The sequence below is a fragment of the Salvelinus sp. IW2-2015 genome, linkage group LG6.2 (genome assembly GCF_002910315.2).
Source record: "Salvelinus sp. IW2-2015 linkage group LG6.2, ASM291031v2, whole genome shotgun sequence".
NCBI lineage: Eukaryota > Metazoa > Chordata > Actinopteri > Salmoniformes > Salmonidae > Salvelinus > Salvelinus sp. IW2-2015.
The window spans coordinates 9,407,444-9,525,438 of NC_036846.1; the positions used below are offsets into that span (position 1 = coordinate 9,407,444).

Genomic DNA, 117,995 nt, shown 5'->3' on the forward strand with positions numbered 1-117,995 from the left:
GGCTACTACCTCCACCCTCTATCTTCACCTACTGAGAGGTATAGGCTACTACCTCCACCCTCTATCTTCACCTACTGAGAGGTATAGGCTACTACATGCACCCTCTATCTTCACCCATTGAGTGGATTGAGGAAGCAGTAAAAGCCTTGCCTCTACTATCCCATGACACGTGTTCAGGTTGTTTCAATGGAGTGAAGACATATTAGCTATGCTAGCCTATCAGAATGGAGGTTGTACTTAAAGGATGTTGATACGCTAGAAGGTTGTGTGTTTAGTAATCCTGATACAGGCCAAGCCATTTTCACCCCAAAGTACACTAGATAATCAGTGTCGTTGCTCCAGAACTCATATTGAAGTGGAAGAATTTAATTTCCTCACAATTAAAGGCCATGTTTCATAATGAAATCTGAAATGGGATTCTTCAGGCACTGTTCATTATTTTTCATTCAAATGTGAGCCTTTTGGCAAAGGAAATCAATTCATCACACCCTACATATAGATAATTTGGAATCATCTGGAAGGAGAAGAGCTTTGCCAAAGGCCTCTTTTTCTTCACAGAGMMGCCTCAGCTGCTTTTCTAAAACAATTCCAAATGTTAACCGTTTATCCTGCAGGTAATACACACGAGAYACGTGAATGTTAGAATGTACACCCCGACGATTGTGAATGCTTGTTGTTAGTTATACACACATTTGTTAGCAGACGTTGACATGTTTGAGAGGGTTCATGGGTTCTCATTGTGGAATCTGATGTAGGTCCACACTCCTCTGACGCTGGGACTGTGTTGTACTGTAACTGTGATCAATGATCAAATCACTCAATATCACCCCACTGGGCACAGATGTCAATTCAACATCTATACCACATTGGTTCTATATAATTTCATTGAAATGACGTGAACACAACATTGATTCAACCAGTGTGTGCCCAGTGGGACCACACAGCTAAGCACACAATTCCATTTCCCCAAAATGTTTGGTTGATTTCACGCGTCTAATTCTTTCCGTGTTCCTTTCCTATTTCTCACCATTCTTACGTAACCACCATCAACTTTTTCATATCAAGAAGTTTGTTCCCACAAGCTCCAGCGGCAGCTACGCTAAAAGCCACCCAACCCAGGAACRACCGGGAAACATTAGCCGGTCGCTCGGCTGCCCACTAATGGATCGCACTCATTTCATCAGCAATCTGATATTTAATGAATATATATTTTATATTTTATCAGAATGTACGCCCTGTTCCGAGAAATGGTCACCCTGGGACTCTTTGGATGGACCTTTTCCTTCCGACTGGCACCTGAACAGCAATCTTCCCTCATTCAGCCGGCCCACAAGCCCCTTCACCCCGCCGCTTTCTTCGCCTTCAATATCGTATGTAGATTAATAATGCATGGGCAGTTATTAGGGCTGGTTCAATAGGAGATTTGCTGATGGAGGTGGGCGTGCAGCGAGTGAGTGTGCCCGGAGGGAGCCTGTGTGTTGTTGTCAGCCCCCATCTGCCAGAATGCAATAAGGGGAACAATGGAGGCCTTGATTTCCACCAGCAGGCCCATAATCTTTAAATGGCTATTAGCAGAGGAGTGCAACCAGTCAATAACCGACAAAATCCTTTTAAAACCTACTCTCTCTCTCTCTCTCAATATCTCTCCTTCTCTTTTTTATATATCGCCAACATCCTTCTCTCCCCTATCAACTCCTCCTTGCAGGTTGTTCCTAGAGTCATAAGAGTTACTTTGGCCATTTGTCATTTGTGACACCATCATCATTACAATATKTCCTGTAAAGTCCCAATACTCCTCAGTTAAGAAGTACTTAAGTGGATGCATCAGTAAACAAATCAAATATTTACAGCCTAATATCCTATCCACCCTTACAGTATAACATGCTATATGTCATACTGTATGTACCTGATTAGTAGGGTTGCAAAATTCCAGTAACTTTCCATAAATTCCCTGGTTCTCCAGAAATCCTGGTTGGAGGATGCAGGATTTCCTGCTTATTACTTCCTGGTTCTGGGAATCGTCCAAAAGAGGATTTCGGATAAACAAGGGAATTTATTGAAAGTTCCCGGAATTTTACTACCCTACTGATTAGATTCTGAGTTAGGATTAAAGTGATTCCTTCCAGGAGGAACCACTAAGAAATAAGCTCCTCTTATATCATAGCAACAATAAGCATGTAATGCCTTGTAATAGCAGGAGAGGAGAGAGTGTAACCACATTGCAGTGACTGCTTAGATTTGCGCTCACAATTTGAGTGAAGTCATGACATGTTGTTCATTTCTCTCTGTCTACCGTKCTCATTAACAGKCAAATCCAATCTCTCCAACTTCACAAACATCCACCAAACCATGCTGATCTGGAAATKAAAGAGATGGGTTTAAAGAGATACCTAACTTTAAAATAATTCACCATGGCTTGAAAGGTCTGAACGTTTGTACTCTAGGCAGAATTTGACAAAGCTGTTGATTAACGTGCAGATCTTGTATCACAAAAAAAAGCAGCTTCTTGTGATGGGCTTTTTGCTGAAAACAATTGGCAGATTGAATTACAGTCAAAGCTGAAATTGAAGTGTTTGAAATATTAAATTCAATGAAAGCAATAACCTTTGCGATGACCACAATTATATCCAAATAAAACTGATATTTATTGACGTCACTAAATATTACCTGCAACTCCGACGTCTCATTGGATCGAGTTGCAGGATTCATTGGAGCTATCAGGTGTTTATGAATTCTGGTCCTAATCAGGACTTTGGGCTAATAGCGCTCAAAGAGAATATTTCGTTAGAGCATTTAACAATTAACTCTATTGAATTGTTGGATTTACGCATCACCTTTACCTTTTCCTATAGAAAGACGGGTTGATCAAGAGACATACACGTTACTCTCTTCAGCTAGATCACATAACTGAATTAATGCCACCTTAATGCCATCAAAACAATAAACAGATATTTTAAACTACCATGGGGTTATCCCATTTTCACTCATCAACACTTCTGACTTGACCGGGCCTGTTTGACCTCTATGTTCCACTATCACATGATCACAACGGATCGGGTCAAAGGTCATCACTAATGGATGGCGTTCCGAGGAAAGAGAGCTTAAGGMAGGACCGGCATCCCACCCATAGCGTAGACAGAGCACATCTCTGTTTTGGTGTTTGGAATGTTTGGACACTGTAGTCCAAGGTTAGCTAAGCATTAGATATACGTTGTAAAAGCCCTTACAGGAAAGAGTGTGCACAGAGGAAACGCTTCCCTATGTGCCTTGTCCCCTCTCTGTCTGTTTCCCTCAGTGTCTGCACACACAGCAGCAACATAGTCATCCATCTTCATTATATAGACACGTATTCTGTTTTGACAGTAGAGGCTCTGCTAGACTGGAGGAATGAAAGCACAGACAGACTATCAGCTAAAAACACACCATCAACTAGGCCCAAAGCTCAACAAACCTCTTCATATGTTACATAGGGTTATTAAAAGGAAAGAGTGCATTTTCACTGCCGTTTAAAAAAAAAWCWATCAAACCTGGTTGCAGGGTTTCCGGGTTAAGTCACAGACAGCGTACTTCCTCTGCAGTGAAAAGTACCTCTTATGCAGTTGAGTTTCCTTTTTGTTGCGCACTACAAACATTGTTATTGTAGTGTTTGGTTGTGTGTGATCAAGCCACTGTCATGACAGTTCACTTTCCTGTCCCCCCATCTGGAGTGTCACTGTCTCGCCAGTACAGACTGCTCCGTGCAATCACATCCCTCGTCACTCTGGGAAAGAGAAGGTGACAGGGATGTTCATGTAGGTAGTACTGGTGGCATTAATGACTTATCTGTCGGTAACCCTATTACTTATTTATTTCAGTTTCATAAGTAGTGTTAAAGGGAAACGTCACAACTCTTCAGTCATTTCTCAGATTCATTTAACTGAAATTGAATCAATGGATTTAAAAGATTCTTTCAAACCTGGCAATTGGTCAAAATACACAGCTCTCCCTAAAGTCCAGAACGACACTGAACAAAAATATCAACACAACATGTAAAGTGTTTTTCCCGTGTTTCATGAGCTGAAATAAAAGATCCCAGAAATGTTCCATACACACAAAAATATTATTTCTCTCAAATTGTGTGCATAAATTTGTTTGTGTCCCTGTTAGTGAGCATTTCTCCTTTGCCAAGATGATCCATCCACTTGACTGTTCACCTGTGGCATATCAAGAAGCTGATTAAATATGTTCAGTTTTGTCACACAACACAATGCTGCAGATGCAGAGCTTGCAATTGGCATGCTGACTGCAGGAATGTCCACCAGAGCTGTTGCCAGAGAATTTAATGTTCAACGTTGTTTTMGAGAATTTGGCAGTACGTCCAACCGGCCTCACAACYGCAGACCACGTGTAACCACGCCAGCCCAGGACCTCCACATCCGGCTTCTTCACCTGCAGAATTGTCTGAGACCAGCCACCCAGGCAGCTGATGAAACGKTGGGTTTGCACAACCGAAGAATATCTGCACAAACTGTCTCAGGGAAGCTCATCTGTGTGCTCATTGTCTTCACCAGGGTCTTGACCTGACTACAGTTCGGCGTTGTGACTGACTTCAGTGGGCAAATTCTCACCTACGATGGCCACTGGCACGGTGGAGAAGTGTGCTCTTCACGGATGAATCCCGGTTTCAACTGTACCGGGCAGATGGCAGATGGCGTTGTGTGGGCGAGTGCTTTGCTGATGTCAACTTTGTGAACAGACAGCACCATGGTGGAGGTGGGGTTATGGTATGGGCAGGCATAAGCTACAGACAACGAAAACAATAGCATTTTATCGATAGCAATTTGAATGCACAGAGATACCGTGAGGAGATGCTGAGGCCCAATGTCGTGCCATTCATCTGCCACCATCACCTCATGTTTCAGCATGATAATGTACGGCCCCGTGTTGCAAGGATCTGTACACAATTCCTAGAAGCTGAAAATGTCCCAGTTATTCGATGGCCTGTATACTTATCAGACATGTCACCCATTGAGCATGTTTGGGATGCTCTGTTCCAGTTTCTGACAATATCCAGCAACTTCGCAAAGCAATTGAAGATGGCTTTATTTGCAACTCATTGTTGTGTGTTGCATTTATATTTTTGTTCAGTGTAGTAATTCCAATGTATTTGCATAGTAATGGAGTTTATCAGTTTTTTTTAATCACACAAGTGCAATAGGGACTGCTCACTGGCACATCCCACGCATAAACACACCCCTAGACTCACATAGACACACTGAAACATAGACTTAGACCGGAGGCGGTCATCCACGTTGCCAGTCACTCAGCGCTTCCTCTTGTCGACCCTCCGAGGTATATTTGCTGTCAGTGTGAACAGGTTTTCTCCCCTACTCTGATGCGCTGCTCATCTTATTCGGCTAAACTTATGTAGTTGCCGTTCAGTCAGGCTTGATGGGAGCCAGGGATCATGCCTGATGCCTGTGACTTGGCCTGAGAAGAGGCATGCTCCACTGCAGAGAGAGCTTGTCTCTGGTTCCATCCCTCACCCCCTATCTCTAATCACCCAGTGATGGAGGATATGCAGGGTACACTTGGTGAGATATAGTTTAGGATGAGAAAAAAGGGCATTTTGCAACAACAACAATTCACTTTCTAGACACTGCATGTAGAGAATTAGTCAAGTATAAATCAGTCTTACATTGACATGTTAATGCAATGATGTGTGAAAGTATTTTTGCCTTGTTTACTTTGCCAGCCATGGTACGGTATCAATATCACAGATGCTAGCTAACTTAGCTTTCTAGCTAACATTAACCACAGTCATCTAACCGCAGTTGCTACATTGCTAGCCAGCAACAGTTTTTGTTCCTGGCAGAGTAGCATTTTTTTATCAACCTACAGATAGCCCCTTTAACTACTGTACTACTGCTAATCTGATCCTAGATCTGTGCTCAGGAGCAACGTCTACCATGAAGACACTATGGTACTACAAGCACAGGTTACAGTATCCCATGTTCTGTTCAGATTCGCTGACCTAGAAGCTCCTTCTAGACATGAGAAAATTGGGTGCAWTACAACAAATGAATACCGCTTTGTCTCTGAGGCAAATGAAAACTCCTTACTCCGAGTGGATTTGAGGCCTACTCCAGCAACCCAGAATCATGGTTGGCTATCCCTAGTGTCACCTCTAGCCTATTAGTCTCTGTAAAGGATGATGAATTATAGGTGGAGGCGGAGACCCGCCTCAGCACTGTTGTCGAAGATAAGGTCATAAGAATGATAAAGTGTGTAGCGTGAGTGCTTTAATAGTCCACGCCAGTGGGGCAGGCGGAAGAGTCGAAACACAAAAAAATAAGAAAGGGGATTTCCATGTTCCTTTTTTCTGTTTTGTTCTTATGTAGTCTGTCCACACGTTTCAAGACCACATTAGCCTGCGGAGATAAAGCCTCAGCAATAACTCAGGGAGCTAGTGGGTCTTCAGGTCTCAGGCAATGCTTTTGATCACATGAGCATTGCTCACTGAACCATCTCCTTTAACGCTCATATTTACTCATTTGCAAAAAGGTATATTCAAAAATGCAATATAAAACAATTAATTGAGTTATCAAAGGATATTGTTTTATGAAGATTAACATAATAAAGATTGTAACTGATAGGGATGCCTTCTCAACAACGCCCAGTTGTCGTGGTGACTTACGCCTTACCTCTGGAGCATCAATCAAATCCATGTCTCCTGCAGAACACGTCCAGCTTTTATTTTGTTATTTGTCACCGAAATGATTAATAGTCACTTAACATATTACTGCCCGGCAAGCTGCTGCAGCTCCTGTAATTACACAATACTTTCCTCCTCTGCTAGTGTGAGTTCTTGCCTGGAGGTGGCTGGGCTCACAGGGCACAAATAAATAAATATTCTACAACTCTTCTGTTTGCCGATTAAACATGGATGCCACTCATTTTTGACTGCCAACATGAAGAGGGAGGGGTTATGGTGTGCTTTAATATGAAACTAAAAAGACAACAGGCCTGTGTGAGCTCATTCTATCGAGCCATTTGCTTTGAAGTACTGTAATGCATTTGCTATTATCCCGGCACGAGGCCTCATTTGTCAATGTCAGATGTGAGGCTTTGTTGCCAAAGCCCCAATAAGACCTCTGATGAAATGTTTTTGAGATTTGTTGCACATTTTCTCTCATTGTCTGATCAAGCATGACAGTGRAACTTCTTCAGTTAAAAGCTTGACAGGGAAGATGAGGGAAGTGCTCACGTAGAGACAAATGAGTGTTTAGCCTAGGGTCAACGAAGCCAGAGCTCAGGGTTTGCAGCTTACATGCAACATTATAAATGTGTTTTCTGCTGTCTTTTGGCATTAGTCCTGTGAATCAATTCCTCTCTCCTTTATTTCCGAGGTGACTGACTAAGAAACATGGGGTAATAGGKGCATACTGTAGCTTGTGGTTCACAACAGAGCCACAGGTAGGCTATACCTCTCTGGAACTGGAGAACATATATCATGATCTTAAATGAAGTATGAAGTATAATTTCTAATTAAGGAGGCTATACTAACATAATTACACATCCCAACGTCAGACTATGTGGGAAGATAGTTAATTAAAGCACTCCATATTTCCTTTGGGGACAATAGAGTCTGATCTGGGTTGGGGTGAAGTAACATAGCCTATAGTTATTTTGAACTTTGATTGTAGAAAAATGATTTAGGATAGATTTATGTGAGAAAAAGTCAAGAAGAGCCACTTACTGTCCATTTGGAGGTATGAAAAACCCATTACTGTATCTTGCATGTACGTTCCATAAATGTACCAACGCAGTGAACAGATGTACCACATTAACCATCACTTGAGATTCCAAATTGCCATTTGAAGGAATGGGTTTGAATAATACATGTACTGTAATGTAGTATTATTAATAAGTTCTGTAACTGGATCTGGTGGTCACATCCATTAGTGGGGAAACATTTGACTCTGCCACTGATRTACTTTTGTCTCTCTCCTATAGATTCTAGCCATTGTTGACATGTTACTAATCATACCAATCAAACTCAGTAAACATGATCACCTTCCCATCCACATTTTGTGGCAATGTTCTATTTAGAAATGCTCATGCAACTGGTCAGTGTTACCGAAAGAGTATCTGCTGTGTCAAACCAAGAACTATCATAACAGATGATCGACTGGTAGAGACTTCACCATCTGCTGCCTTACATCCTTCAAGTAAACCACTTCCTGTCTCCCCCATCGCTGTTCCATCAAACTGAAAACAACTTTGCCCCACCCCTCACCCATCTTCAAAGTTCTGAGCATTGATTGGTAACGTTGACGCCTGGACATTGGCTGGGAGCCCAAAATGATAAGCGTTCATATGGGACGGTGGGGCTAAGTGCTAAATCAATGCAGCAGTGTCTCTGATGTGGATAGCGTTACGGAGAAGACCAATGGCGGCGAGGTGGAGATGATGTTTCCCCAGAGTGGCCTTTGGGAGACGCACCCGATGCCTCATTATTCTGGGTTAGCCATTCACGTGATCAGTTACACCTTCTTAGCATTCATATGTATCTTCCCTTTACAATGCTTTGGTCAGATCCACATTTGTCTTCATATTTCTCTTACTGACTTAAGTAGCAAATATCTATCACTAGCATCACTATTGATCCATGAGGTTTGTTCCCAGTTCTGAGAGACTCTCTTTGTGGTGTTACTGGCATTTTTTAACCAATCAAACAAAATCGCCCTGGATTTACGCAAAATACACTGTAGTTGCACTGTCACTGGGGAACAGCCTTTTATGTACAGTATATTTCCCTATTTTTGTTTTCAATTTTAAATATGCATTAATTTAGCTTCAGTAAGTTAAATGGACCCTTATCGAGCTGCTGGTCTCTTGTGAATAAGACCGTGATAGACAGTTTCTACTGAGAGAGGCCCGGTCAGAGGATCGGTGTTGTGTTGTGCTGCTGCCCCACAGCTGCAAGGTGTCTCATTAATGTCAGGACGCCTCACCATCCACATATTTCCTGTCAGCCTGACGTGCCACAACAGGGAAGGTCATTTTTCAAACCTCAGCTTTGGTTTCAAATTAACCCAGCTCTCTCGTGCTGAAGCTGTGACTAGAGAGCGTTTGATTGTGATAGGGGGAGACTTTGATGGCTTAGTGATCATTATGGCTGAGCGGGTATATGCCCGATGCAGTAAATTAGCTGGCTGTCCCAAATGGACATTACACACCGCTGCAGCCGTCGTCGGGGAGGAGGACTGGGTAATGTTGCCGACGCATTAAGCCGTTTCCATCATTAGGCTCGTTGGAGCTTATTTCCCACGCGAGTCATGTGTTTTTGTTGCCATTCAGGTGTTGAGTAATATTTCTATCACTGCTTGAAGGGTAGATATGATAAGGAGATGCTCTACTGCGCTCAATGATAACGTGTTAAAYTTTCAATGCCGTTGAATTAACTAATACAATTAAATGTATTCGCTTCAAATGAAAGTACTTAAGATACACTTACAGATGTGATTCAGTTGTTTTCAGTAACGTGTGTGGCATAGTAAGCATTGGCGTCATTTTGACTCGTGGTCTTTATGTCCTCATTTTTCCCTTATTCTATATAAAGTGTCTTCTATGAGTCAAAAATGTTGTAAATGTTTCCCCCATTTTCCTCTTCTGTCCGTTAGAGTCCTGGGTTAACCTATCCCCCAACCCCACAGCCTTTAGAGACCCATAATGTCGGAGGTTTCTATGGATGGGGTAGGCAACAGACTGAGTAGTTGTGCATGGAAACTCGAGCACACTTCAGCAAACTTAAAATACCMGCACAGATCAATAGCTGCAGCATGTATCAATTGACCAGACCAGTGAAGCGGAGCCCTAGGACCCAGTCAAACAGACACCCCACTCACATACGTCACGTCACCCGGTGGCAGACAGAAGCCAAACAAACAAAGCCATCTTATCCTTCTTCATTTGCCTCTTTGGCCTTGTGCTGGAGATGGCTCATCTGATAAGGGTAATCAAGTTTTAACATCACCAGTTTTATAATAATACATGCACACAGCCAGGCACACGCACACACTTGTCACGTGCACACCAACATACACACACACACATTCTTTTCTTCCTCAAAGGGACAACGAAAAGGGACAACGATATGAGGAAACATCTATACCACTTAAGTTGATGTGTTCTGCAATAACACTAACATGACACATGAAGCAGAAAATGGTATTTGGACATCATAACCACATGTTGTCTCAGAAGTTCTCAAAACACTTCCAAGTGAAGCCTTCGGTTATCTTCTGCCGGTTTGGAATGTAATGGTCCAAGTACATAATACATAATTACACTACTTTTATGGATATTGATGTGGGCAATGGGGCAGAGAGGATTGCACCATCAGAGCTGAGCCAAGGTCAGGCCTTGCACTGAGCTGCTTGAAGCTGGGATGGTAGCTACAGGTTCCAATACCACTGAGGTGCTGCCCTCTGGGGGAGGGGAGTTAGAGGAGTCTGGCCTGTTGAAAGTGTAACACACTTGGAAGTGCTTTGCTTAATGCTTTTTGAGGTGGACCATTCGCCATTCTAGTTGGTGATAAGCTCTAATGACATATTCATTAATTCGTTTTTGTTTATAACCTTTCTTGCAGTGTCTGCGGCAGTCCTCATTGATAATCTTTCATGCAACATCTCATTACCGAATTATCGATTTTGTAGCAATCATKTACCCATGAAAAAGGCACTGTAAAGGAAATTTGTCTGAAGTCACATTATAACCAAAACAGGCATTTTACATGARAATCCTGCCCTAGGGTGTCCCAGTGGATTATGCAAATAAATGAAAATGTAATGATTATCTGTATTGTTTGCCTTTTCTAAAACAATATCAAAACGACAAATTATTTTCATTTCAAATACAGGGGGGAAAAACATAATTAAATGTTAGTCTACTGCCTCTGGGCATCTCAGACACCATCTTAAATGGTGGAAAAAGATTAAAAACAGAGCCAGGGAAAACGACAGCACTTTTCCCGAGCTGGTGAAAGTGCACCTTACTCTGCTGCTCTGGAATGCATCCTGGGTAATGTGTTGTCTAGTTGTCTAGTCTTCATGTCCGTCATGTTAAATACTGCCAAAGACAGAAGACAAGTGGACCTTCTCTAGATTTATGGCCATTTAATRCTGTCTCCTATTTTCCTTTCAGTCTCATACTGTTGTAGTTGTTTTGAAACTAGTGCGTTCAGGTAATAATAGCAAAGTCTCCAGACTCGGGATTAATCCCACAGATGTCGACGTGATTTATATTGAAGCCTTTACTCTTTTTAACGACTCCACGTTCCACAGGTCACGGCGCAATCCTAGAGGTCAAAACCCAGAGCGACAGGGTCAAGTTTAGGAAGACTTGTAACAGATGGTGTCCCAGTCCGGTCTGTCATTCTAAACGCATGGAGGAGGAGAGAAAACACTTTCCACTTTTAGTTGACCGGTGTGCTTCTTTATTGACCACCAGCCCCCCTCATATCACAATCCTCTTCAAAATGAGACGCTACGATCAAAACGACTGCAAAATGGTCTCTAAATATCACTTATTTAAATCAAATCAAATGCGCCAAATACAACAGGTGTAGACTTTACCGTGAAAGATCCTTATGCTACAATCAATTAACTTTGTCACTTCTACCACCTTTATAATGACGATCCTTATTGCTCAATTAGTAGATTCATTCATTTATATCTACATGTGCTATTAAACCTACAGTAAGTATTTGATTTGTATATTTAGTGTCACTCAAATAAAGCATGCTACGTTATGTTTTACAAGTTTACCATCCTACTCTCATAACAGCTTGTTTTTATTTTAATAACAGACATATTTTGATGTTGATTAAACCACTTGGGTCATTTGGTATCGAACCATTTTAGATTGGGACTCCAATGATATATGAATTAAAGGAAAAACAACAGTCAACTGCAATGAACTATAACACAAACATCAAAGTATTTGAAATAATGAAGGTGGCTGGATATGAGATCCAGAAGTTTGATATGGTCAGCTGACTCTTGATTAAGAATTCCCTGATAGTGTACTTGGTTGCTTTCTGAAAACATGCTGGTGTAAACAGTCAGTGAGCAGCGACGCATCTCCACTTTACCAAGTGTTTACTCAAGTTACCGCATATGGATATCCCACCACATGGTCCCTTGACCCACGACAACAACATCTCTCTGCAATGACAACTTCTCTCTGCCCTTGAGAGGGGACACACCATTCATCCTCCTTGGACAGGAATGAGGGATTGACACCCCTGACAACTGGATGCCATGCCAGCTTAAGTGCTGCACTCATACTTGGCTAACTGAAACCCCAGGTCCCAACCACTGGAGCGCTGCATTATTGATGCTGGAGACATGCTTAGCACTTACAGGCAACCAAAACACTAGCCCTCTGCCAATGGTGGTGATGTCACAGAAGAGAGGTGAACAGAGGCCCGGCACCAGTTAGTCACCGCTCCGTTCTTAAAAAGGGGTTAGAGGGGGAACCTTCGAGGGGGTGCAGCTGGGGTGGTTATGATGAGGATGAGAGGGGGACGATGAGCTGTAGCACTCATCCATCACAACCACTTACGCGCCATAGGATCTGTTCTTTAGCTGGGGAGAAATGACGTTAGGCCCAGCTGCAGGTACCTGCTGGCTCATTAAAGAGCTCCTCCTGCTTAGGCAGCACCGCATAGTGGGGCAAGAGTGTTTTATCCCCAAAACAGGCACCGAGTGAGAGACCACGAACAGTGTGATGCCGTCACACCCGCAGCGAATTAGGCTGATTGGTCGGGATTGGTTTTGACCAAAAATKGTTAATTTGTTGCTCGTTTTCATTTTTAGAGATTTGATGGTTGATGGAGGCTATAAACGTGGTTTAAGTACCTTGTGGAATTAATATAATCACTTTTGAATAGTTGTATGATGTGTCTAGATAATCAAAGAATACTAAATCACCTTATTCAGCTGTCATTTTTTATTTCATTTATGACGATTGAATCAGAGTCACCAAGGCTTGAAATGTACTAATGATGGTAGCTAGTGAGGAACTTGTGACTACACTTCATTAACTGCCATCACTCATGGATTTGGAGCTGAAGTGATACAACAAAAAGTCAGGCAAACTTTCCAACATGATAGTTATTGTTTTGAAAGGTAGACTGAAAAGTAACAGACATGCATGCTTTTACAGCAGAATCTGGGTATTAGACTGTATGCCTGATTTTCACCCTTTGTAGACAGGTGCTAAACATAAATAAGAAATCTAMTCACATTTTATTGGTCGCATACACGTTTTTAGCACGTTTGTGGGTATAATGAAATGCTTGTAAAATACAACGGTTGTCCTGTGTCACCAAAGATGAAATATTTCATCAACATAGTCTTTTTTCACTGTTTTAACCATTAACACCATCTCTTTTACATCAGACAAGGTTAAGGTAATACAAGTCAAGCAGAAGATGGCTGTGAGATACAGTCAGGACTGGGGGCCAGCTTATTGAAATAGAGCCATGATGGTACTATTTCTGTTTCCCCAAACACCCTCAGCTTTGTCACAGGATTATTATGGACTGACTTCAATGGCGCAGCCTCATAGATCATCCAGCCCATCATGGTGGCTGAGGGCTTTCTCACATCCTGGAAGGAAGAAGTGGTGTCTTGATCTGCAGATCCATATCAAGCCCTCACCCAAGTAACAAGTGAGATAACTACACAGGGTTCATCGGTTATTGGAGCTTGTGTGAAATGATCGCTAAGTCCATGTGGGAATACTGGAGTTGTCTCATTCTTGATTTTCAGACAAAATAAGAGTGTTGTGTTTGTTGTTTGCTTGTTAGACCAAATGCGTTTTGATCAGTAAACTTGTGACTAAAAAAAAACACCAAAGTCCCCGATACACCTCTGCTCGGCGGTTTATGAATCCCCTCACGTTCGGCAGCTGTCATCAAGTCACCCAGAGGGGGCTTGTGGGATGGATGACAGGTGGAATAAAGGATCAGGAGGAATGGAATGAAAATGGAACAGCCTGGACTGCATGGCGACAAAACGTTTCAAGAGCCTTGATAGCTCCGTGGGGCCAGACAAGCCTGAGAGAAGAGATGCTGTCCAGACTCTTTCCCTGTTTTCATCCACAAGTCACTGGGTGGAGGAGCGTGGTAAGGAGCCGAGTAGCTGTTGATCTGCAGACTGTCCTGTCTATGATCTCGCTCCGCTTCGCCGAGACAATGGCAGATGGGAATGCATCAATATTAGCGGGAAGCCTCGACGTGTAAGGACACGCCGTGCAAAGTTCAACAGTGTCAAGCTCCTCTTTGACTCGGTTGTCTTGCGTTTTAAGGTAGCTTGCTTCTGCCCCTTTGAAGAGGGTTTCGATGTTGATGATTCCCCATGTCAACTTGTTGTTGTGGTGGTTTAAATGTTTAGAAACCATGTTTCTTCAGCTAAAGTAAATGCTTGACTCCTRAATGGACAGCACAACCCAGTAAGAGACCACAAGACTCAGAGACAAAAAGATACATGTATTGGCAATAAAGGTATAAAAATACGACATAAAAGCTCATCCAAAGAACAGGTCATTATAGTCATTTAATATAGACAGTGGCTACAGGTGCCTGTAACAAGAGTGGTGAACAGTTTATGACCCCAGCCAATACTAGGACTTAACTCGAAGAACACCTGCAAGGCATACAAAGCTGTTATCATTGAATAGCATGAAACAGAAATAACACGAGACTTAGTCAACCAACATTTTAATCCCTGGCATAAATTTACTTGTGTCCTACTCAAGGAAGTGACATATCTGGTTTCTTTGGGGTTCTTTTTTTTACTAATAACTATTGGCTAATGCATTTTCCTCCTGGAAAAAGGCTAAGTTCAACCAACAGAGAAATTTCAAACGGCATGTTGAAAATAGTGGCTACTTTACTCTCTTAATCCAGATATTTCGATCTTGACACTTTTATGGAAGTACAAGGAAAAGAGCGTTGAAGTTGCATTACAGTGGAACAAAAACAATCCCTTGGCTACAGTAGCTAGGAATTTAGCCATGGTGGAAAGACGCAGATGTGAAAGATCAAGTTTCAGATGTGTGCTGATACACCAGTAGCCAACAAGCCTCTGCAACAGCTCACTGGGGAGTTATGCACCACACTTTCCATAGGCTAAGAAGCTACAGGAGGTGACACAGTGTCACATTTTGCTGTGATAACCAGTATCAGTCAAAAGTTTGGACACACCTACTCATTCAAGGGTTTTTCTTTATTTTAACTATTTTCTACATTGTAGAATAATAGTGAAGACATCAACACCATGAAATAACACATATGGAATCATGTAGTAACCAAAAAGCGTTAAAAGTGTTAAACAAATCAAATTATATTTTAGATTTTAGATTCTTCAAAGTAGCCACCCTTGGCCTTCATGACTTCTTTGCACACTCTTGGCATTCTCTCAACCATCTTCACCTGGAATGCTTTTCCAACAGTCTTGAAGGAGTTCCCACATATGCTGAGCATTTGTTGAATGCTTTTCCTTCACTCTGCGGTCCAACTCATCCCAAACCATCTCAATTGGGTTGAGGTCGGGTGATTGTGGAGGCCAGGTCATCTCATGCAGCACTCCATCACTCTCCTTCTTGTTCAAATAGCCCTTACACAGCCTGGAGGTTGGTTGGGTCATTGTCCTGTTGAAAAACAATTGATAGTCCCACTAAGCGCAAACCAGATGGGATGGCGTATCGCTGCAGAATGCTGTGGTAGGCATGCTGGTTAAGTGTGCCTTGAATTCTAAATAAATCACAGACAGTGTCACCAGAAAAGCACCCCCACAGCATCACACCCCCTCCTCCATGCTTCACGGTGGGAACCACACATGTGGAGATCATCCGTTCACCTACTCTGCGTCTCATAAAGACACAGCRGTTGGAACCAAAAATCTCAAATTTTGACTCATCATACCGAAGGACAGATTTCCACCGGTCTAATGTCCATTGCTCGTGTTTCTTGGCCCAAGCAAGTCTCTTATTATTATTGGTGTCCTTGAGTGGTGGTTTCTTTGCAGCAATTCAACCATGAAGGCCTGATTCATGCAGACTCCTCTGAACAGCTGATGTTGAGATGTGTCTCTTACTTTAACTCTGTGAAGCATTTTTTGGGGCTGCAATTTCTGAGGCTGATAACTCTACTGAACTTATCCTCTGAAGCAGAGGTAACTCTAGGGCTTCCTTTCCTGTGGCGGTCCTCATGAGAGACAGTTTCATCATAGCTCTTAATGGTTTATGCGACTGCATTTGAAGAAATGTTCAAAGTTCTTGAAATGTCTAACCTTCATCTATGAAAGTAATGATGGACTGTCGTTTCTCTTTGCTTATTTGAGCTGTTCTTGCCATAATATGGACTTGGTCTTTTACCAAATAGGGAAATCTTCTGTATAACACCCCTACCTTGTCACAACACAACTGATTGGCTCAAACGCATTAAGAAGGAAAGAAATTCCACAAATTAACTTTTAACAAGACACACCTGTTAATTGAAATGCATTCCAGGTGACTACCTCATGAAGCTGGTTGAGAGAAAGCCAAGAGTGTGCAAAGCTGTCATCAGGATCTCAAATATAAAATATATTTTGATTTGTTTAACACTTTTTTGGTTACTACATGATTCCATATGTGTTATTTCATAGTTTTGATTTCTTCACTATTATTCTACAATGTAGAAAATAGTAAACAATAAAGAAAAACCCTGGAATGAGTAGATGTGTCCAAACTTTTGACTGGTACTGTACATATGACATTTACACATTTAAGATGAATGTTTGACCATTAAAAAAAGAAACATAACATGACAGCTGAACATGAAAACCTGAAATAGCTGACGGACATCGCTTTGGCACTATGACCATGTATAGGTCCCTGCCACTAGAATGCAGACACTGCAAGTGGATTGGCCCCCTTTGTAATCAGAGACTCAGTTGTAGTGTGGAATTCACAAACTTTCATCTCTGTAGTCAAAACCTTTCATCGCAAATGGCTCAAAGGGTTGATCTGCCATCAGTTACCTTGCGTAAAAGTAAACACTCAAAAAAAATGCATACACTTTGGAGAAACCGAAAACCTGTTTGGGATTATGTGAACTATGAGATACATTTTAATTGTGAGAAAGTTACACTAACTATAACTTAAGTACCACGAAGTAGCCTTCACAAGACCACGACAGCTTGGCAGATAAATATCATGCAGGCTATAAGTTTACTTCAAGGTTTCACCAAAGATTTGATTCATTCTATATCTTAAAAACAAGGTATTGTCAAAAATGTCTTTGAGGAGATCCGAGAGAAGACACCCATTATGAATTTGACTACAAAAGGTACTATAGGTTAAGAAAGGAGTAATGAAGCATACTCTCTCTATTAATACAGATTTAATCTTGTTATAATTAACAGCCGTTGATCTCAAATCTGCTGTAGATACACGCCTGTAGAATGAATGAGTGTACCTATCAGGTCAGGATGTACGCATGCCGCAAATTAGCTGTTGTGTCCTTCTTCAATCTGTTTGTAAAGGCAAGTCATGAAAATGTGTGTGTGGTTTGTCATCTATTTTTATGCTTCAACGGTGAAGCTCTTAACACACTGACACTCAACAATGACATTCTGCACGTGTTTTCAAGCTTCATATGACGTGAAATACTTACCGTATGTTGAGATTTGTTAGTCACCCACAGATGATTTGAATCAAGGAGAAAAACAGTGATGAGCATACGCGTTCTACTGCCTTAAGATTCATTTCTTCCCTATACTGAAAGTGCAATCATTTCTTCATTAGTCCTTTATTTGTTTCCAAGTGTTTGTCTTCAGGGCTAACATCTAGTTTATTTGGATACTCTTAATTACACATGGGAGAATGGGTTCCCCTCTTAGAAAATGAATCTCTATCACCAACTCCTAAAGGGCGAAAATAACTTAGGGGTGGACAGTGTGCGATTGTATTTCCAAGATTGATGAAGTTAGTAAAAGACTGACCAGATCAATTTGACCCTATTTCGTCATCTTGTAATGAAGTCATTATATTGGATCTTTTTGTTGAACCACAGAAAGGAAAGATGATGAGGAGAAATGTTCTTCACCTGTTTGTTAGTTTGGGGATTTATTAAAGGAAGCCTGAGGTGATAGACTGAACCATAATAAATTACATCTATGGCAGTGTCTCTCCGGATAACAACATTTGGTAGCACGGTTTCCTTCAGGATCTTTTCATTTTTCTCTGTGTTATTAAACACAAAGATGAAACTCAGAGGTCTACCACCAGGGCCGGTTCTAGCCTTTTGGGGGCCCTAAGCGAGATTTGGTTGGAGGGCCCCCCACCTCACGGCAAAACATTTTTGTGGCCCCCCTCTTGATAGCAGAGAGCARCATTTACATTTTAAAGTTAATTCTCTGCAATTCTACACATTTCGCCACAGTGCGGAGAAAATATTGCAGTTTTAAAGCAAGTTTTCTGCAATTCTACCCATTCTGTCATGGAGTCAACATACATTTTAACCATTTTAAAGCAAATTTCTTGCAATTCTACACATTTTGTAATGACTTATGCCATGATATCGGAGTGAGAATGACTATCAGAATGAATGGGGGCCCCCTGGAGGTCAGGGCCCCTCATGTGCCTTGTGTGATTAGATAGCTGGATAGGCTAAATACCAATCTAAAAATTGTTAGCTGGCATGGCTAATTGAGTGACTGTCAGTGACTGACATAAGAGAAAAACTGCTGATGCACAACCAAATGTTGAAATTCCACCTGGAGTATTCTACTATTCTTACTCTCAATAGTAAGTTGTAGTGCTGAGCGATTAACCAAAATGTTGTATATATTTTGTTGTTGTATTTTTGACCCCCTTTTTCTCCCAATTACAATCTTGTCTCAAGTCATGCGTCCTCTGAAACATGACCGCCAAACCACACTCCTTAACACCCACCCGCTTAACCCAGAAGCCAGCTGCACCAATGTGTCGGAGGAAACACCGTTCAACTGATGACTGAAGTCAGCCTGCAGGTACCTGGCCAGCCACAAGGAGTCACTAGAGCATGATGAGCCAAGTAAAGCCCCCTCGGCCAAACCCTCCCCTAACCCGGACAATGCAGGGCCAGTTGTGCGCCGCCCTATGGGACTCTCGGTCACGGCTAGTTGTGACACAGCCTGGRATCGAACCCGGGCCTGTAGTGACGCCTCAAGCACTGCGATGCAGTGCCTTAGACCGCGATGCAGTGCCTTAGACCGCTGCGCCACTCGGGAGGCATGTTCTTTGTTTTTTAAACAAATAATTGATCGTCGTTGGTTCAATTATTTGAATTATTTCTTTCATTTTTTTGGTGCAGTTTCTGTAGAGATAAATCAGATCAAGTCCAAACAGTGCGATGTAGTAGGGACTTTCTAACAAGCCAATATTTGACAGAGTTTCACGCAGAAACCATCTTTTAATGAAATAATAAAGTCAGCAAATAAAACAAATTTTTGTTAAAGTAAAGTAATGTGAATAAATTACAGTTAATAAGTGAAAAGCAGTAATGGCAGTCACTACCATCATAGGACTTTTATTAATTGTTTTATTCTGTGTTGTTACAGCATTCAACCTACATAATGCATAGTGCATTTTTTAAAATTTTATAAGCAAAATCAAAACTGTGATAWTTTTTTTTATAATCAAATCGAAAAATCCTCAAAAAGCCCTAATCGCTCAGCACTAGTAGGTTGAGACCCTGACTGAGTTCCTTCCTGGTCGGGGTCCCCGTAGCGGCTGGGGACCCTAAGCAACAGCTTACATCGCTTATTCCTGGAACAGGCCCTGTCTACCAAACAAGACATTCCTTCCAACCCCAGTTGATAAGTTGTTAAAACCTCTTAAGGATCTGCCCCTTTTTTCAATTTTCGCCTAAAATGACATTCCCAAATGTGATTGCCTGTAGCTCAGGACATGAAGCAAGGATATGCATATTCTTGATACCATTTGAAAGGAAACACTTTAAAGTTTGTGGAAATGTCAAAGGAATGTAGAAGAATATAGCACATTAGATCTGATAAAAGATAATAAAAAATAAAAAATAAAAWKTTTGTACCATCATCTTTGAAATGCAAGAGAAAGGCCATAATGTATTATTCCAGCACAGGCGCAATTTCGATTTTGGCCACTAGGTGGCAGCAGTGTATGTGCAAAGTTTTAGACTGATCCAATGAACCATTGTATTTMTGTTAAAAATGTTGTATCAAGACTGCCCAAATGTGCCTAATTTGTTTATTAATAACTTTAAGTTCATAACTGTGTACTCTCCTCAAACAATAGCATGGTATTCTTTCACTGTAMTAGCTACTGTAAATTGGACAGTGCAGTTGATTAACAAGAATTTAAGCTTTCTGACAATATCARACATGTCTATGTCTTGGGAAATGTTCTTGTTACTTACAACCTCATGCTAATCGCATTAGCCTACGTTAGCTCAACCGTCCCGCATGGGACCCACCGATCCTGTAGAGGCAAATGTATTTATAAAGCCCTTTTTACATCAGCAGTTGTCACAAAGTGCTTATATAGAAACCAAGCCTAAAACCCCAAACAGCAAGCAGTGCAGATGTAGAAGCTTTTCTCTTGTCGGTCACTCAAGGCTCTGTAGAGAGGCCAGACCGGATGACACAAACTATAGCTGGCCATCAACACCCCAAGAGAAGGCTTGTCTCAAGTCACAACATAGGTCTAGCATCAAATCACAGAACATGGCTCTATACTCTTCCAATGAACTACTACCAGAGGTCATGTCATGATTCATGTGCTTTATTTGTCAAAGAGATTTGTGGTCGATTTTTGAACCAATATTGCATAGCATGTGCCTGTTTCTGGTATGAAAAACACCTCATGTACATTAGCATTCTCTCAATATTTTGACAGTTAAAGGTTACACACAGTTATCCTGTTAAAGCTTGACTCCTTAGTTGCTATATACATTTTAGGACTTATAAATKAATAATATACACCCATTGATTCTTGAAGTGGATAACTTATGTCTCACAAGCTAAGTTCAACTGTAATACCCCATCAGAACTCACAGATACGCTTGTTTTACTCCAATGATTGTAAATAATGTAAGCAAACACTTTAGCCTYAAAACATGGTTAAAACTATCATTTTTGGATGGATGGTCAGTCTTTGCATCCATAGGTCTGTCTATGAAATTGAGAGTGGTTACATTTCTGCAGGCCCATCCCTCAGCTTTTTACCAAAACACATTGGTAACGCTTTGTTATTTTTTCAATTATGGACTCTTGCTTTAAAGGGACACCTTCAAAAAATTCGCCCTGAAAAACCGTAAAGGTGGATGTCGCTAAAAGGGTCAACTCATCCATAGATGATTGTCGCCATGGAGCAGTGAGAATACAGAGTACGTTAATTTGGTTTAAACTAAAGCCATTAAAATACAAAAATAATACTGGTGCTTGCAAATGGCAAACTATCGGACTGTCAGAGGCATGATGCATGGTGGTTATTGCATTGGCTTCATTATGATTAATAACATCGGAAGGATCCTCAGCTCTTCTTGTAGAGATGGAAACGTAATTAGCCGGACTGGTTGGCGCTAAGGGCCTCGGCTTGGCTGAGCTCTCATGTTAAAACAACTAGGCAGCTATAACAGAGATCAAAGAGCCAGCATCCACCGTATAAAGTGTACGGGTAATGCATTCTGTTTCTTGACAGCAAAATCCTACTTATTTCAGATWTCCTCTTCCGCCTTGAGCTTTTATTAAAAGCTCTATTGAGCAAATAAATATTGTTGTGCAACAGAGGTCCTTTCGCTTTTTATGAACGACGGYGGCGGAAACGGCCCTGATGTGACAGAGAGGGCATTGAGGTTTGAGGGAGAAAGAGACTGAGAGAAATGGAGGCAGAGTGCGTTTTCATCTGTCTGTTGGTGCACCTGCGTCAGGCACCTGTGAAATTGATATTATTAATGATAAATGTTGTCAGGGCAATATCCCCACGGCAGCAATGGTCACACTCACACTGACTCACAGGACCCTGCTGCTTTTGGCCTTTTATTTTCCCCTCCTTTTCCAGCCAAACATACTGTTATCATCGATCCAGCCTCAGAATGTTCTTTATGAAAAATGACTGCACCCTGTTGTATGATCCAGCTGAACTTTAAAAGGCGAGGGAGGGTAGGCATGCCAACACTGTTTGATTTGGCTACACCATGTTATTTAGCACAGTACCTCAATGTTTTGGCTTAATTTGGTCTACCTGGCATTCCACCTTTTAGTGACACATTTTAGGAAAAATGTTGTGCTTGGAAGTCTACATGTTATTTTTATAATGATTTTGTAATACTAATGAGTATTTGAGATCACTGGGTGCCAAAATACAAAACACCACATGAACAACATGATTACTTATCATTAGAAGTAACTCTTTTGGTTAACTCCAGCTATTAACTGATGGGGAAGACTTTGAGCAGTCATCAATCACTCTCCATGCTCATCATCATAGACAGGGTAAGGAAAACATAAGCAATCAATCGTTTGACTCGGCTTAAGTCTGGGTAATATAACACATTTATTTAAACTCGATGCTGAGCATATGCCTGCCCCGTGACTCTAAATGACATCCCCCTCTTTCCATTCTGTTGTTTCGGCCTGGTTGAAACAAATACTTTTATTTTTAAATAGGGACTTCTTAATGGAGCGATCGAGAGAGAGGAGCCGTGCAGGTTTTGTAATAATGATGTTTCCTCAGGCCTCTGTGGCTATGATGTCTATCACTCTGCTCCATCCCGCCCACTTTCCTTCTCTCTCTGAATGGAGAAACACACTGTACATTTAAGGTTCTAAAGATTCTAACCAAATCGTCCATTGAGTTTTCCAAACCACTAGCCTATACACGTTGGTGACTCAAACCGGTTTGATTTTACTCAGCTTGGTCATTGAATGGTCATTGTTGCATTCAGCCACACCTAATAAAGCGCTATTCTACTTGGTTGAAATCCTATTATGTCTTGCATGTTAATTACATTTATGTAATTTAGCAGCTCGGGTTTTCCACCTTTCGGTTACTGGCCCAACGCTCTTAACCACTAGGCTACTTGCCGCCCGTCATCAGATCTGTATAGGCCTTAACGTTGGTCCGCTATGTTCTCCAGACATGGTCCCTCATTTAATGGKTTTTTATAGGGTTTGGGGTATTGAGTATTATAGCTACCAGTTGCTAACACAAGGTCCCTCTCTCCAGCATGCCTCCAGGCCACACTGCTTCAACAGAGCCTGGGGTGGCGAGCTGACAGCCGGCCGGCCGGTCGGTGGCTCCTCATTGCGGCAGCGGGAATTRAATTACTGCTCGTGCAGCTCAGTTGGTAAACAACACAAAGCCAATGATACGCCCAATTACACTTCAATGCAATGCATGTGTACAACCATGGACTGCCCTGAACCCATCAGGCAGCATAGCAGCCACAGCTCAACACAAAAAGTTTGGGATACAATGAATGAAATGAAAAAGGGATATGTCAACGTGCTCTAAAAACTAAAACACWAATTTTCCTGGCAAATGATACCTGTAGTCTGTGTGGAATTATGTTTCTGCTATACAAAATGTTTATTTTCTCTCACAAAAATATGGATAACAGCCCACTGTTATTTAGGTTATTGAGCCACAACATACATTCTCACCAAGTCCTTGTTGTAGTGTTTGTTATAGAATAAACCCCCAACACGATCTGCAATTCATTTCTGATCTGTATTGCTGTAACCCCTGTCGTCAGAAGGAGTGGACCAAAGCGCAGCGTGAAAAGTGTTTATGATTTTATTTATTATCAAAAATCACTCGAACAAAGTAACAAACCGAAAGCGAACAGTTCTGTCATGTAACAGAGACTAAACAGAAAATAACTACCCACAAATCACAGGTGGGGAAAAAAGGCTGCCTAAGTATGATTCCCAATCAGAGACAACGATAGACAGCTGCCTCTGATTGGGAAYCGGCCAAAAACAAAGAAATAGAAAACATAGAAATAAAGWAACTAGAATGCCCACCCTAGTCACACCCTGGCCTAACCAAAATAGAGAATAAAAGCCTCTCTATGGCCAGGGCGTGACAATTGCATCATTATTACAATGCCTATTTGGCTACAGTAAAGCTGATCATTCATTGCTAATACTTTTCTGCCGTTTTCTTTGTTTCTGTATATCTGACCAGAAATGTGCAAATATCTTTTTATTCATTAAAGGCCTAGTTCAGTCAAAAACGTGATTTCCTGTGTTTTATATACAGTATATTTCCACACTGTGAGGTTGGAATAATAGTATGAAATTGTGAAAATTATGATAATGCCGTTTTAGTGTAAAAGCTGTTTGAAAAGACTGCCTGGAATTTCAGCCTGTTTTGGTGGGATGAAGTTATGGTCTGCCTGGTGACATAACCATGTGGTAAATTTRTTAATAGACCAATAAGAAAGAGAGTTCCAAACCTCTCTGCCAATAACAGCTAGTTTTCAGTTTTCCCCTCCCCACTCAGTCCACTCCCACACAGTCCTAGCAATATTCTTGCTTGAGAAATGGCTCTTTGCTAAGAAGCTATTTTTTGTTGTTGTATTTATTATTATTTTTATTGAAAACCAATTACAGTAAGGTACTTAATTGTTACCCAAATTATTTGATATTGATATAAAAACGGCTACATTGGACCTTTAAGATTTTACATTGAAATCATCGCATTCTTCATTGGGGTAATGTTATTTTAGTTRAAGTCATAACCTTTTTTATATACAAAATAATCATTTGAGCAAGTCTAAATGAGGTGAATTGCTTACCACCACTCAGACAGTAAGTATGTATCATGTATCTGCACACTTATGAGTCAATCACCCAGCTCCAACTTCTTTGTCAATAATCTATTTGACAAACACCAAGTAAGTTAAAATTGATTGATTATATCATGGGTAAATGATATGAATCTAAATATCGTGAAMTCCCGAGTGGCACAGCGGTCTAAGGCGCTACAGCGCAAAARGCATCACTGCAGTCCTTGGTTCGAATCCAGGCTGCATCATATCCGGCCGTGATTGGGAGTCCAATAGCACAATTGGTCCAGGTTTGCCCGGGGTAGGTTGTAATTGTAAATAATAATTGGTTCTTAACTGACTTTCCTTTTAAATAAAGGTTCAATAAAAAAATAACCAAAAGTAGCCCAATCTCTAGAAATCATTTTGAAACGAAAAAGTTGGGGTTGGGAGTGAAACTGATATCTAATCGACACTGGATGTCWATATTTCAGACACAGTGCTGAAATGCTAACATTTGTCATTTCATGCATTTTGCCAAATTTAATAAATGGTTCCAGGTTTCAGAACAAAACACTTAAATGACCAGCATCTGCAATTCAATTTATAAGATCTTTATTTACTTTTAATGAAAGAAACACAATCCACGAAAAATGCAAAAGTGGGAAATAATTTACTTTACAATGATGAACTGTTCTGATGAGGAAAACAATGTTGGTAGCTGTATTAGAAAACATCAGTAGCAATAATAATAGGCTATTATTAATATCAATGATAGCTTAATAATAATAATATGCCTAGTAATAATATGAATACATACATTTATATAATAATAATAATAATTGAATACTTTTTTAATAAAAGCATGAAATGTTAAAACAATATAACCACTACAGATCCTACAGCAGTCTTCATGCAATTTGATGAGTGAAAATAATTTGCACCAAAAAATCCTACATCCCAATATTGCTGTGGAGACAGTAACAATAGGCCATAATTATCCTCTTCTAATTAGTGAAGCAAAAATCACCTTTTCCAGGGCCTTGTCAATTTACGTTATTCAAGATTCTTGAGCCATGCTGCTTCTTGTAGCCTACGGTCTCTCAATACTCCTGAAGAGCCTGCATCTCAGCGTTTTTCTTTTTTTCCCATAGTGGTCCGTCGACTAAGTCCGGTTACAGTTGTCTGATCTGGGCAGGAGGCGCCAGGTTATCCCCGGGGAGCTGGGAGTCAAGGACTGTAGCTCGAAATGCAGAATAATGTAATTCTATCTGGTCTGAATTCAACCTAATTACAGCAGAAAGCAAAACAGGCAGAGAGTCTAGCGAATGCAAATGGTTCGGGATGACATGCAGGCTCATCAGCGTAATGCACGACATCCTCGAGTGGAGAGCTTTGGAACAGACGCACCAAATAGCGCGAGCCTGCCTGAGTGACAGGAGTCAATGCAGGCGCTTTTCTTCCATTTTCCTTCGCCAAAACAAAGCTAAACAACATCATATTCTCTATTTTCTTGTGATTATCGAAAATAAAGTTTATAAGAATAGACGTAACAGCAAAGTGATAATAATAACTATATAACAACATAATTATTGAGTGATAGGCTATATACATTATTATTATTAGGCGATTATTATTATTTTACAGTCTGTGCAGGCTGTTATTGGCCTATTATTATGTTAATAGAACCTAAAGATAAACCTCTGTACTAATTATGAATATGTTAAACCTTATGATGATTATTACAAATGCAATGAGTCAAGGTATGTATAACCAATATCATAGAATATAGACTGCATATACGGCATCAGTGACTAGTGCACAGCACAGAATATATACCTTTAGCTTAAAACGAGCAGACAAGTGCCTGTGCCCTTACAATGATCACAAAGCCTGTTTTTGTTCCAATTTGACGATTTGTTTCACAATATTGTTTTATTGCCCTTTCACTGCAGCATTTACATCATAATTTGACATTTTCTTAGAGGACTGACTTTCTATATGGCTCCTTTTTGTGCAAAACTATCGCAGTTGTTTGCAAATCTCTTGAAGCCTTTTTCAGAAACGTTGCACACGCCAGAGGTTGGGGGGTCACTATAATATATCGGGGAACCAACTGTGACAAATTCCTTCTGTCTGTGCTTTGCTGRTACTTTATTACCCAGACGAGCAACACTGCCTGGAGATAACGATTCATCACCGGCTGCATGGAAGCCGCCATAGACATCGCCTCTGGGCAACCAGCTAAGCGCCTTCATATTGCCATTTGAGAAGGGGATTGCACGCAGAGAGCAGCTTGCGAAGGAGGAGGGCGGGGGGCGACACACACATTTGACGGAGAGGTTGATTAAATTGGTTTAAATCTTAATATGGATGCAATCCTTGTCCAAGTTTAACAGAAATATCAGTACATTTTTTCTGACGGCAAATGCTTCATCCACAGTTTCACGTGTTATTAATGTACCTTAATTCACGTACGGTTTAGGCCTATTGTTTATATATCTTGAACAAAAATGTTGGCTTTGAGTTTTATTCGATTTTTTTCGAAACTGTCATTGTTTGGTCTTATTTGTGGATTATTCGATTGTGTTAGAAAATACAGATTTAACTATGTTTTGCCTGCCTGATTAGTTTCATTTCAGTATGAGCTGGTAATGAACGTAATGAAATGAAACACCAGTTAGGTAGGCTCAAGTTGTCAGGTTCAATAACGAGAGAGCTTCTTAGGTTCAAAATAATTAGAACATATAATAAACTAGACATAATTAAAGGCTATATTATGTTGCCTCATTCGAATTAGTTTTGTATTTAACAGGGCTGTGTTTACACAAGTAGCCTTATTCCAGCGTTTCCCAAACTCGGTCCCCGAGACCCCAAGGTGTGCACGTTTTCTTTTTTTTCCCTCGGACTACAGAGCTGATTCAAATAATCACCTTATCATCAAGCTTTGATTATTTTAATCAGCTGTGTAGTGCTAGGACAAAAACCAAAACGTGCACCCGTTAAGGTCCCGAGAACCGAGTTTATAAAACGCTGCCCTATTCTGATATTTTCGCCAATTATGGGCAAAAGAGCTGATCTGATTGGTCAAAAGACAAACGCGCGTGAAAAGATCAGAAWYAGGCTGCCTGTGTAAACGCAGCCTTCATTAGCGACTATAACTCGCTGGCCTATAGATAAGAAACTGGACCGTCAATGAACACCGTTTGGCTCTTTTGAAAGATCATTTAATTGAAGTCAATAACAGGGCAAAGAAATTATGCAGTTATGAATGCTTTTCACATACTCTTCTCAATGAGTCCCTCCTCGATAATAAACGCGTCCAGGAGGGTAGAATGTAACAGATTAATCTATAATTGAGATAAGTCAATCAGACTACAGTGTTCTGTTACACTACATATGAGCCAAGACTACATCAATTATTGGCATGATCAATTAGCCTATAAGGCAATGACGTGTCCCATACCCATACAATTAGCCTATTTTAGTCAATCAAAATCGTTGTCAAGGTTTATCATAGACCTGCATTACGCTCATTCCGCTAATTCACACTATGCTGCATGTGGGTAGATTTAACTGCCGCAGCCTAAAATGCCACCTTGCTATGACCTTAGGGCGCGCGCAGATACAGCGAGACATACTCATTTAGCTCTCGAGGTTTCATTGTGAAGAACGAAAGAGAGAACCTCTCCAATAACCATTATGTCACCAATTGGAGATGTTGTGTGATACATCATGGACGTTTTACACATTCATTTTGTCATAATGACGCATCCATCGCCCAAATGTCCAGTGGCATAGCCTGTCGTCACCAAGGCGATATCAACAGTTAGGCAGTTTAACAGCAATATAGTTCAATTTTACGCGCTTGCAAGGATGGCTCTCCAAAATATTCGTCCCCTCTATTTTATTCGATCACGTTTAAAAACAAACACATCTTAGGTTTACACTACCCCCATTATTGTCGCTTCACGTGTCAACGTCCATTATTAATATAGCTTTAAATTCATACAATTGATTTTTATGATTCCCTTTAGCCAGTTTGAGCAGTTGTGAAATATCTTCATTCGCACGGAAGCTGAAATAAGTCCGTAATAAAACGATCATATATTAAATTCGTTTTCCCGGTGTTGCAGTTTTATTATGAGTCATTTTTCATGTTTATTACATTTAGACTGGGCAATCCGTCCTCTTGCTTCAGGCAGAGAAAGGTTAAATCATTTGTGCCAATCAACACTGTGTTATCAAAGGCAAGCCAGGATTCTCTAATGGATCTTATTGCCATAATGTTGGCCTAATATCCATGCACTAGTCTATCTTAATTTATTTTATGAAACGTTCCATTGAATAGGCCTATTGCGGGACCATGTTTATGTCTTTCTGAGTTGTTCATGCACAAGTGGACAAGTGCAAGATTCCCAGTTTGCTGTCCGAGATATGTTTTTCTACTTGCATGACACTGATGGAAGAAGACAATCTTGTCATAATCATGATTAAACAGCATGCCCTATACTCCAACTTCCCACCTCACTAACGGTTGTCTTCTTGATGTACAGTGTTAATGGTGTGTAATAAGGCGATTTCCATMGGCCTAATGAGTTGAAATTCTGAGTTAGGCTATTTGACTGCTATCAGGCTTACAATGAAAAGGCAATAAACAGGGATGTAAAATCCATAGTTACATAGCAATTAAACATAGTTCCATCATGCATGACAGTCCATATCTATAAGGCAGTTGTTCGTGTCATCTTTTTATAGTGGGATTAAGGTTGGTGATAGCCTATGTAGCCTAATTAAACACAGTTATACATTTGATAGACTGTAATCTATATGTCATACAGCACAGTGAAACTTGGACTGCTACTGGAAATTGGCTGCGGGTTCTTTAAGAGAAGGGAGCAGGCTACAAAACATTGTCTAACTGGAAATGCGGGGGCCAATGGATGACCGAATGGCAAGATTTAGGCAGAAGGGGTGTCTCAGCTGTTGAAATCACTTCAAGACGCACTGTAACAGAGCAATCTTTTCCAATTAATACTCATGTTTAGCACAGTTAACACTTCATTTTGCTACATCTTTTGATACGAAGAGGTTGAGTCGCCAATACCCTCTGCTTTTGGACATGTCGTAATAATAATGCCAGAACAGAGCACCAGTATCCTCTTCAAAGGAACTTGGGAATTCCTCAAATTGCGGATTTGGCTGTAAGTAGTCTGGCTAATTATTTTACATGACCAATAGGCTATTAATCGATATAGATTACTGTGATATGTGCAAGCAAATATGTTAAAGGACATACTACAATGTGATGGATATGCATTTTAAGATTCCCAATCTATCCCGATGGATTATTAACATTGCATTTTAGCCTACTCCGTATCTATGTCTTCGGGACAGATAATGGCAACGCTTCGGTCGGTGTGGGTCGCGCACTGCTCAAGGAAGTATCTTTAGGGTAAAACCTGAACACAGACGTGGGTATCATTTATGCGCCTGATACTGCGACAACACGGAAAACAAATATATAGCATACTTTTTTTAATCAACATATGAGTCGTTTTGAGACGCTAATATGAATACAGCAATGGAGAACACTGGAATTGAAGAGGTTAACCAGACACACCAGCAGCACGAGCCCATCAGCTTTGGAATAGACCAGATACTGAACAGCACTGACCCGTCCAGCAGCTGCATGCTGCCCAACCGAACCAGCGACACGGATTACACGAACGTTTACACCAATGGCTATAACAGCGTCTATAACCCGGCCTGCTCCATGGCGGCTGGGCTCGCTGGTTCCTATAACGTGAATATGAACATGAATGTGAGCATGAACATGAACGTTAACGTAAACGGAGGGAACGCCGGTGGTGTTATCAGGGTACCAGCTCACAGACCCATGCCACCGAATCCGCATCCGCCACCTCCTAGCCATCCGCCTTGCCTCGCGGCTTGCATCCCCTCAGTGACTTCAATGACAAGTATGGGAAATGCGGCCAACTTCACCTTCCCGTGGATGGAGAGCAGTAGAAGATTCGCAAAGGACAGACTCACTGGTAAGATTCAACTAAACTTCTGAACATTTATGTTTATGTAGACTACAATTCTGTCACAAAATGGGACTATTGCTTCATGGATTTCTCCATAGGAATATTAAATATTTTCCAGTGGAAAGGAGGTTCAAACTTAAATGGAATTCATAAAAAAGTCACCTTTAATTGTTGTTTGACAGTTTAACCCACATCCTTAAAAGTATGGCATATGCCTAGGATTTTGTTTTTAGCATCTTGACTTTGTCAGTTAAGAAGGCATGGCAGCCAATTTTGTGACAGACTCATTTATCAAACCATATGTGCTACTGGGCATATGGCATGAGGAATTCGATTTTACATCAAGGCCTGTCTATATCATATTAGTTCATTTAAAAGACAAGTGAATACTTGCAGGTATTGTTAATAATATATGTTATGTACATTTGTATAATTTTATGGGTATAATGCCAACCATTAAGATTGCGACCTTCAATCCATATACATGGAGGGGATAACGTTGATAAATCCCCTCGTCATCCTAATCAAATGAATAGCTCACCATACAAAATGGATGACATGATTTGAAGAGATGACTGTTTTTCCAAATGCAGAACACCTGATTTATTTCTGAATATAATATTCACCATCCAAATGTGGTTTAATAATAGCAACATCAGTTTCAATAGGCTATAATAAAACATAATAGGTTAACTGTTATGTCTGTGAGTATTGTTGTTGCTAATAGGCTATTATTATTGCTTATTGTAACAGTTTAATAACAATATAACACTTTACTATAATAAAAACAATTAAAACCAACCTTTTTCTAGCGTAGTATTATCATTATTACGTTGACTCTTTGAGGCATAGTAGCTCATTCTTAGTTATTGCGGCAAATAGGCCTATAGCTTCGTCCAATAATAGTATCTAAATGTAGCGATTCAGTCTACGGCAAGTCATTGAGGATGCAGTCCTGCAGGTGGGCTACGTAAATCATTTTGTCTGGACTCTGCCGGGCTATTTATAGGCCTATAGTTGTATATACAGCCAACTAAACAGAGAGAAGATAGCAACACCGTCACTATCAACACCTGACAAGCATGTTCTTTTTTTGTGTTTAGCATACACGGGGTTATTTGACATGTCCCTTTCCGCGTTGAATATCATGCCAATAAATGCAAAGCGTCAACGCAATTCGTGTCCTAGGTCTATTGAATAAACGCTGTCTTATTTTAGTAGAACTATCTTCAACACAGTGTTGAACAATTGTCCAGTCTTACGTCCAGCCTAACTGACCCATTGAAAGAAAATAAAAAAGGGAAAAGAATTGTGACAAATTCTTTACAAACGTTGAAGTATGACATCTAAACATTTAGCGTACGGCCGGAAAGTTTATTTCGCCCATAAACCATTGAATTGACGTTGTATCTTCACCATTGGGCTGTCAAGGTAAATTGGATAATATTGCAAATGCTTAAACTTGTAAACGCTTCTATATCTCTATGGCATTGGCAGGTGTAAATAATGATCTATATCATTTACAAAAAGATGAAGAATGAATCCAATTACGGTGGCTGTGATTGTGAATATAGGACTTACTGTATAGCCCTGCAGGTCCGGAATCCTTTGACCAACGATATTCTCGCATTTTAGGAAATTGGAAAAGTGGCTTTCTCCAAAATTAGGCCTAGCAAAAGCACGACAGATCAAAATATGTTATGCTTATGTCATAATCCTTTTTCACATAGGCTCTGGTGTTTTCGATTAGCCAATATAAAAAGGCATAACACTAAGGGTTGCACGGGCCATTATAGGCCTATTACATGATAGGCCTACTGTTTCACATTTCATTTCATTTTAATATTATAGAAAGGGCAGAAAGGGATAGTAGTAACTTATAACTGCCGTGCAAATGAAACTTAATTCGACGGGCTGGCAGTTCGATGGCCTGCTTTTGGCCTGTATATTTTAGGCTACAATGACCATAACCTCACCCCCACTCGGCCGAGATATTAGTTTTTCTGGCATGACGTCACCACCATGAAGATGGAAATGAAGACCATTATGTATTGGCCCGCATTAAATATTAACAATGATGTGCTTTCCTAATTAATTATTTAAACCAGAGAACGATATGTCAACTGTAAAATATCTTATGTAAATATGCTTATCAATTGTATTCATAGTCACAACGGGCCACTTGTTTCATTTGGTTTATAGTTTGGTGTTGGTTATAGCCTCATCTTCAACCATCCACCAACAAGACGTTCCTTTTAAGTGATCACTTTTTGTTATCATTGGTGATCCCCATTTGAGACAAAGGCCTATCTTTGAGATTTATTGAAAGTGCTTGAAGTAGGATATTACAGTGTAGCCATTTGTCAACATTGTTTGAGACATTTATTTTTTTAAATCATACTCCCATCGATTTTCATTTGAGTTAATACTTTTTTATTGTAGCATAGGGGGCAAATTGTATTTCCACATTTAAAAATAATAAACATTGTAAGAAATATGGTATAAAATGTATCTCTTAGTTGCTGGATGGACTTAGCTCAGCAGTCAGCACCTGTCTGCTCGGTTGGCTTAACCTAAATTCATATCTCAAACCGTAAAGCGTTTCTTTGGATGCTTGAAATAGACCTCTCCTTTTTTAAATAATTCCCTCTCATATTGGATTGCAGCGCTGAATTTCACCGCAAGTGTCAAAGCAAGTGAAACAGCGAACAGGCCTACGATTGGAGATGTGATATTCACAACAGACCGGACATACTGTATCTGAACAGATTGGAAGGCGCTGAAAGGGAATACCACATGTTTCTACGTTGATTGACTTCTTGGCAGTTTTCAGGTTTAATGAAGCAAAGAAGTGCATAAACTGATTTGTCCCCTCAAGTCAATAAACAAAGTTGTTCATATGGCTCTAAGTTCTGGAGAAATGGGCAACTAGGATACTTCAAATCGAAATGTAGGCCCAGAGGCATTTTCATTTTTACAATATCTGCATGTATTGCCATAAAAACTTGTAAAATATTGTAAAATACACACTATAATATTAAAGTAAGGTAACTGTAATTTAATGAATGGCATCCATACCGGCAATAATTAATGTATTTTGAGATTTTAGCATTAGGACACTGATTAGTGTCTATAGTAAAAACATTATATAGCCTACCATAAAATACATTAATGCCATGTAATTACACAACCACTAACAGATACTACAGTTGTAAGTACAATGTATAATACGAAGTGATTACATTGTACCTGCTTGCTGTACCTGTGTAAGGTCCCATAATGGCCATTGAGGTAAGACTATGCCTATACATCTCATTGCATTAATATAACAGTGCTTTATCTTTGTCAGAAATAATGATCTTCCCTGCAAATACATGTATTTAAAGATGGCGGCAGTAATGGTGATGTTGATGGGGAAAGCGGGACAGTTTTCTCGGGAAGTTGCTTCTATTCTCAGCCAGTGTTGCATGGGCAAGTGGCTCTGTTTTGCCTCATAGTGTAATAAATAGCAATATGTTCATGTTATATTTCAATATCCCCGTTAGAATCCTTTATATATATTTATTAGATTGCTACACAGGTAATATCCGCAGTGGGGAAGAGAGGCGCTGTCACAGAAATGTGTTATTAGGTATAAGTGGTTTTATTATGGGCCCATATTCTCTAAGGTATAATTTTTTTATATAGCTTATGCTAAATCAAATTACCCAGGCATCAGATTTAGTATTCCCCACCATTTCCGTCGTCATCCCTTAGAGCAAAATACATTAGAACAATTCCTGCAATGTGTTCTTGAAAATGTCCTATGTAACATTCAAGTGAAAATAAAATACAACTATTGAATGAAGTGAAATACATAACACGATTTCTCTGGTTTGTGAAATTCAGTGACCTTGAGACTTTGAGGGACATCTGGTCTACCACTCTCTCCATATTTGGTCTTGCCCAGTTATGGGAAATTACAGTATATCTTCAATGAATAACATTATTGTGGTAATTGTCTGTGCATGCATAAACATTCGGACAACAACTTATTGATGTCCTTTGCAATATGGGCTGATTATTAAACGCAATCATATCACATTATAACGACTATTACTGTAAAGAAGCTGAGGGCTAAATTGAACTAACTGCCTTGTTCCATAAAGGTCTGCAGGTTTTGATGACAGACAGGTGTGTTCTGGGCTTTTGGCACACTGCTGCATTTAGTGGGATACTACCACACACTCGGTTCTTTATTTGGAAGCTGGTCATAAATAGGGACATCACAGACAAAATAAAATAAAAACCTACGGCATGATGTCTTTTGTTCTACTGTGACATGAATCAGTCAATCATCATCCATAGGAATATTGTTACATTTCAAATGGTTTAATTGTTTATTCAGAAAATCTTATGTCAGAATTCAAGTTAGGTTGAAGGTGCCCTTTAGCAAGTTTGACTGGATGGCAGTCTGTTTGCGTGTTACTCTTCGGTTGCATGTGAACGTGCTTGTATGTGCCTGGTCCATTAGCTGGTCCCCAGATGGCCTGAAATAGAAGTCTAATGTGGTATTATCTGTACCCAGACCTGCATGTTGAGCCTGGAGCAGACATGCTTACTCCAAATGTGTGACCTATTCATCTCTATCCTCAGGCAAAGAAGGGTTGGACCCTCTCTAGATTAAAAATACCTTTTCAAAACTCAATACTTGCAGTCAATGTTTACAATTAAATTACAAATGTACCCAATTTACATTTTGAAATATATTTTTTTAATCATGTGTGAATCATTTATTGTTTGCCATTTATGTTTATAACTAATCAGAGAGGTTGAGAGTGATTTGAAATGATTGTTGAGTGCATTATATGGCTTGTGTTTCATTTGTGTTTCATCTCATCTCCAAAGTGCCTCAGTGGAAAATTAATTTAGATTGTTCACACTGAATCCAGGTTACTACATTCTCAACACAGTAGCATTGGTCCCCCAGGGCACCTATGGAGATGTTTTATATGCAGTTTGGCTGCTGGTGAGCTCTCAGACAGAACTAGACCAATAAACACACTGTAAGACAACAGGCAAACAGCTTGTGAGGAACAAGGAAGCCTGCTCCTGATTCCCTTCAACAGAAACGTCTGTTTTACATCTTATAGATGTAGATGAGTATAGGACTTGAAAAGGGCTCTATATCCAAACATATTATATTACATTTGTGAATGTTCTGTTTACTCATGCCTGACACAATAGACAATATGGTATAAATATTTTACCATAAAATGCTTGAGATTGGTACTTTTCTTTTGTATTAGGTTTTAATTAGTAAAAAAGTAAACAAATGTATCTTGTACATATCACCTAAGTTACTATGTAGAACTGGATAGGTTAGATAGCCTACTGTAATGAACTGGCATCAGACCAAATGTGATACTTTCGGCCTAACCAATCAGCTGAAGGCATTTATTGTACTAAATGACAATCCCCATCTGGGATAAAAGCAATGAGAGGGTACTTCCTGAGTACCCCCACCTGCCCCGCACAGCTCCACATGGGTCCCTGACTGTGTCTCCCTTTCTTTAGCGGAGCAGGCAGAGGACAGACAAGCAGGAGACCCCAATGGGAGGCCAGGAGCCCCCCCCACCCTGCCAGGCCTCTGCCCTCTCCCCAAGGGGGACATCGGCAGGGTCCCTACCTGGAGCTCTATGGAGACATTAGCCAAACACTATTACCCTGAACTCGCTCACCTGCGAGACACTGGCCCACTTGCAGAYTATCCCTTTCGAAAGGGTACTTGTCCAGGTGAGTCACTTCCCTGGTCTTCTTTTAAATGTGCCTTTCATCTTGGCCTGGTTGGTTTTCTCCTGGTTTCCATCAGGGATGTTAAAATACCAAAATGCTTAGGTCCATAGGACAAAACTCTATGTACCGTTTGTACTATATGCGTTAGATATGAGAAAAACATGAATATAGGACCTTTTTTACCTTGTAAAAAACCTCATATTACAACGGGTAATAGCCAGTGATGAACCATTAAATGTTGGCTAATTCCTGGTAAAAAAAAAAAGATACATGCTGGAATATTGAGTTGAATTAGTGAAGGACAACAAAATCCCCCATAAAATATACACTGGTGATCATGCATACTAAATCTATGGCAAAGGTATAATATGTCAGAGAAGGTTCTTGCTTGACCAAGGTTTGTCTCTGAAAAATGAACATAGCCTCTCTCTCTCTCTCTCTCTCTCAGCAGCCCTTTCGCCCTTCTCCGTGACCCGGCGCATCGGCCACCCCTATCAGAACCGGACACCACCCAAGAGAAAAAAGCCCCGTACCTCGTTCAGCCGAGTGCAGATCTGCGAGCTGGAGAAACGCTTTCACCGGCAGAAATACCTGGCGTCAGCGGAGCGCGCCACCCTGGCCAAGGCCCTGAAGATGACGGACGCACAGGTCAAAACCTGGTTCCAGAACAGGAGGACAAAATGGAGGTAGGGGCCCATTACAGCAACACATTACAGCAACACATTACAGCAACACATTACAGCAACACATTACAGCAACACATTACAGCAACAAACTTCTAGACATTCTTCAAACACTTTCAGTGTTAAAGCATTTTTTATTGTTCCTTTTATGACATTCATTATTTCAAGAAAGGAGATATTCTTTATCAAAACTGCTGTCCATTGTACTTGCTGCATTATGATTTAAGCATTATGATACATTAGACTGAAGCATTATGATGCATTAGACTGAAGCATTATGATACATTAGACTGAAGCATTATGATGCATTAGACTGAAGCATTATGATACATTAGACTGAAGCATTATGATACATTAGACTGAAGCATTATGATACATTAGACTGAAGCATTATGATACATNAGACTGAAGCATTATGATACATTAGACTGAAGCATTATGATACATTAGACTGAAGCATTATGATACATTAGACTGAAGCATTATGATACATTAGAGTGAAGCATTATGATACATTAGACTGAAGCATTATGATACATTAGATGGATGCGGGAAGTGACACAAAGTAACAACTGTGCATCCATTTAAATATGGTATGTGAATTGCTTTGCTTGTGGTGAGCAAGCTTTTGTGATGTGTTATATGAATATACTATATTCCTGTGGTTGATAACGTGCCTGGCCCATTTTTTTGTTGTGACAGTGAAACACCTTTTTTTGCTTAGCTTAGCTCCTACTTGTTTTTAGAGGCCAATTCCCTTGACCAAGCACAATTAACCCGGGTCTTAAAAGGCTTTTCTGGAAAGGTGCTGTCCAAAGACGGCAGCGTAGCCTAGTGGTTAGAGTGTTGGACTAGTAACTGAAAGGTTGCAAGATYGAATCCCTGAGCCGACAATGTACAAATCTGTTGTTCTGCCCCTGAACAAGGCAGTTAACCCACTGTTCCTAGGCTGTCATTGAAAATAAGAATTTGTTCTTAACTGACTTGTCTAGTAAAATAAAGGTTAAAAAAGCAATACTGACCCACTAGTCTGAATAGTTGAGGGCATTGTCCATGGCAGAAACTCTTCCCCTAATTCACTCAAACTGTTTATGGTCATATGGAATAAATGAGTGGACTATCAAATTATAATACCTTGCCTTTATTTAACCTTGATGTCAAACAAGGACCTAAAGGGAATGAATGTAGAAATAGTTCCTGTATATCTGAGTCATCTTGACTCATGGGCTCTGGCACACCTTGCATTAAAATGTGTCCTGTGATCAGATCTGGTGGACCTGATATGGGAAAAGCTGGCACACRACGCATTTTAATACCAGATGTAAGAGATCCTATTTCAATAGGTATTTGTATGCAAGGTRTCGACACAGGGCCATGTTTTCGATAGAAAACATCAAGATCTGTTTAAAGGACAATTAAATGTAATGGTACAGTTTGTATTTTAGTGATCAGTTACATCTCTGTTGAATTCTGAAATTCAAAACACAGATGAAAAAAAGAACGACTAGATGGCATATCATGAATAACCAGGGGATTGGCTAACTCACTTTCCTGATTTCTGAGCTAGTTTTGGTGTGATTTATGATATTTCCCCATAGTGTGTAGATAGGATGTGCATGAAGGATGTATTTGTGGGACGGCTACGCTAGTAACAAGCATATGATCAAATGAACAGCAACGAAATCGGATTAGGATAATGTAGTTAGCAATAACGTGTGGCTAATGAAAGGAGGATGGTGTGTATGAAACAGCATTTTAGAGGTGTTTTTCTGACCCTGTTGCACATGCARGCCTAACAATCACATGTAAATACATACAGTATAATATCCATGTGAGAATGAYATACATCATTGTTTTCATGAAAATTAAATAATGGTAATCCAAAGGAAATAAGGGTAAAAAATAATTAAGTAAAATAATCAGGGTATCCATTTTTTTTATGTAGTTATTTTTAACAATACAGTATCACTTTTTCGTGGACTGAATACTTGTATTTCAGGAAGTATTTGGCTTTTYGCATTCGAAAGTAGTATTTATGGTGACATACTGTATGAATATTTAGGCACYGTTTTGAAAATGCCCTTTTCCCCACTGTGGAACCAGGAGACAGACAGCCGAGGAGCGCGAGGCAGAGAGACAGCAGGCCAACCGTCTGATGCTGCAGCTCCAACAGGAGGCCTTTCAGAAGACCCTGAGCCAGCCCCTGCAGCAGGACCCCCTCTGCCTGCACAACTCCTCCTTGTACGCCCTACAGAACCTACAGCCCTGGGCAGAGGACAACAAGGTGACCTCCGTCACCTCCCTGGCATCTGTGGTCTGAATGCTCGTGTGTGTGTGTTTGGGGGGGGGGGGTGTTGTGCGTGTGGTGTGTGTGTGTGTGTGTGTGTGTGTGTGTGTGTGTGTGTGGTGTGTGTGTGTGTGTGTGTGTGTGTGTGTGTGTGTGTGTGTGTGTGTGTGTGTGTGTGTGTGTGTGTGTGTGTGTGTGTGTGTGTGCGTAATTTATAATAAGAATATAATAGTAATATTGATGATTTTTCTAAGGGAAAATGTGGGTGGGCCATTTGTTGGGGAGTGACCACTCATATCTAGATGGATGCATATGAGGAGCCTGAGGCCTTAACATTCAAATGTATTTTATGTAAAGACTGTTGCATTGTGGGATTGTACAGTAATATGTTTTGGATGATTAAAATTTACATTATATCCTTATTTAATGTGCATACCTACTGCCATTAAGGACAAGGAGGAAACCTATAGGATATGACGTTTTGTCTATGTATTTCTTTACAAACCACGTATTCTCTTTTATAGATCATATGTGGACTTCTTGGCATGGACAGACATACGTTTAGTTCCACTGAAATGGACAATGATCAATGAGTCTACTAAGTTTTTTTCAGACCTGATTCTGTCAAGTCATTTTCCTACCTTACACTAGATTTTCACTCTCCCTTCAGCTGTCTGTCTAAACAGAGAACAAAGCGAAATCCTCACTACCAGACCACTAACAGACACATCGGTAGATGCCTACCATCAAGACTGTCCTGTTGCCAACAGGGAGCACTGACTCTCAGCCATACGGCAACAAAACTGGATCCCATTCCTTTGCTTTTGACTTTGTACAATGTAGTAATGCATGTTTCAAATATTTCTGTGTGCACTTGGTCACCAGCCTTCCAGGTGGATCCTTTCCCTGACTGCAGTTTGCAAGTGGTATCTCTTCGAGGATTACTCGTAAGGTGTTTTACACCTTTTAAGGTGTTTTATATTAAATGATATCATGACTTTTTGAAAAGATGATCAACATTGGAAGCCTCTCTTTTGTTGTTGTTCTTTCACCAGAAAGGATAACTGCATCATTTCACGCAATCACACAGTTTCACATGTTTTCATACCTCCTAAAGTAAGTGTCCTCTAATCTATCAACATGATGTTGTTGACTATGCCACACTTATTGGAATCTTTCAGTGTTTCTCATTYATTCCAATATTCAACCCTTATGACAACTTCCTCTCCACAGCCAAACCAGCAGGCCTTGTTTCACATAACACCAGAAAAGGTTCAACGTTTTGCATAGAGTGCTGTTATCAGTAAAGTGAGAGTTACAATATATACGTTTTATTACAACAATGTTTTTTTGTGAGACTGCTTGGATGCTAATGATGCACATAAAGTCCGAATCCAACAATTAACCTAACGCAGCRAATTCTCTGGGAAACGAGGCCCAGGTGGGATGTCTTCTGAACAGTTTGTTCTAAAACCCTAGACCTTGGGGGTCTGGGATCCACAAATATCCATGTCTACCTAGAGACATTGGACAGTTGACAACTTCCATTATCATCCATGTCAAGTCAAAACAAAAATGTCCTATCTGGAAGTACAACACACTGCTAATCTAGATAGATCTCTAGGGTGGGGCATTTTATAACTGCAGTTTTCTTGTTTGTAAATGAGGCTTCACTCTCTCTACTTCACGTAGATCACAGATGGTTGCCTACACCAGGAAGTAGTACTATTCCATTGTGTAGTGTTCCCTTGTTGTACTGTTCACAAAAAGCCCAGAAAACACCCTCTGGAACTCAACGTTAGAATCCTGGCAAAATCTCACGTTCAACCACCTCCTTTTTCTGGTGATATCAACAGCATCAGTCTACCCAAGTTGGAGGATCTCCATTGTTCAAAACAACAGTCTGCCACCCTTTCTGCACGGAGACTRCGTGTTTTGTCGGTTTAGAGGGTGTCTCGCCTGGTTGAGATCCTGTCAATTGCAGGCAGTTGTCCAGGTGACGCCTACTCAACCCCCATTTCCTCTGCCCAGACCATGGGCCTCTTTCATCCTGCTGTCTCAGATGCCATAAAGACGTGACTTGGCCCATTTTACAAAAATACCTCATCCTTACTGTTTTCAAAATCGTGCATTGTGTTTTGCTACAGGTGCTTAAAAACTTTTTTTTCCAAAGCTGAGTATGTTTTTTTACCCTTTCCACCAAAGAGCCTTACCCGTATCCAATAAAATGTCACCACACAAGAACAAGAGCAAGAGGTTCAAAGTACATCAGAATTCCTATCAGGTACTCTGTTTTCAATCAGGACACCAAAACACTACTATACATCATATGTTAGAACTGCGACTACCCTTTTCTATTAATAAAGATTCTCCTTTTCCAGTTTCTTAAAGTGTATTGAAAGCAAAACAACTATATGGTCAGTTGTGATTTTGGATCCATTTACCAAAAGCCTATAAAAAATATTTCCTTTGGATACCATACCAGCACCCAACCTCTTCAGCTGCCTTTGTGTGAATGAAACCTGTGACTAGATAAATACATAAAAAAGTAGTTCACACTCAAAGAGAAGTATCGAAGACCTCTACATTTTCCAATTGGTTCCAACACTCAATCTGTTGAGAGTGTGAGAAAAAGAAAAGGTTTCGTTTTTTTGCCCTCTTCCTCAACCGTCAGCAGGATCTGGTATCTTTAGTAGCATGTGTATGACTTCAAAATACTCCTGAATGAATACTTCTGAATGAAGCACGGATGTTTTGTACTGAAGATTCGCTTTGGTGGGAAGAAGTCAACACACGTCAAAGATAAGCCAAAACGCTGCTGCTGATTAAATAAACCCAGTCCATAGGTCTCACAGGAGATTGGGATCTTTGTTGTTTTCCTGTTAAATAGATATAATCGGCAAAAAATGTTTTATCTTGTCCTTAACTAAATTATTAAGAATAGCCACGCATTTTAGTTCTCACTCACTGAATTAAAAATGTATTTTTATTAAACAAAATTGATTTAATATTACAAGTTGGGGTCGTCCTAAAGGTATATGTAGCTACTAAGGGCATGTGTACAATAAGCGTGTTGTTGTCACCAAACCAGAGACATTCTGCTTGGAGAAATAAATAGCATTAACTTTCAGTGTTTTAACACACAAAGACAAGCTACTATTGTATGATATTTCACATCAAGTGGAATCTGACCTGTGGAATGGCGGAGTCGCCTTGTCGTAATGACGGTAGTCTTTGTGGCATCAGTCCAGAGCTACCTGATCGTGGTGACATGAGAGTGCTCCCTCTTATGATTCACAGGGCGCCTGGAAGAGAAGTGTTGATTGAGTGCATGGGCCATGTATCACCTGCACAAAGGGCTCTTGAGACAAGCCAGAGCAGACTTTGCTACACAAACAAGACTTCAAACCGTAGGCTCTTTCACACATGCATGAAACACCGCCATTCCTTCTGGATGTATGATAATACGGGCATCTCTTTGAGTTAAGCTATATGTTTGATATGGGTCAGCCACCTTTAATGTGTGCTCTGTTTCTATTGAGTCGTAGCATAAATGCTTTTCACCTTGAACCTGCGTAAGGTTGCGACACTAAATCTCTTTTAAAAGAGGACAGCTGACAAACCAACAATAAACACTTAATTGATGTAGAAGACACAAGCATTTCACATCCTTAATAGGAATGCAGATACATTAAATAATGTGACGCCCCAAAATTGCTCCTGTTCTTTTGACCCACTGCAACACTTTAAGTTAGGTTGGTCTTGTACCTAGTAGAGACAGTTTTTTTACACAACACTGAATTAACATGTTGTAGTATTTTTGTTTTTGCACAGCAAGTGGTTTATGTAATTGGAGAAATAGGGACAGTTCCTTATGTCAAACACTACTCCAATACTGTGCACTGACAAAAGTAGCAATGTTATTGTAGTACATCAAATGAAATTGTATTTGTCACATGCGCCGAACACAACAGGCGTAGTAGACCTTACCGTGAAATGCTTACTTACAAGCCCTTAACCAACAATGCAGGGTAAGAAAATATTGCTAAATAAACTAAGCAAAAAAAACTTACACAATAAGATAACAATAATCAAATCAAATCAAATCAAATCAAATTTTATTAGTCACATACACATGGTTAGCAGATGTTAATGCGAGTGTAGCGAAATGCTTGTGGCTTCTAGTTCCGACAATGCAGTAATAACCAACAAGTAATCTAACCTAACAATTCCACAACACTACCTTAACACACACACACAAGTGTAAAGGGATAAAGAATATGTACATAAAGATATATGAATGAGTGGTGGTACAGACGGCATGGCAGATGCAGTAGATGGTATAGAGTACGGTATATACATATGAGATGAGTACTGTAGGGTATGTAAACATAAGTGGCATAGTTTAAAGTGGCTAGTGGTACATGTATTACATAAAGATGGCAAGATGCAGTAGATGATATAGAGTACAGTATATACATATGAGATGGGTATGTAGGGTATGTAAACATTATATTAAGTGGCATTGTTTAAAGTGGCTAGTGGTACATTTTTACATAATTTCCATCAATTCCATTTTTAAAGTGGCTGGGTTGAGTCAGTATGTTGGCAGCGCCGCTAAATGTTAGTGGTGGCTGTTTAACAGTCTGATGGCCTTGAAATAGAAGCTGTTTTTCAGTCTCTCGGTCCCTGCTTTGATGCACCTGTACTGACCTCGCCTTCTGGATGATAGCGGGGTGAACAGGCAGTGGCTTGGGTGGTTGTTGTCCTTGTGATCTTTATGGCCTTCCTGTGACATCGGGTGGTGTAGGTGTCCTGGAGGGCAGGTAGTTTGCCCCTGGTGATGCGTTCTGCAGACCTCACTACCCTCTGGAGAGCCTTACGGTTGTGGGCGGGCAGTTGCCGTACCAGGCGGTGATACAGCCCGACAGGATGCTCTCGATTGTGCATCTGTAGAAGTTTGTGAGTGCTTTTGGTGACAAGCCGAATTTCTTCAGCCTCCTGAGGTTGAAGAGGCGCTGCTGCGCCTTCTTCACAACGCTGTCTGTGTGGGTGGACCAATTCAGTTTGTCCGTGATGTGTACACCGAGGAACTTAAAACTTTCCACCTTCTCCACTACTGACCCGTCGATGTGGATAGGGGGGTGCTCCCTCTGCTGTTTCTGAAGTCCACAATCATCTCCTTTGTTTTGTTGACGTTGAGTGTGAGGTTATTTTCCTGACACCACACTCCGAGGGCCCTCACCTCCTCCTGTAGGCCGTCTCGTCGTTGTTGGTAACAGCCTACCACTGTAGTGTCATCCGCAAACTTGATGATTGAGTTGGAGGCGTGCATGGCCACGCAGTCGTGGGTGAACAGGGAGTACAGGAGAGGGCTCAGACGCCCCCTTGTGGGGCCCCAGTGTTGAGGATCAGCGGGGTGGAGATGTTGTTACCTACCCTCACCACCTGGGGGCGGCCCGTCAGGAACGTCCAGGACCCAGTTGACCGGGCGGGGTCGAGACCCAGGCTATATACGGGGGCTACCGGTACCGAGTCAATGTGCAGGGGTACGGGTTAGTCGAGGTAATTGAGGTCATATGTACATGTAGGTAGGAGTAAAGTGACTATGCATAGATAATAAACAGCGAGTAGCAGCAGCGTAAACTGTTTAGCAGTCTTATGGCTTGGAGGTTGAAGCTGTTAAGAAGCCTTTTGGACCTAGATTTGGCGCTCCGGTGCCGCTTGCCGTGTGGTAGCAGAGAGAACAGTCTACGACTTGGGTGGCTGGAGTTTTTGATAATTTTTAGGGCTTTCCTCTGACACCACCTGGTTTAGAGGTCCTGGATGGCAGGAAGCTTGGCCCCAGTGATGTACTGGGCCGTACGCACTACCCCCTGTAGCACCTTGTGGTTGGATACCGAGCTGCTGCCATACCAGGCGGTGATGCAACCAGTCAGGATCCTCTCGATGGTGCAGCTGTAAAACCTTTGGAGGATCTGGGGACCCATGCCAAATCTTTTCAGTCTCCTGAGGAAGAATAGGCATTGTCGTGCCCTCTTCACGACTGTCTTGGTGTGTTTGGACTATGATAGTTTGTTTTTGATGGGGACACCAAGGAACTTGAAGCTCTCGACCTGCTCCACTACAGCCCCGTCGATATGATTTGGGGCGTGCTCAGCCCTCCTTTTCCTGTAATCTACGATCAGCTCATTTGTCTTGATCAAGTTGAGGGACAGCTCCTCTCTATAGGCTGTCTCATCATTGTCGGTGATCAGGCCTACCACTGTTGTGTTGTCTGCAAACTTAATGATGGTGTTGGAGTCGTGCTCAGCCACACAGTCGTGGGTGAATAGGGAGTGCAAGATGGGAATAAGACCCCCGAGGGACCCCCATGTTGACGATCAGTGTGGCAGATGTGTTTTTTCTTACCCTTACCACCTGGGGGCGGCCCGTCAGGAAGTCCAAGATCCAGTTGCAGAGGTAGGTGTTTAGTCCCAGGGTCCTTAGCTTAGTTATGAGCTTTGAGGGCACTATGGTGTTGAACGCTGAGCTGTAGTCAATCACCAGCATTCTCACGTAGGTGTTCCTTTTGTCCAGGTAGGAAAGGGCAGTGTGGAGTGCAATAGAGATTGCGTCATCTGTGGGGCGGTATGCGAATTGGAGTGTGTCTAGGGTTTCTGGGATGATGGTGTTGGTGTGAGCCATGACCAGCCTTTCAAAACACTTCAGGGCTACAGATGTACAGTGTTACTACACAGGTATAAAAGCAATATTAATGGCAAGTGTTACACACCATTACAAAACAGCAATATCATACTACAGCAGATTTTCAAATCTCAAGTATCACAGGATTGTTTATAGTTCCTTTGCAATGTCTCCATCTGGTGGACGTAAACCACAGTGGGGTTCCCCCCTTTTTGTCCCACCCAGGCTTTGATTCGATTGGACGAATATGATTTCCATAACTTCCTTTTAGCTATCCCATTGGCTACCTGAGCTGTCACTTGCCTTTACGGAACAGAACAATAACATTCAGGGGGAAAATGGCGGAGGATAGCGTCCCAGATTTAACCAGACCTCAAATGTATTTATTTGGTGAGCACGTCTGTACTGCCAAGATACATTTTAGTGCACAGTTAGTAATAGCAGACATTTGTACTTTGTTACATAGCTATAACTCTCCCAAACACACCAAATGTCTATATTAAGCTGGCAATGCATATGAGCTTCTCGCGCCAATTCAGCAATACCCTCTTTTGTTTGCAAGTTAGCTAGCTAGCAAGCTAGCAGGCTAGCTAGCTAGCTTAATTTGTTATCAATGATACTGTTACATTTCTGTTTTCAATGTAGAATGTCAACAGCTATTTGCTTAGAGTTTGCTAACCTGTGTGTTGTGAACATCAGGTTGTGCACTCAAATCGGACAAAAAGGAGTTCAAAGTCGAGGTGGAGGACGATGACGCGGATCATCAGCTGTCACTCAAAGCAGTAAGATTATGATGCCAGTTCTGAGATCGAGTTTCCATTACAGAATATCATAATATTGTAGCTAGCTAGCTACTTGGCCAACATTTCATCATGGCGTTTTAAAACAATAAAAATGTATTAGGTCGTGACAACTGATGCATTTCACTATGCTACAACTACCGTGAGGTAATTTAATTTTAATAATTCAGCTAGCTGTATGTTCTTAAATATTCTAAATCAAGTCCATTTATTTTTACACTTTCTGCAGTATATTTATCTTTGCACCTGTGCAGACTGTGCAGAATTTCTTTTGACAAATACAATGAACACTTTTAGTTTATTTAATGGAATATCTAGTCTCTATTTCACCTGTTTCCCTTTTGTTTCATCACTTTTGGAAAATAACAGAAATCCCTTTGTACCAGTACACCACAATACCAAGTTCACCTTTGTCAACATAATGAGTAGAGATTTCTACTAGTCACAGTTCTTTGATGTGTATTTAAAGGAATAACATATTCATCAACAGACAATGTTTTTCTTTATTTTCTTTGTTTTCTGCTCGTTTCCCTACCTTTGCAAATGAGCCCGTTCCTCTCCTCTAAATAGATATCCTCATTGTAACATTCTTTCAGTCACTCTCCCTATTTGCCATCAAGCAAAGATGATGATTGACAGACAAATGAGGGAGACTGGAGGGTGTTGGCGTGTTCCAACATGGAAAAACAATACAATATCATATCTGTGAAACAGCTGTTGGTGTTGCAGGTGTGCCTGGGTGCGGAGGCCGAGGATAAGTTTCACACGGTGGAGATCGAGGGCGTCACATACGACGGAAAGACCACCAAAATTCCACTGGCTGTGCTGAAGCCGTCCGTGCTGCCCTCTGTAAGTGTTTTAGAATGATGAATCGCCCTAGTTCGTGCTCTTACTCACCTTAAGCTTTAGGAATGCTCTTTTAACCCTGTCCCTTATTCCACTTTTGTAATAGCGGAAAAACTCCACTCCATTACCATGCAATTACTCAAATAACGTGTTGTTACTGTAGTAATTACAGTGTTACTACACAGGTCTACACAGATGCTACAGGTATTTTTGGCCATGACCCAAGTCACAACACTGGGCTGGATTCAATGAACCACACAACCTATTACTATCTTTCCTCACGCTACATTTGTGGCTATAGAGACAGCGACCTACGCTTGTTATTTAGTAAATACTTTCTTAACTCTATTTCTTGAACTGGATTGTTGGTTAAGGGCTTAAGCATTTCACGGTAAGGTCTTCGGCGCATGTGACAAATAAAATTTGATTTGATAATTTTTTATTTATTTTTTATTTATTTTTTTTACCTTTATTTTACTAGGCAAGTCAGTTAAGAACAAATTCTTATTTTCAATGACGGCCTAGGAACAGTGGGTTAACTGCCTGTTCAGGGGCAGAACGACAGATTTGTACCTTGTCAGCTCGGGGATTCGATCTCGCAACCTTTCGGTTACTAGTCCAACGCTCTAACCACTAGGCTACGCTGGCATGACAAGGCCATGCCAGTGATGGGCTAATTCTCCATGATGTTAGCCTGGTTTCTCCTTAAGCAAAGATGGGCAACTTTGATGGGGGTAGGGGCCACAAAAAAAATCTGAACTCATGTGGGGCCGCAGTGGCTTGGGGGTCTATGTACCCACATCTATACCCAGACATGCAGTCAGAGCCAGCCTTAGCCTTTTGGGGACCTAAGTGCATTTTTTGGGGGGAGCCTACCAAAACAATTTATAATAATAAAATATTGCCGTTTTAAAGCAAGTTTTCTGTAATTCTACACATTTTAACATAGGGCGGAGAGAAGATATAGATATTTTATAACTAACTTAATACAAGAGAAAAATGTGCAGTTTTACAGCTAATTTCCTGCAATTCTACACATTTTGCCATAGGGTGGAGAGAAATCTTTGCAGTTTTTAAAATGATATCTGAGTGAGAGTGACTAACAAAATCAATGGGGGGCCCCCAGCTAGACTAACTTACCAATAAATAAAACGTGCTATGTGACTGACACAAGTTAAAAAGTGATGCACAACCACATTTCAAAATTGCAGCTTGTGTATTCTAATATTCTAACTCAGCAGTAAGTTGAGACCCTGACTGAATTCCCCCTAAACATTTTGTTTTTTTGGGGGGGATTGATCCACGATCCTAAAAAAAGGCCGCTAGTCGCCCATCCCTGTCCTAAAGTAATCCAGTTTCTGCATATTAAATGGAAAAAATCTGACTGCCGCCCTGATCCAGAGGTCCAGAGAACACTGTCGCCGTTTCTGACTTCTATTGTTGTAACATGCTTGGCTTGTTGGCTGCTGCTTGGCTTGTGTGTGTTTTGGTTCTGGTTCAGGCTTGAAAACACTAGCTGTGAGTGGATAATTGTGTTACTTTATGGACGTTATCACTACCTGAACACTTCAACAGTAGTTACTCTAATACCTACACCTGTGTTTTGTTTGGTTACCATCACCACCAGAACAATGGCCTGGCACTTAGGAATTCACATTCACAACTGGCTGCACCCACAACTTTTATATTTAACAAGCAGATACAAGTGAATAGATGTTTTGATTTTAATATGGTAATACATTAATAGATCATTTGATAAGACCCTTTTTCTAGCAGATCCATGGGATTCCTTCCCCATGGGGAAAAAGCTAGTTGAATTTACATTCTCTAATGTCATTTGTGACGTTGTACTTCTACGTTTGATAGTTTCAACTGCTCATAAATGTGAAACAATTAAAAATATTGATACTTTTATTCCTAATTTTAATGCTCTCCCCTGTTTTGCAGGTGAGTTTAGGAGGGTTTGAGATCACCCCTCCAGTAACCTTCCGTCTCCAGTCTGGCTGTGGACCAGTGTACATCAGTGGACAGCATTTTGTCAGTGAGTGACTCTTTATTTGCAGTCTGCTGGTTTAGTTGTTCGTATACTCTCTTCGGGCTTGATATAAGGTGACATTTTGACAGTACAAGACATCAGCGCTGAATGCGTAACCTAATCTCAACTTGTAGGTGTGAAGGACTCTGATGAGGAAGAGGAGGAAAACAACACATCACCTGTGAAGAGGCTGTCAAGCTTGACCTCAGGGAAGYGTCCTGCTCCGGTATGTTCCTCCTGCTGTGTTAACTCATGCAACAGGCACATAATGGGAGAAATATATTGTATTGTATTCAACTGCATACATACCATATTCCTCATCAGGCCTTGTTAACAACAGTTTTACATACATTGTGTTTATTTCCCTTTGCAGAAGAAACTGAAAATGGAGTCAGATGATGATGATGATGACAGCGATGAAGATGACGACGAGTATGAATGTTCTCGTTTGTATTTCCGGTTGTTTGGTGTGTCTTGCATCATGTGCCTTTGATGGGCCCCCATTAGATAGCCTGACAAATAGATTTTCTTGTTCTATTCATTGTAGTGATGATGACGACGATAGTGATGAAGATGAGAGTGAGGTGAAGGTACAGAAAGTTCCAGCCAAACCAACCATAAAGAAAGTAAGCCCTGTTATTCTCTGTTCTCAAACGTAGCGACCACAAGACCTTGACTAATGACACTGGGTATAGATGATGTACCTTATATGTCCACTAGGTGTCATGTTAGACAAAGACTTGTCCATGTAGACTAGCGCCAATAGGAGATCCAACAAGTAGTATTATGTCATCTTGGATAGCTAGGATTGTGACACATTTCACCAGACCTTGGAATAGCCACAGGATAAGATGTTTCACAACATAATGTAAAATGTTGTAGGCATATTTTATTGTCTTACATCAAGTCTCATTTGTGGTATTGCATATCAGTGTCAAAGACCATTTTGTCAAATTCTTGTTATTATTGCAAGTCTGGTAAACTAGACATGTTTTTAGTGCTCTGATTTGCACTCGCTGACCGGCGGCCATTTTGCTGGAGACGAAGCGGGGGAAACTTTTTCATCTTGTTCCCTCTAGTACCCATCTGGTTTTTCGAGACTAAAACACAGGGTCTGCGGGTATAATGATCGGATTTCTCCTCTGTAATCTACCTGAACACTCACTGTTTCACCAGCACCGTGCAGAGCGAGACGCAGTAAAGACAACTTGAGAAACACAGCCCACACGTCTAGGCTTGGGAATTCCCATTTCCTTAACCTCCCGCCCCTGCCCCCTCTCCTCGATAACTTACCTAGGCCTACATGTCCTGTCCCTCTGTCCTCCTGCTGTCTATMTTTCGCTTTCATTCCTCACTTTATTCTCACACACCGCCCCCCTTCTCTTGTCCAACAGTTTCTCATTGCACCTGGCCTTTGTCTTAGAACAGTGTGTGTGTGTGTGTTTGTGTGGCTGTGTATCGTTGTGTGTGTTTGTGATTTGAACTGTGCCAGGCCGAGAGAGATGAAAGCGAGGCAGATGCACATACCTGATGTRAGCACTGATTGTAGCCCCAGGGCCAGATGACAGCTGAGCCTTTCTGTCACCTGTTGATTTATTCTGCTATCCCCCTCTACAGACACACATCTTTATTCTACTTCCTCTTCTTTTCTTTGCTCTCTTAACTCTTTGTCATGCTCATACTGTATTATAGTGATGAGCAGTGACAGCATGGGTATTAATACGCTTCCTGGGTTGAAACACTGAGAGGATGGCGAGCATACTAATTACTGTTCCCCCAATACACTATTTTACTAATTTCCCATTTCCCTCCTTTTGAAGATCTGACTGAAGTAGTTTATATAGACAGGCAGGCAGTCTATTTTGACAACAGCAACACTTTTTTTGCTGTCAACATGTCGTCATCCCAAATTAAAAGATTAGTGGAAATTGGATTTTCTATTTTGTATGGTGCTTCCTGCATGTCTCCTAACTAGTTCCGTTGTCTCTCAGAGCCCGGAGCCTTTGGGGAAGAAGCCGAAAAGTGTGACATGGGCGCAGAATGGCTCACCAGGGAAACAAGGGGGACCATCAGCTAAACCTCAAACCAAGGTAGGTCAACTCTTACACCTGTTTAGACCTCTTTAGACCAACATGAAACCAGAGTAATTACTCACATCCAAATGAAGCACTGGTGTCTGCTCCCAAAAGTGGTCTTTTCATTTGGCAGGTAAATCGTTGAGTTTTCAATCTATGGGTAGGCTGGACACCTGACATTTTTAACAATGCTTTTTTTCTGATAAAAACTAGTTCATTGCATCCGCCGTGGAGCCCAGTTTCATAATATTACCATATGTCCCAGCTGCTTGCCGTAGTTTTGAAGTAATCACGGAATAACAGGCCTTATTTTAGGACATTTTTYACCCTGCCAGCTCCTATTAGTTCTCTTGACCACMAACTCGCTTTCCGAACGTTCTATTTCCAGCTTATTGTTCTACGTCACAATGTCTGCTTTGATATTGTTGGCAATGAGACCTGCCCACGTTGCTGGTAGTTAAAATGTAAACAACAACAAAAAATTAGGTCGTCCCATTGTTTTCTATGGGGGAAATATAGGTATGTCTGCCTATTTCGCCAAATATCTCGCAATGTGTATATTTTCCTTTTTTAAAATAAATTGGACACCATTTTAATCACGAGAATCTCCTCTTTCTAATTATATAAGGCTGGGCAGTGTATTCCGTTGTCATCAAACGCTAGCCACRAAATACCTTTTGCCCTTGGAACGCTGAGCTCCCCCCATTGTTTTCCTATGGAGAGGCATGCTGGTATATTTCGCCAAATATCTCGCAATGTGTATATTTAGATTTTTTCAAGTCGGACACCATTTTAATCATGAGAATCTCCTCTTTAATTATGTAAGGTTGGGCAGTGTATTCCATTGTCATCAAATGCTACACCAGAAATAGTCAGAAGTTAAAAATGTTTTCCTACTTCATCGTTATGCAGACATAAGCACACTTGGCACCTTCGAGGTACGGATGTTTACTTTCTACACAGGTTGTTATTTTTCAGTTTCGTCCTAAGAACAGATTGTAGTGGTAAAATAAAAGGGGATACATTKTTTGATGCCATTTAGGCTAAATAGAATTCTAAGAATCACTCCAGTCAAAACAGGCTCTGCCAACGTTCGATTCCATTCATTTGCTATGGGCGCACACTCGTGTTCCAGCTTAGCCAACGCTCTTTTGCCATTTTTCAGTCTTGAGTGAATTTTGACTCGTTCTATTGTCCAGCCTACTATGGGATAAGATCATGTGATTCCAAAATAGGTCTGGAGCTGAGGAGGTAAGGAGAGATTCCAAAGAGTTGTTTGTGGTTAGGCAGTTCCAAAGCAGACAGTTTAAAGGGGCAGTCCAAAAGCAGACAGTTTAAAGGTGCATTTGTGGTCTAGGCTTCAAAATAAACTCATGGAAAACACATGTTCTCTGCCAGCTAGTTTAGAGAGAAGAATCTTAATAACAGTGTTATGCTGTTGAACATGAAAAATGGAAGATATCTTTCAGCATATAGGAGTTGTGATGCGCATAGAGCATACACATCAGCTGTTTGTTCCACGAAATTGCTGTTCATGGGGGACAGTATAGAAAATCCTGCCTGCCCTAGCCACATTTATGTTAAGTTTGTCACAAGAGACTACATTTACTGTAAATAAATCTTATTAATACCTATGTATTTCTGTAGTAGTTACACAGTCACATTTGAATGTTCACAATAAGACACATGCTTATTATGTAAGAGGTGTCTGCTCATAAGACAACTGTTCCAGAAGTACTTGCCAAACCTTCAGCAAGCTGCATTTAATTAAAGCACTGCAAAAGAATGTGATAAATCCAAGTAGCAATTAGCTCAAGACTGGTGCTTAATTACTCAGGTGGAATTTCTTGGACAGCGGCCTTACAAACCCGAGGATTGAACTCTCTCTGTGTTAAACAAACACATCTGACCCCTGAACACGTTTCCCAGGATGGGGTTTAAGACCACGACCTCTCGGCCTGACCTACCGTTTTGAGTTGCAGACCACCTTTGAAGCCAAAACATCCCTCCCTCCCACCTTTGCAACCTTCTCATTTTCCACCCCTCCTTAAGAATGCCCTAATCAGCCCCTCCACCCACCCACGTAGCCCCCCAAAGGAGTCTAGCTTAACTTGAAACAGTAGCAGTGACCTTTTGTCGCAGTCATTTCTCTCTTGTGTTGACATMAAATAGACTAGCCTCGAACAGCAACAGGTTGTTTTTGCCTTAATCAAATTACAAATGTACTTAAATTAATGTATGAGAACCTCTCATTTAGATTTTAAAATCTTCATAGCAGTGTCTCAAAAATTCAATCTCATTTTCTCTYTAACAATATGTCAGGAAAGACGCCTTCAACACYTCCTGTCATGACAAGAAATGATCAAAATCCTCACAGCAYGTTGTTTCGGACTGAAAACTGTACCCTTTGTACGTGATGTCAGACACTAATGCACAATGAGGTGAGACTTGCTATGCTAATCACCCGGGGTGGTGCATAGCCCTCGGGGCAGCGTGCGGTGTGGTAGAGCGAACGCTTGCTAATCTAGCTAATTCTGTAATGGCCGCTGTTCACCACGTCACAACAGCCGTTGTTAAAATGCTAGTGGGGATTAACCAACAGGCTAACCTCCGAAACCTCCTCAGTGTTTTCCCTAAGTACATGGAATAACCAGACAAATAAAAAAAATAGCCAGCCAGGGAGTTCTGGGATGGGGGGGTTTAGTTTTCCTCCATTTCCGCTCAGCTGCCCGCAGCCCTGTTCAGTGAGCACGCAGAGTCACTCTGCTACAGAGCAGGAGGGGAGGGTCGAGGAAAGGGGACAGTGGGAGTTAGAGGCTGAAAGGGAGGAGAGTATGGCCAAAGATGACGCATGGCCTCCTATGTAGGGGCTGAGTGGGTATGGTTGGAGAGTCAGTATCATTAGCTTTTATAACCTTCAGTCTTTTTACTTTTATCATTTTTTTGAGAATATTGAGGCTCTCTCCACTACCAATTGTTCCCGCAGTGAGGATTCAACATCTTCATCACATTTTTTCACAATTTATCTGCAGAACAAAACGCTGTGGTAGCGATTCAGTTCCCGGCGTTCACTTTGAAGACCTGTTCAAAAAGAGGCATTCGTTTGCAAACAACCCATCACTAGGCTACACTGACAAGTCACTTTAGAGATCACTGACGAGTCACTTTAGAGATCACTGACGAGTCACTTTAGAGATCACTGACGAGTCACTGGCATGTCTTGACATGGGCTTCGAATCCTAGGAAAATACAAACAAGATCTTTKGTTTACTGTCCAGATGAGAAGCTATGGACATATAACTACGTTGTATGATTTATGAATATCAAAGAGACATAGGAKATTTACTTTATTCAGTCAGATCGACACCTTTTATGAACTAGCCAACACTTCGGTCGTCAATCAAAGCACACTAAATAGCCTATGCACCCAGACTCCATGGCTGGCTATATGAAACACGCAAAATAAAATATATTGTTTCAAAAAACAATAACTAAGTGGATTTCAACTCATCGTACACATTTACATTACATGGGACGTGTAAATTCACTCACAGTAGACGATGAAGAAGCATCATGCTCTCCCTCGTCTGTAAAAAGAAATTTGACTGAAACCCCAGTGCACAAAATTAACCAGTACCGAGAGGCAGGACAGACAGCACACTGACAAACCAGCAGTGTTCCCCTATCATCGCTCGCTTTGTGACTGACAGGCGCCTGTCCTATCAGTAGCTCACTAGAACATGCATATCGTTCATTCTAGCGGGAAAAGGCTATATAGACTTTTCTGACAAGCAAATTTAATATTTTAAATGAAAAGAAGCCTAGTTAGTTTATGGAAACTAACTAGGCTTAGGGAAAACCCTGGCCTCCTGCCAGTTTAACCCCCCAGTCCCACCCTACCTAACCCCCCAGTCCCACCCTACCTAACCCCGACCCCCTTCCCTCAGCCACCTCTCCACAGCCTCCTCACACCCCTCGCTTCCTGTACACACCTTCTCCCAATTGCTCTCATTATGAGTGTTTGATGTCAGGGGCAGCAGGCAGGTTTCTCCCAGAGGAAGCAGGCGTTTTCTTAGTGCAGGTGACTGGTCATTAGGGTGGCTCGTCAGATCCTTTGCCAGTACCTTTCTCACCACATTTCTTAACTCTTTGTCCCGTTGTCTACGCTTTTTGGTTCCAGGAAAATGGGTCGATATGACTGTCATTTGAGTTTGTTGGTCTAAAGTTGAGTCATCTATGGTGTGTTAGTGCTTTTGATTGATGGAAGTTGAAGCAGGCTGCCTGCTCTGTGATGATGCCTCCGAGCAGACGCCACAGTCATTAAACTGTAAGATGCTCTGCCTGGGATTCTTCTGAGAAGACCTGCATCGTCACTTTTGGCAACTGATGGACACCCAGTTCAATTTACATCTGTGTCTTRCCTACCTGTTAACGATTATTTTAATCACATCTCAAATTTTCCAGATTTTTCAATTGTGCTGCTTGAATAAAGTTGAGAGGGAAAAAAGTTTTTTTAGTCTTGGGAGTCGGAAGTTTCTCAGCGAACCGTCGTTTGTCTCCTTACCCGCTCTCCAATGCCCCCCTACAAGACACCAAAGGGACAATTACTACCTCACTCAGACTTTGCCGGCAGAAGTGTCATCATGACCATGTGTTTGAATCGGAGACGAGCGATTACCTGAAATGCTAGCGTGCAAGTGATTAAGTCACATGTCCCATCTGTAATCAGTGTCTGGCGCAGATTAAACAGCATGCTCTGTCTATCTATCAGCTGTTTCAGGTCCACAGCTGTCCTTTGGAAGTGGAGAGCCGCCCCCAAATAATAAATACGCCGGGCTTTTCTTGGCCGGGAGCCAGTGGCATGTGGGCTTTTTAGAGTCGGAGGTGTGAGGGTGTGTGTGTATATTTGTGCGTTTCTTTTGTCCTCTAATTTTATACCTTTGATCTGTGCGATGAATGTCGATTTCTGCTGAGGAAAGAGAAGATTATTGCATTCTCCAAAGGGAAGAAAAAAAGAACCATGGTCTTGTTTTTTAACCGTTCGGTTCAATCTACTTCTTAAACCCGTGTCTACTTTTGTAAAGAGGCGTAGTTTCCAAAAAAGAGGTTCCTTTATTCATCCCACAATTAAGATACTGTATCTAGTCTCTGTTATTATTTCAGGTAATGATCAGTGTTTACACATTACTTTCAATRTGCTTCAAATACAATGGTTTGAATTAGCAACAAGCCTCTTGTCACTGTCCGGATCCACACACTTGTTGTGGACGCACACAAACTGATGTTGCCGTGGTGATTCTGAGTGACATATAATTTGAACGTGTTAACTTTGAATATGCTATCGTCATTGGCTCCCATCACCTCTTTAGCTGCTATCTTCACATCAGTTATTGTACAGTTGAAGTCGGAAGTTTACATACAGATTAGCCAAATACATTTAAACTCAGTTCTTCACAATTCCTGACATTTAATCCAAGTAAAAATTCCCTGTCTTAGGTCAGTTAATATCACCACTTTATTTTAAGAATGTGAAATGTCAGAATAATAGTAGAGAGAATTAWTTCTTTCTTTCATCACATTCCCAGTGGGTCAGAAGKTTAAATACACTCAATTAGTATTTGGTAGCATTGTCTTTAAATTGTTTAACTTGGGTCAAATGTTTCGGGTAGCCTTCCACAAGCTTCCCACAATAAGTTAGGTGCATTTTGGCCCATTCCTCCTGACAGAGCTGGTGTAACTGAGTCAGGTTTGTAGGCCTCCTTCCTCGCACACGCTTTTTCAGTTCTGCCCACAAATTTTATATAGGATTGAGGTCAGGGCTTTGTGATGGCCACTCCAATACCTTGACTTAGTTGTCCTTAAGCCATTTTGCCACAACTTTGGAAGTATGCTTCGGGTCATTGTCCATTTGGAAGATCCATTTGCGACCAAGCTTTAACTTCCTGACTGATGTCTTGAGATGTTGCTTCAATATATCCACATACTTTTCCTACCTCATGATGCCATCTATTTTGTGAAGTGCACCAGTCCCTCCTGCAGCAAAGCACCCCCACAACATGATGCTGCCTCCCCCCTTCGGCTTGCAAGCCTTTTTATGGCGGTTTTGGAGCAGTGGCTTCTTCCTTGCTAAGCGGCCTTTCAGGTTAAGTCGATATAGGAGTCGTTTTACTGTGGATATAGATACTTTTGTACGCGTCTCGTTCCTGAGCGGTATGACGGCTGCGTGTTCCCATGGTGTTTATACTTGCGTACTATTGTTTGTACAGATGAACGTGGTACCTTCAGGCGTTTGGAAATTTCTCCCAAGGATGAACCAGACTTGTGGAGGTCTACAATTGTTTTCTGAGGTCTTGGCTGATTTCTTTTGATTTTCCAACCCATGACTCCAACCCAAGTGTATGTAAACTTCCGACTTCAACTGTATGTTTATATCTAACATTCAAAACAGCAAAGATCTTTTCAAAACCTTTTGACATCATGCACCATCATTTATTGATTTAAAAAAATATATATATTTTACCTTTATTTAACTAGGCAAGTCAGTTAAGAACAAATTCTTATTTACAATGACGGCCTTGAGCACGGTTACATGTACACAATAATATGATTATTGTGCGTAGTCGGATTGATTTAATAGTTTGTTTAAAACCTTTACATGCTTTGCAAGAAGAACGATTTCCATAAGAATCCTTTTCACATGACAAATCTGATATCAGGCTACCGATGGGACTTTTGATAAATGCAGAAAATCGATTAAAATAAGACGTTCTACCGCAGTGGCCATGTTATTTTTGCAATCCCGTTTTGATTCTCAGTTCTGACATATGGACTTTGTATGTGAAAGCTCTTTCTAAGATGTGTGCTTTCAGTTTTTCTGAACTCACTTCACTCGTGCATRAAAGGGGGAGGTTTGTGCTACCGGTGCTGGCACATGTACAGATCAAATACACCGCTGGAACATCGATTTAAGCTGTTTACATGTCCTAATAATTAGAGGGATTGCTCAGAACCAGGTGTTTTAATCGGTGTATGCTTACTTTGATTATGACCGATTAAAGATAAGCAGAGTAAGGTGTTTACTTGACTATTGCCATACTCGGCCTACTGCCATAATCAATTTAATATCGAATTATTAGTCTCCATGTAAACGTACTCATTAACCCTTTACACTCGTTTGAATTGGCCTATATGGATAGGGCTAAGTTGAAATGTTTCTAACAGAGAAAATATGAAAAGCATATGCATGACCATCGTAGCAATTGAAAGAGAACAGCTTGGAGAYCATGGGGAAATTATTAGACCAAAGTTGAGGACACAACAGTTCACCTGACAAGACTGAATCCAAACACACTGTTACACTGTTGATTTTCACCTCATTTGTTAACAAATTCTGAAAGTATTCTGGATACATTCAGTAACATGATTAGAATATTCCTGGAAAATGTGGAGTAGATGCAACATAGACCAACACAGGTTCATTCTGTTCAGAACAACACAGGGCATGATGCCATGTCATCTTGTAACTGTACATCAAACATAGTGATCGTGAACGTTGACACTGTACAGTGCCTTCGGAAGGTATTCAGACCCCTTGACTTTTTCCACATTTTGTTACATTACAGACTTATTCCAAAATGTATTAAATAAATAAAAATCCTCAGCAATCTACACAGAATACCCCATAATGACAAAGCGAAACATGTTTTTAGACATTTTTGCTAATTTATTAAATTATAAAACAGAAATACCTTATTCACCTAAGTATTCAGCCCCTTTGCAATGAGACTGGAAATTGAGCTCAGGTACATCCTGTTTCCGTTGATCATCCTTGAGATGTTTCTACAACTTGATTGTAGTCCACCTGTGGTAAATTCAATTGATTGAACATGGTTTCGAAAGGTACACACCTGTCTATATAAGGTCTCACAGTTGAAAGTGCATGTCAGAGAAAAAAACTGGGAGGTGAGCAAGAACCTGATGGTCACTCTGACAGAGCTCTAGTGTTCCTCTGTGGAGATGGGAGAGAACCTTCCAGAAGKACAACACTCTCTAGCACTCCACCAATCAGGTCTTTATGGTAGAGTGGCCCGGCGGAAGCCACTCCTCAATAAAAGGCACATGACAGCCCGCTTGGAGTTTGCCAAAAGGCACCTAAATACTCTCAGACCATGAGAAACAAGATTCTCTAGTCTGATGAAACCAAGATTGAACTCTTTGGCCTGAATGCCAAGCGTCACGTCTGGAGGAAACTTGGCAGCATCCCTACTTGGAAGCATGGTGGTGTCAGCATCATGCTGTGGGGATGTTTTTCAGTGGCAGGCACTGGGAGRCTAGTTAGGATCAAGGCAAAAATGAATGGAGCAAAGTACAGAGATATCCTTGATGATAACCTGCTCCAGAGCACTCAGGTCCTCAGACTGGGGTGAAGATTCACCTTCCAACAGGACAATGACCCTAAGCACACAGCCAAGACAACGYGGCTTCAGGACAAGTCTCTGAATGTCCTTGAGTGGCCCAGCCAGAGCCTGGACTTGAACCCAATCGAACATCTCTGGAGAGACCTGAAAATAGCTGTGCAGCGATGCTCCCCATCCAACCTGACAGAGCTTGAGAGGATCTGCATAGAAGAATGTGAGAAACTCCCCAAATACAGGTGTGCCAAGCTTGTAGTGTCATACCCAAGAAGACTCGATGCTGTAACCGTTGCCAAAGGTGCTTCAAGAAAGTACTGAGTAAAGTGTCTGAATACTTATGTAAATGTTTATTATTTTCTATAATTTACCCCCAAAAATTACAAACCYGTTTTTGTTTTGTCATTATGTAGTATTGTGTGAGTTGGGAAACAATTTAAACCATTTTAGAATAAGGCTGTAACATAGCAAAATGTGGCAAAATGTGGCAAAAGTCAAGTGGTCTGAATACTTCCCGAARTGACTGTATGTGACATGAGTTTTATGATATGGTAATGTAAGTGCACATTTGGACTAACGAGTGTTTGGCTTGCTTGTATGACATCAAAACGTTATTTATTATAATCCTCTGAATTTACAGCATTTCCCTCACTCAGACAATAAAAAATKTGCAAAAGTTGCCCAATTAGGAGGAGGGATGGGGGCAACTTTTTATCACGCACGGTGCTGAAGTTCAGAACGGCTGTCAGTCAAAACCCATACAGCGCTGTGAAGSGCAGAGCCAGAGCTGTGATGTAATGTATAGCATTTTACTGTATAGCCACTGCATTCCAATTTAGGCGTATGTGTAAATTAAAGGTGATTCTGATCAGTGCCCAAATCTGCCATTTTCAACCCGTACAAGTGTAAAGGGCAACCACTGTAACGTCAAGACGCTAATACGCACAACTGGAGAGGTAATATGATGCTCTTCACAAAACCCTGATAGGAGGGTTTAGGTCGGGTGCCGGTCATTATTTTCACTGTACTACGGTGCTGGTGCGGGTATTTTTTTTTTAAGGCAACTGTCAAGTGTTCACTAGGATCAAAAATGTTACTCCATGGTCATAATAAAAAGCACTCTTTCTTTTAGTTATTTCTTCAGTCGCCTGACAGAAAGCCTCTCCAAGAAGGTCCCTCTCCCCTAGTTTCAAACACAGCTCCAGCCGTCAATGAAACCCTGCAATCACAGTGGATTCCAGCCGGTCCGGCATGTAGGAACAGGCTCCCTGCTTGTGTAACATGCAGCCGCGGCGTATGGCGTGTCAAAGTGTGTCACACTCACACACTCCTAATTGAGGACCTCTGGGGCCTAGTCCGCACGGCTCTGGACACACCTGTAGCCCTGTTAATGCTATGTTGGCGGAGAGCTCTGTGAGGCTCACACACRCTGTATGCACACACGCATACACGCAAAAAAGGAAACTAATGACATTTATGACAATCAAACGTTGTCAGCTTACATAATTGCTATGAGGGGATAAAGTCTCTCACCACTATATAGGGCCTCTGAGTTCGTAATATTACTCAATATTACTTCTCTTCCCGTACAAAAAAGTTAATGAGAAGTGTTCGTTGGTTGCTTTTCACGCTAAGCCATAGCGCAAAAACATTTCGCGAAACGCGAGCAAGCGGACGCTGCTTTTCTCATGAGATAGTGACCCGTTTCACAGTGTCAGTCTGGGGGAGTTAACCTGCCACTGAAAAACAAATCTTTTTTCTGCTCCTCTTGGCAAACAACCCTCCCCAGAGCTCTGTTGCTCAACGCTAAAGTCTGGGCTTGCCCTCGGCTGCTTGGAAGCAATAAAAGGATAATTTGTACCCACCATATTTGTCAAAAGGTGGTGTAATTAGGGTAGAATGTTGTGTGTGTTTGCTTTAATCCCCTTCCAGCTGGTTGCTCTCACCCCAATAGAGGAACCTTTCTCACTCACAGTAAATAGGTCAGGATAGGAGCTGGAACCAGCGCACTGAGCACAGCCTGGGCTGGCCAATTCACGAGCTACAACCAGTGACTTGATGCCAGTTGGGAATAGGGATGGGCACTTGAAATTATTTCACTATTCAAATAATATGTTATTTTTTCTGATATCCGTGTTGTCGAAATACATGTTTTAAGGATTTTTTATTTATTTTTTTACTTCATTGGAGACTTGCTTGCGTGACTCGAGAGAGAGCCAGTGCACTGCGCTCTGCTTGTTTCAGCAGAAGGCTGGGGGAAGGGCGAGAGAGGAGCAGTGTCCGGTGTGTGACAGTCTGTGTGGCACGGAGGAAGAGAGATAGCGAAAGCAGCCAAACTGACTCGCGCTAGTAGTTAGACAAACTTGTTGCTGCAATAGGTTATCTATCATCCCATCTGTTAGTACCTGTCTTGACTGCATCAAATCGTTGTAAAGAAACTAGCTAGCTACAGTAGCCAGTTAGTTAGCCAGCTAGCTAGCCTGTTAAACTCTGAGTGGATGTTTTGGGCCCTGTACAGAGCCCTGTGAGAAAATGTTCAACAGAAAATAGCAAGTGACATATCATTTGAAAGTTACAGGTCTTGTCTTTTTGGAAATCAAACTSAAATCTTACTGCCAGACAGGTGATATATTTACATCAATGGATAGGTAGAGACTTCAGCTTCCTCCTCATATATGTAAATCATTCCTGTACGACATTGCACAAGCCCTGCGCATCCATTAGGTAAAAGGTCAGACAGTTTAAAATTATAATTTTTTAAATCCTTTTGGAACAGACATTGTTGACATATTTTATCTCAAACCTAGACCTTCAAATTTCTTATTCCATGGGGACAATTGGGGGACCCCCCCCCCCCAAATTCTAAATTAAACTAAATTTCAGGGTTTTTTGGTCTGCTCCATCTCGGGCTCTGTAGGAGTCACATTTGTTTCTGTTACATTTATCTGAATCCCACAGTCCGTACCTCTCTGAGACCGAAGTGTACTTTATGAGGATAATATACAATATTATGCGTGGTCTATAAAATGCCACCAGTGGGAGTCAGAGTTTAACAGGCTAGGTAAAGTAGCAAGGCTAATTGAGGCTATTTTGCTTCGCTCCCCGTCCTTGTCTACTACAACTCCATATTCATATTAAACAACAGCCTACCTGTTGGTTGATCATTTTTGCCTACTCCTTCTCATTTAGCCAACTTAATTCCGTAATTTGAATTCCATTTTGCATTGATTAGAAATCTCCCACTTCACTTGCTACACATGGCCTCTGACTGTAGTGCCGCTGTGATTGGAGAGTAACAACAAGCTACACATGTGAAATGTATGAAGCTACACGTGTGAAATGTGTGTAGGCTACCGATGGGTCTTCGTTATGGGGCGCACTCATACAACCTGTCATAAAACTGTTGTTTAAAAAAAAAAAAAAAAAAAAGTGAATGTAATGGTCTATCCTTGTAGGCTATGTAGCAATTTTTGACAAAGCCTTTTCATTGTTAAATAGGCCTATATGTTTCTTTTCAGCTAAAAAATGAATACTCTCCCAAGTAATCGAATACTAACGGCCCCTTTAATATTCGAATAACCATGCCCATCTCTAGTTGGGATCGTGCAAATGGCCTAGATGTCACTCATAGATACATTGACAGGATGTACTTGGAGGGTTTTGGCCAATGGACAGGGGTTTTCTTATAGGGTGAAGGAATACACTAAAAACCTATGTAGCCTACATTGAGACTAGTGATTATTGACAGCCATCTAGACATAGCCTAAGTGTCAACCTTTCAGTTAGGCTGGTTAGTTACTGGAACAAGCACACCACTGAATGATACTGTGAATGATGTTGATCTTGTTTGACTTGCAGACACCAGTGGGAGGAAAAGAAAAAAGACAGAAGGAAAAGTCTGGAGCTGGCCCATCCAATGTTCTCACCGTGCCCGAAATCAAGAGCAAGCTAGTGTCGGCTGCCAAAGAGGTAACACAGTTGTTTTCATGCTTCCAACATAGAGCTTTGAGAAAATGCTGCTCCATATCTTAAAGGCCCAATGCAACAGATTATCGCGATATCAAATAATTTATGGGTAACAATTAAGTACCTTAGTGTAATTGTTTTTCAGTTAAAATGCAACAAAAACAACAAAAAACTATTCTCGAGCAATCATTTTGCTAGGACTGTCTGGGAGTGGTCTGAGTGAGCACTTATAAGAGGGGCCTAATGTGAGGGATATGTAACCTGAAAACTTATTGGCAGACATGTTTAGAACGCTCTTTGTTATTGGTCTATTAATTTATACCGCTTAGTAATGTCACCAGGCAAGCAAAAACTCCACCAATGTAAAAGATGCCGATTAGAAAGTCCTGTGTAAATTGTATTTCCAACCAGCAACTATCAGGAAATAACACTGATCACATTTTTTCATACTTTTACAGTGTTCATTTCATCAGCTGTTGTACTATATTATACAAAACACAGGAAAAACAGAATTTTGACTGCACTGGGCCTATTAGCAAAAGTCCACGGGTTATCTTTAATAGTGGTGATTCCTCCCTCTGCATGGTTGCATACATAACATGCCATAAACACCGTAGTTGTCTTGGCAACAAAAGTATTCTCTGAAGACAATTCAGCAGTACATATTTAGGGAGAACGGATATCCTGTTTTTCCCCTCTGAGGCTACAGCGAAGCCTTAGTGGAACACATGATGCACCTCCTCCAGAGTGTGTGCGAATAACCTCTGACCTTGCCAATGGCCACCAGGCCTGTTGTGGGGTACTGACCACTGGCGCTCACACAGCCATGACGTCATACAGAGGGATTAGCTTCTTGTCTTCTTCTCTTACAGCCACTTCAGACTGGATGGACCACACATGTGGACCACATACCGTAGCGCTGCGTCAACTTTACACCGCCACCTCATATTTGCCTCGTGTGAATGATACAGAATTGTAGGCTATACATGTTATGTAATATTGGTAATAATGTTTTTTTCCCTCCAGTTTGATTTAATGTCTCACCCAGATGAAACATATTTACTGGCTCTTTTCCATCAGGGAAAACCTTTTCCAAAGACCGAGCAGAAGTTTGAAAACTATGCGAAAAGTGCTTTCAGGATGTCAGACAGAAAAGTAAGTATTTTTCTTGTCTTGGTAGTGAAAGCGTTTTTTGTAGCAGCAGCATTGCAGTAGTTTAGATAACGATTGCCATTAATTGCCGAATAATTTTTTWAATATATAACACCTAGCTTAAAAACAAAAGGTTTTGCCCACCGTGTCCCAGTTATTTCAGATAGTTTTGTTGCAGTGAAATATGTTCATGTTGGGTCTGCGGTCTCTTAAGGGATAGAATGGGAGTAGACCTGCTGAGGCAAAGTCTTCCCCATTTGATTTACTGCCGTAGTTCTCTACCAAGTGTCTTTTGTAGCCCTAATGAACGGACCGGAGGTATGCGAATGGTACCAGTCTCTCACATGTTCAAGGTCTTTGACTAAGTGAAGGAATATTTCTTGGGCTACTGGACTCTTGTACTACCTGTTCTTAGAAATGCTGACGTAACGCAGGGACTCTATGTACATTTAAGATTGTTTTAACTCACGTCATTGCAGCACCTAGTTGTAGTTTACTTGGAGTATTTAAGTTAAAGAGTCCTTTTATCTTCACCACATGGGGCCAAGATGGTATTCACTAATCACCATTATATCCCAGTTTAGTTTCTGGGAAACAATTGGAATTGGAATGTTTGTGTCAAACAAAAAAAAGCACTTGTGTGTGTGTGTGTGTGTGTGTGTGTGTGTGTGTGTGTGTGTGTGTGTGTGTGTGTNTGTGTGTGTGTGTGTGTGTGTGTGTGTGTGTGTGTGTGTGTGTGTGTGTGTGTGTGTGTGTGTGTGTGTGTGTGCGCTAGGAAGGGTCACAAACCAGGTTCTCTTTTTATTAATGAGGAACCCTTTGAGATCCCACAGCCTGACATGTTAAGGCCTCCATTACGATTGTGCTGTCAGCAGCAGCAGCAGTTGTTTGTGCAGGTGAAAACTCTATAGACTGCAAGGTGCGGTCAGGGGGAGGCTTGATCCCAGTGTGTAGAACACATCTGTGGAAGCGATTTGGTTCCAAAGACTCTGAGATGTGTCAGACTCCTAGTCATTCTTTCTGGTATGTACTATTGCCCCCACCCAACCCCTTGTACCCCTAAATGCCGTCTCAGTTCATTGTTCCCCAGGCAAGGCAAGGCAAGGCGCCCACTAAAGGCATTCTGTAGTAAAAGTGAGTCATAGACTCATAACTCTCTGCTATGCAGCACGTCATTTGGATGCATTATAATTAGTCTCTCTCTCTCTCTCTCTCTCTCTCTCTCTCTCTCTCTCTCTCTCTCTGTCATACAGGTGGTTAGAGACCTCTGGAACTTTGTACAAACATTGAAAACAGAGAAGAAATAAGTAATTGTGTTTCTTACAGTTACATTAGATACGTTTTGCTTTCTCTATGCTTTTATTTCCCCAAGAACGTTGAAGGTGCAATGTTTAAACCCATTACTAAGAGCATCAGTGAATACGTGAATACGTGTAACAATGTCACCCCTGCTAAAGAACTGGTTGTTAGCCTACTGTTGGTGTCCATCAGGATACCCTAGGCCTTTAAACTATGGTGATGTTTTGCCAACTGTTTTATATGTTAAATATGACCCAGCCTATTAAAGGAATAATTCATACATCATTTTCAAATTGCATAGGCTGTTGTCCGTCGACCCAGTTTTAGGTGCATATGTGGGTTATTTAGTTAATTTCACCAGATGCTGGTTAGCATTCTTAGCATGTCCATTAGTATCATCTGTGGCAATGCTAGGATAAACATTCCAAAGCAACCACATCACTCCAGAAGATGATTTCATTACCGTTGCTTTGTGAAGTAACTGGGTTGATAGACGGAAGCCTAGGTAAGTTCGGAAAATATGTTTTTATCATGTATTTTTAGTGAACTGTTCCTTGAAGGATTGTGTTTGTATAAATCCTGAAGACATTGTTGTTTGTAAATAGTCCGTACAATTAAATGTGCTATGATGGCAGCTTCAGAATACTGTAGATCTGTGTAATTATGGTTATTCGATCTCCTATGGTTCTGGCTTCTGTATTTTAGTTTTTCCTGTTCATTTGAACATTTCTCTCTAGTTTAGCATGTTTTTTTTTWTTTTTTTTWAAATCCTGTAAACACGTTATGTTTTGGTCTTATGTTCTAGCAAGGTTAGTTGTTAATAGTGTACTGGAAAAAATACTGCTAGTCAAGACATGGTTTCCTAGCCCTCTTAAATTTGATGTTTTGGTAAGTGTATTGAGTGTGGAATGATAAGATACTGTTGTTAACCCATTTAAGAGTAAAACGTCAAGAGAATGGCAAATGTTTATTAAAGACATTTCATCACTCACTGAGAAAAACGATCAATGAACCACATACTCCATTCACTGCAATTGGATTTTGCGCTTACCCAATTGGATCTTACATGTTTATTATATTTGGGCTGCTTTTCAGTTGCATGGTGTGAAAGTCGACAGGAGGAAGAAAGGCATTGGTCAATTTCATGAGAGTACTTGTAATTTGATTTGCTATTTGAAGGATTCTTGATACGTACGATGCATGTCAGTTCATAGTGGTTGTTTATTTATGGCTTGTTAAGATCAACGTATTTGTCCATTTTTATCTGTCTGTTTTTTCTACCTTTTACCAGAATAAACCAAATCTAACCCTGTGGCGTTTGTAAAACAGCTTCACTTTTAGTAGAGTAATCACACAGCTGTCAACACCTGGCTTTCACACTTAGGCTCCTTTCACTAAATTCATACTGTAGTCTACACTCAGTTTTTCACAATTCCTGACATTTAATCCAAGTAAAAATTCCCTGTTTTAGGTCAGTTAGGATCACCACTTTATTTTAAGAATGTGAAATTGTCACGCCCTGACCTGAGATATCTCTGTTTTCTTTATATTTTGGTTAGGTCAGGGTGTGACTAGGGTGGGTACGTTAGTTTTTGTATTGTCTAGGGTTTTTTGTAAGTCTAGGGTTTTTGTAGGTCTAGGGATTTGTATGTCTATGGTGGCCTGTTATGGTTCCCAATCAGAGGCAGCTGTTTATCGTTGTCTCTGATTGGGGATCATATTTAGGTAGCCATTTACCTTTTGGTGTTCGTGGGTTCTTGTTCTATGTTTAGTTGGCTGTCTGCACTACTCATATTAGCTTCACTGTTCGTTTTGTTATTTTGTTTGTTTGTTCAGTGTTCGTTCTTATAATGAAGAAGAATGTACGCTTACCACACTGCGCCTTGGTCTCGTCCTTACAACGGCCTTGACAGAAATGTCAGAATAATAGTAAAGAGAATTATTTATTTCAGCTTTTATTTCTTTCATCACATTCCCAGTGGGACAGAAGTTTACATACACTCAATTAGTATTTGGTAGCATTGCCTTTAAATTGTTTAACTTGGGTCAAATGTTTCGGGTAGCCTTCCACAAGCTTCCCCCATAAGTTGGGTGAATTTTGGCCCATTCCTCCTGACAGAGCTGGTGTAACGGAGTCAGGTTTGTAGGCCCTGCTCGCCACGCTTTTTCAGTTCTGCCCCAATTCTATAAGAAGGTCAGGCTTTGTGATGGCCACTCTAATACCTTGACTTTCTTGTCTTAAGCCATTGGCCACAACTTGGAAGTATGCTTGGGGATCATTGTCCATTTGGAGAACCATTTGCGACCAAGCTTTAACTTCTGACTGATGTCTGAGATGTTGCTTCAATATATCCACATCATTTTCCTACTCATGATGCCATCTATTTTGTGAAGTGCACCAGTCCCCTGCAGCAAGACCCCCACAACATGAGCTGCACCCCCGCTTCACGGTTTGGATGGTGTTCTTTGGCTTCCAAGCCTCCCCCTTTTTCCTCCAAACATAACGATGGTCATTATGGCCAAACAGTTTTATTTTTGTTTCATCAGACCCAGAGGACATTTCCTCAAAAAAGTACAGTCTTTGTTCCCCATGTGCAGTTGCAACCGTAATCTTGCTTTTTTAGGTTGGTTTTGGAGCAGTGGCTTCTTCCTTGCTGAGCGGCCTTCAGGTTATGTCGATATAGGACGTTTTACTGTGGATATAGATACTTTGTACCTGTTTCCCTCCAGCATCTCCAAAGGTCCTTTGCTGTTGTTTGTGATTGATTTGCACTTTTCGCACCAAAGTACAGTGGGAGAACAAGTATTTGATACACTGCCGATTTTGCAGGTTTTCCTACTACAAAGCATGTAAGAGGCTGTAATTTTTGGTTGGTAGGTGATCAAATACTTATGTCATGCAATAAAATGCAAATTAATTACTTAAAAATCATACAATGTGATTTTCTGGATTTTTGTTTTAGATTCCTTCTCTCACAGTTGAAGTGTACCTATGATAAAAATTACAGACCTCTACATGCTTTGTAAGTAGGAAAACCTGCAAAATTGTCAGTGTATCAAATACTTGTTCTCCCCACTGTACGTTCATCTCTAGGAGACAAAACGCATCTCCTTCCTGAGCGGTATGACGGCTGCGTGGTCCCATGGTGTTTACACTTGCGTACTATTGTTTGTACAGATGAACGTGGTACCTTCAGGCGTTTGGAAATTGCTCCAAAGGATGAACCAGACTTGTGGAGGTCTACAATTGTTTTCTGAGGTCTTGATTGATTTCAATTGATTTCCTTTGATTTTCCCATGAAGTCAAGCAAAGACGCACTGAGTTTGAAGGTAGGCCTTGAAATACATCCACAGGTACACCTCCAATTGACTCAAATTATGTCAATTAGCCTATCAGAAGCTTCTAAATCCATGACATCATTTTCTGGAATTTTCCAAGCTGTTTAAAGGCACAGTCAACTTAGTGTATGTTGACTTCTGACCCACTGGAATTGTGATACAGTGAATTATAAGTGAAATAGTCTGTCTGTAAACAATTGTTGGAAAAATGACTTGTGTCATGCACAAAGTAGATGTCCTAACCGACCTTGCCAAAACTGTAGTTTGTTAACAATACATTTGTGGAGTGGTTGAAAAACAAGTTTTAATGACTCCAACCTAAGTGTATGTAAAATTCCGACTTCAACTGTGCTTTAAAAATATATATATATTATACCTTTATTTAACTAGGCAAGTCAGTTAAGAACAAATTCTTATTTTAAATGACGGCCTAGGAACAGTGGGTTAACTGCCTTGTTCAGGGGCAGAACGACAGATTTTTACCTTGTCACATGACAAAGAATATATGACCCTTTTAGCCACCTTAATTGCATCATCAGCATTGGTTATACAGTACCAGTCAAAAGTTTGGACACACCTACTAATTTTTATTTTTATTTTATCTCACCTTTATTTATCCAGGTAGGCTAGTTGAGAACAAGATCTCATTTACAACTGCGACCTGGCCAAGATAAAGCAAAGCTGTGCGACACAAACAACAACACAGAGTTACACATGGAATAAACAAACATACAGTCAATAACACAATAGAAAAAAGTATGTATACAGTGTGTGCAAATTAGGTAAGATAAGGGAGGTAAGGCAATAAATAGGCCATAGTGGCAAAATAATTACAATTTAGCAACTAAACACTGGAGTGATAGATGTCCAGAAGATGAATGTGAAAGTAGAGATACTGGGGTGCAAAGGAGATTTAAAAAATAATAATAACAGTATGGGGATGAGGTAGTTGGATGGGCTATTTACAGATGGGCTATGTGCAGGTGCAGTGATCTGTGATCTTCTCTGACAGCTGGTGCTTAAAGTTAATGAGGGAGATATGTCTCCAGCTTCAGTGATTTTTGAAATTCGTTCCAGTCATTGGCAGCAGAGAACTGGAAGGAAAGGCGGCCAAAGGCGAAATTGGCTTTGGGGGTGACCAGTGAAATATACCTGCTGGAGCGCGTGCTACGGGTGGGTGCTGCTATGGTGACCAGTGAGCTGAGATAAGACAGGGCTTTACCTAGCAAAGACTTATAGATGACCTGGAGCCAGTGGGTTTGGCGACGAATATGAAGCAACGGCCAGCCAACGAGAGCATACAGGTCACAGTGGTGGGTAGTATATGGGGCTTTGGTGACAAAACGGATGGCACTGTGATAGGCTGCATCCAATTTGCTGAGTAGAGTGTTGGAGGCTATTTTGTAAATGACATCGCCAAAGTCAATGATTGGTAGGATAGTCAGTTTTACGAGGGTATGTTTGGCAGCATGAGTGAAGGATGCTTTGTTGCGAAATAGGAAACCGATTCTAGATTTAATTTTGGATTGGAGATGCTTAATGTGAGTCTGGAAGGACAGTTTACAGTCTCACCAGACTCCTAGGTATTTGTAGTTGTTCACATATTCTAAGTCAGAACCGTCCAGAGTAGTGATGCTGGACGGGCGGGCAGCGATCGGTTGAAGAGCATGCCTTTAGTTTTACTTGCATTTAAGAGCAGTTGTAGGCCACGGAAGGAGAGTTGTATGGCATTGAAGCTCATCTGGAGGTTAGTTAACACAGTGTCCAAAGAAGGGCCAGAAGTATACAGAATGGTGTCGTCTGCATAGAGGTGGATCAGAGAATCACCAGCAGCAAGAGCGACATCATTGATGTATGCAGAGAAAAGAGTCAGCCCAAGAATTGAACCCTGTGGCACCCCCATAGACTGCCAGCGGTCCGGACAACAGGCTCTCCGATTTGACACACTGAACTCTGTCTGAGAAATAGTTGGTGAACCAGGCAAKGCAGTCATTTGAGAAACCAAGGCTGTTGAGTCTGTCGATGAGAATGTGGTGATTGACAAAGTCAAAAGCTGTTGAAGACAGCTGCACAGTCTTGTCTCTTATCGATGGCGGTTAATATATCGTTTAGGACCTTGAGCGTGGCAGAGGTGCACCCATGACCAGCTCGGAAACCAGATTGCATTGCGGAGAAGGTACGGTGGGATTCGAAATGGTTGATCTGTTTGTTAACTTGGCTTTCGAAGACCTGAGAAATGCAGGGTCAGTAGCAGTTTGGGTCTAGAATGTCTCCCCCTTTGAAGAGGTGTATGACCGTGGCAGCTTTCCAATCTTTGGGGATCTCAGATGCTATGAAAGAGAGGTTGAACAGGCTAGTAATAGGGGTTGCAACAATTTTGGCAGATAATTTTAGAAAGAGGGTCCAGATTGTATAGCCCGGCTGATTTGTAGGGGTCCCAATTTCAGCCCTTTCGAACATTCAGCTATCTGGATTTGGGTGAAGGAGGAAATGGGTGGAGGCTTGGGGCAATTTGTGGGGGGGGGGGGGTGCAGGGCTGTTGACCGGGGTAGGGGTAGCAGGTGGAAAGCATGGCCAGCCGTAGAAATGTCTTATTGAAATTCTCATTATCGTGGATTTATCGGTGGGTGCAGGGTATCCTAGCCTCAGTGCAGTGGGCATTGGAGGTGGTGCTCTTATTCTCTATGGACTTTACAGTGTCCCAGAACTTTTGGGAGTTTGTGTACAGATGCAATTTCTGTTTGAAAAAGATAGCCTTTGTCTTCCTAACTGCCTGAGTATATTGGTTCTAATTCCCTGAAAGTTGCAATCGCGGGGCTATTCGATGCTAATGCAGTACGCCACAGGATGTTTTTGGCTGCGTCAAGTGCAGTCAGTCTGGAGGGAACAAGGGTATATATGTCTGTTATAATTTTTTTGATAGGGCATGCTTATTTAAGATGGTGAGGTAAGCACTGTTAAGAATAACCAAGCATCCTCTACTGACAGAATGAGGTCAATATCCTTCATGTTACCCGGGCCAGGTCGATTAGAAAGGCCTCCTCGCTGAACGTTTTTAGGGAACGTTGACCAGTGATAGGGTGTCGTTGACCGTGACCATTACGGACGCAGGCAATGAGGCAGTGATCGCAGAGATCCTGGTTGAAGACAGCAGAGGGTATTTGGAGGCAGGTTGGTTAGGATCATATCTAGGGTGCCCGTGTTTAGGATTTGGGATTGTACCTGGTAGGTTCCTTGATAATTTGTGTAGTTGAGGCATCACACTTAGATTGTAGGACGGCCGGGGTGTTAAGCATGTCCCAGTTTAGGTCACCTAACAGCACAAGCTCTGAAGATAGATGGGGGGCAATCAATTCACATATGGCGTCCAGGGCACAGCTGGGGGCAGAAGGTGGTCTATAGCAAGCGGCAACGGTGAGAGACTTTTTAAAAGTAGAAGCTCGAATTGTTTGCGCACAGACCTGGATAGTAAGACAGAACTCTGCAGGCTATCTCTGCAGTAGATTGCAACTCCGCCCCCTCTTGTCGGAAAATGTTATAGTTAGGGATGGAAATTTCAGGGTTTTTGGTGGCTTTCCTAAGCCAGGATTCAGACATGACTAGGACATCCGGGTTGGCAGAGTGTGCTAAAGCAGTGAATATAACAAACTTAGGGAGGAGGCTTCTAATGTTAACATGCATGAAACCAAGGCTTTTACGGTTACAGACGTCAACAAATGAGAGCACCTGGGGAATGGGAGTGGAGCTAGGCACTGCAGGGCCTGGATTAACCTCTACATCAGAGGAACAGAGGAGGAGTAGGATAAGGSTACGGCTAAASGCTATAAGAACTGGTCGTCTAGTACGTTCGGAGCAGAGAGTAAAAGGAGCAGGTTTCTGTGCGCGGTATAATAGATTCAAGGCATAATGTACAGACAAAGGTATGGTAGGATGTGAATACAGTGGAGGTAAACCTAGGTATTGAGTGACGATGAGAGAGTTATTGTCTCTAGAGACACCATTTAAACCAGGTGAGGTTACCGCGTATGTGGGAGGTGGAACGAAAGGATTAGCTAAGGCATATTGAGCAGGGCTGGAGGCTCTACAGTGAAATAAGACAATAATCAATAACCAAAACAGCAATGGACAAGGCATATTGACATTAGGGAGAGGCATGCGTAGCCGAGTGATCATAGGGTCCAGTGAGTAGTTAGGCGGGCTGGAGACACGGCGATTCAGACAGCTAGCGGGCCGAGGCTAGCAGGCTATCAGAAGGACCTTAGAGGGAAGTCTGTTGTAGCCCCCTCATGCGGTTACGTCGGCAGACCAGTCATGATGGATCAGCAGGGCTCTGTGTAGTAAAAGGGTCCAGGCCAATTGGCAAAATAGGTATAGTAGCCCAAGAAATGGGCTGATGGACCTCTTTAGCTAACAGTCCGGTATGCTCTAGACAGCTAGCCGGCTAGCAGATGGGCATTCAGGGGACGTCGCGACGGAGGAGCCCGTTGAAAAAAAACCTTGGGCGGATTACGTCGGTAGTCCTGTCGTGATGAATCGGCGGGGCTCCATATCGGCAGTAAAAGGTGTCCAGGCCAATTGGCAAAATAGGTATTGTAGCCCAAGGAGTGGCTGATGAACCTCTTCAGCTTGCCGGGAGATGGGCCTAGCATAGGCTAGCTCCAGGCTAATTGGTGCTTGCTTCGGGACAGAGACGTTAGCCAGGTGTAGCCACTCGGATAGCAGCTAGCTAGCTGCGATGATCTAGGTGAAAAGGTTCAGAGCTTGCGGTAGGAATCTGGAGATGTGGAGAAAAGAGAAGTCCGATATGCTCTGGGTTGAATCGCGCTGACCAGACTGGCAGGAGTTGTCCGGGCTAAAGGTTAGCTGATGACCGCTAGCAGTGGCTAGCTGACTACTAGCTAGTAGCTAGCTGGCTTGCTTCTGTTGGGGGTTTCGGTTCTAAAGTAAAGAAAATAGCAGATCCATACCACATTGGGTGCAGTGAGTTGCAAGAGAGTATGTTGAAGTTGAGGCTAAGAAAAAAAAAAAAATTATATGCGAAGAAAAAAGATAAAACGATATATACACGGGACACGACAAGACAAAGACTCCTGACTGCTACGCCATCTTGGATCAGTTATCATTCAAGGGTTTTTCTTTATTTGTACTATTTTCTACATTGTAGAATAATAGTGAAGACATCAAAACTATGAAATAACACAAATGGAATCATGTAGTAACCAAAAAAGTATTTTAGATTCTTCAAAGTAACAGCTCTGCACACTCTTGGCATTCTCTCACCCAGCTTCACTTGGAATGCTTTTCCAACAGTCTTGAAGGAGTTCCCACATATGCTGAGCACTTGTTGGCTGCTTTTATTTCACTGTCCGGTCCAACACATTCCAAACCATCTCAATTGGGTTGAGGTCGGGTGATTGTGGAGGCCAGGTCATCTGATGCAGCACTCCAACACTCTCCTTCTTGGTCAAATAGCCTTTACAGAGCCTGGAGGTGTGTTTTGGGTCATTGTCCTGTTGAAAAACAAATGATAGTCCCACTAAGCACAAACCAGATGGGATGGCAAATCGCTGCAGAATGCTGTGATAGCCATGCACCCCCCACACCATCACACCTCCTCCTCAATGCTTCACGGTGTGAACCACACATGTGTTCACCTACACTGTGTCTCACAAAGACACGGAGGTTGGAACCTAAAATCTCAGGACAGATTTCTACTGTCTAATGTCAATTGCTTGTGTTTCTTGGCCCAAACAAGTCTCTTCTTCTTAATGGTGTCATTTAGTAGTGGTTTCTTTGCAGCAATTCAACCATGAAGGCCTGATTCACACAGTCTCCTCTAAACAGTTGATGTTGAGATGTGTCTGTTACTTGAACTCTGTGAAGCATTTATTTGGGCTGCAATTTCTGATGTGCAGTTAACTCAAAGGAAGTTATCCTCTGCAGCAGAGGTAACTCTGGGTCTTCCTGTCTTGTGGCTGTCCTCATGAGAGCCAGTTTAATCATAGCGCTTGATGGAATTTGCGATTGCATTTGAAGAAACGTTCAAAGTTCTTGAATTTTACGGATTGACTGACCCTTCATGTCTTAACCCTTGTGTGTTGTATGTGTTTTTGTTATTCACCCAATGTTCACGGGTCTGATGGACCCACATTATTGGGTTTTTAAAACAATACAGCCATAACAATTTACTTAAACATACTTAATATTTAGATGTTGACATAATAATTACAAGCAATATAGACAGCATACATGGTTAATTTTTGCCATTTTCCTCTGCCTGATCACATTTATCACATATCACATTGTTTCACACACTACAAAGGGTAAAGAGTGCGAGAGAAGTGGGAGACAGGCAGACCGGCAGGGAGACAGACAAGGAGGAAGACAGAGTGAAGGCACACAGCAAACATTTTTGTTTCATTTTACTTGTTTTCACCGACACACACAGTTTTCCAAACGTTTATTACCCCCAGGTCCATATGTAATATAATATAAATGTGTATGGGGGTGCACAGTGTGCACTCAATGAAAATATGTTATTTTACATGTTTTTCACAGAAAATGAGCCAAGGCCAATGAGTCTCAGGTTGAAAAAATATTTTTTATTTGAGTAAACATTGAAAATGAGTCCCACAGACCGGAATATCACACAGTGGTTAAAGTAATGATGGACTTCCTTTCTCTTTGCTTATTTGAGCTGTTCTCGCCATACTATGAACTTGGTATTTTACCAAATATGGCTATCTTCTGTATACCACCCCTACCTTGTCACAACACAACTGATTGGCTCAGACACATTAGGAAGGAAAACAAATCCATAAAAATGAACTGTTAACAAGGCACACCTGTTAATTGAAATGACTACCTCATGAAGTTGTTTGAGAGACTTCCAAGAGTGTGCAAAGCTTTCATCAAGGCAAAGGGTGGCTACTTAGAAGAATCTCAAATATAAAATATATTTTGATTTGTTTAACACTTTTTTGGTTACTACATGATTCCATGTGTTTTTTTCAATTGTTTTGATGTCTTCACTATTTTACAATGTAGAAAATAGTAAAAATAAAGAAAAATCCTGGAATGAGTAGGTAGGTGTGTCCAAACTTTTGACTGGTACTGTATATAATGCTGGCTGGGATCACATCAACTCTGACAACAGTCCCCAACACAAGGAAGCCCAGTCATTTCAAATGAAGAAGTCTGGCTCTGCAGGGACAAGGTTGCATAGCCATTGCGTTTGCCATGCAGCCATTTATTGGAAGGGGATTTAAAAATGATTTTGTGGCATTGTTAACACAGAAATATAACATTTATGGACCACTCTTGTCTAGAATAGAGGACAATCTCAGCAAGTGAGCTCACTTGACCTGAGACACTGTCTTAACCATTATCTATCTACAATTATGAACTGGGTGGTTCAAGCCCTGAATGCTGATTGACATTCAGGGCTCGAATACCACGGGTATGATAAAACATGTATTTTTATTGCTCTAATTACGTTGGTAACCAATTTATAACAGCAATAAGGCACCTTGGGTGTTTGTGGTACAGTGTATTGCCAACATACCACGGCTTAGGGCTGAATAACATACAGCTGACGGGTTATACACTGTATCGGCAGGATAGAACAGCAGCCTCTGGTAAGACAAGGGGTGACGGTCTATGTATATTTGTAAACAACAGCTGGTGCACGATATCTAAAGAAGTCTCGAGGTGTTTCTCACCTGAGGTAGAGTATCTCATGAAAGGCTGTAGACCACACTATCTACCTAGAGAGTTTTCATCTATATTCTTCGTAGCTGTCTACATACCTCCACAAACCGATGCTGGCACTAAGACCGCACTCAATGAGCTGTATACGGCCATAAGTAAACAGGAAAACGCTCATCCAGAGGCGGCGCTCCTAGTGGCCAGGGACTTTAATGCAGGGAAACTTAAATCAGTTTTACCTCATTTCTACCAGCATGTTAAATGTACAACCAGAGGGGAAAAAACTCTAGACCACCTGTTCTCCACACACAGAGACGCGTACAAAGCTCTCCCTCTCCCTCCATTTGGAAAATCTGACCATAATTCTATCCTCCTGATTCCTGCTTACAAGCAACAATTAAAGCAGGAAGTACCAGTGACTCGGTCTATAAAAAAGTGGTCAGATGAAGCAGATGCTAAGCTACAGGACTGTTTTGCTAGCACAGACTGGAATATGTTCCGGGATTCTTCCGATGGCATTGAGGAGTACACCACAACAATCACTGGCTTCATTAATAAGTGCATCGATGATGTCGTCCCCACAGAGACTGTACGTACATACCCCAACCAGAAGCCATAAATTACAGGCAACATCCGCACTGAGCTAAAGGGTAGAGCTGCCGCTTTTAAGGAGCGGGACTCTAACCCAGAAGCTTATAAGAAATCCCGCTATGCCCTCCGACAAACCATCAAACAGGCAAAGCGTCAATACAGGACTCAGATTGAATTGTACTACAACGGCTCCGACGCACGTCGGATGTGGCAGGGCTTGCAAACTATTGCAGACTACAAAGGGAAGCACAGCTGAGAGTTTCCCAGTGACATGAGCCTACCAGACGAGCTAAATTACTTCTACACTCGCTTCAAGGCAAGTAACACTGAAACCTACATGAGAGCATCAGCTGTTACGGGTGACTGTGTGATCACGCTCTCCGCAGCCGATGTGAGTAAGACCTTTAAACAAGTCAACATTCAAAAGGCCGCGGGGCCAGACAGATTACCAGGACGTGTATTCCGAGCATGGGCTGACCAACTGGTAAGTGTCTTCACTGACATTTTCAAACTCTCCCTGTCCGAGTCTGTAATACCAACATGTTTCAAGCCAACCACCATAGTCCCTGTGCCCAAGAACACTAAGGTAACCTGTCTAAATGACTACCGACCCGTAGCACTCACGTCTGTAACCATTAAGTGCTTTGAAAGGCTGGTCATGGCTCACATCAACACCATTATCCCAGAAACCCTAGACCCACTCCAATTTGCATATCGCCCCAACAGATCCACAGATTATTCCAATCTCTACTGCACTCCACACTGGCCTTTCCCACCTGGACAAAAGGAGCACCTATGTGAGAATGCTATTCATTGACTACAGCTCAGCGTTCAACACCATAGTGCCCTCATCACTAAGCTAAGGACCCTGGCACTAAACACCTCCCTTTGCAACTGGATCCTGGACTTCCTGACGGGCCACCCACAGGTGGTAAGGGTAGGTAACAACACATCCGCCACGCTGATCCTCAACACGGGGGCCCCTTAGGGGTGCGTGCTCAGTCCCCTCTTGTACTCCCTGTTCACTCATGACTGCACGGCCAGACACGACTCCAACACCATCATTAAGTTTGCAGATGACACAACAGTAGTAGGCCTGATCACCAACAACGACGAGACAGCCTATAGGGAGGAGGTCAGAGACCTGACCGTGTGGTGCAAGAACAACTACCTCTCCCTCAATGTGATCAAGACAAAGGAGATGATTGTGGACTACAGGAAAAGGAGGACCAAGCACGCTCCCATTCTCATCAACTATAGTGGAGCAGGTTGAGAGCTTCAAGTTCCTTGGCGTCCACATCACCAACAAACTAACATGGTCCAAGCACACCAAGACAGTCATGAAGAGGGCACGACAAAACCTATTCCCCCTCAGGAGACTAAAAAGGTTCTACAGCTGCACTGTCGAGAGCATCCTGACTGGTTGCATCACTGCCTGGTATGGCGACTGCTAGGCCTCTGACTGCAAGGCACTACAGAGGGTAGTGCGTACGGCCCAGTACATCACTGGGGCCAAGCTTTCTGCCATCCAGGACCTCTATACCAGGTGGTGTCAGAGGAAGGCCCTAAAAATTGTCAAAGACTCCAGCCACCCTAGACATAGACTGTTCTCTCTGCTACCGCACGGCAAGCTGTACCGGAGTGCCAAGTCTAGGTCCAAGAGGCTTCTAAACAGCTTCTACCCCCAAGCCATAAGACTCTTGAACATCTAATCAAATGGCTACCTAGACTATTTGCATTGCCCCCCCACCCTCTTTTACGCTGCTGCTACTTTCTGTTTGTTATCTATGCATAGTCACTTTAATAACTCTACCTACATGTACATATTACCTCAATTACCTTGACTAACCGGTGCCCCCGCACATTGACTCTGTACCGGTACCCCCTGTATATAGCCTCGCTATTGTTATTTTACAGCTTTTATTACTTGTTTTTTTTAGGTAGTTAAAAAAAACTGCATTGTTGGTTAAGGGCTTGTAAATAAGCATTTCACTGTAAAGTCTACACATGTTGTATTCGGTGCATGTGACAAATTTGATTTGATTTGATTTATCCAGGCACTTTATCCAGTTGCCTTGTGCATAAGAACAGCCCTTGGCCGTGGTATATTGGCCATATACCACACTCCGCGGGCCTTATTGCTTAAATATGACCCATATTATTTTAAATATGGGTCATAAATCAATGTGTCCAATTTATCACTTTGGAAGGGTCACCACTTGGTGGCAGTAATGTCCATGGCTTACTTCAAAGCATGCTTCACGTCACTATGAATTGACTGTCCTTTACCTGTACTGGAGCTACAACCTTCCATCCGTGAGCTATGAGGATAATTTCCCCAAGTCAGTGTGTCTGTCCTGTAGCTCGTAGGAAGTGAGAGACTAGAGGATGTAAGCGACATGGTGATGTGTAACTTTATGGTCCGAGGAGAGACTTGGAGGCACGTGGAAATCCCCCTGCTGCGCTTGACTTGAATTCCAGGCCAGGGTTTGACTTCAATGCAGCCTGGAGATACAAAAGAAAACATGACATTATCCCGCACTCTTATGTTATGGAACGTGACATTACTGGACACATTTGTAACAATCTGTGAGGGGACACCAAGGGCATCTGACCAGCACTGACCATCACTGTTCACATCTGAGATCTATTCTTTGTGCTTTTCTGCACTACTGGATGGACTGGGTGTGGGACAGTAGGGATGCAGAGGATGTGTCATTTCTGCAAAACAGTAGAGTACTGAGTGGTCCTCAGCCATCTGTCCAGAGATCAATGTAGCCTAGTGGTTAGAGCATTGGRCCAGTAACCGAAAGGTTGCTAGATCGAATCCCTGAGATGACAAGGTAAAACTCTATTGTCTTGCCTCTGAACAAGGCAGTTAACCCACTGTTCCTAGGCCATCATTGTAAATAAGAATTTGTTCTGAACTGACTTGCCTGGTTAAATAAAGGCTTTAAAAAATGTTCTTCCATCCTGCTCCTGTGGACCTGTAGCCTAGTCCCAGTCTTGTACTAACACACCTGATTCTGATTCAAGCTATCAAGGGCTTTTGTTAATGATTGGATTAGTTGAATTGTGTGTTTGTGCAAATGCTTACACCTAGTTAAACTGTAATTTAATTGGAATTTAATTGACCTCACCTTTGCAGCCACCTCTGGCAGACTACAGAGCCACGTACGGCAGCCACCTCTCACAGACTACAGAGCCACGTACGGCAGCCATCTCTGGCAGACTACAGAGCCACGTACGGTAGCCATCTCTGGCAGACTACAGAGCCACGTACGGCAGCCGGCTCTGGCAGATTACAGAGCCACATACGGCAGCCACCTCTGGCAGACTACAGAGCCACGTACGGCAGCCACCGCTTGCAGACTACAGAGCCACGTACGGCAGCCACCTCTGGCAGACTACAGAGCCACGTACGGCAGCCACCGCTCTCCTCTCCCAGCTCAGAGACATGCGATCAGTATCCTTCTCCTCTCCCAGTCCAGAGACATGCTATCAGTAGCCTTCTCCTCTCCCAGCTCAGAGACATGCTATCAGTAGCCTTCTCCTCTCCCAGCTCAGAGACATGCTATCAGTAGCCTTCTCCTCTCCCAGCTCAGAGACATGCTATCAGTAGCCTTCTCCTCTCCCAGCTCAGAGACATGCTATCAGTAGCGTTCTCCTCTCCCAGCTCAGAGACATGCTATCAGTAGCCTTCTCCTCTCCCAGCTCAGAGACATGCTATCAGTAGCCTTCTCCTCTCCCAGCCAGCTGATATTGAATTGGACATAAAAGTATGATAGGGACCCCTGACTATAATCACGATGCTCTGACAACAGTACTGCAGAACATATTTAGTGCTGCAACAATGTTAGTGGAGCATTAGGGGTGCATAGAGGATTACAGCTTTCCTGTCAAGCATACAGCCAAGGTGTTGAACTTTTTGTGACTGACAGATTTAATGTGTGCACGTTGTTGACCATATATCTGTTTCCTCAAGTTAAGGGCACACCAATGGGCTGATGTGGGGTCCCTCCCTCTCACCCTCATTTCAGATGTGACCTTTCTTTTGAGAAAACAAGGATCTATATTCCAGTAAGTGACAGGTTGGCACATCACCTAGATACAGCTAAATAAACAAACAAGAAAGAAAATCTATGGAACATTTCAAGCATTCATGGAGAGCTTTCAAAATGGAACTGGAACAATGAGTTAGCTCGGGGGAAAAGTGATCATGTCGGTATGTTTATATTAGACAGAAAGGAAGCCCTCATTGTCATTGTCAGGGATGTATTTTCACAGTAACCACTTTGACAGTACTGTCTCTTGACAATAATTCCTTGGGTATACTTGTTACCTCCACAGATATGAACGTCTTTATAGACAGAAAGTGGACCAAATGATCTCTCAGTTCATCTTTTAGACTGCTAGATCTTGGCCAACACTACATACCCAGGAGTTCTTTGGGAGTAGGGGTTATCCAGTAGGGGTTATCCAACTTCTAAAAACAGACGTTTGGAAGAGATCGTCTGATGGGGGGGGGGGGGGGGGAGAAAAGATGTGGAGGGGTTCATTGTCTCTTCCTGTAAGCGTCCCGTCCAGTAAAATACAGCGTTGGTACAGCAATAGGCCGCGGTTATTAATACGAGGGGAGCGCGCTTTGCTCGACAAGCACCAACACCCGGGACGCATTACCTCCACGGCTGGCTTGCAAAGATGTGCGCTGCATTCTCTGCCCACAAACCCAGGCTTTTTTTCTAACCAACAGAGCAGAGGCAGTAACAGTAGTTGGGAGATGTCTCACTTTAGAGCAAGATAGTGAGTTCATGTGTATTTGTTGTGGACTTGTTCAGTAATGTCTGTGCTAACTTGTGTTTTTCTCCCTCTTTGGAGCTTGGATAGGAGTGCATGTGATGGACACATTTACCCTTAGCATGTATCCTCTGTCGTTTCATCAGCTTTTGCTCCAGACCTGCTGCTCTCTCTAGTGCTGAGCAATTAGAGCTTTTTGAGGTCGGTTTGTTTTCGGTTTCAATTGTTTTTTTTTCAACATTAAATCTATTATGAAATGATGACATTAAAATGATTTTAGAGGTTTATAATGGAAATTCCAAAGCCAAAAATAATGAACATTCAATTGCCAAAACATTCAAAATATTCCATAGTCTCTGTCATGTACACATTGGGTAGACATCAAAAGAAAAATAGGAAATTACTATGAAATAATACAATATTTCAGTTGTCCATATTACTAGTTTTTTGTTGATGACTATTCTTTTTTATTCCTGAAGCCATCATCTCATCTCTGCTTAGGCAGTAGCAGTCAGCCAGCCAGGCCATCTACCGTTATATCTCTGTGCTCCCCATACTGTACTGTCTTTAGTCATCCTATTTAGCTAGGCTAGCCTGCCGAAATACAATATGTTGTAGAGCTATCCGACGAAAACATTTGACTAGTTTCACCGTTAGTAGTGACACACCCCATCATGTCCACCTCTGTAGACTTTGGCCCYAGAATGAGTGACCCTTCTATTGGTCATGTTGTGAATTCATGCAAATTATTAGAGTTAAAAAAACAAAAGCTATTAACGAACCCATAATAAGTAATATCATGTTGTGAGTGTTTAGAAGTACCCTACAACAGCTCTTTTGAGGATATTTTGTTGTAACTGCAATCTGCATGTGGTTACATAGAGTGTCACTGTTTTCTAATGCTATTAACTCCAACTGGAGTGAACACAGGCAAAGGTGATATATGCTTTGTAGAAAAGACTTCCAATTGAGAGCCCTCATTTTCCTCATAAAAGTCCCCTGTTGCTTCCCCCCATTTCAGGCCGACCCCAGCACAAGGCTTGGGCTGTAAATTATTTAAGCAGACATTTGGCTAACATGTCTCACTCACAGCAGTGGAGTTGAATAAAGCAATTTGTCAATCCCCAAACACTTCCAAAAATATGATTATATCTGTAATGATTGCAGCCCTCGAGGTGTGAGGCAGTTTAGCACTTCAGATGTTGTCTCACTTAAACTGTAATGGAGGAACCTGTAGTATTCAAAGAATGATGGGAGCTTATTTCAGCCAAAGCGTATCTGCTCTGGAAGCTCTTATCAAGATGAATTGAACCCATTTACAGCTAAACGGTGTGTGACAAGTGCTATATTTTGCTGCCTCACTTTGTGCCAATGTGATTGCTTCTGCACATTGTCTAAGGTACATGTGTCTGTCAACGCACAACCTCTGTAGTTTATATCACAAGGCAAAATATGAAAATACAGCCTATATCATACTAACAGAATCACCTGAACATGTTGAGTTGATCATTTATGTAGAGTACAGTGTTTTGAATATTCTTCTTCTGATATCTATTTTGGAAAACGCTTTTATTTAAATTGCTACATATTCATAGTATTATGTATTGTTTTGCAATGTACTGTATATGTTCAAATACATATTGTACTGTATATGTTCAAATACATATTGTTTATTAATATAGACACRTAGTTTACTCTCTTGTCCATAATCGTAAGTGTCAACATCACCTCATTAGAACGGTTTGAAGTATAGCAGTCGCTTTTGCTCACAAAATCGAATCAAATCAAATGTGTCACGTGCTTCGTGAACAACAGGTATAGACTAACAGTGAAATGCTTACTTACAATGCAGATTGAAAGAAAATTGAGAAATAATAGAAAAGTAATAATAAATTCACAATGAGTAACGATAACATGTCTATACACACGGGGTACCTGTACTGAGTCGATGTGCAGGGGTACGAGGTAATTGAGGTAGATATGTACGTACAACTAGGAATAAAGTGACTAGAGAACAGGATAGGTAATAAACAGTAGCAGCAGCATACAGTGCATTCTGAAAGTTTTCAGACCCCTTTACTTTTCCCACATTTTGTTACCTTACAGCCTTATTCTAAAATAGATTAAATACACATTTTTCCTCCTCAATCTACACACAATACACCATAATACACCATAGAAATGTATTCAAAATTAAAAACCAAAATACCTTATTTACATAACTATTCAGACCCTTTGCTATGAGACTCGAAATTGAGCTCGGGCCATCCTGTTTCCATTGATCATCTTTGAGATGTTTCTACAACTTTATTGGAGTCCACCTGTGGTAATTTCAATTGATTGGATATGATTTGGAAAGACATACACCTGTCTATAGAAGGTCCCACAGTTGACAGTGCATGTCAGAGCAAAAACCAAGCCATGAGGTCGAAGGAATTGTCCGTAGAGCTCCGAGGCAGGATTGTGTCTAGGTGCAGATCTGGTGAAGGGTACCAAAACATTTCTGCATCATTGAAGGTCCCCAAGAACACAGTGGCCTCCATCATTCTTAAATGGAAGAAGTTTGTAACCACCAAATCTCTTCCTAGAGCTGGCCGCCTGGCTAAACTGAGCAATCGGGGGAGAAAGGCCTTGGTCAGGGAGGTGACCAAGAACCTGATGGTCCCTCTGACAGAGCTCTAGAGTGGCTCTGTGGAGACGGGAGAACCTTCCAGAAGGACAACCATCTATGCATCACTCCACCAATCAGTCCTTTATGGTAGAGTGGCCAGATGGAAGCTACTCCTCAGTAAAAGGCACATGACAGCCCACTTGGAGTTTGCCAAAAGGCACCTAAACGACTCTCAGAGAAACACCCTGAGAAACAAGATTTTCTGGTCTGATGAAACCAAGATTGAACTCTTTGGCCTGAATGCCAAGCGTCACATCTGGAGGAAACCTGGCACCATCCCTACGGTGAAGCATGGGGGTGGCAGGATCATGCTGTGGGGATGTTTTTAAGCGGCAGGGACTGGGAGACTAGTCAGGATTGAGGGAAATATGAACGAAGCAAAATACAGAGAGATCCTTGATGAAAACTTGCTCCAGAGTACTCAGGACCTCAGACAGGGGYGAAGGTTCACCTTCCAACAGGGCAACGACCCTAAGCACACAGCCAAGACAACGCAGGAGTGGCTTCGGGACAAGTCTTTGAATGTCCATGAGTGGCCCAGCCAGAGCCTCGACTTGAACCCAATCGAACATCTCTGGAGAGGCCTGAAAATAGCTGTGCAGCGACACTCCCCACCCAACCTGACAGAGCTTGAGAGGATCTGCAGAGAAGAATGGGAGAAACTCCCCAAATACAGGTGTGCCAAGATTGTAGTTTCATACCCAAGAAGACTCGAGGCTGTAATTGCTGCCAAAGGTGCATCAACAAAGCACTGAGTAAAGGGTCTGAATACTTATGTAAATGTGATATTTACATTTTGGGGGGGATTGTGTGTAGATTGATGAGGGAAAAAACWATTTAATACATTTTAGAATAAGGTTGTAACGTAACAAAATGTGGATAAAGTCAAGGGGTCTGAATACTTTCCGAATTAACTGCATGTTTATTTTATTCTATTTATTTCAMCTTTATTGAACCAGGTAGGCCAGTTGAGAACAAATTCTCATTTACAACTGCGACCTGGCCAAGATAAAGCAAAGCAGTGTGACACAAACAACACAGAGTTACACATGGAATAAACAAACGTACAGTCAATAACACAATAGAAAAGTCAATGGACGGTGTGTGCAAAGGAAGTAAGATTAGGGAGGTAAGGCAATACATAGGCCATAGTGGCGAAATAATTACAATTTAGCAATTAAACACTGGAGGGATAGATGTGCAGAAGATGAATGTGCAAGTAGAGATACTGGGGTGCAAAGGAGCAAAAATAAATAAATAACAATATGGGGATGTGGTAGTTGGGTGGGCTATTTACAGATGGGCTATGTACAGGTGCAGTGATCTGTAAGCTGCTCTGACAGCTGATGCTTAAAGTTAGTGAGGGAGATATGAGTCTCCAGCTTCAGTGATTTTTGCAGATCRTTCCAGTCATTGGCAGCAGAGAACTGGAAAAGGAAAGSCTTTGGGGGTGACCAGTGACATATACCTGCTTGAGCATGTGCCACAGGTGGGTGCTGCTATGGTGACCAGTGAGATGAGATAAGGCGGGGTTTTACCTAGCAAAGACTTATAGATGACCTGGAGCCAGTGGGTTTGGCGACGAATATGAAGCCAGCCAACGAGAGCATACAGGTCACAGTGGTGGGTAGTATATGGGGCTTTGGTGACACAACGGATGGCACTGTGATAGACTGCATCCAATTTGCTGAGTAAAGTGTTGGAGGCTATTTTGTAAATTACATCGCCGAAGTCAAGGATCGGTCGGATAGTCAGTTTTACGAGGGCATGTTTGGCAGCATAAGTGAAGGATGCTTTGTTGCGAAATAGGAAGCCAATTCTAGATTTAATTTTGGATTGGAGATGCTTAATGTGAGTCTGAAAGGAGAGTTTACAGTCTAACCAGACACCTAGGTATTTGTAGTTGTTCACATATTCTAAGTCAGAACCGTCCAGAGTAGTGATACTAGACGGGCTGGCAGCGATCGGTTGAAGAGCATGCATTTAGTTTTACTTGCATTTAAGAGCAGTTGTAGGCCACGGAAGGAGAGTTGTATGGCATTGAAGCTCGTCTGGTGGTGTGTTAACAGTGTCCAAAGAAGGGCCAGAAGTATACAGAATGGTGTCGTCTCTGCGTAGAGGTGGATCAGAGAATCACCAGCAGCAAGAGCGACATCATTGATGTATACAGAGAAAAGAGTCGGCCCGAGAATTGAACCCTGTGGCACCCCCATAGAGACTGCCAGTGGTCCGGACAACAGAACCTCCGATTTGACACACTGAACTCTGTCTGAGAAGTATTTGGTGAACCAGGCGAGGCAGTCATTTGAGAAACCAAGGCTGTTGAGTCTGCCGATGAGAATGCGGTGATTGACAGAGTCGAAAGCCTTGGCCAGGTCGATGAAGACGGCTGCACAGTATTGTCTTTTATCGATGCCGGTTATGATATCATTTAGGACCTTGAGCGTGGCTGAGGTGCACCCATGACCAGCATGTGATTCATCAAAAAGTGCAAAAGGAGTCAATGCAGATTTGGTTAACTATAACTAACTATTTAGCAGTCTTATGGCTTGGKGGTAGAAGCTGTTCAAGGTCCTGTTGGTTCCAGACTTTGTGCATCTGTACCGCTTGCTGTGCGGTAGCAGAMAGAACAGTCTATGACTTGGGTGGCTGGAGTCTTTGACAATTTTCAGTGCCTTCCTCTGACACCGCCAGGTTTAGAGGTCCTGGATGGCAGGTAGCTTGGCCCCAGTGATGTGCTGGGCTGTCCTCGCTAGCCTCTGTAGCGCTTTGTGGTCGAATGCCAAGCAGTTGCCATACCAAGTGGTGATGCAGCCAGTCAAGATGCTCTCAGTGGTGCAGCTGTATAACTTTTTGAGGATCTGAGGGTCCATGCCAAATCTTTTCAGCCTCCTAAGGGGGAATAGGCGTTGTCGTGCCCTAGACCAGCTCCACTACAGCAGGGTTTCCCAAAGTTGGTCTTGCCCCCCCGGGTGGTTTTGTTTAATGCCCTATCACTACACAGCTGATTCAAATAACCAACTCATCATCAAGCTTTGATTATTCTAATCAGCTGTGTAGTGCTAGGGCAAAAACTAAACATTCACCCAGGGGGGCCCCAGGACCGACTTTGGGAAACCCTACACTACAGCCCCCTCGATGTGAATTGGGGCGTGCTCGGCATGCACCTGGCTTCAAATGCGATTTTTGGACAGAACATGAAGAAATTGTAGCATACGTGTAGCACTTTCTTTGACCAAAGGAAAGACTGTCCTCTTTATGTGTTCTGAACACTAATTAAACAACGGTTCCCCAGACAACTCATCTAGCAGAGAGAACAGTTGCTGTTTGGCCCCACTTAACGTAGCATCTGCACCTTCACATTTTGCTAAGGTAGGAAACAATACAGATCTTCTTGCAAAGAATATTTGCCATTTTATTTATTTTTCAAAGGATTGACTTATAACTGACAGCACCTAACACCCAGGTGTTCAACCTGGACTCAGGGGTAGACGTAACATAGTTAACATAAATCATTGAGACTCCAATTAGTATGATATGTTATGTTTCATATGTTATGTATTACTTTGTGGATGTCCATCATCCATTTCATATGATATGTTACAATATGTTACGAAATTTGCTAAATGTATGATAGGTTACAATTTCCAATTTGTTGTGGCTAATGTTAGCTAGGTGGATAACGTTAGCTAGGCTAGGGGTTCGGGTTAAGGTTAGGGTTAGGGTTAGGGTTAGGAGTTTGGTTAAAGGGTTAGGGTTAGCTAACATGCTAAGTAGTTAAAAAGTAGTACTAGTTGTAAAGTAGCTAATTAGCGAAAATTGTCCGTGATGAGATTTGAACACGTAATCTTTGGGTTGCTAGACATTCATGTTGTATGCCTACCCATTGCCTTATGTAACCTTCTATCTTGTGAAACCATACCAAATGTAACATATCATACTAATTTGTGTGTCCTAGATTTACATTTACTAAGTTACAAATAGTCTATGAGACCAGGCTAAGGTGTTATTTTACTGCCTATTTAAGCGAAGTCAATTTATCTATTTTTGCAACATTGCTGTGCATAAATCTTGACATGCATGCATCACTTTGCCCATCATCGCAGTTAATATCATGATGCACATTAGTCAATATAACTAGTGTTTAGTGAGCTTTAGTGAGCAATAAAGGAAATCCATTGATGCAGATTTCACAGCTAAAATGTAGGTTATAACAGTGTTTTCCCTCAAAACGAAGAAACTCAAGCAACAGCAACAGAAACTCCAGAGGTGTCGACTAATCCAGTATTTTACAGTGGGTGGAGGTATCAGTCTGGACGCCTTTTTTTCATCTTCAATTCTACATCTGGAACGGAACATTTTTTCCTTCTGCAAATAACCTCTGCAGCAAAAAACCCAGACAGGTAGTTAGAGCTGATTGGTCATGGATGGATTTTTTTCCCCTCTCTCCTTCTCTCTCTTTTCCTCTCTACAAAGCCCAGAGGCTAGTATTTCACTGATTACAGAGTCCCCCCATTTGAATGGCCGTTTGTGTATTGTCAGAACAAAGGGGTGAGGAGGCTCTAAAGAGGTGCTAGACAGGGGAATGGATTGGGCTCAACCATTAGGCTGAGTGGAGTTGCAGGTTGAGGCTAGCTGCAGGGGCACCCTCCTGCGCTGAGGGGGGGGGACTCCTACCTACCGTGGCTGCTGCTATCCCTAAGTAAAGCTACATGGCTAACGGGCGGTCCATCAGAAGGGGCATCTTATTGAACCCTAGTCACACAGATGACCTCGAGGAGTGAAGCGGGACTACTTTCTCAGGACCCACTATTACCTGAGGAAGTATACTCGCCCACCCCACAGTTTAATAGCAATTAGTTGGGTTGATCCATTTTGTTGACAGGTTTTGACCTTTAAACACTCACTAAATACTTTTCGCACGCTGACTTGAAGGTAAGGACTTCAAATCAAAGTGTTTACCGCCTTAGGTGGGTTGACTAGGTCATGAGGTTGGAGGGCTGTGGTGTGGCATCGACACAGGGGTACAATCTCAGAAGATTATTTTTGGATGTGTTTTTAATTTGTTGTTGAAGTTCTAAAATGGTTACGCATTTATAGAAACGTATTTCACTGTAAGCGCAGCTGTATAACCATTTTTCTAACATGCTTTCCAGTCTTCAAAACTGAAAGCTGGGAGTATGGTTTGAGTTAATGCACTCTGGCCAGGTTGTTATCAGGGGCGCAACTTTGTTTTTAGAAGTGGCGGGGACATAATTGTATTWTTTTTTTTTTATCTAGTCGGATAAACACTCCAAACAGCCGACGCTCAGAGGCATCCGCATGGTCCTTAAGCACACCGTTGCCTCATTTTGTATCACATTCCAATGATAAAACTGTGGGGGTGGGGGACAAAAATACAATTTCAGAATGTGGGGTGGACCTGTCCCCCCCGTCCTCAGTGAAAGTTGCACCCCTGAATGTTATGCCACATTACCAACAACCAGCTCCTTGATTTGGTAATTACAGCAACCCAACAAACAATTAAGGGGTAATTTCATTTCGATGCAGAAAAACTTCAATGCAGAAAAACTTCAAGAGCTGACAACAAATCAATCATATCACTCAGCATTGGTTTGAAAGCATAAATAAGCACCCAACATTAGCCTCTGCTGTCCAAGTGACTCTTAATATTCTGCCAAAGATACAAAATGGGTCAGAAAGCTAGAAGTATGTGGCTCAAGGACCAGTGTTATGAAATGATTGTTTTTACTACATCATGACACTTTTTGGCAGTTGTGTTTTTCACCATCCATTAACCTGGAGTCTGAGAGTAATTGTTCAGAATCATTAAGAGGAGTTTAGTGAGGCGTGAAAATACATCATAAAATCTATAACATGTGTTAACAACTAGTGACAAGTGAGCCATACTGTGTGTTGGTGGTTTTGGACAATTTAAGACCTCTGTTGAACTGAGAGGGGGAAATATCATCATTAGTGTACTGAAGCTAATGAATATGTTAATATGTTCTGCATGTATCGCGGTGCTCTGAGATGATTTGTCGAGGAGCAACAGTTTAATTATCACCTCACACTCACATTACCTCTTTCTCTCTCTCACACACACACACTGTGGCCCCCAACTTCAAGGCACACACACCCACACACACTGTGGCCGCCAACTTCAAGGCAAAACCTAGATGCCGTAAATGACTCCAAGCAAACAACGTGTGATGGGGGACAAATTACAAAATGCTTCCCTTTTCTTCAAGGCGACGCTTCAAGGCTCTCTCTCCTTCTCTTTCAGCGACACTCTTCTGGGCACTGTCTCCATCACCCTATTGCACAGCGAGGTGTCGCGACCCCGTGGTGACCTGCTCCTGACTAGCCAACGTTACGCCGCGGGACTCCGGGGGCCCAGGGCCAAAGAGCCAAGCCAACAGTGTGAAAGGGGCCGCCAATATACTAATGGGGTGGGGTTGATTCCTGGGAGATGAGAGGAAGAGGCTGTCCCCGCCTCTTCACACGCTCGTTGGGCTGTGACTTGGAGTGAAAAGGGTCTGGACGGCTTATACGAGCCACTAGGCCCTCTTCGGCCGTCCCCTCACCTTGAAAATTCAATAGGATGCAGATGCCCCCCGAAACCCCCCACCCGATATGTTCGTGTCGGAGATGAAAGTGGGAAGTGAGGGGGAGAAAGGAGGTGGCGGGGGGGTTCTTGCACTAATGTAGTACATTGGGCTTCACTTACAGACACTGCCAAGTTCTTTTGTCAAGCTTAAAGGCCTGCTAGGTCCTTTGAACCCCTGGCTCACCGCCCTCGGATAGCTTTTTCCACCCCACCTTTTTTTCCTACCGTCAATGAGATATTCTCCACATTCCTGATGACCGYCTGGACACAGTCTCAGAAACATCTACTGGTAGTGGTGATGGTGGAAAGCCGCAATGCTTTTTGTAGCAAATTCTCATTCGTGGCTGTGGGGTTTAAACCAAGACCTTAAGCTTACCTGCTTGTTCCTTTCTTCACTCAGTCAGTTCAGTAGCTGTGGGTAACCTAATCCTAACTCTTGAGTTGCTGGCTTGACTGCCCATCTCCCCCTCCTCAGAGGGATTGAGACAGCTCCCCATTCATAAAGCTCAACTCTAGTCATTGTCAACCAGTAGGCCCAACCTTCCAACCAATACAATTCTCAATGGTTAGTCACATTTCTGACCAAACTTCATAGCCCCTTTGTGTAAATGCTAAATTGACTTTCCAAGAATAAATCTGACATAAGTCGTAGTTTGTGTGGCTTAATGTGACTGATTAGAGTCAACGGTAAATGTATCCAACCTCCTAGAATAAACTATGGAATGGAAGAGTTACTCCATGTGCCATACATATCTGCTGTAACGTGGTTCTACCGTGAAAATGTGCAGGTAAACAGTGTGCAGGAGCTTCTGTTGAAGCTTGCCACAAGTGTCACACAGGTGAGCACATCAAAGACACAGCTCTGTTCACCCTGTGCCATAGCTCTTCATTTATACTTTCAAGGCATTGTCACAAACCTGTGCTTTAAAGGTGATGAGTGACTACTCAATGCTGGCTCCTTTGTGCAGTTTCGTAATTATTGTTTATTATGCCTGTGGTTTTAGTCACTTTTCAACCAGCTTCATTTTGGACTGCCAGCCAATGCTTCAAACATAGTCTTTTGTTGATTATAACTTACTTTGGATGTACACCAAATGGAAGCCCCAGGTCAATCTAATCATCAGATGTGCACTCATTGTGTGTTTATTTAACRGTTCCTATCATAAATTATTATATTTTGTGCAATTAGGGTTTTTGAATTTCGTCATTGGAGGACATCGTTTATTATTGGAGTTTGAAATCTGATAATACACATGCATTTTACATAGGTACAGAATTGAATAACATTTGTTGTAATAGCCTATTTTGGGATTATACTGATTCACACAGTCACCCTTGTTCTTACAAGCTATTCAAAGTGCAATCCACTATAGTTTCAATTGATACCACTAACTCTATAGGGACATTTTAAACGCAATGAGGATGGAATGCTGTAGTTCCCGTTGTAATAGGACAATAAATGAAAATCACACAATGGTCCTAAGTGGCGGGAGGGATGTGGGGTCATTCCACTGCGAGTTCAGAGGGCCTCGTAAACACATTCACACCTCTCTTTCATTTAAATGCAGGATAAGTTATAGCACATTATTGAAAAATCGAGTTCCACAACAACCTGCATTTCAATGCTGTCTGGGAGAGCTAAGCCCAATCCACAAACGACGTGGCCTCCAATATAACCACAAAACAAGGGAAGCCGAAAAGTGTCATTGTGTTCTGAAAATACGACTCACACACTCTTTCTCAACTCTAGACAAAGGTAATACAACAAAACATCAGCAAATATATATCTAATATCAATAAATATAATGAACTAATTAGTGATGGTTACGCCATTAATAATATTGGAAAATAATATGGGGGAAAAACTGATTTATGAATCATAAAAAATGTGATTCCAGTKTTCTTTTTAGAAATCCAGTAGGTCTATTCTCCCAAGTAGGGGTGGCAGGTAGGCTAGCGATTGAATTGGGCCAGTAACCAAAAGGTCGCTGGTTCGAATCACTGAACCGACTAGGTGAAAAATCTCTCGATGTGCACCTGAGCAAGGCACTTAAATCGCTCTGGATAAGAGCGTCTGCTAAATGACTAAAATGTAAAGTAGCCTAGGCTATTTTTGTGAACTTGAAATAGGCCTAAACCTGCATTTAAGGAAATATCCCTTATCGAATTGCTCCAAATAAAATGTATATACAGAAGTTTCTAAAATGTTGAAAACAAGTCATCCATTCGTGAGTCCCTCCTTGTAGCCTACCAACTCCCTCCCAAGCACCATCATTTATGACTAGAGGAAAACATTCTCCAAACTGATGGTCTCTCAAAAATTACCCTATCAGGTGCACACCGCGGACAAGTTTCCACCCACCAACAACAAAAAAACTGACTGTGCCCAAATCCTTAGCCGCAGACACTCTACTGACAGGCATTAAACCATCGCCCCTGCTACGAAGGTCTTCCGCTGCGTTTGATTCAGATGTAATAGTTATACTCTATGGATATCACTGAAGTTTTATCACAACTTGAGGTATACCCCATAACTTAAAAAAAAAAAATCCTATTCAATTTTACGCACTTGTCCCCTTTTGCCCTTTTTCCAATGTGGAGTCGGAAGATTAACATGATCCATGCAAAGTGCAGATATCCCCAGGTACGCACGGAATTGAAATACATCTGATCTTTGGAGCAGCACCTTTGGGAGCAAAGAGGGTGCGCGCAATGGATTTTTAAACAAGGGGAAATATACTAAGCAATGGTTGCAAATTGAATATTTCCGCGCCCAGCAAGATACCACGGTCTACACAGCCCGTGAGAGCGGAGCGAGGAGATTTGGAGGGGGACAAGAAACAATAGGCTATATTTTTTCCTCTGGATCATTTTTTTTTTTACAAGGAAGCACCTAATGTTGCATTCAGTGACATTGTTGCACTCCAGTTGTTTATCATTACACTGGGATTCAAAGGCACCTCCGGAATTGTTCGCATAGTTTAAGGACGCTGGCGGGTCTATCCTCTACTTCTCTCGGGGCTTTAAAACGGTGGAAACAGGTGTATTTCAGCAAGTCAACATGTCTCTTCTGCCTTCGAGGTTCATATACCTGTAAGGATTCCATCTTTCTATTCCTTTCGTTTCTCAAAACACGTACATTCTTACCAATAGAAGTCGCTAAAAGCTAGTTACTACCCTTGTCATCCATTTAGGCTATAGTGTTTATATTTAATGTTATTGCTTGTGATTAACCCCCTCCTTCTCTCTCCAGGTGTTTACATTTTCTGGTCCTCTATTTCCAGCTCCAGGTAGGTTGATTCGATTGTTCAGTTTTTGGACAGTGTGTGTGTGTGTGTGTGTGTGTGTGTGTGTGTGTGTGTGTGTGATTTTGCGGCACCCATTCTGGATTTATTATGAACAAATCGTTATCATATAATTGGATACTTGCAAACTGGAAAATACTGTGGTTAGGCGCGCTGGTTCTTTTTCTGAGCTTTGTCTTTTTACTTTTTAATATGACTTTAATTACATAAGATTAACACAATTCCCTAATTAAAGTTGTATTGTTCATTTAATAAAAATACAAGCATAGTAACTCTACCCTTGTTTAAATATGACATTTATGGTAAGGAAATAGTAATGTAGAAGAAACGACCCCACTGCGCACCTTACTCTAATAAACGAGGAGTCCTCGAGTGCATCAGATAAGCGCACAGCGCACCATTGAGCCAGGCAACCAGCGTTGAGGCATGGAAAAAACTGACATGTAGCCTGAAGAAATTTAAAGACATTTAGATCAGGATAATTTGCGATTTTGATCATTTTCAGTGTCGTGGATCTATTCGGTAATAATATAAACTCCACGAATCGCGCGCCTTTTAAGCATGCGATTGATTTGTTAAATTGGTTGTCTGTAGCCTACCTTTCATGCAAAACTCAAGTCAAAATCGACATGATGTATTATTATGTAAAGTAATATTCTGCACGGTGTTAGATTCAATTTCTTAACTGTAGCTTAATATGAACAATGAATGTATTTCCGTTTTAGGGATGCTTGTAGGCTATTGGTTATTTTTTGTTCATGATATGTGACATATGAACATGAATGTAAAACATCTAGACATTTGACATTATGTATTTGGTTTAAATTAATGTCAGATATAAAGGGTAGTTAGGAAACCACCATGCTATATTGCTGGATACAGTGAGAGGCAGTGGTTAGCCCACATCCTGCTTCCATGCCTCTGTTGTTGGGGTTAGTTTTATAGTCGAGTCAGTATCATATACCGAGTTGATACCAATCAAACCTCTCCAGGATTACAGAGAACTACTAGAATTGTTTCACCTTTTTCACCCTGTCTTCAATTTAAAGCATATGTGAAAATTTTAAAAATATTGCTTCTATTTATACAGGGCTAAGTAATTACATACAATGCACCCAATCCTTTCCCCTCTGATTGACGTGATAAGATGTCATGAAATCTAGTTTGAAATCTTAAAAAATACTTTGGATTTCAAAAAAACAACACTCATGCCAACCTAATTATTGATGGAGAGGCCAATCCATCCAACGAGGCAGCAATAGGTGAAGACAGAGAGTAGAATCCCCCTTTTACCTCTTGGATTTCACATCTCTGTCAGAGACACCACATCTCTGTCAGAGATGTTCCTTAATAAATATGTCAAGGGATCATGATTATAAAACCTGGCATTCCCATTTCATAATAAAAGTGGACATTTTTACAAAGACACCACTAAAAAACAAGACACAACTGGGTAATGTGAGGGTTTGTGCTCTGATTGTTCCAAAGGAATTGGAACAAACAATGCTAAAGTGTTACTGTCTGATTTCTCCCCTGTCCTAGATAGTAATACAATACTAGTGTTTAAATTCTGATATAGTTCTTACTTTGTATGACTAATTGCTTCTGTAATGAAGATGTGGGCCAGAAGGAAGTCTCATAGAGGCTTTGCTGAAGACAAAACCCTCTAGATAGACCAATACAATTATGTAGCACAACCTTGATGGCAGGTAGACTGTGTTATGCAGATAGTAAAGCGTATCTGAGATGCAAGGGGACTAAGCTTCCCAGTGAAGATGGTGCCAGACTTTTGAAGTTTCAACCATATCCATTTTCGGGCCGTCTTTGAAAAGGGAGACTGGCTCGATAAAAAATGTTGTCGATTGCATTAACCTCAGCCCTCTGCAGAGGCTTGCCTTTTTTCCTCCATGTGAAATGAAACTGTCTACAAAACAAACCTTTATGTTTGTTTAGAGATGGAGAGATTTGGCACAAATCCCTCAGCAGTAGTTATCCCCCCAAAAATGTTTTAGTTCATGCTGGCTTGGTGGTTAGCTTTTGGGGCGGGGGGGATAGTATGACGATGTCCTTCTAGGTTGTGGAGAGTTATGGATGCTCTATTTAGATGCTCTATTGGTTTTGAATGCTCTTTTGGTGTTGTAGAGGCTCTATTTAGATGCTCTATTGGTTTTGAATGCTCTTTTGGTGTTGTAGAGGCTCTATTGGATGCTCTATTGGTTTTGAATGCTCTTTTGGTGTTGTAGAGGCTCTATTAGATGCTCTATTGGTTTTGAATGCTCTTTTGGTGTTGTAGAGGCTCTATTGGATGCTCTATTGGTTTTAAATGCTCTTTTAGTGTTGTATAGGCTCTATCGGATGCTCTATTATATGAACTTATGAGGTGTATCATAATAACTGTTAATGTTCCTCCCCTCTAAACATTGACTCAATTCAAAGGAAGTTTGATAAAGATATTTAAATAAGATTTGCTTATTGATTAAGATGCATGTTTTCTTGAGGCAAATGACTTTCTTTGAGTTGAATATTAAAAAGTGACATACAATTGTTTCATATTTTGATTAATATACTTGCGATAGTATTTCCAAAACTAACTGTGTTATGTAGTTCCTTTAATGTTTGCTGACACCATTTTTTTTACTGAGAACAGCCATAACGTGGCTTCAAACAACTGGGATTTGTATTCAGATCAGTGGTTTGTTTTCCCCTTTTGTATTAAAGATTTGTTCTACCCTGAGCATATTTCCCCACTCATTCACTAAATGTCATTCATTTGCTGAGGTTAAAATAACAAGGAGTAGGAGAATGTAATGTGTATATAATTAGCCACCTGAGAGAAGCTACATAAAAGGCCATTACTATGTAATTACCACATGATACAGCTGGGGAACAGGATCTTGGCGTGAATTGAGATTTCAGGGGTTTTGAAAGTGTACATTTTCCTTCCCATCCACATATGGGGTTGGGTGACAGGGCGCTCAGGCTGCATGTATTTGGATGTGTTGTCGAAGTCAGCTATTTAAAAAAAAAAAGTAGGCCCTTAGGCAACTTGTAAGTGCAGAACAGACCTTTGCATTCATTCTAACGGCGTGWAATATTTGAATAGGGGAGTTTATGTTACGAGATGCTCCCTCCTAGTGTGTTTTTATGGTACGAGCTGCCTCTCGCCATCGCATCCACGTCTCCACTGTGATTTATAGGCCTTACTGGGCCCTAGGGCAGATATATTTTTGATGATAGTGTAACAGGTCTGAATGCTTCAGGTGTATAATTGCTAGTGGCTTGCTTGCTTGTGGAAATGGAATACTGGTTTCTCAATATGGCCCCAGGCAAATAGTAAATAGCTGCCTCAATACAAAGACATGCAATAATAATGAAGCACGTAGCATGTTGCGCTTTTGTTCTCTTCAGCTTCTGCAGTATGTGCCCTTTGAATTTGTTCGCAATGCCGCACAGTTAGATCAGCTTACAACATCCAAGCAGAGCAACATCCAAGCAGAGCTTCATGACAGAGTACCTAGTAAAAGCTGCTCCATGAACACCTGTGTCATGTCTTTCTCCTCCAGGAATCACAACAGAGCTCAGCTGATTTTAGGATCTATATCGAGAACCACACGCGGAACCCGGACGACCTGAGCCGGAAGCAGATCCGCATCTACCAATTGTACAGCCGCACCACGGGCAAGCACGTCCAGATCCTGGGCAAGAAGGTCAACGCCAACGGAGACGATGGGGGCAAGTACGGTACGGGAGAATTCCTGTGCACTTCACTTACAGACGCTTCAAGCCAGTTCCCCTCATCAATGGTCTTTTATTGTGGGATTTATCCCATGTGAAACAGGATTCATTCGACCTATTTACGACCGCTACTGGTCAGAGTTGGGTTTACATTTTTAATGAGTGAACTTTGACCCTAACTCAGCTCCTTACTGATTGCTTGGTTAAGCCATTAAGATTATGAATAGTGTGGGAATGTGAGGCTATGAGCGTGTCCGGCCACAGAGAAAGCACATCTAGAGGTACTGTATATATTGTCTTTATTCATTGTGTCTCAGCTGTGTTCCTTCCACTGTTCTGGTCAGTGATCATATTGAGGTGGAAATACATCTGATTGTTGTCATGGAAAGTAATTCTGCGTGATGCCTGGCATAGTGGTTTCCAAGTCTACAGAGGGTCTATCAGTTTCTACATTCACTACAGTTTCTACAGTCACTGTGTGCATGGCACATATTCTATTCAACGTCGGACGGTGGTCTAGGTGCGTTTGTATGGGAGTGCTTGCCTGTTTGCGCTCACATGTATGATTTGCCAACAAACAGTCAGTCGGCTGTAATGTTGCCGGCCCGAGTCGACCTCACTGTTGTGTCGACTGTGTTCAGTCACAGATATGCTGAGGCGAGGTTTCCTCTCGTTGCTTGTTAGAGCTTGAGTGGAAGCAGATTCAATGTTTCCCATGAAGACTTGCCAACCCTGCCCCCTCAGCCCCAGTACCTGGCACCTGTGAACTCCCTGACACTGATTTAACAGGAGGCTTGGGAAGACACTCTTCTCTCATCTCTGCACTAATCCTCACTCAGTCATAACAGCAACCGCACAACGGAGGGTCAGAAAGCACGGCTGAGAAATGGAGCCGCAGCTACAACAAGGTCAGCTACCCCACATATACACGCGGATAAGACAGAGTTCTAATTCTCCCCAGGCAGTAGAGCTGGGCTAGAGAATGTGTCACATGCAATCCCACATAATTGATGTCACCGTTTGTCCTACTAGGATAGCATCTTATATCTATATCTAAATGCATAGGTATTTGTAAAAATGTGTTAAAATCCACGTCAGTGCTGGTAAATGTTTTTTAAAGGAAGTTGTTGCACCTGTAGTTTCCAGCTGCACTCGCACAAGTCCGCCCTCGGCACCGTCGTTTGAGAGCCAGCACTGAAAATGCTGTGGGGCTTCTATAGCTTGGCTACAGTGAGCAACACTAAACTAAAACCACTTCAAGCCAGGCTATCACAGTACAGCTTGCTTTTTACCTTTGTAGTATGAAAGGGATGGAAGAGGGKCAGCTAAGTGGGGACTTGTGGCGCTCTCTGTCCCAGCTTCTCCAACTCCTCTCAGGAGCTCTATTGTATTTCTCAAACCAGGCCTCCTGTGAATTCAGAGAAGTCTCACCACTGTCATGTTATCCTCGTTTCTCCCTGGTTGAGAGGGATGTCTTCTTCCCTCTCTCTCTCTCTCAACGTCAGTTCTCAGACGAGTTTCCCACTCCCCTTCCCATCCAAGATTGTTTAAAGGGACAATTTTGGAGATGCCCCTCCCCACACCTCCTGGCTCCCCCCTCATGCCTCCGTTCCCTTGAGTGCCACTGAATAGACCAGTGTGTTAAACAGATGGATCATCTTTAACTTTTTGATTGAGTGAGCACAGACTAAAGAGAACCTGAAACCTAATCCTGAGGGCGCGTAACCCCTCCAGAATGTTTGGCAGATCTCTTGCCCGCGAGGAGCGAACAGAAACAAAGCTGACCCCACAGGGGTGAAGGTTGTGACAGAGCAAAAGAAGCCGCTGGTGTGCTTGTTTAGAATGGATCATTTCAAATGTAACGGCAGCTTACCATTTTGTTTTGGCACATATGTTGTTGTGTAAACTTTATCACTGCAGGAAGATGATACTGCATTGGTTTCTACCTCTCTGGGGTTTATGGTAAATTATCAAACAAATTTTTAATCGGTTAAAACTGTTCATGGACTGTATCAACTCAATGCATGTAAGTGTTTGAAAATAATTATCAAGTTGTGTTTCTCTTTCACCGTCTAGCTCTTCTTATTGTTGAGACGGAAACCTTTGGGAGCCATATTCGAATAAAAGGGAAGGAGAGTGGGCATTACATCTGTATGAACAAGAATGGCAAAATAGTTGGAAAGGTAAGCATATCCTTGGTTGTCACTCTCTTGCCAAAGAACGAGGAAAATCTAACTCAATGAAATACAATTGGGCCTATTCTATTTTCTTGTGTTTTCTAGTGATAATAACAGAGAACACCTAAAGAGACACCCCAGTGTGCACATTACTATACCCAACCATAGAAACATGGTTTTATGTGTGATTAAGTTCCCTTTTTAGCAACACTAAGACATTCATAATAATACACATCAATGTATGAAGAATCTACAGGTAACTGCCCAAATAATGGAAACACTTGAGTAAATGAGGGATATAAAGTATGTTGAAAGCAGGTGCTTCCACACAGGTGTGGTTCCTGAGTTAATTAAGCAATTAACATCCCATCATGCTTAGGGTCATGTATAAAAATGCTGGGAAGACCATTATTTTGGTTACCATGACAATGCCCCAATCCATAGGGCACGAGTGGTCACTGAATGATTTGATGAGCATGATAATAATGTAAACCATGGCCGTGTCAGTCACCAGATCTCAACTCATTTGAAYACTAACGGGAGATTCTGGAGCGGTGCCTGAGACAGCGTTATCCACCACCATCAACAAAACACCAAATTATGGAATTTATTGTGGAAGAATAGTGTCACATCCCTCCAATAGAGTTCCAGACACTTGAATAATTTATGCCCAGGTGAAGCTGTTCTGGCACATGGTGGCCCAATGCTCTATTAAGACATTTTATGTTGGTGTTTCCTTTATTTTGGCAGTTACCTGTATGTTCACTTGCGTAACATACAAGCCATAATGGAGAGTGCTCACTCAGTATAAAAATGATTAAAAACCCTTTGATAAGTAACCCGTGCCTTTCTTTTGACACTTCATCAGTCAATTATAGACTGCAATCCTCACAATGATCACAATGCTTTGAAAGTCTAATGCCCACATAGGAGGGACGCCATTGCAATTATACCTCTTGTTCACCAGGTGGCGCCATGTAAAATAGCAGCATGTACACTCCCCTCTGTATTTGTTTGGASAGTGAAGCTAGAATTATACATTTGGTCCGACACTACAGCATTTTGGATTTGAGATCAAATGTGTTATATGAGGGGACATTACTGAATTACTGAATGTCACCTTTTATTTGAGGGTATTTTCATACTTATCTGTTTTACCGTTTAGAATTTAAATCACTTTATATATCGAGCCCCCCCATTTGAAAAAGTTTTTGTTCATAGGTATTTGGACAAATTAACTTATAGTGTATTGAAGTAGTCACAAGTTTAGTATTTGGTCCCATATTCCTAGCACGCAATGACTACTTCAAGCTTGTGACTTTACAAACTCGTTGGATGCATTTGCAGTTTGTTTCAGTTTGGGATGATATTTTGCCCAATAGTACCTGAATGGTGAATAATGTTTTGTGTCATTTTGGAGTCACTTTTATTGTAAATAAGAACAGAAGATGTTTCTGAAAACTTCTACATTAATGTGGATGCTACCATGATTACGGATAATCCTGAATGAATCCTGAATAATGATGAATGACAGAGGCATAAAGATCATACCCTCAAGACACACGAATCTCTCACCATTACCAATAACAGGGGAGGTTAGCATTTTTGGGGTGGTATGATCTTTGTTCATCTGTAACTTTCTCACTCATCATGATTCATTCATGATCATAATCATGGGAGCATCCACATTAATGTAGAAGTGTTCAGAAACATATTCTATTCTTATTTACAGTAAAAGCGACTCCAAAAGGATACATTATTCACCATTCAGTTCCTATTGGGCAAAAGATAATCTGAAACACAACCAAAAACAAGCTGCAAATGCATCCAACAAGTTTGTAGCGTCACAAGCTTAATGTAGTCATTGAATATGAGACCAAATACTAAACTTTTGACTACATTAATACATTATAARTGAATTTTTTCAAAATACTTATGACATCTTAAAATGGGGGGCTAGATATATAAAGTGCTTTTATTTCTAAATAGTAAAACAGATATGTATGTAAATACCCTGAAATAAAAGGTGACATTCTGTACTGTTGCCTCATATAAAACTTTAAGGGCTCTATTGAATAAGATCCGCTTTACCCAACATCTGCATCGTGGTTGTTTTGGCAGTGTCAGAGGTGGAACTGCTTTACAACTGCCAAATCCACAAGAGGCTCCTGGCATTATACCTAAAGCGGACATTGCCATTGGCTGCACGGAGTTGCATTAAAGGGATACGTCAGGATTTTGAAAATGAGGCCCTTTACTTCCCCAGAGTCAGATGAACWTATGGATACCATTTTTATGTCTCTGTGTCCAGTATGAAGGAAGTTAGAGGTAGTTTCGCAAGCCAATGCTAACTAGCGTTAGAGCAATGGCTGGAAGTCTATGGGTCCCATAGACTTCCAATCATTGCGCTAACGCTAGTTAGCATTGGCTCGCGATACTACCTCTACTTTCCTTCACATTGGACACAGAGACATAAACATGGTATCCACGAGTTCATCTGACCAAAATCCCGAAGTATCCCTTTAAGAGAAATCTCATGCAGCCTTGTTTACAAGTCAGAACACAGGATTGTGACATGTGATCTACACCTCCATTAGGCTGATGGAAATCCTAATTATTTTGTCTAATGATTTTCAATTTGGGCRTAATTATTTCTATATAGCCTACACTTTCTCGTTCTGAACTTCTAACGCAAGCGGGACTGGTGTGGCTCCATGACAATGATCAAGAGCAGCTGCTCACAGATTTGACAGCTCCAACACAGTTACACCTCAGACACAGCCAAAACAGCTATGCGGGTGTCGGTTATCGCCGGTTAACRCTTGATCTGATTGAGTCTTGCTTCCCTGTCTAAATACATACATAGGGGAGTGTACATCACAAAAAAAGTATTATTCTTTTTAAACACACACACAGCTTAAACTTACAAATGCAAGGTGTGAAATGTCCAGTAACGTTTCTGTGTCCTTAAAAGAGCTATACCTCAAATGCAACTGTAGTAGTTCCATCTCTTTCTGGCTTATATGACATATAGCAATGTTCTTTGGCAGTAGGTAAAGTAGATTTCCTTGATGTTTTGCCATTGTGGAAGGCGGAAGTCATTGTTTCACAGTGTCAGAAACCAGGTGCTAAGTGTCTAACATGTTGTTTTCTTTGCAGCTCAATGGAAGGAACCAGGAGTGCGTCTTCGTGGAAGAATTCTTGGAGAACAACTACACAGCTCTCGTGTCAGCCAAGTACAAAGGCTGGTACCTGGGCTTCAACAGGAAGGGGAGGCCCAAAAAAGGATCGCGGACCACACAAACACAACAGGAAGTGCATTTCATGAAACGCCACCCAAAGGGTAAGGTGGATCCACTGGAAGAGTTTCGTTTCACTACAGTAACTAAGCGGACACGAAGGGCACGCCGCCTAAAACACAACCCCAAAACAAACTGATTGTCCAATGGACAGCACACGCACTGTTGTTTCAAAGGCCATGTAAAGCTTGTTGCCTTAAAACCCCTTAAAGACTTATGTAAAAAGAACGACGACAAAAAATTAAAAAAAATTCAGAGGTTTTATTTTTATATTTCAGGAACATTGAACATCTCCCAACTGTTGGATGTTTCTGGGTAATTGTTATAATGTGTCTGTTATTTTATTTATACTGGATAAACTAAGGACGACAAAGGACCCTTATCGCCACCATCTTCTGCTCCTTTGAATTGCAAACTGAAGGCATCCTTCTGACAATGAGGGTGGAAGCATGAGTTTATAAATGTTATAAAAAGAAAGCGCTAGATTTTATTGGAATACCTGTCAGTTTTGTTTGTGTTACCCCAGACAACATGGATCCCATATTTTCCACTGGAATCGGGACGCCATGGAGACGAAATGGAGAGAGGTGACAATGGCAGGTGAAACAGTTTACCTAGATAACTGCGTAGCTTTGAGTGCAACATGTGACAGTGCCCCCTCTCTCTCCCTCAACTCCCCCTCTGTTGATACCTTCTGACTCGTGGCCTACTCTGGATGGAATGCGCTGAACACGTTGTGCACAGTGTGATTTCTTTGACATTTTGGTGTGCAACCTATGATTCAGCCGAACACAACATGCTTTGACTAGCCAGACATCAGACAGACGGGGTTATAGTTTTGTTTAACCTGAGTTGATGTGGCTCAGAAGTTAACTGAGACAGAAACACTGACACTGTTAAAATGGGAAATGTAATATCCCACCTTTTGCCTTACTTTCCTTAGTGTGGTAGAATGGTTGAAAAAGACTAATGAATACTGGACAGCTTCTCAAACATTGCCGTACAAGTATATGAGGTTATCTTATATATATATTTTGACACAGAGCAAGCTATCTGGTATTATTACCATCTGCATCCACCAATTTACCCTGCTTTTCATAGGCCTACAACCAAAAGGTGGATTGTATTTCTGGTTGTTCATGGTGCACCCAAGCACCCATGTTCAAAGAGACATCCCAAAAACTGTTAATCTTTAACAATGTGTTCAATCAAGCCAGTTATATTGTCGAGAGCACTGAATTGTTATAATGCGTACTAGGAAAGGTATATATTCATCCTACCCACCCACTATCTCCGTATTGTAAGACCTAACTCTTAAACCCTGAGAACCATACAACGAGAAATATGCTTATTTTGGATTCGGGGAACAGGTTGCGGCCATCACTAGTCCTGGCAACCAGAGGAGTTGTGATCCCTACAGAACAATGTTGACCATTTTACCAGTGACGACAAAGTTCAGCCTCTATTCCTGGGTACAGCTGTAGTAGCCTATATATTTGTCTACCACCTGACAGGTTTTGTATGAGATGCTACTAACAACATGACACATTTATGAATTTTTTAAAATGTATGCAAAAATAATTTTATGACTATTATAAGATATTTATTGCCTTTCTTTGTAAATACAATGTGATGAATTTATTTGGCCTCTGTTAATAAAATGAGGACTATATTTAAAAAAGGTATTCTATGTGTTTATAGTTGTGGGGCAAATACTGTACATGTGCCTTTTCTCTCCTAGATATTGGGGTTATATAAATTCACTGGTAACTACTTTCCCATAGAACTTTAGACTAATGTTGTAGCTATCACTTGGTCAGACATTGAGTACATTCCCTTCTCTGCATACTGCCAAGGTATGCATTTTCATATACAAACCTTAAAGTGTGAAGGCTTCTTGTAACAGCAGTAGATTTCTATGTTGAGAAAGGTTGCATTGCGGAATCATTGGAAGAGCTAATCTAAGGATTGGAAATGTGTGTTAATGGCTGACAAGTTTACTATAACCTAACCGTGAACTTTGACGGTACATTAGCTGGTCCATGCTAAGACGTTCTCCAACAGATCTTAGATGTTAGTAGTTACCTCTCATCACCTCTTTAATATTTGAATATAATTGATGTTTTAGGAATACTGCATGTACTGACTGTAAGGCAATTTTATCTACAAGGAACAAAAGTATTATTATTGTTTTTTTTGTTGGTCCACATGATGCAAATATACATTTTTGTTAATCTAACATCTGAGTTAAGATGTGGGTTTGCAGACAGTGCCCGCATAACCTTTCACATTACGCAAATTGCAATCATAACTGGTATGTCCTAAACTTATAAAATCTGAGATAAATTGCTTGGAATGTTATGTGGACATCAAAGTCAAGGCTGAAAACCAGGATAAAGGGAGTTTGGTATCATTGAAATTGTGGAAATATAGAGAGATATTTTAGCATTTTGGTGTAGCCAGTGCACTGATGGGCTCCTTACTGGCTCAACTAAATCAAGAAAGAGGACATTTTGCCATGAGTCCATAACAGTTGAAAGACAAGGAATGTTGAGAAAATAGCAGCGAGTTCTCTGCTGTGAACATTCTGCTATTCTGTATTTCCACACAGGTCTTTTATTAGAAATGCTATGACTGAACATTGTGTTACTTTAATACAAATGATAATACTTTTATACAAAATGTTGTAAGCCTCTTTTTGGCACAAAGGTTTGAGACATTTTTCCTCCTTAAAAACAGGATGAAGGAATGTGGAAAAGCATGTCTTATAATGTTGTGCGCTGGAATGGTGTTTACAGTAACCGTCAGACTGAAAAATGGCAGTTTTGAACAAAAAACATATTTTGTTTAAGTTCCTACTGATGTTATCAGACACCCAGTAGGCTAGCCACCTAGCTACCCCAGATGAAGACTCTATTCCTTAATTGGATTTAGATGTCTTATACATGTCTCATACTCTGTCTGCTTTTAAAAGTACTGTTTTGTATGTGACATTAACATTTTCCATACCAGAACTCAAAGAAACTAGTATTCCATTCAMGCGTGTATGTTTATTATGGATGCTCAGTCATGCTTTGCGGTTTCTCATAGCACCTTTTATTTCATGTATGGTACTCGTACACTTTCATTACGGAATCCCTTAACAGGTTCATGACCAGGGCTGGTGATTTGTCAATTTAGTATATCAAAATACAAATATTGTGCTTGTGCAAATGACTTACAGGGTAGTAATAATAAAATAATGATATGCATATTAATAATGTCCCTCAACAATCTACACTGAACAAAAATATAAATGCAACAATTTCAAAGATTTGACTGAATTACAGTTCATATGAGGAAATCAGTCAATATAAACATTCATTAGGATCTTATCTATGGATTTCACATGACTGCAAATACAGATATGCATCTGTTGTTCACAGGTACCTTTAAAAGAAAATGGAGCAGCGTGGATCAGAAAACCAGTCAGTATCTGGTGTGAGCACCATTTGCCTCATGCGGCGCGACACATCTCCTTCACATAAAGTTGATCAGGCTGTTGATTGTGGCCTGTGGAATGTTGTCGCACTCCTCTTCAATGGCTGTGCGAAGGTGCTGGATATTAGCGGAAACTGGAACAGAGTATCCCAAACAAGCTCAATGGGTGACATGTCTGGTGAGTATGCAGGCCAAGGAAGAACTGGAGTATTTTCAGTTTACAGGAATTGTGCACAGATCCTTGCGACATGGGGACGACGAGCACGCAGATGAGCTTCCCTGAGATGGTTTCTGACAGTTTGTGTAGAAATTCTTCGGTTATGCAAACCTACAGTTTCATCAGCTGTCCGGGTGGCTCGTCTCAGACCACCCAGCAGGTGAAGAAGCCGGATGTGGAGGTCCTGGGCTGGTGTGGTTACACGTGGTCTGCRGTTGTGAGGCCGGTTGGGCGTACTGTCAAATTCTCTAAGATTACATTAGAGGCGGGTTAGTCTGGCAACAGCTCTGGTGGACATTCCTGCAGTCAGCATGCCAATTGCATGCTCCCTCAAAACTCTGTGGCATTGTGTTGTGTGACAAAACTGCACATTTTTGAGTGGCCTGCACAAGGTGCACCTGTGTAATGAGCATGCTGTGTAATCAGCTTCTTGATATTCCACATCTGTCTGGAAGATGGATTATCTTGGCAAAGGAGAAATGCTCACTAACAGAGATATAAACACATTTGTGCACAAAATAGGAGAGAATTATTTAATTTTTTTGCGAATGGAACATTTCTGGAATCTTTTATTTCAGCTAATGAAACATGGGATCAACACTTGTTGCGTTTATATTTTTGTTCAGTATATTATGAAAGAGAAAGAAGAGAGATGTAATCCAAAGAAAYAGAGGTTAAGAGGCAAAACAAGCTCTAAACGAGCACCAATGGTAACAAATGTATAGAACCTTTTGGAATGAACCGAAGACATTTTGCATAAACCTCCTGCCAAGCCTTTCTTTGAGTTAACCTTTGATCACTGGAGGATAGACTTGGAACTGAACCAATAACTTTGAAATGAAACATGAAATCCTCGTTCCAAATCTTTTCTCCAGGGAGCTGAAACTTTAAGTGCRGTAGGGGAAAAATAGTTTATTCTATTATCAGATTTTGTATTACCTAGTGAAAAAAATTCAAATAAATAATTTATGAACTCAATGCATCTCATAACATCATCCATCAACATATAAAAACATATTAAGAAAGGCATTACAACGGCCTTTGTCACTGTCTAGAGAAAATGTGCTTTATTTCTGGKGGCACATAAGTCAAAGAAATGTCATTGGAACAACCAAAGTCTTCCTCAGAATTTAAGCACAAGCAAGCACACACTTAATAAGAAGCCCTGTCAACAGAAATTTGGTGGCACACTATTTGATACATAGAACAACCGTTGTCTCTCAAATACTACTTGACTTACCCTCAGGTTAGGGAAAAACAAAGACAAAACCAAAATTACTGTAGATCTATGTCACGTAATTTACCATTGAGACACCGTAGTGCAGTCTTTCTTACTCTAGCTAAATATTAAACCGTACTTGACTGGTCTTCTATTATGACTGAAAATTCCACAAGGGGAACATTTTGTGATTCTCAATGTTTTTATTGTTTGTCTTTGGACCTACAGCTGAGCAGTGTTTTTACAGGATTATAAATCTGCGTATATACTATTTTTTGCTGAAAACCGTCTCAGTTTTCTTTTAATAATAGATGTTTTGATGGGTATGAAGCCTGTTGCTTTAGCCGTTGACCCATACTAAGTGGTTAGTTAGAAAAATATAATTCTATTTATAGTAGTTTGATGATAGATGTTACACAGTACATGTACAATATGGTTAATTTAATGGATGACATGTTTTTTTTTTTTTTAAACACCGACATATAGGTCAGATTGCCTATTGATCCTAAATGTTTTGTTATTTACAGGGATTTTTTTTTTACTGGTATTTTGATTATTTTTTAGGTGCTCTCCAGATTGTGTCCCTCCATGCATATCTCTTCACATCCTTGGCACACACAACCTGCTGGGTACCCCTCGCTGAGGAAAAAAGGGACCTCCAGAAGGACTTCCATAGTCCTGAATACCCCCCCCCCCTCCAATACTCCCCCTTCTTCCTCTCCCACCATCAGCAGCTGCCAGGTGACACACCTCATTAACTTCCTCTTTCTCCTATTCTCTTTCTCCCTCATTGTCTTGAGATATGAGATGAGCCTTTGTTGGGAGTTTTGCCCCTTTTTTTCTTGGGCAGTGCAGGGCCCATAATTAGTGCTTTGCGCTGGGCGTACTTTCTCACAGGGCTATGACACAATTAATCAGCATTTTCCCACCAATTGGCAAAAGCCCCTTGACTCTTTCAAGGCCAAATCTGAGCCTCTTCAAAGGAGCAATTCTTTTTGGCCATGGGATCATCTATACACTACTAGAGCAAGTGAACTGAGATTTTGAGCGAGGGTCACAAGAGCAAGACTAACTGGATATATTTAAGGACTTGAGGCAATATTTCTGAAGTACTTCTACTGGTGCTCTTGTGTCTCATTTCTTTCTCAGTATTCTTATTTGTTGATAGCTCATTTAATCTCACTACATAGAGTCAGATTTTCTTATATCCCAACGTTTTGTGCTAAAAATAAATATATTACTCATTAGGATGCATAACTCCAAACATGGCCAAACAAACAACCTGTGCACAAACAACAAATGTAACAAAAATATGTTAAAAACAACCAGGTCATTAGTACGTTATTACCTAAAGACCAGTCTTTCTCTCCTCTTTTCTCACATTCTCTCTCTATTTTTGTCCCTTTCTTCATCCGTTTGAATTTTTAATTGATGTTTGAGTTTATTCAGCTGTGATTACTGAGTAAACAATGAAACAAGGTCATTAATTGGAGGTTATTTAAATGTGCGGCCCCTCCAACATTTTGGATGGATGAGGGGTGGCCRTATGGTTGTTTGCTAATCCACTTAGAGACCACCCTGCCTATAAATGCCTCGCCTGATCGGCATATATCAGATAATCAACTTTCTTGTTTAAGGTAGTAGTATAAAAATATCTAGCTGTTTTCGGTGAGCAGTTATAGCTAGATCGTTTACATTTGACAAATCCTCGAAATGTCTGAAAGAGTCGGTGCTAGGCTTTTTAATGAGGAATCATAGATCATTTAAATGTTATACTCATCATCATAAATATCTGAAAGGCTTTGTCTTTCCAAAGACAACAATAGTGGCAAGTGGGGTGCCAGTGACAAAACAAAAATGTTATGCAACAAAGTGGGTTCCGTCCCTGTCTTCCCAACATAGGAAGCGGACCAGGGACCCTCCACAGTATGAGTTCCAGTGCCCATCTGGCACATTGGCATTATCACATTGATAAAGTGTGTGAAGCAGATGAGATCAAGTCAATATCATCCTGCTAATTTCCGCACTGTCACCTGGTATAAAAGCCCATCATTGGTCACTGAACTTCACACTCTGCACTTCAGGCCTTGTGGGACAACAGTGGCCTATTGTGGTTGGTCAGTCCCTGTAATAATGGACCATGGGACTGGGTTCTGCCTGGAGAAGATGGACTCCTCCCAAACCAAGACAGAGGAAAGGCCCAGAGATATAGGGACCAGAAGGAACAGAAGCAACTGGCAAGAAACAAATATTCCCAGACCTTTCACCTGAGGTCGGAACTCTGGTCTTCGACTGCTGATCTGACATATGTTTTCGTAATACAAGACAAGCCCCTCTGTCACTAATGATGTCAAGTGATTCCCTAACAAATCCCCTTTTTAAATGGAATGAAAGACCCATGAGGGGGAGGCCGGGTAGGGAAGTGGGGTGACCGTGGAGAGGGACAGGTTTGGGAGTGCAGTGGGTGGGTGGGTGGGGGGGTTCAGTGCCCCTCGCCACTATCATATCGTTGTACACAGAGAAAAGGGCTCACTTTTTATTTACTCCGGTGGTTATTGCCAGAATATTGCTTTTAATTGCTGTCCTGGATTTCCAGCTACCGTAAAGGGGAGTCAGAGACAATTAATCAAAGTAATGGAGCATAATGATGTCTCAGAATGGCCCCGAAGCCCAGGTCAGGGGTTGGACAATGTGAACATTCAGCTACTTAGCTTCCTTTGCTACTTCCTGACAAAATCTGTTTACCCAACACCAATTAAGATGCCTCTCTGTGCGCTGTGGTCAATGGGTTTGACGAAGGGGGTCGTCCAACGACTTGACATGTCCCTGAGCACGAACAAGCTGGCCTGTGTCCTCGCCCTGATAATTGGTGTCCCTTGCAATGTGCCGCTTCCCAGGGCTGTCCTTTGTGTCCCGTGGAAGTCCTAAATGAGGGGAATCAGGGCTTTAATGGGACTCCTGTGAGTTTTAAACAAACAGAGAGCGACCCCCTACTGTTCAGCATGTTGCTTAGAACAGCAGGGAGCTCACAGGCTTTTGCTAGGAGCCAGCGGCCGTGGGGCCCGAGGCCTCTTGTCCAGTCCCATTGTGCATGAGATAGCCTTTCAAGTGCTATAGGCCAACAGTGGGTTCCTGTAGGGAGCACTGAGGTTTGTTCTCTTGTTGTGTCACTCCATACAGGATTAGAGATGGTATTATGTTTAAATGGAACTCTCATTAACCTTATTGTCTCTAGAACAAACACAGGATTAACAATGGTGCCTGCTCTCTACGTATAGTTTACTCTTGCAATTCAAGTGATATACTAATGTTTTGGTGTAAAATCGGTAAGGGAAGGAGAGAACGGTTTAGGTCCTATCATTTACCTGTATCCCTGATGTCAGGAACATCGTTAAGTTGTTGATTTATCAGAGTAGCGTATAGTTCCCTAAGCATGATCCCTTAGGGACCCAACCCATTCTAACAACTAAGACATGATTAACATTTACCTCAAAAACAGTGTGACCATTGACTTAGAACGCAATTAGGATCCTCTACCAAACAGATTTTCTAACCTGCTAAAGGCATAACACCGGCATATCCTCCTGGGTCCATTGTGATGATTTGTCAATGGGGCTCTTCGCTGGGGTGTTGATGTTGTGTGCCTAATGTGTTTGCCTTGGCTGTGATGAACGGGATTAGTGGCTGTGTGGTGGTCTATGTGGATCACAGACTACTGGACTTTGAAAGCATACTTGCCTACTTACTTATGTGCAATCCAAAGGACTCACATACATAGGAACCCTTCTTTCAACACATAGTTGACCCCACGCAAATACACACCCACACACAACACACCCACAACACACACACACACACACACACACACACACACACACACACACACACACACACACACACACACACACACACACACACACACACACACACACACACACACACACACACACACACACACACACAACACACACACACACACCACACACACACACCAGGTCGTTGCAGTGTTGGACACGCATGCACACAACTGCATGCGCACACACAAAATACACACACACCACACACAAACCACACAACCACACACACCACCACAGAGGTCGTTGCAAGTGTTTGGACAGTGTCCGGGGTCAAGGAGAGAAACGATTCACACCAAATAAATCTTTTCTCAGGTGAACGCCGACTAATAACCCATGGACGGCTGCACAGATTAGCTCAGAGCTTTCCTGAAGCGTCATGTTAACAACAAAACTTTGTGAGATTAGGTATACTGTACTTGTTTAGATATTTCATGGAACTGACACGACAAATAGTTTGCTGTATTAACTTAAGTCTCTCATAAGAAACAGTTCAAACCTTTTCCATGTGAGCTTGTTCTTTCAATTAATGTGGAACAGAGTTGTATGCATTGATTGTACTGTACTGTATGAGTTAGAAATGCAGGTAAGTTAAACGTGACGACCATACTGTACCCTGTCTCACCTACAGGATGTTGGATGTTGAACAAGGCTGGGATGTTTCATTGTGAAGAACAATCTCTTTTAACCCAACATGTCATGTAGGGAACATAAAAAGGGCCGACACATGTATGCGACCTCCTCGGTACCCTGCCTGTGTGTATTTACAGTAAACTGAACCAGCCTTCATCTTTTCAACCAAGCTCCTGAGGTGTACCCCACATAGGACCCAGCTGGCTTTGTTTGCACACCCAGGGGACTCCATCAAGACGGTGAAACTGAGATACGAGGTCTTGGGTTACCTCTTAATGAAACGGATCAACATGGCCCAATCACAACAACACAGCCGACTGTGGGCACGCAGCCATGACTGAGGGACGTCACCTGAGAACCTGACAGGTTGCGCAACTGCCTTTTGTCGAMACCGTGGCACCTTCAGAGAACGACAGTTCATTGGGAGCTAGCTTTGCCGTAACAAGTTCTCTCATAGACCTCCATGTGTCTTCAAACTATGATCATGCAAGTTTGGCAAACTGTTTTGAGAAATGTTGATGGCTGATCACTTGCAAACAGAATTAGGAAATGGATGTCAACCAATGTTGTTGATCACTCTTCTATGCGTATTGTATTCTTGTGACCAGAGCCATATATTTAGACAAAAATGAATTTTGAATATTGGTCTAATTCAAGATATTCAGTTGCATCGCATTGTTGAAATATTCCCCATGTAATGTTAATGGGGAATGTTAATGGCTGCCAGAGGATGTTGTAGTGTCATGTAAATGCCTCACAATGCATAAACCTCAACGCTCTAACTCTCTGATTGTTACCACATTTGGGCATTCAAACCCAGCCAGAACCTGGCCCATTGCGCCTCACTTAGGGCAAGCCTTCTGATTTATCCAGACTTTTCAACAATGATACCTTACATACAGTAGTGTATGACGCCTTGGTAATAATTCTGGTCGGCATCAGTGTCAACTATCAGAGTCCAGGGGAATTCCCACTAGGTAATTCATGACTGAGGCGTAATGAATGTAGAGTAGGTTGCTGCATCCACAGCGCTCCATCATGTAGAGCTCTGGCAGATGTCCTCTCTGTGTGCTGGAAGCAGAGCTTGACTGCCTTCAAGTCTCGATTTGCAAGTCTTTCTTTTTTTTCTTCTCTCCATGTAGTGGAGTACTGAGTCCTTCAGCTAGAGAACCCCCTCATGTCAAAGTCACATTTTTCCCCTCACCGGTCACTGGGAACCAAGAATATCATTAATGTACCACTAACTGTCTACCTGAGACATGCATTCCTGAACATGAGTAACAATGCCTGGTGGAAATAAAGATCAAATGAAAGGAGTGCCACATCTACTGTGTTTTAAGAATGCATGTTGTGATTGATTTACCTAAAGGTCCAATGCAGCCATTTTTATCTCAATATCAAATAAGTACCTTACTGTGATTGTTTTCAATTAAAATGGCCAAGAAGAAACAAARATAACTTCTTATCAAAGAGCAATTTCTCAGGCCAAAATTTTGCTAGGACTGTCTGGGAGTGATCTGAGTTGGGAGGGGAAAACTAGTTGTTATAGTCAGAGAGGTTTGGAACTCCCTTTGTTATTGGTCTATTAACTAATTTATCGCCTGGTGATGTCACTAGGCAGGCCAAAACTCCATCCACCAAAACAGGCTGACATTTCAGGCAGCCTTTTCAAACAGCTCTTACACTAAAAGGGCATTATCATAACTTTCAAAATGTCACAGTATTATTCCAACCTCATAGTGTAGAAATATATATAAAACAAAGGAAAAATCACATTTTTGACTGCCCTGGGCCTTTAATATAGCAATGAGACACACTTACAAATTACATACAGTACCAGTCAAAAGTTTGGACACACCTATTCATTCAAGGGTTTTTCTTTATTTTTACTATTTTCTACATTGTAGAATAAAAGTGAAGACATAAAAACGATGAAATAACACATATGGAATCATGTAGTGTCCAAAAAATTGTTAAACAAATCAAAATATATTTTATATTTAAGATTCTTTAACATAGCCACCCTTTTCCTTGATGACAGCTTTGCACACTCTTGGAATTCTCTCAACCAGCTTCACCTGGAATGCTTTTCCAACAGTCTTGAAGGAGTTCCCATATATGCTGAGCACTTGTTAGCTGCTTTTCCTTCACTCTGTGGTCCAACTCATCCCAAACCATCTCAATTGGGTTGAGGTCGGGTGATTGTGGAGGCCAGGTCATCTCATGCAGCACTCCATCACTCTCCTTCTTGGTCATATAGCCCTTACACAGCCTGGAGGTGTGTTTTGGGTCATTGTCATGTTGAAAAACAAATGATACTCCCACTAAGCGCAAACCTGATGGGATGGCATATCGCTGCAGAATGCTGTGGTAGCCATGCTGGTTAAGTGTACCTTGAATTCTACATAAATCACATACAGTGTCACCAGCAAAGCACCCCCATACTATCATACCTCATCTCCATGCTTCATGGTGTGAACCACACATGCGGAGATCATCCGGTCACCTGCTCTGCATCTCACAAAGACACAGCGGTTGGAAACAAAAATCTCAAATTTGGATTCATCAGACCAAAGGACAGATTTCCACCGGTCTAATGTCCATTGCTCGTGTCTCTTGGCCCAAGCAAGTCTCTTATTATTATTGGTGTTCTTTAGTAGTGGTTTGCTTTTTATTAATTACTTAATTTTTTATTAACCCCTCACCACCCCCCTCTTCGGAGGATAAATATATATATATATTTTTTTACAGCTTTCTTTGCTACATATACATACTCTGAGGTGCAGTTAACTCTAATGAACTTATCCTCTGCAACAGAGGTAACTCTGGGTCTTCCTTTCCTGTGGCGGTCCTCATGAGAGCCAGTTTCATCATAGCGCTTGATGGTTTTTGCGACTGCAGTTGAAGAAACTTTCAAAGTTCTTGAAATTTTCTGGATTGCTGACCTTCATGTCTTAAAGTAATGATGGACTGTCGTTTTTCTTTGCTTATTTGAGCTGTTCTTGATATAATATGGATTTGTCTATCTTCTGTATACCACCCCTACCTTGTCACAACACAACTGATTGGCTCAAACTCATTAAGAAGAGAAAGAAATTCCACAAATTAACTTTTAACAAGACACACCGTTAATTGAAATGATTTCGAGGTGACTACCTCATGAAGCTAGTTGAGAGAATTCCAAGAGTGTGCATAGCTGTCATCAAGGCAAAGGTGGCTATTTAGAAGAAAATCTCAAATATAAAATATATTTTGATTGTTTAACACTTTTTGATATTATATGATTATTTCATTGTTTTGATGTCTTCACTATTATTCCACAATGTAGAAAATAGTAAAAATAAAGGAAAACCCTGGAATGAGTAGGTGTGTCCAAACTTTTGACTGGTACTGCAAGTCTTAACTACAGCAAATACAAAAAAAAGAATCTATACTAAAACAAAAATATAAACGCGACATGTGCTGC

The 117,995-nt window shown here is 41.5% G+C and overlaps 3 protein-coding genes across 8 annotated transcripts; all 3 read left to right on the forward strand.

The window, feature by feature from the left end:
• Positions 1–29,686: 29,686 nt before the first annotated feature.
• LOC111965801 (T-cell leukemia homeobox protein 3-like) lies at positions 29,687–40,637 on the forward strand. 4 transcript variants are annotated; one of them, XM_023990108.2, is made up of 5 exons: positions 29,687–30,885; positions 36,436–36,654; positions 37,106–37,340; positions 39,441–39,621; positions 40,149–40,637. In XM_023990108.2, exons 1-5 carry the CDS (start codon positions 30,402–30,404, stop codon positions 40,215–40,217), a joined length of 1,188 nt encoding a protein of 395 aa, XP_023845876.1. In that variant the 5' UTR covers positions 29,687–30,401; the 3' UTR covers positions 40,218–40,637. The 4 variants fall into 4 exon arrangements, with proteins under 4 accessions (XP_023845876.1, XP_023845878.1, XP_023845877.1 ...); XM_023990109.2 differs by having other exon boundaries at positions 29,694–30,885; positions 37,103–37,340; positions 40,295–40,637; XM_023990107.2 differs by having other exon boundaries at positions 29,697–30,885; positions 37,103–37,340.
• Positions 40,638–46,609: 5,972 nt separating this feature from the next.
• npm1b (nucleophosmin 1b) lies at positions 46,610–67,539 on the forward strand. 2 transcript variants are annotated; one of them, XM_023990111.2, is made up of 11 exons: positions 46,610–46,701; positions 47,011–47,093; positions 47,841–47,960; positions 49,905–49,998; positions 50,127–50,218; positions 50,366–50,424; positions 50,540–50,618; positions 51,984–52,082; positions 64,337–64,447; positions 65,525–65,599; positions 66,850–67,539. In XM_023990111.2, the coding sequence occupies exons 1-11, from the start codon at positions 46,650–46,652 to the stop codon at positions 66,901–66,903; spliced, it is 918 nt and encodes a 305-aa protein (XP_023845879.1). In that variant the 5' UTR covers positions 46,610–46,649; the 3' UTR covers positions 66,904–67,539. The 2 variants fall into 2 exon arrangements, with proteins under 2 accessions (XP_023845879.1, XP_023845880.1); XM_023990112.2 differs by lacking the exons at positions 65,525–65,599; positions 66,850–67,539 and adding an exon at positions 65,317–65,428.
• A 27,825-nt stretch (positions 67,540–95,364) lies between these two features.
• On the forward strand, positions 95,365–105,650 carry fgf24 (fibroblast growth factor 24). 2 transcript variants are annotated; one of them, XM_023990114.2, is made up of 5 exons: positions 95,365–95,703; positions 95,864–95,900; positions 99,479–99,656; positions 101,727–101,833; positions 104,987–105,650. In XM_023990114.2, the coding sequence occupies exons 1-5, from the start codon at positions 95,672–95,674 to the stop codon at positions 105,263–105,265; spliced, it is 633 nt and encodes a 210-aa protein (XP_023845882.1). In that variant the 5' UTR covers positions 95,365–95,671; the 3' UTR covers positions 105,266–105,650. The 2 variants fall into 2 exon arrangements, with proteins under 2 accessions (XP_023845882.1, XP_023845883.1); XM_023990115.2 differs by having other exon boundaries at positions 95,577–95,703; positions 99,479–99,647.
• The last annotated feature ends 12,345 nt before the right edge of the window (positions 105,651–117,995 follow it).

What these genes read in the sequence shown, in the direction of transcription:
- fgf24 (XM_023990114.2), top strand. Translation starts at nt 95,672, where the DNA reads ATGTCTCTTCTGCCTTCGAGGTTCATATACCT. An exon ending in CCTTCGAGGTTCATATACCT is followed by an intron (nt 95,704 to 95,863) that starts GTAAGGATTCCA and finishes TTCTCTCTCCAG; the next exon opens with GTGTTTACATTTTCTGGTCC. An exon ending in TCCTCTATTTCCAGCTCCAG is followed by an intron (nt 95,901 to 99,478) that starts GTAGGTTGATTC and finishes TTTCTCCTCCAG; the next exon opens with GAATCACAACAGAGCTCAGC.